This window comes from Atractosteus spatula, chromosome 4, assembly GCF_055471065.1.
Source record: "Atractosteus spatula isolate fAtrSpa1 chromosome 4, fAtrSpa1.hap1, whole genome shotgun sequence".
NCBI lineage: Eukaryota > Metazoa > Chordata > Actinopteri > Semionotiformes > Lepisosteidae > Atractosteus > Atractosteus spatula.
This window is the reverse complement of record NC_142709.1, coordinates 723,262-863,485: the sequence shown is the minus strand read 5'-3', so window position 1 is coordinate 863,485 and position 140,224 is coordinate 723,262. Positions and strand designations below refer to the sequence as shown.

General features: G+C 36.9%; 1 protein-coding gene and 1 long non-coding RNA gene across 3 annotated transcripts; one reads left to right on the top strand and one right to left on the bottom strand.

Moving 5' to 3' along the window:
* Positions 1-29,648: 29,648 nt before the first annotated feature.
* On the bottom strand, positions 29,649-111,642 carry klf12b (Kruppel like factor 12b). Of its 2 annotated transcripts, XM_088913962.1 has the most exons (7): positions 111,526-111,626; positions 85,910-85,999; positions 65,202-65,781; positions 54,597-54,732; positions 41,800-41,957; positions 37,078-37,287; positions 36,693-36,730 (listed from the first exon to the last, which is right to left on the bottom strand). In XM_088913962.1, the coding sequence occupies exons 2-6, from the start codon at positions 85,973-85,975 to the stop codon at positions 37,106-37,108; spliced, it is 1,122 nt and encodes a 373-aa protein (XP_088770088.1). In that variant the 5' UTR covers positions 85,976-85,999; positions 111,526-111,626; the 3' UTR covers positions 36,693-36,730; positions 37,078-37,105. The 2 variants fall into 2 exon arrangements, with proteins under 2 accessions (XP_088770089.1, XP_088770088.1); XM_088913963.1 differs by having other exon boundaries at positions 29,649-37,287; positions 111,526-111,642.
* LOC148835575 (uncharacterized) lies at positions 71,822-74,254 on the top strand. Its single transcript, XR_016091000.1, has 2 exons — positions 71,822-71,903; positions 73,565-74,254. It is a non-coding gene; the product is annotated as an uncharacterized LOC148835575 (long non-coding RNA).
* Positions 111,643-140,224: the final 28,582 nt, after the last annotated feature.

Genomic DNA, 140,224 nt, shown 5'->3' with positions numbered 1-140,224 from the left:
GATGAAAGTACAGTACATACATAAATCTGAAATATGAAACAAACATTTGACAAAATGTTTATCAAAATAAAATTAAAATGTTTTCTCAGTTAAAGTTTTGGGTTTTGAGAAAGGGTTCTGTTGAGAAAGAGAAAAGATTAAGTTTCTGTCCTGACAGTTTCTGTTGTTTTACACTGGGATTCATTATTATTATTTGCTTTTCTACATAGTTTGCTTCAGACATAATAGACTAAGACATTGGAAAGCAGGCATGTGTTCTGTTCTCAGCTGTTTTAGCTGTATAAAGACATCACACAGATCATAGCTTTGCACCATTGTGGGAAATGTATACAGAATAAGCAGCTAAAATAAGGAATTGGTGTAGTATTTAAGGAGACAATGTTGAAAAAAAACTGAATTTAAACCTCTTAAATCTGCTACAAAGCTAAATTAATACCTACATTGCAAGAAAGTGGGAGTCTGTAACAACCTCAGTTTGTGACTAAAGATGTGTGTGTACGTCTGTCTCTTGTAGTTGAGAAGGTAAACAGTGCTTGTCTGGGCTCTGAAATGGGTCAGATCTCCCCTTCAGCTCTGTGCAGCTGCCAGTTCTAAAAACACAACAGTGGGAAAGTACTGTTGATTTTCATGCTATTTTTATGTCATTGCCCTTATGAATGACAAAATACAGATTCTGGTCAAGGTATTCTGTTCCGAAACAGGTCACCATTTTTTCCTGTGCACTTTTTGGCATTTTCAAATATAGCCAGATCCCATCTGTGGCTTCTTCAGCGCTCACTGTGAATTAATTTCACTGTTAGCCGTAGGGTAACCTGAAGAAACAAACCCTCTGAATCTAAAATCAACACAGCTGCATTTTGACATGAAGCTTTTTTGTAACTTTTTTTAAATATGAGTGATGATAGGATAGTTTTTAGACATGGATTATATTTTATTTTTGTTTAAAACAGCATACCTTCTAAGCATTTTAATTCATTTCTAATATTACAATGTGAGCAGTGTTCATGAGTGTGTTTAATTTGTATATTGACTATTAGCTGTACTAGCTACTCTAGTGAAGAATGAGCACAATCCACATTATAAATAATGAGTTGTAGAGATGAAGTTTAGGTGAATTATTATTCAAGTAATTATTGTGTATTTATTTAGCCAATGATTCATCAATTGCACAAAGCCATTTCAAATACAAAAGACCAAAACATTGCTGGATAATAAAAGAATCAAGACTGAAAGTAAAAAAAACAGTAAAAATACCAAATACCATAGCTGATGATCAGTTTGCTAAATAATGAACATGATCTTACAAATAAAAACAGCTACTAGCATGCGAGTGGATGAGATTTAGTAACCACCTATTAAACACCAGAGGAATTAACAGAATATGCCTGCACACGATTACTGTAAAGGATATAACAGAAGCAAAGACATATATTAATATATGATATTAATATCATCCTGTGTTGTTGCCAGGCAGATCCACTGTGGGGCTGTTATTCACATGGCTGTTTTGGGGGTTTTATTTTGTTTCTTTCTCACTTTTCAGCTTAGAATTAATCTCTACTTCTCAGCTAGATAGATTTAGGTTTTGAAGTAACCTTTAATATTCAGCTATGCCAAACAATTATATAAAATATATAACATTTCACAAACCACATATTTCAAATCACATTCTTACACATCCGGAAAAAAAATCACAAATCTTTTTCAATAAATACATGAATTAAATATTCAGATTTAAAAACATACATTAGAAAATGTTAATGCTAGTCAGGCCTATCCATATAAACTTAATTTAACGTACCATGAAATGCATTCTTTGGTATTTAACACAACTTTACATTTGTTCACATTTCACACAATCAAATTTAACATTGTTTTGCTTATAGTTCGACACTTTCACATAATGTGAAATAATATAGTATTAAGCATGTTTAGAAACATAATTTATAATAAGATGGCTAATAAAAAGAAAATAAAAGTCAACATGCCACAAAATTAGAAGAGAATATGCATCTATTTCTTCTTTTGAAAATATCTTGTACTTCAAGACAAGATAGGAAGAAGGAGGGGGGAACTCTGCAGGTGCTCACTTGTTTCACCTGTCAAAAACCAGTAATCAAGGAGTGACCTGAGAAGGTGAATCTGTGGAATAATGTTCTGGGTGAGCCTTTAAATGGGACTTATTTGGGAATAAAACAAAATAGTGTTTAATTTTCCTACATTTGCCACATTTCCAGCTAGACTGCAGCTGCTGACGTTAATCTATAACGGAAGATTTTGGATGCTACACTTCTAACTTCCCTGCATTATGAAAAACAATATTACTCATTGTTGTACAATTAAGAGACATAAAAAGTAAAGACAATGATTTCCATACAGCTTTCTTCTCTATATGTGGTTCTTGGAAAACAGACAGAGCTTTTAGAGTAACCTCAGACCTGTGGTAATGGAATTCAGATGTTTAGGGAAAAAATTATTCTCTCTATAAATCCATTTTTTTTTACTGATTTTCCTCCTACATTTTTTACTTTTCTTTCACTCCCTGTCCTCCTACCTAGGGATTTATCTGCTTGAATGCTATTGTTTAATTATACAGAGATTGATTCTCTTGGGCATGGGTGGATATGTTCTCATAATCTATCCTGTTTGACTGGTTCAGGATTGTTCCCTGGTCAGGCTCTGAACAAAAGAGCAAGACATCTGTGATGCAACCTGAGGAAGGAAGTAACTTTAAATTGAAAACCATGATGCCTATGTATTTTGCATATAAATGAAGAAGAACAACATGTTAGGACTTTTACCTTCCTCTTCTTCTAACCCTAGAATGCAATCATATGAGAAAGCAAGTGGACCATAACAATTTTATTTATTGGTCCCTTTAGATTGATCTGTAGCCCTACAGATTTCTAGCTTTTGTCATTTTTTCTTTTGTTAAAGAATATATATAATCCTCTATCTTTTTCTCATTCTTTAACTCAGGTGCAATAGTTTTCAGACTCTGTTATCCAATGATCTTCTATCTTGTTTGAAGCACTCAAATGTAAAGTTTCTTTGATAGAGATTTCTTGTAGTTTTAAAAGTTAAGCCTTGTTTGGCTCATAAAACTCATTTCTGCAAGCTATTATTCACATGAACACTTTTCCTATTCTGAAAGAACATATGCAACCATTAAGAAAAATCAGGATAATGGTAGGCATCCTTTATGTATTTATCTGTTGCTTGTCAACACTAATTATCTCTGAAAGTAATTTTTAAAAGTGATTCATATATAAGTTTCTTCAATCAGAAATATGTTTTTCCCAAATAAATACTTCCTTTACTGGAATGCGTGGCCACAAGTTTTTATATTTAAACTTCTGTATATATACAGATTAATCTAGTAACTATTATTTTTGTTTTTGACAAACTATGGCTGACAACACTTCATGGAGTTTATATAGAAGTTTGGAAGGAAGTTTAGATACTAATCTCACACACTTTTGCTCCCCTACATATATGTCTCCTACCCAGGACTTCTCTCTGTGTATCTCTCTCTCTATGCATCCCCCCTGCCTCCCCACCTACACCCTCGCAGCAGCTCCCCAGCTCAGTCCTCACTATGGAGAGGGGGGTTTGGGCAGCCTGTCCTCAGCTAGGTGAGTGAAGCCAAATCCCCTCTACACCTTTCATCCCTCTGTCATATTCACCAGGATCTAGCCAAATTATTAATACAGTGAATAGCGCAGAAAGAGAATAAAGAAACTAATTTCTGAGCTGAACAGTGATGAAGGTCGCACTGACAATTCTACTTCTACAGCACGCTTTTGCAGGAACCCCTGTAGAAGCCTAAAGAAGGTATTTTATAGAACCCATGGGGTAGGTGAATGCTGACATAAATGTTGTTTACTGGCAGAAGAGAAGCAAAAACTCCCACCCCCTGAGACAAAAACCTTTATTTCTGCAAAGAAGAACCCATTGCACCACCTTGTAAATGCTGTACTCTGCTTTTCCAGAGTGCGCTATTAATTAAACACGGCTTTAGTTCGCATTAATTCAATATAGTCCTAGTTGGGTGTTTTTAGGCACAAAAGACTGTTAGCACTTCCGCAGACAGTCACTGGCTACGATGGAGGGAGTTTCTTCTCCGTCTCTTTTTAATACAGACCAGAAGGAGACGAAGAAAAATATCTCTATTGGTTATGGAGATATTAACCTCCTATCATAAGAGACACTTTTTGGAGTGCGGCTTGTGTGCAACTTGTAGCCAAAATGTGATCAAAATTCGACAGGATTCTGCAGGAATTTGAGTAGTATTTCAGAGATTGTTGAGTATTTACTGTTTGTGTGGATTTTTCATAGACATGTCTTTTTTTAACGTCAGATTTTAGTTGTCTTTTGCAATCCTATTTTAAGTGTGTATCTATTTGTGCCTTGACCATGATCAGATCAGTATTATATCTTTCTTCTCTTCTTGCCCTTTTTAGCTTTACTTTTGATTAGGTTGTTCTGAGTGACAGGAACCTATACTGAACAGTTGGGAATTGTATTGTAGGCATAGTATTCCTTTCCCTTTCAGTTTTTATTGTGCTTGTCTTGTTAACATCCACGAATTAATTTAAAAAAAAATGTTGTCTGTAAACTGCTTTAGTTTCTATACTGTCACTACTAATTCAAAAGGATACAGTTGTTCATTCTTTCCATTATATGTACTATATTTGTATCCTTAGCATCAATATGTATAATTTTCCCTTATTTGCCAGAGTTTTATGTACTGTGTGTTGCCAGTTCTTCTTCTTTCCATTTTTGAATTGTGTGAGCCTCTTTCTAGGTTTTGTAATGTATTCACTAAGTAAAGAGCAAAGTAAAGCCAAGTGAATCACTTATTCATAGCAATGTAGTCTTTAAAAAAATAGCTGCAGGAATAATAATTTTCGAATAAACTACTGCATATGTTTTAAATTTGCAATAACTGTTGTCACATCAGGGCATCTGGCATTAAACTTTAGACTCGCTGTTTTAAAACAATTTTCCAGTTTCACTTTACAGACCACCCAGACTTGAACAAAGCGGGAGATGTTGTGGGAGGGTTTGATATTTGAATAGGGATTATCTTTTGGCAACAAATAGCAGTGAATCCACAGAATACTTCTTTTAGGTGTTTTTTTTTGCATTTTCATATCACGGAACTGCGAATTGCACACCTGTTTTGAGAGTTTCACTTCTGTGAGGGAATACAGCGTTGACTGAGTAAAATGTGTTTTAATGACCCACAATTTGTAGATCAGTACTTTTTGATGAACTTCAGTTTATAATGTTGCAGCGCAATGGTGAGTATGGAGAACTGTAAAAACATTAAATTACATTATCAGTATTTTCCATTTAATTTCCTTTCATCTGCCGATGATATCATCTGAAAATACTATCTGCATGACATGCTATCAGAGTAGTGACATCCTTGTCATAATTGAACTGCATCTGTTGTGTTTAAATAAACACAGGAAGATTCATAAGTTATAGTATATGTGCAGTACATGAATACTCATTGTTAAGGTCACCATTAATGGAGACAACTGCAAATATTTATGAATCAAGAAGGAAAGCTAGGTATCTTTTGGTTTATCCAAAAATCAGTATCACCAATTCCAATACTAATTTAACTTAAAGTTTCTTTCTAATTGAGATTTCATCACAATTTTCAGGTGTCTCTGTAATTGCTCTAAAGTGTGAAAGTACTAAGAAAACTACAGTATCAAGCAGTGCACAGAAAATGAAAGTGTGTGACACTGACTCACAGTCTGACTTCCATGTCAACAGAGACTGGGACTAATGTTTTCCCAGCACACATTTCAGGCACACAGACACAGAAAGTCTACGCTTTCACTGGGTTGAGCTAATTCTGGTGAATGGTGAAGAGTGCTGAATGGTTTCACGGACATACAAAACAAAAACAGAGACCATTTCATCTGAGAACAGCAGAGCATGAGCTCCGGGTTTCTCTGCCAGGATAAGGTGACTGTGCACCTCAAGGCCAACTTAAATTAAATGCTGAAATATGTTTTGTTTATAATATTTATAATAATGTGCTGGAGATGTGTGCATGTGGGGGGAGGGGTGGTGTGTTGTGAATAAATAAATACACTTTATGTGCTGTGGGGTGGAAAATTTGATAAACACTGGTCTAGATGATATAAATTATGTCAACAATAAATACCTAGAAAGTGTTAAAAGAGGGGCTTTAAGCTCAGCATTTCCCCATTTTCTATTTATACTATAGCTTATATTTTTGTATTTTCTCTTTTATATATTAAACATTATCTAACAAGTGTTTGCCCAGTGTTGAATTTTATCTAAATATTTAAAAAACGTAACCTGCCTTCGGTTCCTGCCCCCGTCCTGTAAAAGCCAGACATTCCTGCCAATCTGGGCTCAGCTTTTGAAGATGGACGCCCGGAAGCCCGCCTACCAGCGAGTTCAGGAGGGGCTCGACGGCATAGGCTTCACAACAGCGTCCTGACCATCTGGGTCCAGGACTGGGAGCGCCTGGCCCCATAACCCACTTTTATTCCTCCGAACCCTTCGCCGGATCCTGCTCCGCCTTTTAACTCTTGTCTTGTCTGTCAGGATGGATCACCAGGTTATGGACTGGCGTGCTCTGGATATTCTCCAGGACTCCCTTGGACTAGTTTGCCTAGGACCACTCCCCCCCGAACACCAGCACACCTTGGACACCCACCCTGTTCTTCTTCCAGCCCCTATCCTAGTCTTTTTTCCCAGTGTTTTCTCTCTCCTCTCCGGCTTGTGCTGTCTGCATAGGGTCCTGAAAGACACTTCATGACACAAATGTGACTAGTTTACTATTCCTCAATCTCGATCATTGATATAAAATAGGAAGAGCAGTGGTTCTAGTATAGATCCCTGTGGTATCCCACTTATCACATCATCCCAATTTGAGCATTCACCTCTTATCTATGCTTTCAGTTAATAAATTATCAATCCAAACACGTAATTATTCTCAAATGCATACTGCTTGTACAGCAGGTTTGAGAACTAATCTTTCATAAGGAACTTTATTAACATATTTCATTCTCCTTGTGTGTCCAGATCTCCAGTCCATGTGTTCTATGCTGTGTTATGAATACCATTTCTCATTTTCCTACGTACAAGTGTTATGATACCACAGGTCTTTGGTGATGTGATAATCTTTAGTGTTTCTAGTACTCAAAACTCTTCTGCCATGTTCTTTTCCATCTCTTTATCAGTCAATTTTTTTTATTTGTGCTTGGTATTCATTGTCCTTCTATTCTTTAAATGAATCTTCTTGTTTTTACTTGTTGTATTTTAGGAAGTACTTTATTTTCCTTTTGATTTTTCCTAATCGATCTGTGGAACATTTAGGCATACTTTTTTGCCCTTTGATTTACTTACTCTTCCGATAAATATGTTCTGTGCTTTAAGCTGTTTCTATTTAATCTGTTGCCATCCATTATATAACTGTCCTGTTCCACTTTACTTAATCTCCGTTTCATTCCTTCAAAGTCTGAATTTATAAAATTGTACAGTTACAAAGTGAACTTCAAAGCACACCTCATTATGATCACGGTTCCCTAATGGTTCTCTCATGTCTGTTTGTCTCATTCTGTCTTAATTTTTAAAAGGTGAGCACTTTTCTGTCACAGGTGCTCAAAAAACTGAATAAGAAAGCAGTGGTTAACCATATCTACCATTTTAAGTTTCATCTGACATTCCTACAGATTCCTGTCAGCCTGTTTCACCCATACAAACTACTTCTTCTTGTACAAGGAGAACCACTAGTCATGGAAGGGACTAGCATTAGTACTGATTCTACAACGATAGGGAAAACAATGTTGGAATAATTTTGCACTATTTCTCAATTTTCTGATTCAAACAATTTAGACCAGTGGTTCTCAAACTTTTTGGACCAAGTACCACCCCTAATCCAACCAAAGCATCCAAGTACCACCTACAAGTCATCATCTCATAGGAACCCCAGAAATTCTCAATGACCAACATGAGCGCGCGTGCACACACACTCACACATACATATAATAAATATTATAATTATAAACTTTATTTCATATAGCGCCTTTAAAGGTGGCTTCTCAAAGTGTTTTACAGAAAAAAAAACAGTAACAACAACTAATAAAAAAGCACCATTTCAGTGAGAGGGGTGAGCCTGTTTAGTCGAGCAAAGCAGATGTGAATTAATTTTTCGAGCCTTGATACAATTCACAACAGAGTCTAACAGATTTTAAATCGTCAGGCATTTTCTTGATGGCAAAGGTTTCGCGGTGGATGTTGCGATGCGTCCATTAATTTCTGGAGCAACCTCTCTAATTCGTGCAACTACACCGTTATGTTGGCTTGTCATTGCTCTAGCACCGTCTGTACAAACTCCGACACATTTTATCCAGTCGAGGCCATTCTCTTCGATAAATTTATTCAGAAGCTGAAATATGTGCTCTCCTGTAGTTCCTGTTGGTAGCGGTTTACAGAACAGAAAGTCTTCATGGGACATACCCTCAAACTCGTATCTAACGTAAACGAGGAGATTGGCCAAATCGACTACAGGCTCATCTAATTGCAGTGAAAAACATCTGCTCATCTTAACGCGCTCTATCAGTGTACTTTTGATATAATCCTTCATTTCAATAATTCTATGAATGACTGTGTCTTTCAGGGGGAGGGGGGCAGCAGGTCGAGCTGTTTAGCAGCTTTTTCTCCACACATAATACGTGTCAGCTCTTTTGCCAACGGTAAATACGGTTCTTCAAAAATAGTGTAGCTTACCTGCTTTAGCAATCCGCAAGCTTGCATTTTTCCGCGTTTCCGTTTTTATTTCCGTATTTATTTAAAGTTTTTATTTCATGCGCATGGGAGCGAAACACAGAGACGCTCGGTGTATTTTTCTCAAATTAACTTAGAACAGTTCTTAAATATTTTTCTGTTATCTATCACGCTTTCCTGTGCTCACAAGATTACCAGCGTTCGTAGCACGTATTTCTATGCATTCCTGTGTTTACAACTTGGCATTGTTCCAAAATCACGCACATTCTCCTTCCTCCCTATTTGCTGGAGATACAGTAGCTTTTTTAAATACAATTGGTCACTTGCATCCGTAGCACGCATTCCTATAGAGTGGTATAGAATTACAGAGTATCTCTTGTGTCCACTGAAGTATTAGCGCGCACTGTATCGCAGTACGTAGGCTGCGTATTCGACACGTTTAAAATACAAAATACAAAATATGAAAACCCGTCCCGATTTTTGAGCGCACACGACACAGTTCCAGGGTCTTTTGGCGTACCACCTGGCGGCACTCCACGTACCACTGCCGGTACGCGTACCACAGTTTGAGAACCACTGATTTAGACCAATAAGATGCTAATAAGATGGGAAATATTGCACTGTTTCACTTCATGACAGAGAAATATATAATCTTTTCAATATCTAAGCAACATGTTTAAATATGGTTCACTGAAACCTTTAAGTGTGAAGAAATGAAATACAAACTAATGCCTTTTGTTTTGGAGACAATCAAACTAAATTATTTCCGTGAGCAATTTTATGCTGTGTTGCTGCGGCTGGCTTTGCTTTTAGACTTTGATATTGCAATGAATGACTCTGTTTTGGTGGAGGTGGTGTTAGAAACAACATACAGGTTCGATGACAGTTTTATTGCCCTTTTCATTACAGCAGGGTGCACTGTCACAAAGGAGGGTAAACATGGGGTAAGAAGGCAAAGGTTGTGGGTAGAGTCCAACGCCGGGGGTGCAGATCGCTACAATACCTTATGAGTCACAACCTGTCCCAGATGTGAGCTAGACAAATAGAATTGGGCCACAGTTCTATAACTCAGAATATATCATTTATGTTATCTTCTCTAACACTTGTGTAGTGTAACTAAAAATGTTGCTATGCTCCAATAATGTTATTTGTTAAAATAATGGATCAGTTTTAAAAGGTCCACACATACTGTATATTTTAAGCTACTGTATATTTTAGTGCTTCCAATAACAAAAATATAAAATCTTGACAAAGATCTTGAGGTGGATAGAATTTAAAAATGAAAAGGACAAGTGCTTAAGAATGGATACTTAAATTCTAACAAAATCCCTTCATTTTAGTATCAGTCAATGTTCTATATTCTGCAGCACAATCTAATCTTACCTCAGGTGCTTACTCCAAGTTCCATGAATAAAGTCTTGCTGTTTTGTTCATTTTCTACCTCTGTGGTAAAACATAAGCTGTAAGATTTTATCATCAGCTGTCAACGCTAACAAAACTGAGCACAGAAAAAACAAAGTATACAAAAGGATACTTGCAGGTTTGGAGGATATATTTACCCAATCACCCTGTATTATACTTAAAGCAATTAATCAGGCCTTTGGTAAACAATGATTGTTTTTCAACCCACTCAAGGAACAGATTTATGGCTGTTATTTAGATATTAGATGCCAAAGTAACTTAGCATCATGTGAAAGGCTAAGTTATATTTTTCAGTATTTGCAGATGAAGGCCCTTAAGGAAAAGTATAATTGTATTGCATTTACAATAGTTTAAATTGTCAATTACATGTTGGAAAAATGCTGGATATGCATAAATATATAGTCTATGTGTAAATTATACAATTTACATACTGTATATACATTTTGTACATACTGTATGGTGTATGTGCAAATACAAAAAGAATGTAAACTGCATTATTTCACATTCATACACATAAGGCAGCACAGACTGCACTGCAGATGACAATAATATGCAGATACTTCAGAAATTTTCAAATTTAAGATACAGAGAAGGGTTAAAATTTAAATACTGTACACCATCACTATTGCACTTCTTTACATCAGCAGGTTTAACAACACGCCCCAGGGTTTGGGAATAAAGCTGATCAGACACAAATTCTAAAATTTACAAACAGGTGCTTGTATAAATGTGAGAAACTCGAGGTGAGGTCCTGAGCTGGGACTTTAGTAGAAGTGGGAATCAGATTGAGATCTTTAGAATGCTGTATAGCCCATGGTTTGCAGAGACCCCCATAATCAAGAAGAGAGGGGATGAAGAATGAAGAAATACATTAAAACTAGAGAAACTAGAATCCAGGCCTAGGAGTTGAAATAATGTGTATTGGATACACCATAAGACAAAATGGCCCCTTGGGCCTGTGGCTTCTCAGAGGTAGTCCAGATGAACAACCTGAGAGCGAAGAACAAAGCACAGAGTGTAATACAAAAAACAGAAAATTGCAGATGAGCAAAAGAAAGACAGATACCAGACCATTGAAAGCAACAAAGTGTATAACTGAAGGGAATGAAAAGGCATTTTCTTGATTGTTCTTAACTTATTTAGAGCAGGCAATATTATGAAACTGGCTCATCCTACTGTTAGTTCCACAAGTGCTACTACAGAAAGCAACCATAGTAAGAAGTGTAAATTGTCAAGAAACCAGACATCAGGAAATAAAAGTTGTAGATAACAAGCTTATCAGACAAAACAATACAAAATTATTATAGAGTCCTTTGTACAGAATGTTCTGATAAATTTGCAACTTTATTGGTACCAGTGTCTAAGTTCTTTCCCTTTTAAAAATAAGTTATACTTGTTTTACAGTGTTTGAAGAATGTACTATGCTCCCTTTAATCAGAGTTAATTATTTTACCCTCTGGCACTGGCAGATGATATGCATTAGGTGTCTTTGTACAAATCCTTAATACCAGTACATGCAATGGCCCTTAGAAAAACAGACATGCTGAACCTGTATTTCAGGATCGTGCCTTAAACCTGTTGGAGTCACTATGAAGTCAGGAAGTTGTGTTTAGTAACATAAATTGTTACATAAATTAAAATGTTTAATGTGTGAGAGACAGTGTGAGAGTCTGCTTCAGCATCTGATTATCATTTACATTTCTAGGCACGGTTAATAAAGATTTCAGTTGGAACTGCAAAAGATGCCACAAAAGAATATGGGATTTTAAAAGAGCTGGCCACCACATAAAGTAGTTAATATAATATTACTTTTTGGTTGTCATCTTTTGAAACCATAAGTGGAGAATGCAAAACCCAAAATACATACAAACCTCACAATCGCACTTCCTCAGTATTACATGTTAACAGTAATACCCATGTACCCTGGGATTTACAATAGATCACAGGTGTGTTTTTGTCTAATAGTCCTTAGTATGAAAAGACAACAATGTTAAATCCCTGGCTTTTCTATCAATGCCGAGGTTTTCTGCCTCTAAAGAAAAAAAAAACAGACTACTCAATGTTAAATGGGCACAATTGATTTTTGTAATGGTGCATTTCAGATGTGTGCTGCTGAATAAATATATATCCTTTCTATAGACTGGTGTGTTGTTGTACTCAGATTTGATGTATAATGCCTCATTGTTTTATTGGTGAACAGCAAACTGTATAATAAAACAGAACTGGAAATACAAGATTATATTGTCGTTTTAAGCAAACACAAACAATATGCAGTCCTTTTGCTAAATCACATCTACTTTGTCACAAAGCCTTGATGATGAAGTATGTAAAAAGGCAACACGCCTAATCCATAGCTATTAGTGGTAAATCATCATGAAAAGTCCAAATCTACTCTGGCTCTATGCCTAAACCCATAATAAACACATGTTCTCACTGGTGAGAACACAACCTCATGACATTCAGTATTCCCAATGAATAAGACTAAACCATTTCAGAAACAACATTCTTTTCATAGCTAATAGACAGTGACAAAATCCTGTTAAAGATCTCATGCCTTATTTTCTAAAACAAAAGAAAACAACTTGTTTGTTATAGGCAAGTTATCGGGCTCTATAAAGGGGTGTTTTCATTTTGGTTTCAGTCACTGAATAAATAGAGAAACGTGAAAGGTCTTGTTTTGCTGAACATAATTACTCCATTATCTTCAAAGAAAAGAAAAGTCACATTTGCTTGATGTATTGGCTGCTATAGTGAATGAACTCAATTCACCTGAAATGTTTTTTTTTCCACTGCAGCATCTTAGATTGATAGTAAAATGCCTCCAGAAAGCAGCAAGGAGTAGCGATGTAACCAAACAGGTCACAAAAAGTCTACATTTGCTTTTGGGAAACCTTTTATGACAGAACCTGCTAGATGCAAGAAGAGGAAAAAAAAGTAAAGCTAAACCTGTCAGGTCAAAGGTCAAACACTTGTATTTTGTATACCTGGCGATGCATGCAGAAAAAACATTTAGAGGAGTCAACGAACAGGCCTATGACACAAAAGCAGGGTATCATATTGCTCTGCTTTTCTGGATTTCAATTACCATTGCAGTCAAAGTGGTTAAATGCATGATAGTTGTCTCAGGGGTAAACCCCTTCTACTCTGCTCTGCTTTAACAAGATTATAATTTTTGTAAAGGCATAATTCTATGCAAAAACATCTTATAATCCATGATTTTGTTGTATATACAGTTTTTTTAAACAAATGCATAGAATACAAACAACCACCTTAAAATGTATATCATGAGAAATAAGGAATTTTAAGTTGTTCATGAAGGAAGAAAATATTCTTCAGCGAATATCTGCAAGATGATTTCCCTAAAATACATTTTAATACACATTATTGGTGGATATTAATCTTTCCACAGAAATACAGACATTTTGTAAAGAATAAAATAATCGTTGTAAGATCATGCAATATGTATTTCATCTTATGCACATACATTCAAATGATTACACCTGCTTCAGACAGCAAAAGCCACCAACCAATGCTACTGTGTAGCTGCTTGGTAAACAGGTTACTAGAAGGTCACTAAGAGGCAGATTTCCTCTGCTGCTTATTAAAGTAAAAAATATACAGAGGTCATGCTCAAAGTAATGAAACTGTACACAGAAAAAAAGATTAAACAGCATTCATATTATCAACATTAAAGCAAAAAAACAGAATGCAAGCAATTCCCAGACAAAAATGATCAGTAATGCTGAATTAAACTTAATATCCACACATCATGCTATAAAGTGGTGCTGGCACTCGCTGTCCCAATGTAGTTTCTGAGGCAAGTAAAGGTTTTACATAAAATATCAGCAAGCAAATATATTCTGACAAAGACTAACATAAAATTACTAAAATTGCATTTAACTATTTTTTTGCACCTGTGAGTGACTCTAGCATAAATGAAAAGGAGTATTCAGATTTTATGATGGTGCATTTGAGAAATCATGCTTTATTACTGAAATTCTAGCTGATATCATCTAGGAATTATAAAAAAAATCAGTGTGGACAACGTGGGTGGGATCTCACTCCTTGCTTTTATGAAGAATTATACAGATGGTGATGATTACCCTCTGATGAAATGATCTACTCATCTTGACACAGCAGGCTTTACTATGTCCAGTACCCCTTGACTGATCATTGTGGGCTTCCATGTCTGTTTAGTACAGGGAATATGGCCTAATAGCTTGTCCAGGACTGGATGTGGTTTGTTTTCTCTAAGTGGGATGAGAGACAGAGAGCTCGATTTACACAGCTTCTAAAGAGGAGTGGAAAAAACTAATAACTTAGCAACTTCAGTGAGTCATTGCAAATGGAAGGAATTACAGACAAAAGTACACTGTGTGGTATCAACACCATTGCACCAAAAGTGGGAAGTGTTAAAGCTTGCTCAGAATAGCCCACCAAATAGTGGTTTCATATGACCAACATCCACAAATAATCCATATGAAATTCACCACTACCAGTAAAGGATTTTGAAAGGAGTCATAAATGTTTATTGCTAACATTACTGCTTCTTACAGAAGTCTTGTCTGTGAAACAAACTAAAAAATACCAGGTGAAAAATACAAGGTTTCTCAGGTGAAAAATAACAATACAGACACTACATGGAAGAATAATCCCATACAAATGGAACTCATTTAAGTTCAAGACCAGTCCAATTACTTGCACAAACAGACTTTACATGGAGTTTGCACTATCTTGAGAGTTTGGAAAAACAAAATAAAAATATTTTTAAAAATGCTGAAACCAAGCCAGGTAAGCTGCTGTGATTATGTAGTAAAATCAGCCCTCCCAAACACTATTAACCTTACTGTTTATTATTGTAGAACTTTTCTAATGGTGGAAAATATTGGCTTAAATAAAATCTAAAAAATCATTTAATCATTACATTTGGCTATTCAATATATTTATACAGGCATGATCAACTTCTAACTTATTTGACTTATTCTGTTTATCAGGTGTGTGCACAGTGGTCTTATGAGTGTTATCTCTGACAAACTTGGAAAGACTGTGCCATAGGGAAATTAACAAAGTCACCTCATATCACCAGCAAAAACATTCATTTACCCACGTCCATTTTAACGCACCCTTTGCTTTGCTTTTTGTTAGAACCTGATCCACTATCACTGAAAATGGAATAAAGGCGAGATGTCATCACACTACTCACAAAATTCCTGATGATCATTTCTACAACTATTGTACTTTCCTGGAGAATGAGATCCCTTTTCCAGGCAGTCAGTGTTCAAACCTCAGTTTAAAGTTGTTTAATTGATGGAAATTTGTGATAAAAGATTGTAAAAAAAATTTATAGTTAACAAGCTTTTTGATGCCAGATGAACTGTAACTGAAATGGTTTCTTCCCTCTACTTTTCATTGTGGAAACAATAACCTTCTCTTGTTCCTTTACAGCTAATGCATACTGATGCAGCTCCTCACTCAAACGTTTACATACATACTGTACGCTCAGAATCAAAAGAAATATATCAATACAACTGCAACAAATTTCCAAAGATGTTTTAAGAAAAATTACAAAATCCTTTATGTAGGAGGAACATTCATACTGTATTTTATTAAACATTGGTAAATTCATTATGCTGATTAACATTTGTCATTAATTGGAAGTCCACTGTGGAAGTCACAAGCTAATGGACTGTTTGAGCACAAGATGTACTTTACCAAGCTTTCTTTGGGGTCGTCAGGAAAGATCAGTTAATTTAAATGATTGCTAACTTCTGACATTTTTGTTCCTAACAGCTCAAGAAGGGATTTTCTCTGAAACAAATGTTTTTTTTGCATTGCAAGCTACGCAAATGACATAATATTCTTTCCAAGTCAATTATTTGTACTCTGCAGTTCATCCTCTACTACTAATTATATATAACAAGTATTAAACAACACAACGGCACAATGGAACAAAAGAACATTATGTACTATCCGAATCTATATATTCTGGAAATGGTCTTTTATTGATATAAAATGAAGGCGATTATTGTAAGTGACCCCAGTACAAAAGAAACAACAACAGGATATCCATCTATCATTACTCTAAAAGCTATGAAAAGTGTTCATGCATATATATTGTAAGACTGTGGTAAGAACAAAGCAAGACCTGACTTTTCCATGTGGAGGCCCATTTGAAAGAGTAGCAAGGTCCCTTTAGAAGAATGGTGGTGACACAAATACAACAAAATCAGATCTCATGCGATACCTTGTTACGCAATAATTATCTGTTTCATGAAATAAAACATTAAGAATAAACCCCGACTCTCAATCTTATTAATGAAATTTAGCGCTTTGTTGTGTTTCAAGTGCTATACAACCTTAACAGGGGTCATCCTCAAATCTCACTTCTCAATCAACAAAAATCCTGCAAAAATAGCATTAAAATGTAATATACAGGACGTTTTGACCTAATTCATAATGATTGTGAAATAATTAATTTCAATTTCCAATTACCAATAAGATGATAAATGTCCATCATTTATAAAAAAATCTAAGTGCACTGTGAAATTAAAAAAAAATATAATCGTCGATCACAGACGTGATTAATTTAAATCAGAAATATACTAGATAGAAGCTGTTTAGCAAAAAAAATTATTACAGGAATAAAAATTCATTAACCTCTTCAGGTCTGTCATTTTATGACCTGCTCCCTTGAAATCTGGCTTATGGAAGTAATTGCATAATAATGAAAGTTTCACGTATCTTTGATAAACTTTATAAAAAGAGCTTGAAGTGAGCCATACTGAGAAAACATCCCTATCATTATTAGCTGTGAATTTATAAAGTCTTGGAAGTCAAGAGTCAAAAATTAAATCTTAAAAACACATGACATTCATACACAAGGACTTTGCATTGCAAGGTGTTCCTACAGTAAGTAGACTTTCGCCAGTTTTTCTCTCTGTGCATTTATGGAAATGATAGAGTGCCAGTAGAGAAATGCCTTCAGGAGGAAATCAGAAATAGTGCTTTATACTCACAGAAGCAGCAATGTGGAAAACAAAAATAAAAAAATTACTTTCTTAAGTGTGCCACAAAATATAGTTAGATCTCAGTAAAACAAGCAGCCTGGCTCTTAAAATAACATATTTTGCTTAGGATTGGTCTTCATTCAAATCATAAACTGTATATAAAACAGGGAATGGAACTGCATCATTAATTTACATTTATTGTATCTTATAAAACCACCGCCTTCAAGAATTCATGTCTAAAATGAGCACTGCTGCAAAATTAATTGAAAATTGAATTGGTTTTCCTAAGTCTGGTAAAGTCTATAGATGAAGAGGAGGGGAGATCTGAATGACATTTTCCTCAGTGTCATTACTCGTTGAAGGAACACAAGGATAACATAAGAATGTAACCAACCAGCAAGAAGACCATTGCTACAGTGTAGACAAGATTAACAACTGACCATCTAACCATCAATAAGTTTGTATATTCTCAAAAACTGGGTGAATTCTCACTAGGAGCTAAATTTCACCCAGGGCTGTTTGGATTGTCTCAGCCTCCTCCATTTAGTTAACAGGTTCTTCATTTATCAGGTGACACTACTTAAACTCTGCTGTGCCACTGATGTGCTGCTCTGTCATTGAGTTACCTTCAGAAGAAGGTAATGTGCTCAGTGATACTAACCCATGTCACCGAAGGATACTCTGCCTGAATCCTGCCCTAAAGATTCCCAATTGTTCTTGAACCTGCCTTGCCTGTCTGCAGCCAGTGGCCTTCTCAAGCACCAGAGCAGTGCACGGTTCTTTGCCTGTTATCCCTTCACTGGGTCACTGCTCTGGGATTCTTCAGTCTATCAGCTTGCTGCATCATTCAGAAGTAATGTACTGCATACTCAGAAGGTATTATTTTTCTAAACTCAACCATTACATTCTTTGGAAATGAAAAATGTAATTGTTTTAAGGTACATTAGACACTGAAATCTTTCTGGTTCTGGTTATATATTTTGAATAAGGTACCATGGAGTACAGGGCATGCTAAATGTGAAATATTTCACAATTTTTTTCCCCTTTATCTAAATACTGTAAAAACACTGTAAGTGTATTTAAATTAGTCAGGGTCCCAATCTGACTGTGATCTACACGAAGCAGTAGGATCATGAGATGGTATTTAATATATTTACCATGTTTCATTCATATAAACTTGAAGATGTGTTGCCTGATTTCCATACCTAAATTAACTGCTAATGTGAATGCTATTTAATGTTTTTTTTATTTTTGCAGAACAAAAACTAACATTTAAGGGTGGAAGCAATAAGTGGCTATGTTTCACCACAAATTAGAGCTATATAAAGAAAATGTACTTCTCCATCTTCTCGATGATGTCTGGCATTACCAGATACTAATTAATATTTTAAAACAAAATAAACAGTGTTCCACCAATATGTTGATATTGACTCTTCCCACAATATTTTTTCTGTGAAACAGAGCTTTACAATAAAGTAAGTTTCTGGTAGTCACTATGCTCTTTCCAGGAACTAGAATTGGCTTTCCACTATAATTGTAAAATATTATCATAATGCTTGCTGTAAAGATTAAGTAATACAAAAATCACTGACCAGAATCATATTAACAGGAAACTACCCTTACAGCTTAGTGTTCAAAGATGGCATAATTAATATATATATAGTAAATATTTATAAAAATACAATATTTATGATTATATTTAGTGTATTTAAATATAAACATTTATTTTTACATAAATACCACATTCCCCCCCCCTCTCATTTTACAGACTAGCAGAGTCTAACATTAGACAGGATGCCAGTCCAGTACAAGCTCCTGGAGAAAGGAATCATTTGAAGTAGCCAATCACGTTTCTGGGGAGGTGGGAGGGTAGCAGTGCACCAACAGTAAATCCTGACCACCAGGAGGCGAACACATCAACCCTGCACCGGCAGACCCTGGAGCTTAGAGACATCAGTACAAACTGCCACATCATAATGCTCCCAAATTACATGACAGCAATGTAATAAAACCAGGCTGATATATCGGCAAATGTAATTTACACAAACACACATTTCAATATTTCATCAGAAATTTGAACCCTTTTGCAAGATTTTGAAATAACGAATACAGATGCAAACTATGATCCTAATAAGATCAGCAGTAGAGTTTTTACAAACCCATGAATACACATACCAGCTGGGACGCCAGTCTGCACTGACCTGCACAAAGCAGTGGGTTCACACGACTGATAGTCACTCACTAGTTATTTGTATGCCAGGATTTTGGAAACGTCTATCTATCCCTGGGAGCAAACATCCTCCCTTCTCCAGAGTCCAGTACAATTTCAATCCTGTCAGTTTCAATCCAAACACTGTTTTCTATGCACTTTCCTAGCGTGCTCATTCCGCACCAGGTCACATCTTCCCTGCCTTTTGGCACAGGTTATGTAATTCCTGCATACATACATAACACAGCTGTAAGATAAAGGAACTGCTGTTATTTATCATTAGTTAAGAACAGTTAATAAGTTCAACAGTGCTGATCAGAACACCTCTATTCTCAAAAACTATTGTGCATGACTAGTTTGTAGTACACTGTCAAAATGAATATATTAATTGTCAGAAAATTAAGTAAAACAGAAACTAAATGCTGCACTTGAGACCTCACACAACAATGGAACACTTGTTTCATTTAAACTTTGCTCAACTGCATGTATCATGAGAGAAAAAATTAAGGATCTTTGCCAAATATAATATTAACAACAGTTCACTCTAACCTGGGAATGTTTTGTCAACATACTTTTTTTTTTGGTTGTACAGCAAGAGGTCTTGTTGTTATACTGGATGTTTTGTTTGGATTAAGCCTCAGAGGTCATATTAATAACAGCTTTTTATTATTTCATATCAATTTACCAGTATTTTCTTTTCCATTTCCCATCCTTTACTCCCACATGCTATTAAAGACATGGAAAGAAAGCATTGCTACACTATTTTGTTACAAGCAAAGTTTATTTAAAGGCCTGATATGCACGGGGTAAGAAATTGGTAAGAAACTGGTATCTCTTTCTTGGATACTGGGACTTTGACCTCATAATTGGTGGGTTGCGGTTCAAGTCCACAGTGCAGACACAGCTGTTGTACCCTTGATCTAGGAATTTTACCCCAATTTCTTCCCCTTCCACTCAACCGTATTAAAAGGGACCCAGCATTTCTGGGAGACAATTCCTGATGGACCAGCGTCCCATATGTGAAGGCGGAGAGGGCGTTGCTTACTGTCTTGTCTGGATGATACCACGGAAACCAGGATAAGCTCAGGCCCAATGAGCTCAACGGGATGATCTGTGGAAGTGGCTTACATACTGGTATCTCTTTAAATCACTCATGTTTCGCAATACGGCATTGCATAGTAGTGACTGTGGTTCTTTTTAATAATGTGCATCAGACTTAAAAAATCTCTTCTGATAACATCTACTATGAATAGAAATGGTTTTCAGTTCCAGCAAATGCGAATTATTGAGGTTTAGTTGAATTTTTGAACAAACTCAGACTTTTGTATCTTCAATATAGAAATCTCACTGAAATTGCTGTATATCTGGCACTGTTGATTTTCATTATTGATTTCTGAGACTAGGCTAATTCAACACACAGTAGTCAACAGAAGTAGCCCGTGTTAAAAAAAATATTGGAACACATTTAAATTCCTCAGCGCATCTCCAAGATGAGATGAAGAGTTTGAGATAAATGGACCTTTTACTTACCATGATTGCATTATTTTTTCTTGAAACATTAAAATGTACAAGATTTTGAATTTGTACTAAAATTATTATATGCATCACTGTCTGCAACAATTTGTGCTTTATAAAAAAATATTTTATAATGTGAGTTCAAATAGTCACGCAAATTGTTAAGGGGGAGCTGGTAAGAAAAATGCTTCTGCGATTGATAGAGCGAACATAAAATGTATATGCATGTGCCACTCTTGTCCCATATCTTTCCATTATACTATTCTTGGTGTAAAAACAATAATCTACATACAAGGTTAATAAAAAATACATATAAAAAACTTGCCAGCTTGAGAAGAGTTACAGGTAAAAACAAATCAACAAATTCAATCAATGTATTTTTCCCATTTTTCTAAGCATCTGTAAACTTTCACTCATAATATACTGTGTAAAGGAGTCAACATACAGCAGTGCCATTGGTGTTGACAAAGCTACTACTAAATGTTAAACCTCAATATATTGTCAATACTTAACGTAAAATTCCTACAGTATATACAGTATTTTTTTATATGACATGACTTTACATTCTAGATTTACAGGCACATGTACATAGTACGGATGATTCAATAGGAGTGATTGAGCCATAAGATTACTCAATGTCACCTGAGTTTCACCTCTGCTTCGGGCTGTTTCTCAGAACTTGGCTTAATAATTAAGAAATGTGATTCAAGTACAGAATACAGAAAAGCACATTTTGATATAGGGTATGTCTTTACAGCTCTTAAACAGTTTACTCATTTGGTATATATTTAATTATTAAAATAGAACCATGCCATGTTTTTTTTTATAAATCTATAGATATTTGGGATTTATTCGCTTCTAATGATTTTTCCTAAAAGAATAACCTTTAATAATAATAATAATTGCTTACACTTATATAGCGCTTTTCTGGACACTCCACTCAAAGTGCTTTACAGGTAATGTGGATCCCCTCCACCACCACCAGTGTGCAGCCCCACCTGGATGATGTGCCAGTACTCTCACCACACACCAGCTCTCAGTGGGGAGGAGAGCAGAGTGATGAAGCCAATTCATAGATTTTGATTATTAGGAGGACATGATTGGTAAGGGCCAATGGGAAATTTATGACAACACCAAATTCACAGGTGGATTTCTACTCCATTAATTCATCTGCACAGCTGATTAAATAGTATACAGTACTTATTGGCTGCCAAATATTATACCATTGTTTGCCAATAACACTAGCTTCTGTTTAAGTGATAATGTTTCAGCAACAGAGCAATGCCAATCCATTAGCTTTAACCCTGACTTTCAAAGTGTGGACTTCACACTCCTTTACTATGAAGTCAGCTTTTATTTAAGGCAAAGATTGTGGACTGGTCAGTAATCAACAGATTGAAGATAAAGGGACGTAAAGTGTTCGCTTGTCCCCGTCTACAGTACAAAGAAATTAGTTTCTTTCAACAGACAGAAACTTCCTTTATGTAAGACCAATAACAAAAACTACATACAGTTGTTCTCAAACCACACACACTGCACTTTCACCAGGCACTGCTATTTGAACATCACTAATGCTTCCCACATACTTTATGTCTAGTATCAGAGGCTTCAACCCAGACAATTTAAAGGCTTAACTGATGGGTAACACCTCAGACAATTCTTCATAGGTGCTCTGTTTTTATGCAAGAGGAGCATGAACTAAGCACTTTTATTAAGCTAGGTTTTACAGGTCAGGGTTTTAAATGGATCCAACCCAAGAATCCTTTAATTTAAACTGTGGACACTTCTTGCCTTTGATAGGATGGTTTAAGGTACTTTAATACATGAAGCCACTCCAGCTGGAAAGAGTTTGAGTTCCAGGCTGTTTTCTAACTTTTTTTGCAACTGAAAATAAAAAAACACAAACTAAAGAAAAGAAAACCTTGGCTCTAAAGAGCTTCACATTCTACAGAGCCCTCTCTAACAGCCAGAACCACCTAAGATGTTTAAGATCCTTAACACCAAGCAGAACAATATTATAGAATTCAGGGACATTCACTAGTACACAGTACTGCCACACCTTTATATACACAGACCTCGTTAATTAACCCCATGTGAGAATTTAAACATTCTAATACAAGCAATCACCCAATTATGCAAACACATGTCAGCTACATAAATCATTTCAAGTCTCTGAGGCCTCTGAGGCTTATAGAGGCCTCTAGTGGTTGCCTTTTTGTAACTGCAGTCCTTTCTACCTTCAGCCTGCTGCAAAAGCCTGTTTAGATGCCTATTTGTATGCAAGAGAATTGTGAGTAAAAATCCTATAGGGAAAGTACAGTTTACATAAGGACATATGTGTTGTTATTGAGGAGTTCTTCAGTAAAGCTTCCCCCCCCCCCACCCCCAGGAATGATCATTCTTCTGAAGAATAATTCAGAATTGCATATGGCTGTAAAATATGGTGGTAAGATTTCATCTTCTTCTTCTCAGACATTGTAATTCATTTACTCATACTTCTCCTCCATCCTACTCCAGGATAACTTTTCCTGACCTTCTAAATGCTATCTTGTCCCACATTTACACACCAGCCCTCTTTCTGAGAAACAATTACACACCATTGCTGGGTATATTAGTTCCATAGCCACAATGTGAGTGAAAGGCAGAAAAACTTTGCTAAAGTTTCTCAAGGATAAGGAGATAAAATATTACAGCCATGTTTTACACTGAAATTTATGGCATTTATGCATAATGTGTACGAATTTTGTCACCACGTTTATGAAAAAAGCTTCTTGCATACAAATGCTCTCAAATCAGTCCATTAAAGAGCAACATATTACGTTCCAGAGAATGCCTTCCACATAGGATGAAGGACCTGGAAACCTTTTAGATCTGAACACAGGAGACTAAAAGAGGACAGGATTATCCCAGATCCTCAAGGGCATCAACAAAATCAACCCAGCAGACTTCTTCAGCAGGAAAGGTGAAATTTGAACCAGAGGACACAAGTAGAAACTATGTGGAAATGCAGTTAAAGCTGAGAACAAGAGGCACTTCTTTATCCAATGTGTTGTGGGGGTATGGAACAAGCAGCTCAGCTATGTTGTTGGAGGTGATACCCTGACATCTTTCCATAAAGAACTCTAGGATGAAAGACGTAGCTGGATGAGATCCTTAAATCAATTAGCAATTAACTACCAGATATTCCAGACAACTGAATCTCCTTCTCTTGTTTGTCAATGTTCTTATGTACTTTACATTTATGTTCATTACATGGATATCACATTTTTGCATTCATAATTTTTGCCAGTAAATTTTTAGTGGCTGGTTTCCATGGAAAAAAATAGCAAACTATGTAAATTGAAGCTTATGGATACATAAATGAACATGCTCGAGGAGATAATTACCATATGAGTGCAAAGGAGCTCAGGCTGTTTGAACTGCTCCCTGTTTGTTCACTGTTACAATCAATTGAGACACTGTGTAAGAGTGGAATTTGAGATTGGTCCTTCCCTGGCCAGGGGGTTTGTAGAGTGGAAAAGTTACTTGTAACACACATTTCTAGAGTCTAAAGAGTTATTTATCTCTAAAGGTATTCTGTTCTAATCAGCACTAGGTGAAGTAACATTTTCCAAAAAAGCTTAGTTTGTTTTTTTCTTAAAACCTAGTTAATGCATGTTTTTCTATTGATGTCACTTTTTAAAAACACTTAGAAATGCAGACAAGTTCCTTAAACACTATGCCTTTGATATTTCATCTCATTTTCTGTGTGTTTCTTCCATACAACGAAGAAAAAGAAAAGAGATTGAAGATTGTGCATTCCCCCTTTTGGGTTTGTCAGCTGAGGAAGGGTGAAAGGTACAGCTACTCTGGAAATCTTTTAGATTTGTGGGGTGGAGTATTCTTTATATGACTCTGGAAACTAATAATTCTAGTCCAGCACGTAGTTGTTATACAGTAAGTACAGATATTTTTGTTCTCTCACAGCAGCTCTTCTCTGACGTTGATGACACACCAAGCACACTTTGCTGCCGGAGATGTAAAACCTCACACTGTTATTTGAGGGTGTCTCCCTTATGTTTCATTTCCAATTAGTTTTTCTGTGGTCAGTGAAAACAAGGAGTCAGTCTTTATTAACTAATTTATAAAACCAGAACAGGTGAGTGAGTCTGAGTTCCTCTGTTGGAGCAGCCTTTGCTGGGACAGGTCTGCAGTTTGGCTCAATCCCCATCTCCTGATGTAAACCCATGTGAGGAGGAAACTTGTGATGTTCTCTATGTACCACACAGAGCGCTTCTCTCGTTGAGACCAATGTGGGATCAAAGAGAGGTAGATAACAATATTATTTCCTGGGACAACTTAAAAAAAGCATATATCAATACAGCAGTGTCAAGGTGTCAAGGCAATATTTCTAAGTGTTCTGTAAGGCAAGGAGGGGGGGCTGGTTCTCAAGAATATGACCTATGTTTATCAGTATTGCAGATGCCTAAGACCTGGATAGATGGAATTATAGTATCTATTCATGAGGCTTATCTTCTGTTCATTGTCTGGATATTTGTGATGGAATATTTGAGCCACTGCACCCTGATAGACTATTCCACATTAGGGACCACTTTACCTCCATTCATTTCTTCTTTGTACATAATTGACCGCTGTATCCTCTCCATCTTGCTCTCTCAGACAACTCAGAAAATTATTCTCACTACTACCTTTTCTGCCATCGTGTCTGGGGGAAAATATTCCTTTGCAGGAAAATTAAGGGCACAAGATTATATTTACTAATGCTTCACCCATCATCATGAATGATCTGCTGCTCCTTCTGTAGATCTTCTTATGTATGGGATTGAAGCCTGCTGCCTTGCTGTGTGCCCCAGAGCTGTTATGGATCAACATCATACCTACTGTAAGGCATTAATACTGTTCCTGGAAACTGGGTAGGTGGTAGGTTTCAAAACAATTCTTTTGAAGCATTCCAGTTATCTGCAAATCTAAGTTTTGGACTTAGTTTGCCACTGAAGTACTGCAGTACTGATTTAACATGTTATTATTCTGTGATTTTTATTGCATGTTAGTACATATAGCTACTTTTCTCAACCTGTTCTGCTCAGTCCTGGACAGCCGGTAACAAGTAATTCCAAAGGCACTAAACAGCATGTAGGAAGGACTAGATTCAAACAACACAGAGCAGTTAGTGCAGTAAGCAGCCCAACTTTGCACAGGAAAAGGCTCAACCAAGTGCCTATTAACTAAGGACTAAAGTTCACAGTATGCACAACTCAGAGCAAACATTCACAGCTCATTCTGTTGAATACCTCCTCCTGATCAAGACCATCCATTCAGAATGATTTTTCTGTTCTCAAGATTGAGACAAAATGCCGCTGCTTAACATCGGGGTGATGGCGATACAGTGCTAAGGCGGTATAAGCGTGAGGAGTGTGAAGCAGGAAAAGGTCTGGCTGGGAGAAGGAGGTTCCTGTCACATTCGCCCAGTTGTAGGGTTGCACCAGATCCCTGCTGCACCAGTGAGAGAGTCATCATGAACTATGAATGTCAGTTTCTATGTAATGTCATTTAATGGTCTGCTCTGGTTCACATGTGTTAAGGCACAGTAATACCTGTACCCTAGGCACATTACCCAGCTGGAGAGAACTTAACCTGCAGAGGAATGACAGCCTGTATTTGCATAGACATTGATGCCCTTGATTGGGGCACCATTTACTATAAAATCCTCTTCCAGGATTTACTTCTTGCACTGTCATTTTTAATAACAATGAAAGTGTTTTTAAGCGGGAGGCCAGTTCCATTGTCCCTGACCCCTGCTGAATCCTGATCAGAACAAGTCTCCCAGGTTCCAGCTCTTCTTCCGGTCTGTGTAGTCAGGGCGCAATGCAGTGCTACATTCCTGCTGCATTCCTGCCTTCTGACTATCAAGATGGGATAGCACATCAGACCTTACGTGCCTTTCCTTGATGATTCTGACATTGCCTGATACACAAGTCAGTAACATTACTGCAGTTACCTAAATTGGAGAGCTTGTGTTCACTCCATTGTCCACTCCACACCACTACAGTGCACAGACAAAAATGGAAAGTCCTCATGAAAAAGGACTTGTATTTTGAAGTAACTAAATCGCAATCAATTCTAAACTAATTCTAATTCTGTGTTTCATTTTAATTTCAATATGAGTTACCAATATGTTTCTGCTGTAAAAGACCTTAAAGATAAAGTCAACACTATTAACATGTGAGTTTCAAAAGCAATACGAGAGATCTAACAGCTTTTAAAAAAGTCAAATGGCTGGTGCCCAAATTGCAGGTGCGTCAGGCACACAAACGGCAAGATTATTTGGTGTGTCAGGTGAGTCAAAAATCACAATGGCCGAAGTCACTGACAGAGACAGAAGGACGCTGAACAGGTTACTTAAAAAAACAAACACAAGTCGACAGACTCAAATCTACATCTCTGTGCCCCAGTCTCATCAAAACTGTACATCATGAGCTTCACAAAGTTCATATTTATGTTAGTGTTGCGCAGCAATTACTAACCTGATGTAATGAGCATAAAACTTGGACTTCTGGGCAGTGGAAGAAAGTATGGTCTGATGAGTCATCTCTCACTCTTGTTCTTAAATTTGGATGGGTTTAAGCCAAACGAAAACCTTCAACCCACACTGCCTGATCCCAACTGGTGGTGAATCTGTTATGGTTTGGGAAGCCATCTCATCAGAATCATAGTTTCCTCAAGATGGTACAGTACCATATGCACAGATGATAATGCCTCCATACACACAGCTTAACAGACTCACAAGTGGTTTTGTGAACAACAGGATGATGTCAAACACCTTTGATAGCCTCACCAATCACCACTGAAGCTGTATGGGAAGTTCTGGAGTGTAGAGTGTAGAGTACATTTCCACCTCCTCTCACTCTAAGAACTGGTGGGCTTCTTCTTGAAAAACTGTTCTATATCCCATTAGAAACAGTTCAAAACTGAGTGTTCTGGCACACTATGTCTGCCATCGCATCATCCAAGTGGTGCTGCACACCACATTACCTGTAAAGCGCTTTGAGTTTAGTGTCCAGAAAAGCACTATATAAGTGTAAGTAATTATTATTAAAACTTGTGTAACACAATTAAAAGAAGGATTGAAGCTGATCTGAAGGCAAAGGGTGTTCCAGCTCCTCATTAGTTAATAGATATTCATACATTTATTTGTATTTCCCTGTAAATACCTTGTAGCATATCACCTTGCTGGATTTTTATCATCTTTCTTTCCTTAATCTACCCTTGTAACCGCTATCAACTCCAAAATCACACTACACTGTGCCAAACGCTTGTGTCTCCCCACATGGGCTGTTCAGGACGACTTGCCTGTTTCCAGATGGTGTGAGAGTTGCCCTCTGACTGAGATTCTATGTGAAGATTTTGTTTGTGAACACTTATAAAAGTATATATAAATAAAAGTCATAAAAGTCCTTACTTTTTAAAATAAATTTAAAGTTCTTTAAAATATATAAAATACTCATTAAAAAGAGCAAAAGGATGAACTTAAGGGTTTAGCCAATAACAGCAAGAGGAGTCTCTTTCTGAACTTACTGTACATGTATATGTGTTTATTCTTCACACCTGAAGAAGGCTCCATAGCTATGTATAGTCATCTCCTTCATTTCTAACCCTAATCCTTAACTGTGAGGGTTATGGTGTTATTTTTAACTCCTACTTTTCTAACGTCTAATTCTAAACCCGATTATTGGAGCATCATTCTGTCCCCAGTCATTCATCTAACTCTATCCCTCAACCTCGCCAGACTCTAACTCCTTACTGTCCTTAAATCAATACAAAAAAACCACTCAGTAAATTCTGGTCTTTAAATACAACTCAAGAGGTGTTTTTAAACCTGCAATCAAATAAGAGTTTAAGTTTTGTTTTATTATTGAGATTTTTTTCTTATTTCACCACTTTCTTCATGTGCAATGTAATATTCAAACAAAAAAACATTCCAATAAATAAAATGGTATTTGCTGTACCTGGATTTAAATAAACTTTTTTTGTAAAAGTTGTTGCCCTCTAGTGGCTTTTGTAGAGAAAACAAAACCATTTCTTGCGAATTGGTCTATTTGAGATTTGCTGTAGTCCCGTAGGTCAGGCCATGTTTCAAATTATTATTATTTATCATTCTATTATTATTATTATTCAGTCCATTGGATTTCTATAGCACTTTTCATGCTAAAGGAGTGTATAGCCATTTTCAGACAGGGTGAATATACAGTATACTGTACTGAAGGGCAGTGGCACCTGGGTTACACAGTACACAGCAGCAACGTGGCAGAAGCCCCACTGCACGACAGATAAGGCAGAGGTGTGAGAAATTTGTGTAACTGACTGTATTAAGAGTGGACTTATCAAAGCCAACCTGTACAGTAAGGCCCTAGTAGAACTTAGTCTAGACTTAATAGAACTAATACTTTATCAGAAAGTGCCCTGGGATTTTTACCATCTCTGGAGTGAGGATTTTGGCTAACCAAGTTACCTGAAGTATGACAAATCCATCTGTACAATGTCCCTGGCCACTATACTGGGGCAGTGGGAAGAATGCCACCTAAAGGTCGACCAACAGCACTTGCAGTCCAAATATACACGCAGTCAAAACATTTAGCAGACAAGTTTTGCCCTGGCAGTAAAGAGCAGCCATATCTCCATTGGCTTCTAGCAGGGCTCTACAGACAGGCTCATTTATTACATACAAAATGCAACTTTATTTACCTTCATGCCTCCATTCAGATAATTATACAAATGCATACATTTAAAGGCTTAAACTCTATTTCAATTCACAGCTCAATTCATATGAAAGTTGAGTACAGAAAAAAGCAATGCACTGACAGAATGTTTAGACACCATTGGAAGAAAAAAAAAACAAGAAAAAAACCAGAAACTAAACACTTATTCTTTTCAATCTCTTAGAAGAGATTAGGAATTATAATCCTCTGACAGAATTTCATTACCAGGGACTCCCTTTAAATCATTGTAGGGCAATATCACCATTGTACAATAAGATGAAAAGCTCTGAGTATATTTACAATACATACACTATACATAAATACAAGAACAACACTTACATAATATTGGTAAACTTGTAACATAGGCATTGTCTAAACCTACATAGTGTACAATGCAGAGAAAAATAATCATAATCGGTATTCAATGAACAATTTTGTTTTTGATAAATGAAAAATAAAAAATGGGATTAATTCACAGAAATTTTACAAAGGTTGGCATCCCAGTCTTTGCACTCTCTATAGAGAGAACTTCTGTGTGATTTGTAATACAACACTGATGTATATATAACTGCACAGTTTTTTCATATACAAATTTGATTCTGACTTGAAATTTAATTTGTGGTAAATTAATTAAACAAAATTACACACTGAGTTGCACAAACCAGAGAGGTAATAGAAAACACAAGTCATTCACGTGTTCCATACTTTTTGTAAGATTATGTTGTGTATACTTCCATTTAATTTATATGTAACTTCCATAGGAGACATATAAATTATACAATATGGGCAGGTAGTGTTTACCGATGGCTCTGTACATTTTGTTTTCAAAGGTTTTCTACGGCTCAGTGCATTAAAATAAAACCTGTGCAAACTGGGATTTCCTCAGTTGATCATTGCATATTGTCTTTACATCTGTGCTTTTTCTCTGATCTCACCTTGCTCTTAAGTGTCAATTTAGAAAATGGTTGAGGGTGCACTTTCACATTGCTTGTGTTTTGCAATCTTTACACTGCAGTAAGATGTTTGGGAGGCACTATTTATTATTGCATAACTTTGACCCTGCTTTACCTTACAAAATTATGCTGTGAAAAGAGGTGAATATTATGATAAATCAGCTTTTTCATAAAAAAAGAATTTGCTATACATTTCCTGAAATAGAAAAAAATATCAATGCATGCACACAACTCCTAATTTCTGATGTACGTGCACCTCCTGTTAACACTTTTGTATTCATATTAATACTTCTGGAGCAAAGACTATCTCTAATATGGTATAACATTTTTTCATAGCAGAAAAACTTGAATATACTGTATAAAAGAAAAATCAAAACAAATAAGTTTTCTTTTCCATTCCAAACAGAGAAAGATTGAAGTGAAGCTTTGTTTCATACTCTATACATAAACATTCATGTTTGGAAAACCTATGTCACTTTTTGTCTGTAGATTTTTCCTTTACTGATGTATTTTTTAAAATTGGCAGAAATGCAGACTGCAGCAGGATTTTCAGAAGAATAACAGGAGAAGATGAGCACTAAGGTTTGAACTTACTATTAACATAATTACATGGATACCATTTCAAGCCTAGAGAAAATTAATGCACCAAAATAATAGGTGCATTATTTGAAAACAGATATACCAAATTCAAATTATACATAAAGCATTTACATTCATCTCCTTCTAATATAGTATCATTTTATCTGATCTATTTTGATTATTCTTTCTATTATTCTTCTTAAATCAATTATTTCTGAAACAAAACCTTGATTGTAGCCTCTCAATAACTTTCTAACAAATCCAAAAAAGATTGTTGTAAAATATTTCATTTTTACTATTGACTTTATCAACTTGTTGTTTATGCATCATAAGTATGAAGACTGGAATACTAAGCCATACAGATTTCTGCAAACGATTAGATGTGATATTAAATTATGGAGAAAAGCACATTACTCAAGGTATTTCTTTTTAAAATTACAAACCTCCCCAATTCACTTTTAAAGTATTTACAGCCTATGTAAAACTATGCATTTTAAAATACTTTTTCACTGTCACATATATTACATTATTTTTAAACACCTGATGTACAGTAAAATATTAATATGTAAAGATGAAGTGCCCCTCACTAAACACATTTCAGAAAAATACATAAATTCTGATGTTATGAAAAAAATATGTTGCCTATCATTACCATGTTAAATTTAACAAATATTCTTTATTTAATTCATTGTTTTGAAATGATTTTGTATTTATTACACTTTATAACAAACTAGGCATTTAAGATATGTTCAAAGCCTACAGAAAATGAACAGGTAAGCAAACTAGGTAACTCTTAAAATTTTACAATTCCCATGTATACAAAAATGATACTTAACTATGCATGACATTTCAGAAGCATAACAAAAGGTCTCCCCTCCCCCAAAATACTCACACTGACGTCAGTTTACACACAATTTGTAGTATACAAAACGAGTTTTCCTTCTGAAATGTTAAGATTATATAATGTGTGCATTCATTCTTATTTTTTATTAATTAGTTTTTCTCCTGAAAGGGGACACTGCATCTTCAATTTCTGTTTTAATTAGGTACATTTATTTTGAAATTATTTTTTTAGTTAAACGATTTCATGAGTAAAGTATTAATCGTTAACCCCATTGGGACACATTTACATGTCTTCATACAGACAGTGTAAGGAGTTATTTCGCTAACCTCATTTTGACAAGTGTGCTGCATCAGCACAGGCCTATAATTATTCTCCTTTCAGAGGGACCATACCCAAGCGCTTGGGACTCTTTTCTAGGGGGTATTTTTATATAGGGCAGAGCCAACTATTAAAGACTCTGTGAATATTGCCTATTTGAATCACCATCTGTGGGTGAATAATGCTCTTCTTCTGTTTTGTTTGGGCAATGAAGCAAAGTAAAGTTAATTGATGGGATGCGCTGTTGCTAGGTTACAGGAAGATGGTCCTTTGTATTTCATGTGGGCAGGAAGGGAATGGTAGAAAATTGTCTAAAGATGACTTGAAGTGTAGTCAATCTTGCACATGTCCAGCACAGAAACAATCCTATCAGTAGAAACCATGGGAATATGAGATTAGTAAATCAAGGTGGTAGAAAAAAAGAGTGCAGAATTTCTCTTGGAAGGAGCATGCTGGTATGTCAAAGGTTTCTGCCAAATGGGTACCCAGAAACCTCACCTTACGAGTCAGCGTCTGGAGCTCTCAATAGGTTTTATCATGTGTGGTAAAATTACCTGCTAAGATTATGGTCGGCATGTTCTGTAATTCAAAGCAATATTGCTAATTTCACATAGAATAACACCTGGTCTGGAAGGAATGCTCTGTTTTCTAGCTTTTCCTCCTGCCAAATTCACAGGCTACTAGATACCAGTATTCTGTTTGTAACATATTTGTCAATTTGTTCTCAAATCTTAAAAGGTAAATCTTAAAAGGATTTATAATTGGTATCAACCCTGTAACAGTTACAAAGGTTGAGAACTGAGCTCATTCAGGTGTGCTGCCTGAAATGTAACCAACTGCACCTCTACAGAAGGAAAACCTGCTCACTGTGGGAAATTCTGGTACAGTGTCCTTCCCACGCATGTCTGTTTATCATCAAGTGATCAACAAGTGAGAGCTGTTTCGGCTGAAATAATGGTAAGGAAAGTTGGAGAGAGGCAGCGTTAAGTGTTTTATGCTGAAGTTGCTGGAAACAGTACTCATGAAGTAGGGTATTTCTGACTGAATACATTAAATAAAAGACTAAGCAAGCAGATCAACTAGGAGTGGACTGGATTTAGACTTCTGCAAATTGTAAACACAGTGTTCCTCCAAGGGTGGAAACGACTGGCCTAAAGTCACGAGTGCATGTATGGCGAAATGCTGACACATGCTAGGTCTTCCAGTCTACAGCTCACAATTGTTCTAATGGACAAATGTTCTGAAGCCTGCTTGGTTTTAAGACAACACTGCCTTTGTCCACTGTTAACCAGTGGTAAAGGAGAAATTTAAAGAGTTATAAAATACTGCTATGAAGGACATATTTACTAGGTGTAAATTTACCAAGATTAAGTGAGATTATACTGAGCTAAGAAAATGCTTAATAATTTCTATAAACCTCAGTCAAAAAAAAAACTATTTGAATGCCCTTTGTGTCTTTCAAGTGAATGGCGCATGTTCTTAGAACATGATGTAAGATGAAAGCTGTTTTGAAGGTTTTAGCTTAATTTTAAATATGCATCTCTTTTATGGGGAGTCTTTATAATAATGTGATGTTAGAATATGTGGATTTGCCAGTTTGTAGTAAATAAAGTTGTTGGCATCTGTGTCTGATGTTTAGCAAACAAAGGACATTCTCATGATCTGCTAGGTAAGTAAAAAGTGAAGCTAGGTTAGTAACAGACATTATATTGCACTTGGGATAACCTCCTAATCTTTGACCAAACCATAATTCAAGCTTGTTAGTGACTGCTTTTTTCTACACTGAGCAGGGTAGGTGAGGAAACAATCTTTCACATTATAAGGGCACTCACAACACTAATCTGTGCTCATACCATACATAATTCACATCATCTATGATAATATACGAAGTAGGTCAAGTGGTGAGTCAAGATGGATTACGTTTTGAGATTTTTTTTGCTCGGCATTATAATCAGAACACACAAAAAAACTCAAAAGACAAAGTAGATTCCTATAGCGTGCTTTTAGAACAGTGGGCCCTCAAACATCCAGGGACAAAGGTGAAAAAAAAACATAAGAAATATTTATTTTGGCAACTGAATGTTAAGTTATTAAAAAATAGAATCAAATGTTTTGTATCAAAACAATGGACATACATATCCAATTGTATTGATGGAAATTCCCTCAAGTTTAAAAAATACAGAGCATTTTCTTAAAGAGATCAAGGAACATCAGACACACGGTATATATTTCCACTGCCTGCTATAAGTAGAAAAAAAAGCAGTGATTGTAAGCAAGGTTCAAATTCTTACAAATGCTCTTCAGATAGAGCAGACACTTGCATTCCACCATAGTAAGCAATCCCAGTGCTACATGGAAACTTCAGCATTCCCTTTAAAGTGTATAATAAACACATATCATGGTGAAATAAATAAAATAAACCCAGAAACCCAAAGGGCTTTCATATTCGTAACAGAGTGTGCAATGCTGATTTTTTGTGGGTATGTATTTTTTGGATGCATTTAAAATTTACATGTGAAGAATGCTTCAGTAAAAGCTATTAGGTGTTCATGTTTTCTGTCACTCTAAACACCGGCACAGCTACAAATTTATCTGTTAAAAATATAGAAAGCTCTGTAGTATAGAAAATTATAAATGACATTGACAGAAATACAGTTCCAAGGTGCTGTGAATGTTCAGAGTACTTTAGTGAAATACACACTTGACATCACTAAAGATGGCAAACAGAGAACTGGTCAGAATCACTTTGTAGTTTAAGAAAGTATTGCTCTTTTTAATTTAATAAGAATGGAAAACACCAGTCCCTTTGCTGATTGAAAATATAGCTTTTCTGGGATTTTAGTCATTTCTACAATTATCACATATAATTGAAATATTAGATTCTTTAAAGTGTCTTTCAATGGTAAATAATTATAATTGTGTATTAATTGAAATATCAATAAAATATAATTTATTGCTTTTATTAATGTGGGATGTGTTGTATAAAATATCTTATCCGTATACTGTAGGCAGATTAAGAAAATTAAAAGTGAGCAATTTGTGTATATTTTATATATTTATTAACTGAAATTGCACCTTAGTGATTGCAAACCAGCATAAAATGTACCTGGTACATTTTTATCTCCATGAAAAATCACTAAATAAACAGGCTTGTAGTAATATATTATCACTGGGGATAGACTTAGTTGTCTGCCAATTTCTTTTAAACTCTAAAACCTATTTACATTGTTAGGGTTTGCCATATTTAAATGATCATGTGCTTTTTAAAAACTTATTTCATTGAAACGTAATCTGCATTACATACATTTTATTAACCCTACCATTAAAAAGGGCTACTGAGCACTCTATCACAATCATTGAAATGTCAATAAGAACCATTCAGTTTTCTTAATATTGCTAAAGTTCTGTACCAGTTCAAATAAATAATAATAGTGATACTTTATAGGTCTAGTATTTTTAGTAAGCTGTTGAGCAAGTAGGTCACACTCTTCCATTGTGCTGCAGGTGCTGAGAGGAAGAGAACGTTGTTTTGGGGAAGCTGTGAGTTAAAATGCTGGGCACAGATTCCTGAGTGACATTGTAGGAAACCATAGAGCCAGCGATTACCAACTCAAGTGCTGTCTCTCCGAGTGCTGATCATTTGGACATTTTTAATCATTATGGATTGAAGTCCAGATTAGGGTAAAACAAACAGCACATGATCCTAACACTTACTAGTGGAGGATAGTAGAAATAACGTGGTTGGTGTTAATATCTGAGGTCTTATAATTTACTGCCCAGTAGCCCTTTAAGGAAAGCATCCACTTACACGTGCAGGGACAATTTCAGGTAGCTTTGGCTTTTGAGCTCCATACGTTCCAACTTCCTCCTATTGAATTAGTTTTACAGCACTGTGAATGCACATTAAAAGCAAAACAAAGAATTAAAGAATATTTTTTTTCTTGAATGAATGATCAGGAGGTGGAAACACTGTGTTAACATTTAGCTTTCACTCTGACTTATCTGCCCTCACCCTCAGCAACACTAGATCTTGGAGACATGCATGTCTCATTTTTACTCATTGTTGCTCGTGGCCTTCATGTCCCTCTCATTATTTCCATTGAAAATGTTGCTGTCCAACTTCCTGTGACATGCAGAACAAGCCAGGGTGTTGGAGAACTGACCGTTTGCTCGAGAATCCTCCAATCCCAATAGAAAATACTGTTCATTGAGTACATTGCTTGACAACTCAGCTGAATCCATTTGTGTAGGAGCTCAGATGGACAGGGCCCATCTCTTAAAGTCACAACAGGGTGTTCGGTGGTGGGTTCGGTTGTTTCACATTATAGACGCGGAAAAGCAGCCTTTTGAATACAAACAAAAAGAAATACGGAAAAGTGAATAGTTTTGTTGATGTTAATGTTAATACTTTTTTTGTCCAATAAAGGAAAATACCTTGGACTAAAATCAGAAAGAGAGGGCGTTGAACAGTGCTTGAAAGAAACAGTTTTTTTTCTTTAACTCCAGACAGAAAAGGAAGATGGTTCCAGGGCTGTAGTCTTTCATTGATTATTTTCTGGTCCTCCTCAGTACCGGGACTAGATCTGTTTCCTTCTAGACAACCTCTTGTCCTTTTCAACACTCTGGGGCAGGAACTAGGGGGAAGGACTCAGCCCAGCTGAATTTGTGCTATAAGAGACCCAGCTCTTACATAGTTTGTGTGGAGGGGCTCCTTCTCCTCACACCAGCATGTGTCGACGGCGGTGTAGGGCCAGGTGGTCCGAACGCGAAAAACTGCGGTCGCAGTCCGCGCATTTGAAGGGCTTCACCCCTGTGTGCTTGCGGTAATGTCGTGTGAGCTCGTCAGACCGCGCGAACTTCCACGTACAGCCCTCCCAGGTACACTTGTACGGCTTCTCACCTAGATCACAGACACCACAGAAGCAATGCAAACACACAGGGAAAGAAACAGTGATTAAATCTTAAAATGTTTCTGCTAAGATGTGTTAAGATTCATTCAGAAATTTTTGTCAAGAATTAGGCTTTATAGACATTTAAATTGATGCACTAAATTTTAAGTCAAGATACGCATAAGAACACAATAATGTTTAATAATAGGAGAAGGCCATTAGACCCATCTTGCTCATTTTAGTTTTCAGGAGCTATTGTATTTGTTTCAAAAAGATAACTGCTTAGTCAGTTTCTGACTCCTTCAACCTACTGCGTCCATAAATGCCTCTTGTTCTCAGTTTTAAATGCACTTCCCCCAAGTTTCTATTTTTTTTTCCTCTGGTTTACATTTTACCTTTGATTCTGAAGTCCATACGATTTACACAACATTTTAAATGACATCTTCTTAATGCACTGTACAATTTTAACATAACATCTCTTGATTTGAATTCTATGTTTTTTAATATATTTCTTAAATTCGGTCTTTTTATTGCTTCTCATGTGATGCATCTGCATGAATACCCTGGTGTTTTTAATAGGCAAGCTCGGTTACGGTTTTGCTATTTGCATGTAACATTCTGCACCTGACGGCACCTGCCTTCTTCCAGAAGTTTGACCCAGTCTTCTGTTTAATTCTTTTTGAATCCATTCTGCATCTTCTGCAGTGATTGCTAATCCTTCATTTGTGGTATAACCTGGAAACTTGATTATTTTACTAACTATGCTTGAATCTGGATCATTGAAATAAATTAGCAAAAGTACTGGAATACATTAAGAAAATAAATGCCTGCGTCATTCTGCTAATTACATCACCTGAACTGGAGTCTTCACACTTCATCTGTACTCTTTATCCATAAACTAAATCTTAATCAAAGTTATTTTCCTTGAAAATATTTTTTACAAGAATGCCTCCCACTTGCAATTTGATAATTGCGCCCATCCAATGGCTTTAGAAAAATATTCTGTATGTGTAACAGTAATACAAATTACATATAGAGCTTAGTGAGAATGAAGAAGTTTAACAAAAATCAGTAAAAGACTTGTCATTTGTATTCATATTGCATTTGCCCTATTAACAAGATGTTTCCACCACCTAATAATTGCAGTTTTAAGGCCAAAGAATGGTACTTCTTGTACAAGCACTTGGAATGCTTTGTCAACTTGTATTTTGCAGGTGTGGGCTAATGGAATGAGGTGTGGTAGTGTCTCACAGCAGAAACATAAATGACACAACTGACATAAACCAGAACAACTTTTTTATGTTTAAGGGACTGTTCAAGACCTACATGTCTGATGCTTGGAAGAGCCCTGTAATGCATATCAGTAATTCTGTGACACATACATAAAGAATTTAAAGAACATTTCACATTTAGCATAATAGAAAACCAGAATTGCAACACTGATATTTATTTATAAAAATGTAGTCAAGATGTTTTCATTCAGTAATTCTCATCTAATTTTTTAAAGCTTTAATCAAAGTCTACAATAGTAAATAGGCAAGGGCAATAAGTTATAATTATTTTAGCAAAATTAATTAACAAATGAGGTTAAGAAGAGAGCAGACCTTTAATAAATAATTGTTAGGTAAAACTCTTTAGTACTTCCAGTGGCAATGAAGAATTGGACTGTAAAACAAAGATGCTAGAGCTGACTGCTAAAACCATCACAACATATCACTTTCAGGATAATTTGGCAGCACCACTGCCTTCAGCCTAGATGGCCCAAAAGCATTTGAGTCCCAAGAAACTGTTTTCATTTTTGTTACTTAAAAGATGTAGTCAAAGCACGTATTATTAAGAAGAGGCATCAGACTCTTTGTTATTAAAGTAATTTACTGCAGCATCCCAATGGCACAGGACTGAACTGTCTCCTGCATGAGTTTAGCTGGCCTACACCTCTGATTAATTCCATAGAATAGGAGGAGTGGTGGACTGCTGTTGCTAAGCAAGGTAAACCAATAACTCTTCCATAACGTCTGAGTCATATCTTGCCATTAAACATCATATGTTCAGAATGGGAGGAGGCTGGGGTTAATGCTTCTGACCTTTGATATGAAAGAGGGTGACATAGCAGATTTCACACCGAGTTTACTATGACTGAACTTCTGCCATTATGATTGTGCAAGTGTGCAAACCATAAAGTCAACACAATTATCACTGAGGTGTATTTAGTTCTGTTACGGATCCATTATATTCCCATATGTTCAATCTTTCAGGAAAACACATTCTTGCTCTTAAATACTGTAGTTGTTTAAAATTAAGATAACAGTTTGAATCATTAGTTAAAACACATGCATCTGTTTGCATGCTTGCATAAAATTAGATTTTTCTTAACGGGCGTAACTTCCTATCTTATCAGTTTCTCTACTTAATTTTAGAAGTAGTGCAAGAAACAGAAGTATTTTTGCTCCAGTTATTGGAAATACATTTGCTTTCCTCATCTTCATGTAAACATTACATGAAGCATCCTTAAGGGGTAACTTAGAAAACAGAGGTACAGTATGAATACAATCATTATTAGTATTGATCTGTTCCAATTTTCAGTTTTACCACTTTCTTGAACATTCACAAGGCTCAATGTGAAGAATCACAGAAAGTATGAATGATAATAAAGGAACACTACATTTTTAAAAAATAGCTTTTGCTAATGAAAAAATTTAAATGCCTTTTTCTATAATTTGTTTAGGAGGATTGTCACATTTTAAGGGTGTTTCCATGCCACAATAAGCAATTTCATAATGTGAGTCATTAAGTCAAAGTGTGTTCTATGGATTATGACTCATACCTATGCAACTATAATTGCTTGAAATATAACTAGAAAGTTACTATAGACAGGCAAATTTCTAGTACATTCTGTACCTATCTGTACTCTTTGTTTTCCATCCATTAACCAGTTCTTAATCTACATAAATGCATTTATTTTAACTCTTATCCAGCTGCAATTTGAGAATTAATCTTTTAAGAGGAAATTTCTCAAAAGTCCTCTAAAAACCATAAATAAACTGCTTACATCCATCATTTTCAAAGTCTAATTATTTAAGAACCTCCTTTTCTAAATTCATGTTAACTATCCCTTTGAATTCTATTGCCTCAAAAATGATGGTTAATTTTAATTGTTTCCGTATGCTCACATGCAAAAGAAGTATATTAGTAAATAAAAACTTTCTGATTTTGTCACCCTTTTGATGGATAGTCATTACACTTGTAATTAATAATAAATCAAAATTACTCCTGTCTTGAGTAAGTATTGGAAGGGCGTAAGAGATATTATTCATAAGTCAAGTATATTAGTAAATAAAAACTCTTTGATTTTATCACACTTTTGATGGACAGGCATTATCCATCTTGTGCTATTGACTTATGAATCACATCTCATGCTTCTTTAAACAAGACTTTTGGGCCTAGAGATCTGTATATCTTCTGCCTCTTGTATGCTAACATTATTTAATATAGTACTATTTCTATTTTTCTTACTCCTGGGGCATGTTGTTGATTCTTTCATGGTAAACACCTAGACAAATAGTTTTTTTAAAAACAAGTTTGTTAAAGAAGCCAATTTAAGCTTTTTGCCATTTAAAATGTTTATATGCTCATCTCTGACACACTTTGTTTAATCTTTTATTATCCTATTGGTGCAATACTGAAAATGTTTTAAATGTATTTTAGCCTCCACTGCAATATACATTTCAGTTTTTTGATATTCCTTTTTTATCTGTCCTTTCAGTTCATTATAAACCTTTTCTGTAACTGGATCCATTGGATTTTATTAAAAAAACTCTAAAGTGCTATTTCTCTGTATATTTCCTTATACCAGGTAAGTACCCCAGCAAGTATAGTAATGGCAGGCTACCCCCTGGACTGAACACTAGTTCATCGCAGGGCAGACACAGAGACACAACCGTGCACACATTCACTGCAGGACCAATTTTCCCAGAAGCCAGTTAACTCACCAGTATGGCTTTGGACCATGGGAGGAAACCCACATGAACGCTGGGAGAATATATAAACTCCACACAGACAGCACCCCAGGTCCAGAACTGAACCCAGGGCCCCAGAGCTGCAAGGCACCAAGCTGCCCAGAGTATATCATATTAAGTATATTAACTTCATGGAATAACATTCAGATTTGACAGGGCTAATCTGGTTGTCCCAGATGTTTTCATTACCCATGTATGAACAGTATGGCTACCGTACTGTGAAATGTTTTCCAAGTAAATCTCTTTTCCTCCTCCTTGGTCAAAGTGAATTTTGACATTCTGCGACCATGTACTGAACACAAGGGCCATGGATATTAATTGCAATGTCACACTGATCATCTAAACATCAATGCCTGCCCATTGAAGTCACTGCAATGTCAAGGGTAATGATGCAGTGGATCATTACGAGTGACGGCAGATACACGAGAGAGAGAAGATCACGTCCAGAACTTGATATAGAACTTTGCAAAATGCAATAATTCAGCAGGGTTTCCTGCTGCTTCTCACCTGTGTGTGTTCTCCGATGTGCTTTCAAATGGGAGCTTTTTGTGTACACCTTATTGCAGCCCTCAAAGTCACACCTGTGAATGCGACGCTTCTTGGAGTCTGGAGACTCCGACCTGCGTGGGCGTCTCGTGCCCTCAATACTGAACGGTGAAATGGAACTGAAACAGAGGAAGAAAGCATCATCAGCACCGGACACTGCACCCCCAAATCCATAGTATTAAGAGGAGCCCTTTGCTTCTGTAGCTGAGCACAGAAATTCAAACAGTAGTAGCTTAGAAACTTGGAAAACTGTCAAAACCTCATTAGTTATTTTAGCAATTAGTTCTTTATTTTAGTCATTTTAATTACTGAATTTTAGTAATTTAGTGATTAGTTATCCTATTAATATTTTTACCATGTCTTCACTTTGTTATGATTGTAGGTGATTTAAAGTAGGAAAAAAGTGAATGGAACCTTCATAATAAAAAAAAACTGTTAAGAAATAACAACAATGCATAAATTATGTAGTATTACATTTGAGATTTATATAAAAGTGAATGTGATATTTAATACATTATCTGTAAAGTGCTGATCTGAGTGGAGTGTCCTGAAAAGCGCTATATACGTGTAAGGAATTATTATTATTATTACATAAAATAAACTTCTGTAGGTCAGTAGGAGAACTATGCAACTAGAATTGTATCTCCTGTAAATGTAAACTGAATAATATAATTGCTACAATGTACTACACGGTAGCATGAAGATATATTCAAGCTCAAATCCACCAAATTTTGAGCCTAAGGCTTTTCTTGTCATAGACTGTTACAGTAGTTGGAGAGCCATCTGCTGGCAATTAGCAAACATTACAGCACACTCTCCACTTTTCTTTCTTTGCCTGTTGTTTAGTGGATGTCACAATGGCCCAGTGGTTAGTATTTCTGCCTTGCACATCTGCATTGAGTTTGCGTGTTCTCCCTGTGTATCCTCTGGGTGCTCCTGTTTCCTGTACACATGAATTAACTGTGTTGTGCACTCAGGTTTGTTTGTAGGCATGATGGCTAGCACAATGTCACAGTGTCTGTTTCAAACCTCCAAACCCATATCTCCCTTTATAGAGTGCAGCAAAGTTGTTGCAGAGCCTTAGGGCTGAACTTCAGCAGAGTTGTGGCTGAGCCAGCAGGATGTGTTTGACTGAGCCAGGTTTCAGATGGAATATACTGTATCTTTTGGCACAAATTTGCGAACTACATTCTGCATGGTTGTGTACCAGTTATTCCTCAGCATGATGGCACCAATACTGCTAAACACAACTCTTTTCCTGGACTTCCCATGTAGTCTGTCAGTGTGGTTTAAGAGGAGAGGGAGGGAAAGGTGTCTTAGAATGCTCCCCTTAACAAGGATTGCTATGCCTGACACTGCAGCGTCTAGCCACGACAGTACATTAAACTGAGCAGGTCTAGGATGACCGCTATACTCATGGTCTGTGTACAGGTGGGAAATCACAAAAATGGTTTTAAAATATATGTGACAAATTTTAATGATGGAAAACAGCCTACTATTTTAAATCAATTTGCTGCCATTTCACATTAGCATGATATGTCCCTGTATAAGAAGCACTTCTGCACAAAACTTTTATCACGGTATTATGTGAAATACTATAGTGAGTTTTAAACTTTAGGGGCAACCACAAGAGACAAACTTAATAACACGACAATTCATTCCCAACAATTCCCTGTAAAGGATCTGTGCCCTTTACCCTGGATTGCGAGGAGAAAAATAAGTTACAATTTCAATGACTTCTCATTTTATCATTTGTTTTCTACCCTACTGCATACGCATCCTCAACAGCTAACTATGTCACACTCAATGCACGTCTGCGCTATGTACTTTTTGCATGGTCTGCTATATTTTGTTCTCACCACTATGTATTTATTGTCCCACAACATACTTATTGTTCCTGTTGTTACTATTTATGTTTGTGATGTACTGTCTACATTGTGTGGTGTTGGCTGTTGTACTGTGTGTGTCCCGAGAGATCAGCGGGAATAAGAATTGCAATGTTCATGTACACATAGCAGTAAACTCCTCTACTCTCAACTCTATATTGTATTTTTGAAGACTAAGATCAATGTCTAAATTTACTTCAGCAGTCAACATTCTTTAGAGAAGTTACAGAGTTGTGGCGATGTGAAACACCAATCAAACATTGTTATTCAGTTTTGATTTTGACTGAACTTGACAGTGTTTCTGCAAAGGCAAGAAAGCCATTCCTCTTTTAGAACAAACCTTTCTTCCATTGTGGGATTTCCCACATTTCTACATTCAGATTATATTTTCTAGATCTCTAATTGGATTTATTACATAAATTACTGTATGATTTGTTAAGTATTGTTTTTATAACTACATTTTTAAAGATGTTATTTCATATCCAGCAGCTCAACTCTGAAATTAATATTCTGTAAAATAGGCTCAATTATAAATAAATTACAATAAACCAACAATTATAACAAATTTGGAGTTTCATGCAATTAAATGTGTAAAAAACAAAACAAGATAGACACACACACATGATTATGTTTTCTGTAAGTGCTCCAGGGTCACACAATAAAGAAAACAAAACAGAGATTAATAAAAATCTTTACAGATTCAAATATACACAATAACTACATTTCAGTTGGCCTATCCTTTTGCAGTTTCCCCGCCACACAAAGCACTGATTTTTTTAATTAAAAATTGTAATGTGGAATCAATCACTTATAAAACAAATAGACACTCTTGGTGATTCTTCTTTGTCTCAAAATTAATTGCAATGATTTAGGAACCAGAAATTCAGCCATGGGGTTTTTATCAAGGTCTTTTTGAAAAACAGACAGAGGTGCTTTGGTATGTTTGAACTACTGGCAATGTCAGCTTCATTTTCAGCAGCTGACACAACATTTGTAAGAATAAATACAGGTGCACAACAGTGCAAAAGTCTTAGGCATCTTAGATACAATCAGGAGATACAGTATAGGTTATGAGCATAAACATCTTACTCAAAGCCTCCACGCAGTGTTGTCTATTATTATAAATAATTACTACTACCAACTAATTAATACAGCTTAATTTAAATCAACTTGTAATTCATTATAAATGATCAATTAATTGAATCAATAATTCATATTAACAAGAAACTCTTTGAATTTTTGATCATAACAGCTTAAGTTAGACTCTACATGAGGAGCCAATATGAAGAGTTGTAGTAGCTAATCCATCATTGTCAGGTGGTCCTCATCATTACAATAATACGTTCCTCCCTACTGTATATACACATCATGTTAAAGGCTGCAAAAGAACAAGTAATAGGTTTATTCCATGCTGAAAAGAGAAGAAAGAAAACAGAACGTTTCGGCTGTGGAGCCTTCTTAAGGTGTTCATTTGCAGCCTACGTATGCTGAAGCAGCTACCCACCTGAACTCGTGTTAAAGGCTACTTTTTGTGGCATGACATTCAGATCTATTAGGATTATTTGTCATCTTAAAACAATATGGCTAAAATGTAGTAGAAGATTTTGTTTTTATTACATATATTAGATATTTTTTAAAAAATAACTGAATTGAGATTCTGCATAATTAACTGCTTAATCCAATAATGAGTCACATGGGAGCTGAAGCCTTTCCCGGTAAGCAAGGGGTACAAGGCAGGATACGCCCTGGATGGGACGCCAGTCCATTGCAGAAATATATAGAATTAAATAATCCTATAGGGAACTGTAGTAAGTTGTTCATGTTATTTATTTACTGTAGTAAGTGTACAGACTCTATTAGTCCCACAAAACTATGTAAACCTGAGTGATTGGCCGCGGTGTTCCACTGGCCTACATATTGTGCTCAATCTTTCTTAATATGGAAGGGAAATAAAGGTATTTTTCCTAATTTTATTCACTGTGAAACAAAGCTTTAAAGCATTGATTGCATTGATGTTTGGTTTAAAATAAATAAATACATGATCAATATTAATAATGTAGAAGACAATTTAGTAATTACTGTATTAGGAATGAGGATTTCATCTAATGTATAACTGAGAGAACTATGCAATACAGATTTGTATGGTTGTGTCTCTGACTGAAGTTTGTAAATGAAACTTCTGTTCCCAGGGGATATTTGTAAATGGTCAACTGAAATGCTGCCAGAACTGAACAGGCCTGCAGCTGAAGAAAATTGCATCAGTGGGAAGGAGTGAAAAATGCCACCTATTCCACAAACTTTTCCCCTGCCAGTTTAATCCACTTGTTAAATGTACATTCCAGGGTCAGTATTCAAAATAATGAGTCTGTGTGCTTCTATGCTGGGGGGGGGGGTTCACAACAAGCTTCTGCTTCCAACACAAATGAAAAAATAATATGCTAGAAGCAATTTTTTCATAATTTCATAATCTGCAGTAAGAGAGTTTTTACCAAGGACATTTCATACTTTCATACTTATATAGTTATATACCATACAATTTACATATACATGTAATTAAATTTAACATGCATTTATATTGATATTTAGATCTCTCTATGGCACATTTTACTGCCGAGTACACATGCTACAACTTCCATTGGCAGGAAATGTCTCCACTAGCTAGAGCTGAGATGATCGTTCCACATTTACATTATCAGTCAGAAATCTCACTTTCACAAATCCAGTATTTCTCCAAGACTAATTATCCATCCATAACAGGTATATTTTCTGTTGCATTTTACACTGTTCTTTTCTATACTGAAATTCTTATTTCCATATGTTCTTGTTTCCATATGTTTGGAAATGCACTAATAATCTTTTCTCTTGTTTTTCCCCTTAATGTTTCTTTCTTACTTTCTCCGTATTTGAGAGACAAGAAAATAAACTGACGATACTATCATGATTCATACCCCATTAACTGCAAAGACCATGGAAAATTCAATCTTTCAGGCTGATGGAAAGTCTTGAATATCAAGTAATGAGAAAATAAACACAAACAAAGAAATAATTTGTGATCTTGTAGTGTTGTAATGTGTGTGTTGTCATGGTGTAGTCATGTTGCAGTGTATATAGTGTGACTACCATCAGGATGCTGAAAATAAAATTATGAGACAATGTAGCATCATGCTTCTTTCACTCTGTAGACATCTCCTTGATCTAGTTCTGTTGTGCCATAACACAATCCTATTTGTTTCCATTCTGGCACCTGTATGATGCAGCATATGAACACATGGCATGTAATTGTTGATCCTGAACTGACAACAATTTTTTAAAAATAATGTGGTGAATTGTACTACTATACTGAGCATGCTGTTTTCTCAGCATTGGCCACTAGAGGGAACTACTTGACCTTATTTTCTCCAGAAGTACCAAAGTCTGTCAGACAACCAGAAAGAAGCATCCTTCAAGCTTTTCTGTGGGATAAACAGCAGGGAGAAGCAAAAAAGAGATTTTGTACCATAAAATTAGGCAGTCAAAATGTCATTATTGGCATTTTTCTTTATTTGCTAGAGACATACAATCTAATGATATCCTTTGAAACATCTCGCAGGATCATTCTTCTGGAGATTTTTTTGGTGTTGATTTTCGTTCTGAAAACCATGTAAAAAAGTCATATTTTTCCATATTAAGCTGTTAATGTATCTGTCTTCTGTAATTTGTTGTTGTTTCACTTCTCCAAACACGAGAAATCCCCTTACATTCCATTCATAGAGATTTTACTGTTATCTCCAAGACGCTGGCGTTATCAACATTTCCTGTGTTTTTTAAAAAAAAAACTCATTTCAAATCTCAGCATTGTCAAACGAAGAAAAAATAGCCTGTTTCATTCTAGAAACCATGCTACACTGCATCCTCTTAAAAAGCAGTCCTGAACTGAAGTCTCACTCGACCTTAATAAATTGTCAATGCCACATAGCACACATTTCATGACCAAAAAGCATTGTCTTCTGCATATCTTTTTCCTAAACAAATGCTACATATTACACTAACATAGATAATAGAGTAAGAAAATCTCACTCCTTCAATTTATAAATGGTTGTGCCACAGTAATCATACTTAATCATTTAGAGACGAAGAACTAAGCCAGAGGTGAGAGCCCAGGGTCTGCTCAGTTTAGAGCTCTGCCATCTTTAGTAACAGCTAGGACATTTATTCTCAGGCCATGCTTGAGAGGATTACTGAATACCAGAACATTCAGCAGCAGTCCAACTCACTTGAGGCACAAGGACGTTCACAGAAAGAGCCACGTCAGCCCCCTCAAAGTCTACACAAAGTGAGAATCGCTGCCCAAGAATTCTAAGTGAAAAGGAAGTTACAACTTGTTCTTTAAGGTTATGCTCGTTTGGCAACTGTTCTTTTTGATTAAAAAAAAAGGAAAAGGTGCAAAAAACACGAGTCGGCTCAAAGCTTAAATCTACCCAGCATATCGGTAAAATTACAGGCTAAGCCATATTTTCTCCATGGCTCCAGAAGGAATACCCAGTCCTTGCAAACACTTATTAACATGCTCAGAGCACAGCGACTGCAGCAGCTGAAATGGTCCCTGCCATGCGGAAGGGGAGGGGGCATGGAGATGGAGTCTGGCCAGACAGCCCCTCTGGTGAACTGTCTCATACACACGCAGCCCACTTCCTGCTGTTCTGCAGCTACAGGGATCACCTGTTGCTCTTGGCTGATTGCCACGCTGGGGCCTAGCGGAAATGACAGAATCTGTAAGAAATGAGGCTTCGCTTCCAGTCAGTCCTAGGAAAAGAGGAAACTTCACAACAGAGGGAATGCACAGTAACTGAGTGCCTTTGCAGTGGACACAAAAATACCAGATTTGGTGAGGTGACTAGCATGCAGTCTTTGGTGAATTTCTGCCCTGGTCACACTGTAGCCACAAGCTCATACATCTCCAATCATCCAATCATATGCTGCAGTACAGCTTGAGCTGCCTGCCTTCAGAATCTCAGCTGGGGAAGTACATCACCAAAACAATTGATATGTGGGAGAGAGCATTTGCCGATTACGTTAAATTAGGGGTTAACTGTAAATGTTAATATACTTCAAATTCAGTTGTTGCTTTAAAACTTTCAGTTATAGGATACCACTAACAGTGGTTTCAAATTATCAAATTATGCTTTGAACAGAAAATTACTAACAATATACTAATGAGTCCATAAAACCATCGGTTATTTGTTATACAGACCTTATGCATGTTAACGTATTCTGTTATAAATTAACTACCTGATACCAAATCAAATAACTTCTGTAATTTTGACACCATCTTTTAGGTATTGTCTTCTCTTGTTCGTGTTTAATAGTCCTTGTTGTGAACAGGTTTGTCTACATATTATGGAAGCCAGTCTCATGTTTTTTTAAAAGATTTGCCTCACACGTTCTCTGCACATAAGAAAATCTTTATAAATTTCTGTTAAAAGAAGGTGGTGTTTCTTCGTCCCCACAAATAAAGGATTACAGGAAAAGGCACTGATGTGGCCTCCTGCTGTACTTGTCTTATTGTAGTGTAATAGGCACCATATTCTTCCTCAAAAATCAACACTGTTGCCATACAGATTTGGAATAGCTGTTTTAATAAAGTTCTCTTATAAAAGTCGTGAATTTGTAGTGCAGTTCCAACAAACAAAAACATAGTACTACACAATTGTTAGAAAGGGTTTTTAGCTGTTAATTAATATTAACATGAATATTGAAGTATCCAAACTTTATCAATAAGCATAAGTAATAATTAATTAGTTAAATTTGAACTAATCTTATTTTATGGGACAGCGTTTAAAAAAGATTTTGAAGTCCTTTTATAAATAAAAATAAAAGTGCGGAATTAATTTAATAGAATATCGTTGAACATGCTGACACATTATCTATAAATATGGTTGAGCATGTTTTGCTAAAGCAGGCCCACACAAAAACTTTCCACAGCCACCGGCTTGAAACCCTCTTCACCCTGGAGGGCCCTGTGCTCTTTCCTGAGTTTGCAAAGAACGAATCCGATTTCAGGGAAAGTGCATCTGAGGGTGTTTCAGCTGGAATCCCCACAGATATGTGCCTTCTAAACTCATTTTGACGTAGCTTGCACAAGTTTGTCATAGCTCATCACCAGTCTGGCAGATTTGAGGTCACCTCAGCATGGGAAGCATGTTATTAACAATACTGCTGTCAGTGTTGTTTATATGGAATTTTTAATTGCTGGGATCCATGGTACCAGTGGAGGAATGGTCGAGGCTTGGCAAGGCACAGATGCTTCGGGGTTCCATTGCCACTGCCTGGCCGTACCGAAGGGGCTTAGAGCAGACTGAGGGTGGATGAGGGGGGATTGTTCAGGTGGAGAGTGGTTTCTTCCTTAATTGTGTTTTGTATTGTGTTGCATTTTTGAGAAAATAAAACTTTTGTTCACAAAACAATTTGTTCACAGTACTGGATTTAAAACTATCTCGACTGAGAAGAAGCTACAGCAGACTTCCCAAAAACGTTAAAATCTTTTAAACTTTATTATTTAATTTAACACCTTAAGTACATCTATCTGTACCATTTCATTGTTTTTTATTACCCAAAATAGGTTTGTCACATTCAGGTAAGTTCTCTTCATCTAAAAATATAATTCAACAAATATTTTAAGCTTTTAGCCATAGTATTCAGAGTTTTAAACAGTCTTGCAGGCAGTTTTCTTGCACACTCTATTACCACAAATAAAAACATAAATTGAAAGACCTGTTGTTTTCTAATAGTGACATGAGGTATGCCCATACTACCAGAAATACATAAAACACATACTGTACAGTGATGGCTCTGTGGCTAAGGATCTGCGCCTCTGGCTGGAAGGTTGCCAGTTTATATCCCACAGCCCCTGAGCAAGGCCCTTAACCCCAACTCATCCAGGGGCGCTTTATAAATGGCTGACCCTGCGCTCTGACCCCAAGCTTCTCTCCCCGTCTGTGTGTCTCATGGAGAGCAAGTTGGGGTATGCGAAAAAGACAAATTCCTAATACAAAAAACTGTATATGGCCAGTAAAGTAATCTTATATGTACAGTAACTAAAGTGTTTTGGGATTACTATTTATTTTTTGAAGGACTGAGAGAATGAACTAGAAGCCACAGTGCTGAAACAAATTTGTACTGAACATACAGTACATATACCACTAAACTCAAAGAACTTTGTTTATAAAAAAAAGCAAAAAAGAGGAAGAGGCCTAGTCAAAGTGACTGATAGACTGATGGATATGCACAGTCAAGCAGATATACAGATATTGTGTTTATAAATAAATGGATGAGCTTATAAATGGACAGACAACGGCAGTTACCTTTCACTCTTCAGGCATTCTTGCACAGCCAGGCCAATCTACTGTATGAACTTACTCCCTCTTCCTCCACCTGTTCACTTCAGTGGGCTGGAGCCCCAGGGGGCCACACAGACACCAGCAGGGATCTCTCTAACAATAGTCCTGCCAGTTCTCCCTGGAGCTCATGAATATGGTAATGTGCCGCAGAACTGCTGGCTTCAGACACGATGTTTCAGGAATAACTTTACTTATTAACAAGCTTACCTGGTAAACAACTAGAGTCTCAGAACTTTGAGAGTACCATGTCATATAATTTCACCAGGCTTCAGTTGTGTTATCTATGATGCAAAACTGAAAAGTGAATCAGTATGAATCTACTTCGAACCTTGAACAAAAAAGTCTTGTTCCAATCTACTGAAGCCATACACCTTTCATAAAGGTTGTTTTATGACTTTTGGAAACAATGTTCTATTGCATGTAATCTTTGTTATGTTTCATTCAAAAGGAAATGCATTGCAATTCATCATCAAATGTCTCCAAACCTAATAAACTACTGAAATATCTACTGTACTAAAAATATCTAATTTCTTTTTGTGTGACTTAGTAACAACAAAACAAAAAGCACTGTGATACACATAATATTTAATATCATAGGAGACATAGAGCTTTATAAGAGTAAATAAACCAATCAAACACATCTGCTTTTTGGCAGACATTTTTTTCAGTGAGTGAGAAAGAAAAAGTAAAAACAGCTTGTGAAACATATGACTGAGTCTTTATTATAAACCCCAACTACTGAATTAATAATAGATGTTCTCCTCAAGCCACTAAAATCAAAATACATCTAATCTATAAAATAACAGACTGCGATTTTGATATTTACTACAGAAGGTATTTCTTTACACCTTTCTCACTTTATAACAAATAGATGTACTGTACATGTTAAGAAAATACAATAATTACAGACCTTTAGCCCTTTCATGAGTTATACATGTCATAAGGCCAAGCTAATGAGTGAGACATACATTACTTTGTTAAAATCAGACTGTGATACACCTTAGATCTCAGGGGTCACTAAATTGCTAACTGGGAACTCCAAATCAATGAGTCTGCACTGAGATAAAAAAAAACACTATGGTTTCAAGGCATCTGTGAATGTTTTGAATCTATTATTTATTTTAAAACAAATGTGAGTATTTATAATATAGTTTATCACTGTTATTAGATTTATTACTTTGGTTACATAATTCTCTGTGTGACTCTTGTTTCTTTTTCAGGTAGTTATTTGTCATTCTAGCTATTAAAATCTGCTTTTTAATCCAGTCTCTGCAGCAGACACACTAGCCTGCTCACTTTAATTCACTTCCAAACTCACTCTGGCACTGACTCCCTGTCCAGGAATACCAGACCTGGCCTGGTCCTGCGACACAGCTGTTTATTTGGTGTAGCTTCTCATTCCCATGTCTTGTGCAAAAAGCACCCCTCAGAGTAGAGGAAGAAGAGGAACCCATCTTGTCCTCCTTAATGACCGGGACACCCTGCCAGGATGATGGATGAACAGGCCAGGGCAAACAACGAAGAACAGGGTGACACAGCTAATGAGAAGCACTGTGAACAGAAAATTTGTTTCACTACTATGCTCCCTTGCATCAGCTGTGAGAAGTCTATGAAAGCCACACTGGCTCTTCCATTCATTTATAAGTCTTTATTTCAACAAATCCTTTATCAGCTAACTAATCTTCAGCATCAGGATCAATTAAGTAATTAAAGAGCTGGATGGATCGAAATCCTGTGATGACATGCAATGGTAGACTCAAGGTTGCATAACCTTGAGGTATTTAATGTCTGAACATTGAAAGGCACAGTACAATAGCCTAGTTTGTACAACACAAAATGAGAATGCATAATACTCCAATTCTAAGTATAGGACAGATGTGAAGATTTAATTTATTTTCTAACAATCTATGCGTGGATGACCATTTACAGGTAAAGTACTGTTTGAAACTTAGGAACAACTAAAATAAAATTTAAATAAAATAACAGTAGAAGTGTCAGTGCGCATTACCTTTTAAAACCTGAGTTTACTTGATGAATTGTGATGGATACTATTCATATTTGTCTTCTGTTTTTTTTTTAAGCACAGTTGAAGGAATATTTAAAATAGGTTAAGTGACTGGGAAAGCAAGAGTTATCTTGGCTATTTTGCATGAGTCAACCACAGTCAATTTTCCTTGGTCTGTGGGAACACCCAGGCCCATAAAGGACCATAGTCTGTGGTAGAAGCTTGGCTTTAAACCAGTGACCTTCCAGTTGCATGTCTCCTATTAGGTACTGTCTTTTACCCACATTGTCACTCTGACAGGGTACCCACAGCATTCAGCACTTTGCTTTCACATACTGCACAATTGCCATGAAATGTAGAAGTATTAGTTCTTATACAGTATTATACAGTATTAGTTCAATTCACTTCTCCCCCAAAAAATAGTTTATTTTTTCAAATACGTCTACACTCTTATAGAAATACAAAGTGAAATCCAAGCATCCACAGACCTCTTTAAAAGCCCTCTGATACATGACAGTAACTGTTCTACACAAAATACAGCACCTGGTAAGGATGTCATAAGATGAATGATGAATAAGAGCAAAGCAGCTTGAAGGGAAAGGTCGTGGCTTTGATTAAGTCGATGGATCTGGTGAATAGTCATTTTTATCTGATTCTACTTGGTGACATCAGATAAGCAAAGACGTGTTAGAGAAGTAATTCATGCCAGTCTATCCAAATTCTGGTAAAGCTATTTACTGTAAAGCGAAAAGTTCACCAGAGCTCCAGAGGGCTCAGAGCTACAGTACAGGTTGTATTAAAGGGGCACTGCAGAGCTATTTTTCTGTTTTGGGGTTAGAAAGAATCCACATTGATGAGTGCATTTAAAAAGACAATGAAAGTAAAATGTACACAGTAATGTGTAAAACCTCCAATTTAGATAATAAAATATACAAAATTTCTAGGCATGTGCAACATCATATTCTGCAATCCAGAATGAGGCAACTATACTTCCGCTGAGGTGAAGTGGCCCTATGACATTGTAAACAAGCAGGCTTGTGAATACATCTCTTTTAATCCAATAGAAAAATCTTCTATAAATCTAATACTTATTAACATGCAGATCATGTAGTAACATTTCTGTGGTAAAATGTGTGCTCTTATTCGCTCATACATCTAATTACGTTAGTCGTTACAGTGACTAGTGAGCAGGAAGGGCCAGATTAAGACACAATTCACGCGAATTCTCGCTCTCGCCCATGGCGAGCAGTTGGCGACAACATATGAATAATATACTATATATGACAATATATGAAGATATCACTCCTTTTATCACTCATACTTTTAAATGATCAACTGTATTATACAATAAAAGATAAAGCACTTCCATAAAAACAAATATTCTGTGTACATCCCGTTTTAACATGTGCTAACCCCAAGATGGGTATAACAGGTGAAAAACGTGGAGCAGACAGTGTTGTTTATATACAGTATACATAAATCGATACTCACTCCTGCACTGCTCTTGCTATAGAAAGTGCTGTGGATCCAGTTTCATTAACACTGTCCAAGGTCACATTTGGCAGGTCATCATCTTCACTGTCACTTTTGATTTGTCTTGGAGACAAGCCGTTAGGGTCTGTTTGTGCTGTGATAAAAGAGCCAGAACGAGGAGAAATTAGTACAATAACGCTAGAGGTACACTTCAGAGAAGTAATGAGTCAGATAATCAGGACAAAGAGGTAACACGTGTGTAAATTATTCCTATACTAGCTTTTCACTCATTTCAGACAAAAATACTGCTTCAGCAATGAGTGGATTTGATTGAAGCACGATATGAATATGTCTACACTATCAGAGGAAGACACTATCAATTACAGACTGTTTTGAATCAAGCTACAGAGGGTAAAATGGAATGATTCAGAAGATGTGAAGATATACAGACAGGCAGAAAAAAATGCAATGAATGCTATTGGTTCCAATGCTCATCTGTGGTGTTTTAATACCCCTAATAATAATTTTATATTATTATATAGGATTAACTATCTGGTTGTTGTTGTTAAAAAATCCCTTGTATGTTTTTCCTGGAATCATGAAATATATAAATGTAGCACAAAAATCAAACTCATTGTTTGTGTTTCAATACACATATGAGTGGTTTAGGATTTAATTATTTCACTTATTGACACATGATATGTTAACATTGTTCACCACATAGATGGGTCTGATAATACCCTGTGAGCTCTGTCGAGTTTAATCAACATTACTCACAAGTAGCTGAGTTATGCACAAGGAGGTGTTTACTTAAATATTGCTAACTGACAGGTTGGACTGTGTGAAAGTCCACATCATTCCCTGAAACAAAGGCCGTCTCCACATACATCTTTAGAGCGCTCCACAAAGTATAAGGCTTTCACGTGTCCTGTCCTGATTTAGCTAAAGTAAATCCTGTGTAATTCTTTTTCAGTTTTCCAAAACTGATTCTCTGTAATTTCCAGACCCTGAGTCAACAGCAGACTCTCTGTGGACGCTGGCTTGCAGGAGGCCCCCAGGCCTCTCTGTCAGGGCCTGTCAGTTCCTCCTCATTATCAGCTGGGGGTGGTGTGTCCTTAGGGTCTGGCACAATACCGCCAGATTTCCTGGAGTCAGGCCCACTTCACTTCTATCAAGGACTACCCCCACCCAAAGCACAAAACAACAATGGATCACTGTAGACTGTACAGACCTTTTCTTTTACAAGTGGATATCGGGAATAATAACTAGATGAATTTACATCTCAGACACAGACTGGGTGTCCTATATTGTGGAAACATTCAATACCTTCTCTAACGAAGATCTATAATCTGCTGAAAAACACACCTACTGCGCTATTTAAAACGCATTAGTGCCTTTACACAAAGTCTGTCCATTACATCCATGTGAAGGAGATGCATCTGAGTACTACATGATAGTACTTTGAGAATAGTGTAAGGTATCAAAACTTGTTCTGTAAAAATAGAAGCAAACAAGGTCTGCAAGGTTATCTTTAAACTGTTGAAAATCTAACTCTTGAACAGTTATATTTAAAATCCCTATAGCACTTTTTGTACTCTAAAAGACACAACATCTCAGAAACTCAAAAATTCATAAGCAAGTTAAATCATTTTTTTCCTAAAATGGAAGAGAAATTTCTGATGTTGGAGAACATGACATGAATGGAAGAAAATATCAGTATTGCATTATAGAGCAGTTGCAACATTTTATTTAGTCACTTTGAAAATCGTGTGCCTTCTGCTTTCACAAATGGTATTCAGTACACTTTAAAGTGCAGGACTTTGGGAATTCCTGTTTCAAACTTCCAAAAATTCCTTTTGTTTATTAAGTGAATTCTGGAATTGACATTTTGTTAGTTATGTCTTTGATATTGTCTAACATTGCACATACAGTATCATTTTCAGGTGGGTAGCTGCATCAGCATGTGTAGGCTGCAAAGGAACAAGTAATAGGTTTATTCCATGCTGAAAAGAGAAGAAAGAAAACACAACGTTTCGGCCGTGGAGCCTTCTTCAGGTGTCAGATATCATTTTCAGGTTGGTCTTATTTTTCACTGTTAAAAGTCCTGTTAAACTGAAATCAACATTCCTGAAGATAAGGAAACTGTCCAGCTTGCCCACGACTTTTCTGTCATCATGGAAACATGCACCTTGTTGAATGAAAGTTTTGGCAAAAGATCAATCTGCCAGGTACTGTGTGTCTTTTCTTTGCACTTGGTGTTGTATCACAATACACCAGGCCTGCTCATTTTAATATGGCAGAGTACTCCACTTCCACAACTCAAATTAAATAGTTTTTTTAACCCAAAGTTTAAGCCAATTGGATCTAATGAGAACATTAAAACGATCGGTTCTTTGCTGGGCAATGAGTGCTCATTTGCAAAACGAAAGGCTTATAGTATTAAGCTCGCTTGACATCTACTTTTTCTAAAATTCAATCCGAATAACTCAAAGTTGGACATAAATATGGATTGGTCGGATCCACCAATGTTTTAATATATGAAATTACCAATTATTATGCATTATACACTGTATGTAACCACACTGGAATCAACATATTCTATATAACATATTTCTATATATTTCATATATAATCTTGCTCTCTGGTTGTACACACTCGAGAGAGAATGAGTCACACAGACCCATCTCAAGACCCATTAGTAATGTGACATCTTGCAAGCTGCACAGCAGCCCTTCTTATTCTGGGAACCAAACACCTGATGGTCATTATTCCAGCCAAGTTCTTTAAGCTAATTGAATCCTTAATTGAATGAACAAGCCTTTTGTTAGTTCCTCTATCTTTAATTACTAAAAACTATTCAAGCATTTTTTTTTAGAGGTAGAAAGTCTTGAGTTACTTCTAAAGCAAACCAGAAAAAGGCAACCTCCAAGATGAAATAAAAACAACTGAAGAGATCATATTAATCCTGTTATTTGGCCACTTAAGGGTTCAGTTATGAGAGTGAGAGCTCAGCTGGAGTGTGAGTCTCCAAGACCATAGCAAGGAACCCCAGTAGAGCTGGGGCTGAATGGAGAAGCAGCACATCAGTTTGAGGCAGCAAGCCTGTGGGCAATGGGCATGAGTCGCTATGCTGCTGAGAGCCAAGAGGAGCCTGACTTACTGATCCCATTCTACTCTTGAGGCAAAGAAGGACTCCCAACCAAATCACCTATTGACATGAAACCAAGACCCTGCGACACCTGAGCTCTGTAGTCCAGCATACAGTACATGTCATGTGAATGCCTTTACTGATTAAGACACTCAGAAAACGCCTTTAAACATTTGCACAAGGAAGACGTGTGTATGAGCATGTAGAAAACTTGCAGAAAAAGTGGAAGGCCTGTTTAATAATTTTTTTGCAACTTAATGCTTGTTTCTTCAGGCACTACAAAGATGTGAAAAACACTATTAAAAACTATGATAATTAATAAAATAAGCAATCATTATTTATTCTAAAATATCTAGCATTATGGTCCTCTGGTCTATGCAGAGTCTGATTAATAGATATCAAAGAAAATATAACTGGATCATCATTTATATCATCTTGTAACGCAACAGGGGCTCAGGCGGGCACCCTTGCCTTCTGCCTACACAGGTCGGCCCCGCACCGTGGTGGACACGAACCCAGGCCTTCGGTGTTACTCAACAGGGACCCAGCTTGTTGAGCTAAAGAGAGATCTCTCCACAGCCCAGTGGCTGTAGTTCTGCTATTACAGGGAAGGGCGGTGATGTCACCGCTCTGGTAAGCCGGCTCTTACACACCACTGACGGCCGTAAGCGTTACAATATTTATCCTTAAATCTTTATCAAATTTACTTGAAATGTCCTGTACATGCATTTACTAATAGGAATTTGAATGATAGTTTCAGACTTTGTAATTCTGCAGTCAATATTTTATTGTTCTACAACAGAGAAAAAACTGCCTTAGACTTAGATATGTACAGGATATCTTGGAGATCAAGGCTAATGATGGATTTGACATTTCATTTACTGTGTCACCCTGTACAAATCCAGTGAGATTAGTAAAAAACAATTGATAGTTTTCATTTGTAATGAAGAATTAGCACCTTACAAAGTTGACAGACAAGATAGGATCTCCTGGAATTTGCTCATTTACTTGTCAATTACTGTTGTGTTTTCATAAAGGTGCTATAAAAAATCCTAAAGCATTTCAGTATTGGAAAAAAAACACTGCTGTGTCCCCTCTACTCAGTTCATAAGCTTTGTTTATTTAACATCATTTTAGCAACCTAATTCATTAATACTCTGTGCTGTGTGTTTAGGGACATGTCAGCTCTGATTGGGCAGACTGAACAGGAAGTGTTTTGAAGTTACATGATGACCTGTCGTGCCACTGACATTCAACTGCAAACCAGTTCAAGTGTTCTGTGCAGTTTATGACAAGGTCTCTTATGAAAGATTAATCTGATGCATAACAAAAAAAAAATTCTGGCTATTCCCTACCAATGAGATCCCTAGATAATGCTTAAGCAGTAGCTGAAATACTGGACAAAGAAACAAATACAAGGTAAAATATCATTAATAAAATATTATTCCTGACAGGCAAATCCACAGCACAGAAAATATTAAATTAAGAAATCTAGATATGCTATAAATATTATGTTTTCCAATGGACTATACTGTGTGTAACCTGCATATAATTTAAGCACATACTGTAACAAATAATGATATAATTACAGGACACTAAAAACACTAGGAAAGAAATCTAAACTCACATTAACTTTCTAGAAAACTGTACATAATGGAAAATGAAAGAATTAAGTTTAAACAATAACAAAAAACTGCTCTAAAACATCTCCTGTTATGAATGCCATACACAAAGCTGTTCCAGTCACCAGTCTGAAATGACAATGCACGCGCAATAGATGTACAGTAACTCATTCCATACTACCGAGGAACAAAAGATTTCAACCCAACCGCGCAATCAGAAAAGAAAGCAAGATTGTGCTATTAAAACCCTATGATTTCATTTTCCTGTTGTTTTAAATCTACACTCGTTTCCATGGAAACCTGGCCAGAGTCAGAGATAAAGGGACAAAGGCAACCTGCCGGAATCAGAATGCCAGTCAGCAGCTTTTCATCACGGAACAGCAGAGGCATGTGTGACATCTGACAGCATCGTAGAAGTTCAACAAATGCCCAGGAGAGATATTTTAGGAATACACCTCTTCCCTGCTTTACATCAAAGTATATGCACTGAGTATCACTGACAGCACCATCAGGTTTCTAATAATTATGACTGCACACCTCAAGTAATATACAGTGGGTGTAGTTGTGCCAATCCATGCTGATATGGTAAACTGACTTCATATCACTGAATGAAAATGAACATTTACTTCACTGAAATCTAAGACACTAAAGACATTAAAATGTCTATATTTTAAATGTAATTGTAGAATTTACCCAGTATGTATAGTGCCGCAGTTCTTTAGAAAGCTTTAAACAGTGAGGGTTTCATGACAGAAGGAGAGATATACATGAGGTCTATTCAGTGATAAATATAGTTGATACTGTAACGCATACGGCCGACAGACACTGTGTAAGAGCCGGCTTACCAGAGCGGTGACGTCACCGCCCTTCCCTGTAATAGCAGGACCACAGCCGCTAAGTTGGGGAGAGATCTCTCTTTAGCTCACCAGGCTGGGTCACTGTTGAGTGATGCTGGGGGCCCGGGTTTGCGTCCCCGACGGTGTGGGGCCGACCGTAAGCGGCAACGGCAAGGGCGCCCGCCAGAACCCCGAAGCGTTACAATACTTACGGTTATTGCGAAAGTTTAATACTAGTTTAATATTCTAGTAACTAGAATAATTAATTATTTTTCTCCAAATTCAATTCTTTGTTAGCAAAACAAAGAAAATAAGGAAATGACCTAGCGAACTACTGTACATGATAAATTAGACGTGTGCAGTTCTGCATTACCGATAAATACCTCAGTAAATCAACCATGTTTTTTTCCAAACTGAAAATACAGCGCGTCTTCCATGTGCACTTAGCGATTTGAGCGTGTCTTGCTCAATGAATGTAAAATGCGTGGCCCGAGTATAACACACTTTGTGCGTGACGTCAGAATAAGGCGCACAGTGATGGTAGGTTGCAACACTGTCACATTGCTGCTACAGTGGTTGAAGAATTGGGAATACATTTGCAGCTTTGAGTGAAGAGGGGTGCTAACCTGGCTTCTTGAGCCCGCTATCACTATAACAGTAACACTGTCATTGGTAAACTACGTAACTTGAATTGCTTGTATATAGAGACTAAAGAAAATGAGAACAGACGGGGCTACACTGATCCTTCAGTGGGAGCTAAACGTGCTTACCTGCAAGGCGAACTGATTATTGCAACTGCTTTTGTTTTGCACTGCAAACAAGCTATTCTTGTATCTTCTTAAAAAACATTTTAAAATTGTGTAAAAGTTTATATTTATATCACAAAGTCTTCATGACTTCTTTGCATTAGCACGATAAAAAACAGGTTGTAATGTTGTGTTGTTCATGGAAGTTAATTTGACCTTGATTTTTGTTAAGAGGTTGAATTTAAAAGAATGTGAAGGCTGCAGAGAATGAACTGCGCATTCTCTTCTTACTATTTTTTGCTAATTTTACTATTTTTTGTTATATAAAACAATGAATTAAAGGTACATTTCAGCGCATCTTAGTGTGTAGATATGGCTAAGAAAATCATGAACATAAATATTTCTTTAAGTTGATATGCTGCAATTCATTATGCACCGTATGATACACCTGTGATATGACTGCAACTACTGGTCAGTCTTGAAGAGAAACTTTTTCTAGGGTCTCTGCAGACAAACGTATACATTTGTCAGATCTGAAGTCATACAAAAGACAGCATGATGCCGCATGGTGATGTCTCCACTTTAGTAGCAACCTAGTAGAAGTATCTATATGGAAAAATCTATTTAATATAATACCTATTTTCTATTTTTGACCATGGGAAAATGCAATTAAAATAGGGTATAAAAAGCCCAAGTCACTCTTTAAGAGGAGTTTCTTGGACGATAAAAACAATGCAGTGTGCATGTGTTTTCCTAACATCACGTAAAAGTTGATTCTGCTTTCCTCATTATGTTGTCACTTCAGCCTGGGTGGAGTGGATGTATCTCTGTACCTAATATGTTGCAGTACCACCCATCTTCAGTGTTGGTTACACCCAATTACATAAACCACTCTTTTTTTCTTTTTTTCAATTCTGTGGCAGACAACCAGCAGTTTAAAAGCAATTCTCCAAGGATCACTCTTGCAGTCTACAAGACTGGGAGAGACAGATATCCCAGATAAACAGCAACTGTCAAACAGACTGTTTCCTTGTGCAGTGGGTTTCAGGCTCAAAGAGATTTGAAAGCACACCCAGCAACGTTTACAGTGGTTTTGAGACAGAGCAGTAAAACCACACCCTCTGGGAAAGCAGTTCCAAAACGGCAGTTCACTAGACGGGTAGCTAAGTCTAAGAGAAAGAAATAGAGAGTAATAAAAAACAGACAGGATGTATGTTTCTAATTAAAATAACAGTGTGGCCCCAACTGGCCTACATTACCTGAACCTGAGGCAAGCCAGAGAAAAATCTCACACATGAGACATTCTTTTCATCTCACAGATCTCCTTTCATGCCACTGTGAACAATTCTCCACCTTAGGCTGTTTCTCCGCATACTGTATCTGGTAGAGCTGTGACACCACAGAAGCACTGTCAAGGAGGTTTAAGTACTTCATCCCACTTTTCCAAGTTTGACATAGAGAAGTATAAGCTTCCACACACAATGGAGCTGTCTTAACACTGAACAAATTCTTCTCCATGTCTCTTAGCAAGAGCAGTATATACTGTAACAGAGTATATAAGGAGTGCAGATGAGAAGTAATTTAATACAAAACCACATATGTGACTGTGTTGTGTAAGCCCATAGAATGGATGATGTTAGGAATAGTAGTGCGGTTCAGTCTGTTTTCCATACCAACCCTGGTACTGGAACCCACAAACCTGCTGGTGTTTCTTCAAACTGAGACCTCAGTTACACAACTAACCCCTTAATTGACCTAATAATACAATTAATGTGAGTTCTTTCATTGCTGTCGGAAACATGTTAGAAGTTAACTTTTATCTGTTGCGACTCCTAAGTTATTTAGATCTTCAACTTTTGAGTACCAAACAAAGCTTGCAAAGGTTACAATTCCAGCAGTTTGCTACTTCAATTAAGGGTTTAGTAAAGTAAAGAATTTACCTAAAACAAAATCTGTCAAGTGTGTCACAAAATAGAGTGAAAAAGGAATAATAGTAAATTGTTACTGGAACAAATAATAGAAATGCATTGTTTGCCAATATTTAAGCCACTAACTTGTTTTGTTTATAAACTGCCTTTACTTTTTGACCCGTCCTTTTGTGTATGTCTGAGTTCACATCCATCTGTGTTTAATTACATGAACATGAGTGACTACAGTATGTAACTCAGGCTTTATGAGTTGCCAAGACACAACTATACTATTCGGGGTCCATTCACAGTAATTCTGAATACACATTAATTTCTACCTTGCAATGTATTTATAGTGCAGTTTTATTCAAAGCTGTATTAATTTTGTTTGCCAGTTCTTTACTATTAGCTGATGTCCAAACATCAATTTCTTGTTATTGTTTTCTCTTGATATAATGCACAAATTTCTGGAAGAGGTTGTCAACGTTACATATACATTATCTTGTTTTGTAGGACATAAAGTCCTTAAAGCATGAATCCATAGCATAAGGATGACTACAATGCTTAAATCATTATGCTAGGGGCAAATGAATGTGCAAGAAAGAACAGTTGTTTTGCTGTTCAAATCATTCTGATGTTAAATTTTCTTTAATGTTGCCTATCAGTTTGACAGTCCCCAAAATCATAATTCACACTTATGCTCACTTTGTTAATGATAGACATGACCTGACAGTTTTTTTAATTACAGGTATAGTTAGAAACATGTTTTAAGGACAATTTCGTCTCTAGCGTACACCTGTGAAAATTTAAGATTTTTTGTCTTTAATTAACCACCCTACAGCTATAGTTTTGTAATATACAAACATGCAAATTTAATTATCAACTTACAACCATACATCTTATACCTTGAAAGCGGATTAAAGAAATGTAGAAGAATGTTAATGTCACGAAAGCGTTCTTTCCGGGCCCTATGCAGACGACATGATCCGGGGTTGAGTGAGGAAACACTGGGAAAAAGTAATGCAGGATACTGGAATGAAGACAGGGGGGCGTGTCCTTGGAGTGCTGGTGGTCGGGGGAGGTGTGGCCGAGGCAAACAATCCAGGGATGAGACAAATGGGAAATCCAAAAAACAGGGTAAAAGTCCAAAACCAGGCGATCCATCCAAGACAGACAATTTAAAAACAGGAATCGGGTCGGAACCGGCAGGGGGCACGGGAACGGGAACGGGTACAAGAAACAGAAACTAAAAGCATAACGGAGCCAGGCGCATCCAGGTCCCGGGCTCGCATGATGCGGAAACCAATGCAGAGCCCAGATTAGCGTCTGCTTCTGGCTTTAAAGGGGGAACTGAAAAGGGGCTGGAACAAGGAACAGGTGCAGGGAATGAGGCAAGCAAGGAAGGGCTGGAGCGCCCTTAAGAGGAGGGGTTTGCGATCGTGACAGTTAAGGCTTGTGAATGGCTACCAGACGTGCACTGTGGTATGGTTTTTGCAGCACAAGATATTTATTGGTCATGGATTGGCCAGATGAAGTTCATTTATTGAAAAAATAAAACTCCATACTGCAGTACTTCACTTTACTGAGAATGGAGTTGGAAAAAATGTTTCTCACCACCAGAGCTGTTAATGGTAAGATCATGACAACATGAAAATACCAATGAAATGTCAACACTCACAGTCTGCTACATCTGGAAAATAACCTAGTGAATATTTATTGTATTAGTATTAATTGCTTAGCATAGTTTCAATTCTGTTTTTACCATACCTTTCATGGGACTAATGAAGAAGAACAGCTACCTTGGGGGACTATAACAAACAGAATAATGAAAAAAACAGTTGATGAAAAGGATATACATTTATAAGATAAGAGATAAGATCACTTTATTAGCCATGTAGAATTTCTTTCATTAGGATTTTGTCTTTTTGCATACCCCAGCTTTCTCTCCATGAGACACACAGATGGGAAGAGAGAAGCTTGGGGTCAGAGTGCAGGGTCAGCCATTTACACAGCACCCCTGGAGCAGTTGGGGTTAAGGGCCTTGCTCAGGGGCCCAACGGAGTAGGATTCCTCTGCCAGCCACGGGATTTTGAACCGGCAACCTTCCAGTCACAGGCACAGATCCTTAGCCAAAGTGCCACCACTCTGCCCATGAAGTTTATTGAAGTTTACAGTAAAACTTAAGAGTGAAATTTCTGCAATTTCCCTCAAGGGATCAATAAAGTATCTATATATCTAGTAAAACAATTACCAGATACCAGGGTAAATTCCATCACTGTTGGGAAGATTTTATACTCTTTTAATCTCAGTGCTGGATGTGTACTCTTTAAAATGCATCGTGATACAGAGACGATGTCTCCTTACCTTTGACCTGATTTCTGCCTTCCTCCAGCAGAGGTAGCATGATAGTTGAGTTCATATTTCCTGGAGACCGCACCGCTGTGTACACCAGCGGTACCGACTGGACTACCACCGGGATGCGGTGCACGTGGCTCTGCAGCTTGCTGGTCTGCAGGTTGATGGGACTGGAAGGCGGCACGGGGTGGATGATGTGCAGGAACTGCTGGCCTCGCACTCCTGAGGGGGATGCCACGAGTGGGCCTGGTGTCAACACTGTGGGCATGCCGGTGGAGGAGGACGAAGACACTGAGGCAATGACCGTGGGTGAGGAGGTGTGTCGAGAGGAGGATGAGGATGACGACGAGGATGAGGAGGAAGAGGAGGAGGAGGGGGAAAAGGCAGACGCTGCTGAGGAAATGGGTGATGACTGAGATGACAGCACAGCCATGGGGGAGGTCCTGACTTTGTTCATTGACAAGTCCACTGGCTCAGTCTGTGTCTGAAACTGATCAGTTGATAACAAGTCCTCAGGAGGCTCAGGCTTCACTTTACTGAGCAAAAGAGGAACTGCTTCCATGTCTGGGTAGCTGTGTACTTTAGGACACTGTGGAAAACAGAAAATACATATATTTAATATTATATATCGGCTTATATACGGTACAGTAAATGTACTTTTGTTAACAAGCTATAATGTAATCTATTCAGAAGTGTGATTCATTTCCATTAAATGACTTATGATATAAAAGGAAATTTAGTGTTATTTGTGTTTAAGAAACAATAAACAGGTTTTATTTCAAATTTATGTTCAGTAATTAACATATTTATTACAATTATATGTGACTGCTTTTGGATAATTGTTAAATTCGCTCCTTGCAAACCAAGATATCAGTGAGACATTAAAAAAATAACTTCAAATTAAAAGGAACTGTCAGTATCTGAGGCCTTTGGAGTAATTCAGCCAAGTCAACAAAGAGTGACCCTTGAACGCTCACTGCAGAGAGTTTCAAAACTGACTTGGCAACAAAAGTCCGTTAAGATATTGTGAAATCAATTCCTTCATAAATATAACTAAATGAATATTATGAAAAAAACGTCTCAGATAAATCCTGTTAAACGTTTAATACCTCTTTTACAGTGAAAAAAGAATGGGGTGATTTGACATTTTACAGCTATGAAACCAAAGTAATAAGCAACTGAAACATTTCACATCCACCTATACATAAAATTAAAATTAAATTCAGTGTGGCACTGCAACCTTTTAGTTTTTTCACTTTTATTTAAATATATTCATCTCTGAAGGTCACAGGGTTATATGTGGAGCACTTAAAGTGTGAAATGACTGATTATTTTAAGCAACTTACAATGGTACTCAGAATGTGTATATGTGTGCATTTTAAATATGACTAATCAGTTGTGCTATGGCATTTTGAAAGGGTTAACTTTATACTGGTGTGGTAGCATCCTGTTAGAACTGGTCATTAAAAATGTTAATAAAAATGTTTCAATGTTCTTTAGTTCTGTGACAGAGTGCTTGTTATTTTTTTCTTTCTGAATGTGAAATACTCCAATACTTCCCTCTACCCTTCTGGTATGTTTGAGACAGTGTATGTGATACGAATGAAGTGTGAATGATACTTACTCTTTTTGTTGTTTCCCTAAAAGCACTGCAGTGTTTTCCCCATTTGGAGTCTTGTATTGTATTGTATTGTGTTGTATTATTTTGTGTTGATCAAGATGGCCACCAGTCACCTTTCCTGTTTGTAGTATCACACAAATGATCTTAAAGGGAAAGGTTACTGGTGAGCCATCTATAAATAACTGATGTAAGGCTAGGTGTTTTGTTTAAGCGAATATATCACGGTTGCATGACTCTGTTAAAATTTATAAGGTTTTTTTGGATTGTTGAATACTTTATTTTGAGCAAACTGCCCATCTCTGTTAACAAAAATGTGAGCGAGTCCCTTTAAGAGGATGGTCCTTAGAAGAGGAGGGGCTATAAAAGGGACTGGAGAGCTCAGTATGGAGGAGGGTGCCTTGGAGGAAAGGTGTGGTGAGTACTCCTGTGAGGGGGTTTTTTCCCCCCTGTTATCCCTATTTTGATGGCAATAAATCCAGTTTTGTCTGCATTTGAAGACTGCTTTGTGGGAGTTTCTTTTCTTTTGAGCCAAATCTGGTCACTTGGCCGGTGACAGTTCTAACAAAAAAAGTCATTCAGCAGAGCAAACCACAGCATGGCTTAAGAACATTATTGTTATGCAACTTCAAACAGCTGAGGAAACTTTGTTTTACTCATTTTTTAAGAGACAAAATGCTTTATGAATGTTTTTTCTCCAAAAATATTATTTAAAAACTGTATTCAAAAACTGGTCTTGTTAAAGTTGACTAATGCCACACAAAAACCATTTAGAAGTGGAAAAGTCATTGCTGTCAGTGCAGGAGTCTTTGCTGTAGTATGGAAACCTAAGGATGTACAGTAATAATTCAGAATGAGGATTAGCAGAAAGAAAAATATCATTCGCACCACATCATTTCATAAAAACATTAAAGATAACAAAAAGGTACAGTTATGAATGGAGTAATTATTAGTCTGATTTATAACATTTGTACAGGAATACAAATGTGTATCATATTTAAAAAATGTACAGAACTGTGCAGATTGGCTAAGACATTTACAATTTAGGGATAGTAAAGAAATATACACTCTAGGGAATTAAAATAAAATAAAAAAGCAATCTTTGAGTACCAATTCATGTATGTATTCATAAAAACTAGTTTAAGTAAAATTAATTCCAAGATGTTATCTTATGATGAGGCAGTCTGCATGTTCTCTCGCAAGTTTTGGATTTTCATCAAGTGGTCTAGTTACCTATACCCAGTCAAACTATCTTGGTTAATTGATGTCTCTAAATTGTCTTGTGATGGACTGCTGTTCTGTCCACAGTGACATCCTACCACAGCTATAGGTTTTGTGTCCATTAACAGGAATAGGTGTGTTTCCGATAATAGCTGGGTGCATGGACAAAAAAATCGTGCCATTAAGTAATTAGCACTATTCTTCCACTGGCCACCATACATCCAGTCAAAGGCTGCAACCTGTGATTTAACCACTGTAACAATGAAGGAGGGGGAGGAACCAAGGACAAAAACCTGTAAAAGTCGATATCTGTTTGAGGGGGAAGAGGTTAGCAAAACCCTGGAAAAAAAAGTAAAAAGTAAAAGCATGCCAGTTTGCATAGTGGTATCCAGACTGGACTGTCCCTATTTATCAGGATCTAGTCTGGGAAAAGAAAGACTGCTTGGAACAGTAGTATCTAGTCTGGACTGTCCCTGTTTAGTGGGATCTGGAAGACTGGAAGAAAAGGAGTGAGGCCAAAAAGAAAAGAAAAACTCAACCTTCCCCCCGTGAATTATCATAGCGGGACAGGAGAAAAGAAAACAAAAATAAAAAGGAGCAAAAATGCGGCCTCAATACTCTTGTCACAGTCCCCTCCGGGACTGTCGCTGGAAGGTTCTCCCCTTGTGGGGGTCTGCTTGTCCCTCCGGGGAGGTGCTCAGTGTGTCTTAAAGAGCCCCACAGCTGCAACTCACTCTAAATTAGCAAGGACAGCTGTAATTGCTAAGGCATCACATTGCCCTTAATCCAGAGCTCCGCCTCCACACTGAACATGCCCCCCATTATGCCACATATCCCCCCCTCATGAGACAGGTCATCAGCGGACTGAAGATCGGCAAATTTCAAAGGCCACCCCTCTGAAAACAACCACTAGGGGAGGGAGAGTGGGCCGAAAAAAAAAATTACCCTTTCGGGGAAAAACAAAAAAGAGTGAAAAAGAAAAGGAAAACAAAGCTCACCTTACAGAGGGGTCCAGGCCAAAAAACGCTTTTGACAGAAAGTTCAGACTAGATGGTAAAGGGGGGACCGCTTTTGACAGTGGGGTCTAGACTGGACCCGAAGAAAAACAAAAAAAGAAAAGGCTTGAACCCTGAAAGATCCACAGTGAGAGGGCTTCATAGCTAGGTGTGATTGCCATCAGCTGTAGAGCTAGTGCCGCATTCTCACATGGTACCAAATAAAAAAAATTGCTGGAATGCTGGTTTGCCAACTTCTTCAACTGCGGCCCACTTTGGATGACAAATGTAACAAAGTGGAAGTGGGAGGAGCCACAGCAAGCACTGTTAAAAGTTGACGGCCGATTTGAGGGGCTGGAGGCACAGGTGTGAGGTTAGCAAAAAACGAAAAAAAGGATAAAGAAAAACCACACCATGTTGCACGGTGGTGTCCAGATCCAGACTGGAATATCCCCATCTAACGGGGTCCAATCTGGGGGAAAAGGAAACCTCTTGGCACAGCAGCAGCCAGACTGGACTGTTCCTATTTATCAGGGTCCAGACTGGAAGAACTAGGCCAATAAACAAAAGAAAACTCAATCTGCCGCGGTGGTGCTCAGGGTGTCTTAAAAGGCCCCACAGCTGCAAATCACCCTAAATTTGGAAGGACAGCTGTAATTGCTAAGGCATCACATCGCCCTTAATCCAGGGCCCTGCCTCCACACTGAACACGCCCCACATATGTCACACCACAGGTTTGTAAAAAAAGACTGATTAATCTTTATCGATCCATAATATGCCAGTCATAGCTGAAATATAAATTATGGGCTTCATACAACAAGCACAGTGAAATAATTGAAATTACGAAACAATTTATTTTGTCAGTTACAAGTACCCCTCAACAGAGAAATCACCTTCCTGGTTTTGTCTTTCTTGGGATCAAACCCCTGTTAGCTCACTGTTCTGTTCCACATTAAGATATTACTGGGATAGAAAGGAACTTTGGAAGGGCACCAGTTGTCTCTCTCTCTTCTGCTTTGCATCCCCCTCACAGGAACTCAGTTTTCTTGGCTCCCCTAATGGCTTATGTAAGTTTTTTTTTGGAAAAAGCATACAGGTTCAATCATTTGACCTCCAGTATTATTATTTGTGTTATCCTTGCTTTTGAAATATGATTCAGTAGGAAATAACACAACTTACTAATACATCCCATTTCTTTACTGAAGCACTGTCTTTTTTTTCTTATTATACATATCCTATTAGCTGACACTGTTGTTGCGTTAAAATTTTAATATCACTTTTGCTTTGGTTTATTCCTTCATCAGGGATAAATCTCTACTTCTGTCATTTAAATATAACCTCATGCTCAAAAAGAGAAAACCAAACAGTGCATCATTCAGAATGTGACTAGGCAAATGTATGTGAAAGCACAGTAGCCAATAAAAACATAAAGCAAATGGATATGGGTGCATGTGGGTATGTGCTTATGTGGGTGTTTTTTTAAAGCAGACCACCTGCAATTCAGCTACTACATGCCTTCCAAGGCAGAGGAAAAGGCGGCTCATTGCTATTTCTAGCACTGTACAACACCCAAGACAACTACACTATCAGCCAACTTTTACAGCCTACAATAACTAACATCAATATTGGCACCACACCACCCTGTCAAAACCCCTGTTATATGTCTACCAAAAATAATATGTATCAATCTGAAAATTAAAAAATTAAAAAAACAACATTAAGGTACAACACTCTTAACATATATTTCTAGCTTCTGTGGTTTCAACTAACAAAACGAATGAATACTAGAGGTCAGGTTAGCTTATCTACCAAAGTCTGTCCTCTGATGTGCAAGACGTTCTGACATAATTAATAATATTTAGATCAAAAATACAGGAAACATTTATCCTACTTGGATTTTGACTTCCAGTTATTTCTTCAGAGTGCACAATGCATGTGCATGGATTTAAATTTGAATATTTACTTTGTGAGATTTTCTGCTTTTTTGTCTTGTTGGACCCTTTTTTTGCATGGACCTTTTATTTTTTATGGTCAGGCTGTAGAGTGAAGTGCTGTCCAACAAGTACTGAAGCATTTTTTCTATTTAAGAAGTTTGCTCTAAACTTCAGAATTAATTCTGCTGCTGCCATCACTAGTTACATCATCAATAAAGATGATTGAGCCAGTTTCAGAGGCAGACTTGTATGCCCAGGCCAGGCCATGACCCCCACCATGCTTCAAAATTTGCTAGAAAGTACAAAGATGAGCTAGGAGCCTTCTGGAACAATGTTTTATGGGCTGATGAGATCAAGATAAACCTTTACCAAAGTAATGGAAAGGTTATAGAAGTTAAAGGAAGTGTGGGGAAAAAAAGGAATTTCAGATACTGCAAAATACCACCTCATCTGTGAAGCATGAAGCATGGCCTGGCCTGGGCACAAAGTATGTTTTTGTTCTAATAAGATCTAATGTATAAATTTCATTAACCAAATGTAAACATATTGTGCTTATCATTCATTTTAATTTCATGAATACAAATACTAATTGCTTGACTATAAACCCAATATTTATGGAGAGCACTGAAAAATATAAGAAATTATGTTTTAAGCTGCTAATGGTTTTTAATGATTATTAATTTATCATTCTGACTTCTTTATTTCCCTCTACAATGAAGGTTTTGTTAAATAAATAATGTGGCAGGAGTCCTGGGTGGCAATGCATGAACTCATACTTTGTTACAGGTGTGGCCACCCGCAATGCTATGATACACATCACTTTTCTGCTGGTTAACTGTCTGCTGCGCTTTCTGATTCTCAGATCATCTGCTGGACAGGTGTTCCTTTCAGGGATCAAAGGATTGGAAATCTTTGTGTTCAAGTGTGGGGTCAGTCCTGTGAGGTGGGTGGTCCATTAATGGGTGTGGTCATCAGTGTGTGGCCCGGTGTTATCATGCAGCAAGATACTGCCCAGAGGCAGCAGTCCCAGCTGTTTTTGACGAGTGGCCTCCTACAACTAGTCCAGTGTATGACAGCAGTGTTCCGCAAGCACGCTCTTGCCCTGGCAGAGAAAATCAACAGGAAACACACCCTACTGGTTCCAAAACACAGTTGCCAGGACCCTCCTTACTGATAGAGCTCTTCTGGCCTTCTTTGCAGGAGGGGACAATATTAGTGTCAGCTCTGCTGTCACGTGATGCACCCACATGTTATCGTAGGTAACCACACACAGCAGGAAATGCAGCCCTTCATGTGTGGTAATGTCAGAGGCAGCTGAAGGAGCTCCATCTCACTGGATTTGTCAACATCTGTGAGCTGCTTCAGTACTCAGTGGGTACAAACTTTGCAATACCCCAACTGTCAAGTACCGTGATGTACACTTGTGTACTGGTACCCAGAGAAGTGTTAAGTATGTTTAAGAATGACAACAACTTTCACCTTTTTTATAATTCTGAATTCAAGGCAAATCCAAGTAAGCAAATATTCTCCTCCGAGGAGCAGGTGCTTGGATACTCATGTTGAGCATCCTTTTCTTATTATGGAAGGCATTATCTTTTTTCTACCTTGGAAAATACTGTGGAATACCAATACCATGGAAACACCTGGCTTCCAAGATATGACACATGAGCTATCCATGAATCTCTGCTGATTGTCCAATGTTCTGTGGTGCCATTCATCTACAGAACGTGAATCACACTGCATTGACTACATTCACACAACACTGCCTTCTTTTAAAGTAATACTTGGCATTACCACAGATGGCGCAGTGATATCTGTTCACAATGAATCAGATGATGGTTTTAGAATGCCCTGTGTTCTCAAAACATACAGGTGACTACTTGGTTTGACTGCGTTTTAAGTGCTCTTACCTTATTTGATAATAAGGTATTTTTTTTACTTTTACACAAGATTACTATGTAAATTGTTTGTAATCGATAGCCAATATTTTTCCTGTTAACTAATTTATTGTTTTCTACTGATTTCTGTTATTTGCTCATTACATATACAATAGTTTGCCCTCATGTTTCAGTTTTCATCAGAAGTACTTTCCACCTCACCACCCTATCAAAGATTTGTACCCAGAAAGCATTTTTGGATTGACTGAAAAGCAAATGCAGGAAGTATCACAGTATATGCTGTTGTTACTTGGGCATTCTTTATGGACACATACTAGCCATTTCATTATTCACACCTTCACAGCTGTGTTAGTATATATTCCATGATTCTATAAAAACAGAGCCTTTAACCTTGAAGAATTCTTCACCAACTGCACTGTGTGTCATTTTACTGGTCTATCCTGTACAGTTTGTTTTCAGATTTGGGTCACAGTAAGAACACAAGATTGCCATTAAATTATATTAAGTATGTCAGGGTAGATAGTATACCATTTCATGGCACCTTATTCCAGACTGTATATACAAAAGAATGTTAATAGTCTCATCATATTTCGATCTTCTGGGACACTTTGTGACCATGTTTAGCATTAAAGACTTTAAGCATATTTTTATTTTTTTATTCTTGTTTGAGTGAGGTTTTAAAAAGCATTTGTTTCTGCCCCTCCAGAGCCATTCTTTTGTGAGCTGAAAGACTGAATGAGAGGAACAGCCTTTAGCAGCCCAGAAAAAACAAAAGAAGACAACGAAATACATGTGAACCAGAACAGCTACCCCTGTTCCAAAAGATAAAGAGGAGTCACACACAGGAAGAGGAGCTGGGTGGGGACTGAGGGGCAGCTACACCCTCCTGAACTCTCTACAGTGTTTGAACTCGTCTTTGTTTATTGAAGAAAATATCAACTAACTGCAAATACCAACATCCCACACTGGTTAATGATAGTCAGAAAACAAACATGCTTTTTTCCTCTCTCTATATATATATCTGTTTGCACAGTTTTGGGGCACAAAGTACAGATTTGTGTGTCTTTATACAGTACAAAATATCCCAAAAAAATCTTTATTTTAATTGTTATCTTCATGATAAGATACATTTTCAAAATTTCATTATCAGTATGCTATTGATGTCAACAGTTAAAAAACACTTTCCAGTGCTTCAATTGCTTGAAATTATTCTCTAAAACACCTTGCAAGAGGTTGTTTGGCAGAATATGAAATGAATGGAATCAATTTTGTCTGCTCTACTATGATGTGTGTCTTTCTAGAATGTTTTATTAATTTTAGAGTTTGACATAAATAAGTCACACAAACTTAAACAGGAATGAATCTGGTTTTAAAATTAAACCCATTTAACATGTGATTATGATCTGTGATCATTTTTTCATCTTTTATATATTTGAATGAAGACAATCTTGTGTACTGCTTTATGAAGGGAAAGAAAATTACTGTTCAAAAGAAGGTTGATATGTACAACATATAAAGGCTAACATATTTAGTTTTACTGTGCTAAACATATTGATTTTTTTTTATTTCTCATGAAAAAATATCCAAATGTCAAGCATCTGTGAGAATAACAGCAAAATGTCCCTCACTTTATTGAATCTTCTTCAATAAGTGCAAAGTCAAGGCTCTTACAGATACTCTGAAGCTAACACTCAGCTTGAAAGACACTGGTTGTCATATCACACTTCTACATCCTACAGAAAAGCTGAAAAAGCAGAAAAGCAACATTGTGTTTTACTATTATTTATTATTAACTTATAATATTGCTCTCTTTTCCATTAGTATCTTGCCAGCTGAATACCCATTGTTCAAAGTTTCTTGCACCCCCACCACCAATTTTCACCCTTACTGCTGCCTCCCTGGTTAATTCCTCATAAGTGAGTGGGAGTTAGCAATCTAGACCTGTAAAGCTTAGCCAAGTGAGTAAAGTACATTATTTAATCTTTGTTTTTATCCCACCACGTAAATTAAAACTTGACTGAGCTACTGAACTACTAGTAGTAGTTGTAGTATTTCAACTATTGAAATAGCATGTCCTGCTATATGATGATATATTTCTTGACTCCTTCCAAAAATTCACAATAAGATCTATGATTTAATGGAGATTTTCTTGAGTCCCTACAATTGTTCATACAATCTGTCAATTTTAAACAGTGATTTTTCTTTCTTTTTATGTCTAGTTTTCCGTGGAGGTCTATTTTCAAAGATCCTCCTACAGAGTCCAAAGACTTACAAGAATATAATAAAGTCGTGCTCAGGAACAAGTAAAGGTTTATTCCATGCTGAAAAAAGAAGAAAAGAAACACCCAAAGTATCCTCCACAGCCGAAATGTTGTGATTCCTTTCTTCTCTTTCAGCATAGATTAAACCTTTACTTGTTCCTTTGTAGCCTACGCATGCTGATGCAGCTATCTACTAGAATAAAGTCATGTTAAGAACATTTACCAATATAAAGATACAAATATATTTGTTTTCAATGAGGAATTCCATTACGTGACTTCAGGGTTTATAATAGTCAGCCTAGTATACTGCCCTGTCACATCTGAGTGCATACCCACTTGAAGGTGGAAAGGTAAGGCTGCTTTGCATACAGGTATTTGAGATAGAGGCAGACAGAGATGAGCACATGAGTGGCTGTGCACAAAAAACACCTGAAAATAGTCCTGTCCTTCATTCTGTAGGTGGGATATGAGAACGTTTTTCATCATATGAACTGCAAAGAGACTGAAATAAAAATTAAACTAATGGTGTAAAAAACAGAAATATCAGTCATGTTCTTAGAGTTTATCAGCCTCACAGACTTTATTAAAGTCACAGATGCATTTACATACATAAAAAGAAGCAAGAAGAAAGGAGCAGACTTGCTCACAGATGATTGTACAAAAATAGATAAGCTGAACCAGACAGAACTGGGTCCAGTTGGTGTAGAAAACGCATAAAATTCTTGATAAGATATCAAATTATAGCCTTGCTGAAATAGAAGGGAACACAATATGAACTGTGAACAGAAGAGAAAGTGTCACACTTCCATCATCTTGTGGCTTTCAGATGATGATTATGGGTATACAGATGAACCTTTATTCTAAAAATCCAAACTAAAATTACAAAGCCACATAGCTCTATCATCGGTAAATCAAAAGCTGAATATGCTACCTTAATTAATATTTTTACCACATTCAATGTGTTGATAAATTCAAGATCTTGCTGCTACTATCAGAGAAGCTTAAGCAATTTTGATTTCAGGTTTGCATACTAATGCCACACAACTATACAGTGTCACCTTTCATAAGTCATATACAGTATGTAAGAGAAGGTGTCAGGAAAGGGAACAAAATGCTTTACCCCAAATTATACTTTTATTATCTGCCAAGGAATGTTGGTTAATTTTACAAAACTAAAAAAAAATAATGCACATGTATAAGCATGTATACACATGTATCACTTTGTTTATCTCTGTGTAAAATGACTTAAATAACATTGCTGAATTCCTTTTTATCTTTATTAACTTAAGATTATCTCCCGTTGTGTTACTTAATGTTCCAGCAACAGTTCTGTTAATCTCAGTGCAATCACAACACTCACTGTTGAACATGTTAGCCCTATAGTTTGAAAAAATGTCTGCAGCCCTCTTCTGTAACCTGAGGCAATTACGTCTTGACTATTGGGCAAAAAGCAACATCTTCACTTGCAATAACATTTAAAGCAATAAGGTTAGGTCTTTCACAGTACTAGTGTTACCACAGTGTAGTCCGTGCTCATATCATATAGCAAAGATAAGACTGAAGAGTGTGTGGGAAGAGAATCCTTCCTACACATTGGGCATGTTATTACAGATATCCACCCTTTGTAAGTCTTAAAGCTTGTGAAATCATCATCTTTTTACTTTCAAAATCTTCCTCATATTTAACTAATATGAAAATCATATCATAATTCTGTGCTTTTATGCTCTATAGAATAAGTCCCAAGTGCACTTTGCAGGTTATATAATTGTTATTTCAATCTAGGTCTTCAAAAGAAGACATGTTTTATCAGCACACCCTCTCGGTTATTCTTTCAGTATGTCATATTGATAAGTAAAAACTATTAATCATTATTAGCATTGTAAAATACTGATCAGGTCACACACTTTTTAAACATACAAGATACAAGTGCAATATCTAATTAAGGCAGAGACCTTACCTTACATTTGAATATTTTCTTAGGGTAGTGTGATTTGGAGGTAAAGACTTTCTCTTTTCATTTTACAGTACTTTCAACAAACATTGCAAGGACAATTTTTCCTGCGCTTTTCATAACACTGGTAGTGCTCATGTAGTCAAAGCGTAGTTAGAGGACAAAGGGCTCAGAAAAGATCTGTCTTACAAGAAAGGTTTCATTAACACTGCCAGTAATTAACAACCTTCTGATGAACTTTCCTCAAAAGAAAAGTACCATCCAGTACCTGTTAAATGATATGTTCCCCCTATCTACCTTAAAAGCAAGCTCTGCTTATGTCATTTGCTTATGTTACATCCCAGTTGGAATTCAAGAAAATTGACAGAAATTGTTCTTCCTCTGAAAGTGTTATATCGTCGGCTTGATTATTTCAACTATCAGCATTATCACAGGCTTTGCTAAATGGTGTTAGCCAAGCAAAATGGGAGTGTTAAGGATACAAAAGCAATCAAGTAATGATTTCTGTTAGGAAGGCACAATCATAGCACTTCAGAGAGTTAGTGCAATGGGTCCATGGGACTAATTTACCATGGGGCTAGGTACTCTGTCATTTTGCATAATATTTCTATAAGAAAACAGATTCAAATGTTTTAATAGACATAAGACATAGTCAGGAAAATTGAGGTGAATTATTCTTATTTTGTACAACATCTTATGCAACTAGTAGCTATAATGATGGATAGTTTCATTCCTACTTTGTTGTATTTTGCATGAGATATGATTTGCAATAGAAAAAGAGTTTATTATCTTCATATACAGTATTAGCTATGTAGGGAAGATTTGGTCATGCCAAAACACATTCCAGTAAAACTTTAGAGCACTACAACAATTGCCATGATTCAGCTTTTAAGAGGAATAACCTGCAGTGCTGCACAGGGATTGTGAGATCTGTGGTGAATCTACTGCTGAAGTATTTTTAACATCAGGAGAGAAAAGTGAGTCCTACAGTAGTTATAGAAACAGGAAACCACCAGCATGCAGCAAGCCAATCTCCCATAGAGCCTCATATTTATTATTTATAGGATAGCTAGTCTTTGTGGTAAGGATTCTGTGATGGAAATTATTAAGCTACTGCATATAATAAATTGCAGGCTCTCTCTTACTAGAAGAAACTTTTTCAAGGAAAGATATTTTACTCTTGTACTTTTTATTTAAAAGGATGATGTTTAGTTTTATTGAGATTTATGAGGTCCACAGGTTTTTAATTTAGTTCCAACATTTGTGCCCCCTGACCTTATCTGAACAAAATTGTAAAATATTTCCCATGTGCAAATACAAGAAGCTGAAGCTGCTAAATATTTTCGTCAACAAAGGCCACACTTTTAACAGATTCTGCAAAACAGAAACATAAAAAGCTACTTCAGAAAAAGAAAATAAGATGGGAATATATATAGGAAGCAGTTCAATCATTCAAATCAGCCTAGAGTTTTAGTACCATGGCATTTCAGCATATCATTCTACAATAGTGTCACATCTGCGAAGAAATATGCCCCCCTCCAGTATAATGTTCTGAAAAAATCAATTATTTACACAGATGTAATTTAAAGTTAGTTTTTAGTTACAAGATAAAAGAAACAATTCAATTGCTGATTGTGGAACCTTCTTCAAGTGTGAACTACACAACCAAAACATTTTGTCCTTCTCTTTCTTTTTCTTATTGCTTTTCAGAGTGGTATTGACCATAGTTTATTTCTTTATGACCATACAAGTCCCAATAAAATCAAAGTGCTACTGTACTGTACATACTGTAGCTATAATAAATCTATTATTCTAGCATGCATACATATCCAACAAATGCGCTGATTAAAATGTGTCTTTTCAACCCTGATAATTATGCAACATTATCCAATTAACAGTTTGAATATTATATTAGAAAAGGAGGTGATTTTCCTATAGAAAATCTTGGGCCTCATATCCATTCCTCTTCCACACCCCAGCATTAAATGGAAGACAGTAAGACAACATGTTTGCTAAGGGGTGCGTTCTTATGAAGCTTCTTGTGCAAAGGTGATCTCTGAAACATGGAAGACACAGAGGTCTGCATGTTTTAATTACACAACAACAATGCCACCGCTCAGCGAAACAGAGAGAGAGAATGCACTCTAGGAATATTGCTGGAAAAATCATTGCAGCCTGAAGTCACTAGGGATTTCGGGCTCCATCTTTCAACCATCTCGAGACCCCAACAGTATCACCAACCGACAAGAAGAACCTGAGATTGATACAGACCTGGACAACCACATGTAATGACAGAATCTCAAAGTTCACTAGATTTGATAGACCACCTGAAGGATCACATCAGCACAGCAGCAACTACAGCTTCTCAAACAACTGGGCATCAAGGAGGACCCATAAACCCTGTTGCAGTGATTAGACACTCATGTATGTAGGGTACCTGACTCAAAAGCACAATGTGACCTTTAAATCTGCTTGTCAGAACATTTTAATATTGAGAAAGTTTTTATAGCCCTAAATCATGCTATTTCCTGTGTTCCTACATATTTGTGTTTCAATACAAGTATGCATGCACATGATACATTACACAAATTACAATTACTTTAATTGTAATGTACACAACGCCTAAGGGGGGTTCATTTTTCTCACTGCTTTTTACTTCATAGTTGTTTCTTAAATGCACAAATGGAGACAAAATAGTGTGATTATTACTGTGAGTGCTTAAAGGAACTGCTGAAATTTCCTTCATTTCCATAATCCGCAGCACTAATCGCGTCTAAAGAAAAAAAAGGATTATTTCTGTATGTTCTTTCAGGGCTTCTACTAACCTCTTTCCTAAGCTGTGAACAGCAACAATTTGCTTCAGTAAGGAGGCACCAGCACAAAAGCTATATTTAAAGGCTAAGCTTCCTCCTTAAAAAGTGAGCATCTATCATATACAGTACATTTCTGGGGGTTTGTCACACAATTATTTGGTGGTTAATGATCTGTTAATGAATAATTTTCACCAAAGGAGCCTCCAGGTTGCCCTGAGAACTGTGTTGTCCTCCAATACTGTCCGTGCACTGCTGAAGGAAGAGTAAAGAAAACTGTTGCTTTGCTTTCAGAATGTCTTACATCATTAAGCTACAGTACGTAAGTGCCAATGAAAAAATGTACATCCCACTTGCAGTATTTCTTTTCATCCCTCCACAGGAATTTCTGAAAATGTTAAATGCTGTAACATGACAGAGGCCATACAGAAACTCTGTCCTGCTACAGAAATTAAACTCTATTTATACAGTATATAAGATCATATACAGGACTTCAGTGCAGAATTCAACGACATGACCCTTGTGACTGTTATGCCTGTCCTTGCAGGAGGGCTGTGACATAGGCTGGTTCTGCTGCAGCAGCTGTCCTCGCCTCTTCCACCTGTCACTCAGGCCTGTTGCTGTGGAAACGCAATCAGACAGGAAGCTTGCTTCACCTGTGGGTAATTACCTCCTCCCCTGTGTCCTAGTGAAACAGGCTATTTAAGGTCTTATTTAAAGCAGTGCTCTGGCCTCTGTTATAAAAGTTAACGCCTGAGCCTTTCAAACCCTCAGTCCTGTCTTCCTGTCTTCCTGTCTTCCCGTCTTCCCGTCTTCCCGTCTTCCTGTCTTCCCGTCTTCCCGTCTTGGGCTTTGTTTGAACCCTCAACCCTACCTTGTCTCTCCCTGTCTTGACCTTGTCTCTCAGACTTTCCCTTGGTGCCTTGAACTGTAATTTACAAACCTTAATGAGCTGTGTTATGAACCTTTCTGCTTACTCCCGACCTAGACTTGTGTATCTCCCTTTTGTGCTTTCATTTATTGCCACCAGTCTTTCAACCTTGCCTGCATCGAATATGGATCTGGACTGTGTTTGACTGACACTCATTTTTTCTTACACACCTCACTGTCCTCTTTTGCCTGTCTTGTCCCACACCCGGGTTCATTTACAATACCTCGGAAAGCTGTATCTCGCCATTTTAAACAGTGATACCTTAGAGTGATCAGGACGGATAAAACAGGCGGATGCTACAGTTAGAGTTGCACACCTCTGACTTACAAAAAAATGAGATACAGTACCAAAGGTATTACTCAATAAAAAAATGCATTAGTTTGCTGCTTTTACTACAGTAGTTCTTACCTGTATTTATGGAGATGTACTGGCTCCGATGGCTCCCTTTTCCTAAAAAAGCTTTGTTGCTTGTGAAAACTGACTTAAAACTATTTTAATGTTATAAAAACTTCTTTTTTTGTAGCTGGAGAGCAAATGTTTTGTCTCTTATTTGTCTGTTAATCTATACGTTGTAGTTAAACAATCCTGCAGAACATAATTCTCCTCTGTTATATTGTACTGAAGTACTGTACAGTACTCTACAAAGGTCAACAGCATATTTATTTGACTGTTGCTGCTGTATAAATCCAGTAAAATACCAAAAATTGGTATTTATGGTACGTACTAAAAGGTGAGCTAGTAAGACCTCATAGGTAGCAGAATTGCTCACAGTTCAGGAAGAGGAGAGAACAACATGTATAAATGTTTATTGAATGTTAAGGTTAATTATTTTGTTCTTATTTTGCATTTTATACAATATAAACATAAAATACAGACTAAGACAATAAAGAAATTTTGTTGATTTAATTCATAAACATTAGACAATATGGAGATGAACAGTGGTTGGAAGAACACTGTCACAAAAATTTGCCCAGCTCCCTGTGTGTTACCCTAGCAATGCTCTTCATCCGGTGCTTGGAGCACATGTTTTCTCAAGCACTCCCTCAACTTAAGTGGCTGCAAAGAGTATGTTTAAGTGAGAACTATCCATCCATTTTCTAACCACTTTATCCAGTACAGGGTTGCGGGGAGCTGGAGTCCCCAAGAAGCAACAGGTGCAGAGCAGAGTATACACTGGACAGGCTGCCAGTCCATCGCAGGGCGCACACAGATAAACACACTCACACCAGGGACAATTGTACAGAAGCCAATTAACTTGCCAGTGTGTCTTTGGACTATAGGAGGAAAAAAACACCCTGTGGAAACCCACACAAACACAGGGAGAACATACAAACTCCATGCAAATAGCACCCTAGGAACTGAACCCAGGGTCCCAGTGCCCATTGTGCCACCATACCTCTGAAAGTGAGAACTAATTTGTTCTAAATTAAAAAAACAGTATATATTCTTGAGATGTGTTGAACCAAACCCACACAAATTAAAATCTCGTAAAGGCAATATTACCTGAACATACTGCTTTCATGAGCTTGTGCATATTGACTCCTCTGACTCAAAAGTGAGTCAGAGGAGCCTCCCCTCATGTCTTTATTCTCTCTGTGAGGATACAGGGGTTGTCGCTATGAACAGCTGGCTATTTCAAAATGAGTGGGTATATAACCCCAAAAAAACCCAGTGCTTCTAAATGTGTAAGAAAAAAAATCTCATGTAACTATTGAAGCAATAGTTCTTTTTGCACCTGTAACAAGGCTCAGTGTGCAAGATCCCATTACAAAGCTCTGAAAACAAAAACACTCGCTGTAGAGACTCTGATCTTGTGACGTAGCCACTGGCAGAGTTCTCCAGAGTCTATCGAGAGCTGCTATGAGTGCAATGTCATCAGCTAGAGCTGCACTGTAAAGGCTGTTATGCATCCAAACTATGTTCTTTATGTGTAGTATGAAAAGGAATTATTTAACTCAATATATGTTTCCTTTCATTCAATTATTTAAATATATTTAATTAATTTTAGTAGTATAATGGGGTGCATTCCATAATAATGAGTGAGAATTGTTTTAGTAAAAAAAATTGTTTTGAATGAATAAATGATACCAATAATTTCACAAAAAATATTTTACCTAATTCCTGAGTGCTTTGATCTATAATTTAATATATTAGAAACAACATACCAGTAAATCTGAAAATTTAAGTTTCCTTAACTGTAGACATTATACATTGTCTTTTATATTATTATATTATATTGTATTATATTACCCAATGATATACAAAAATAATGCATTGAAAATTGCAACTTCACTTTTTAAGTTAACTGTAGTTAATAAACTAAACTAATCAAAACTAAAGCATCCTTCAGGAGTCGTAATTTTTAAGTGAAAATGTAATCCATGAATTCTATCTTTAGATGACAATAAACATTTTGACTCTGAAGCCCCAGTCTACTGCTGAAGCACCTTAAAGGGCTACTGCATGGTTTCTATATGCAGAAGCAGTTACCACTTACCACTCCAGTTCCTTACTAGTATTAATACTGGATGCTTTCTGTTGTTTATGTTGTTTTTTTCACTTTCTGCAGAACAATTTTAATAAAATGTAAAAATATGAAATAGCACAAAGAACATACTGATGCTCATGTAATAGTTAGCCTTTATAAATCCTATTTCAGACAGCCCCCCCAGATACACAGACAGTGTATTACTGTTTTATTTTAAGTGTACTTCTTTTCTTTTTATATGCAGTACGTGTGCACTATTTGTTAGAATATAGTGATAATAACTGTTCTCTGTATTGTTTCCATAGAATATCATACATTGTATAAATGTCTGACCTCTTGTAGACAGCCCTGTACAGCACATAGGCTTAAAAAGCTAAGCTATCCTGCAAAGTGGTCCTGTCTGTAGAGTCTGATGAGCAAAATAAAGATGGTAAAGACAGCTTTAAAAGGAGAACTGAAAAACTTTTACTCTTTTTCATAATGATGGATGTTCTATGGGAGTAATGTCAACAGAAATGGAAAATTTGCTGAACCTCACCAACCCCCGCTCTTTCGCTTTTGTGTGTTTCCTCTTCCTTCAGTTGGCTAGCTGCTAGCTCAGTGTTCACAGCATTCATTTATTTAGGTCTGCTTCTAAGTACAGTTAATTTTCCAAGCAGTTTCAAGTCAAATACTTAACAGGACAGACCATTTAGAGAAAGACTTTGGCTGGGAGCCATGCAAATGAGAGCCATGTTTAAGCTGTCTGAACTACATTTTATTTTTAAGAACATCTAGGTTAAAAGAATGAACATCAAAGCAGGGACTGTTTAGCACGCAGACATACAGTTAACAAATCATAAAGCACTAGTTTAAGGAAGCAGAATTATTCAAAAAGTGCTCAATTGTTATATATTTTAGCATTGAAAATCAGCTCTAGAGAAAAGATTTTCAAAAACTGAGTCTAAAAATGGGAACACCACTAATTATAAAATACTTGAATGAGTCCTGAGGTGTGCAATATTAAAACTGAAAACCACCAGCACTATGGGAGAATTATCAGAATTTCTACACCTGTCAGCATCAAATGCAGAAATGGTTTTGCATATACCACATGCTTAACTGTCTCATTGATAGGCATCAATGTTGTCTAGCATCATATTGCAAGATGATAGTACTAAAGCTATGCAAAGCACAGAATGTTTGCTTAAAGACTTGGAAAAATTGTAATAAAGAAAAAATAATATCTCAACCATTCATGTCTTGATTATAAAAACATTATATTTGTTTATGATCTGTGAGAACACCTAAGTGACACACTATTACTGTTTTATGCTTGCTATTTTTAAAATTCAACCAAACAATTTGCATCAGTATAATATCAATATTCGCAGGAAACAGTGAGCAACCTTAAAAATCTTGTGGTTTTGGAAATGAAAACTTTCACCTGAATGTATTCTTTTTTTAAATCATTAGATAAGACGTACAGAATTTGTGGTCCTGAAGCCGTGTTTTCAGGGGAACTATTTGAAACTATCAGTTTCGCTGTGCTCCCAGGTCCCTACTACATTCATAATATTAGGCGCTTTAAGAAGAAAGCTTGTGTTACTAAGCAACGTTCCCAGCATGTCAGTAACATTGAGTTTCGGCCACTGCCTCCAACTCACAGCTGGTAGGTTTATGACAACAACACCATAATTAGGGAAATAAAAATCTCCTTATTTCAAGTTTGAAATTGTTGTAATATCTTTTAGAATAAAACATGTCTATGATGTCAAAAGAATATTTTCAAGACTGTTAAAAGACTTTTATAGGTTAAGCTGGCATTTAATAAGCAGACTAAAAAAACCCAATAATATTTAATATACTGTTCCTCTATAGTTCTGATTATATTTGATTAAATAAGTAATATGTGATAAACTGTTGAGTAATACATTAAGCCGACAAGTAATAAACTGCTTTCTGTGCCCACAGATGCATCATTTGCCAGTTTATGTCTCATGCTACATTGCCATGCTGTTTTTTTACAATATATGAAATGTCACCGAGGTCACCAAAAAAGAAAATAAAGCAAGAGTATTTTTCTTAGAATGAAACATTTACAAACACGTTACATGTTAACCATAGGGGCTGAGGGTTTGGGATGGACTGCCTATGAGATATAACGGTTTCAAGGTCATAAGTTTGTTTTCAGTGTCGGACGGCAATGATCAAATCAATTTTGCTTGTTGAAGATGAGGAGCCTAAAAGCATGTTATCTGTTGGGTCTTTGCTTCAGATTTAAAACAAAGCTATGTCAAGAAAAGTGATGGCTTTGATAAGGCCAGGCAGTCAGTAACATCGAAAGGAAGTGAATGTGAGGTATACTAGTATAAAACGGAGAGTAATTTTGTTTCCCTTGTCTTTGTGATCTTTTTTGTTTTTGTGTTACTCTGCTTGGAATAACAGAATCATTCTGCAGCCTGTGAAGCTCTCAGAGCTGCTCAAAAACAGAACCGCATTCCGGGTCCAGCTGTGCCTCTCCACAGTGCTGCAGCTTTGTAATGACTGGTATGAGACCTCTCCGGGGTCTGGGAATAATTAAGGGTATCACAGAGAGGAAAAGAGAATAGTCTAGAAAACACTGCTTACCCCTTGTTCGGATTCCAGAGGCTCTGCTTTGACTCTGACTGCCGGCATCCCGTCAAGCATTAACATTGTGTTCTAAATGGCGTCTGTGCTCTGCAAAGAAAACAAGAGGAAGGTGTAATTTATGTATTTTAAAACAACCAACATTTAAAAGACAGAAAGTGTGAGCGAATCCCCGAAAAAACTATGATTATTATCATTAGTGCATTGTTCCAGGAAAATTGTGAAATCTTTCTTCTGACCTTCTTGGCAATTGCATTATTTTATCAGGTATGCAATTACTGTGATAATTGTTTGATGGATGTTGAAAACAATTTTACATTTATAATGGCAGCCTGGAGACCTATATATGCAGCAGAGCATTTGCTGGAAGAATCTGAGTGACGTACCACACATAGGGGTACAGCAATGGCGTCTGATCAGGCAGCTGAACCCACAGTCTTCTGGTCCACTATTCCCTGCTATTGTCTTAATGTTTTGTTAAGCACAGACTATTGAAAAATCATATTAGTAGGTTCACTTTTAATAAACTAAAACACAGTAAGCTGTATGTCTCAAATGATTAACTACTTTGTATACTGTACAGGTAGTCCTCCACTTACAACGTATGTGACTTACGACCACCCGACAGCCATCCCCTTTATCTTGTTACTGTACAGTACTGTATATAATTTTCATGTCCCAGCGTTTGGTCGTAACATCTAACATTGATGATATCATCAGCCTGCGTGACACCATACTGCCGCATGTTATTGTTTGGTTGGTTAGCAAGCAAATGGCTAGCAAGCAAAAAAGTGAGTGTTCGGGCCCAGTGTGCATTCAGCTGGCTACATTGTCAGCAACCATATCACTCTGCAATCACAACTGGCAACCCACTGAAGCTAAGCAGGTGTGAGCCTGGTCATTACCTGGATGGGAGACCTGGGAAAAACTAAGGTTGCTGCTGGAAGAGGTGTTAGTGGGGCCAGCAGGGGGTGCTCACCCTGCAGTCCATGGGGGTCCTAATGCCCCAGTATAGTGAAGGGGACACTAGACTGTAAACAGGTGCCGTCCTTTGGATGAGACATAAAACCGAGGTCCTGACTCTCTGTGGTCATTAAAAATCCCAGGGCGTGTCTCGAAAAGAGTAGGGGTGTAACCCCGGCATCCTGGCCAAATTTCCCATTGGCCCTTACCAATCAGGACCTCCGAATAATACCCATGTATGAATTGACTTCATTACTCTGCTCTCCTCCCCACTGAGAGCTGATGTGTGGTGAGCGTTCTGGCGCACTATGGCTGCCGTCGCATCATCCAGGTGGGACTGCACACTGGTGGTGGTGGAGGGGAGTCCCCATTACCTGTAAAGCGCTTTGAGTGGAGTGTCCAGAAAAGTGCTCTATAAGTGTAAGTAACTATTATTATTAATTAATTATTACATTAACGGTAAGTGCAAAGCAGCACTTTTTAATTCATTTTTCATTATTTACTACTTTTAGTGTATTTCATTTTATAATTCCTACATTGTATTATTTTACTATGAGTAAAGAGTAAAATTAGTGAAAAAATGTAACCTAGCTGTATTACACAATGTAGCATTCATGCCTTAATTCTTTATGCAGCTGTATGGTTAGTGTAGTATCGCGATATACACGATCGAGATTTTTGACTTATGACGAAATCGACAGGTAGTCCTCAACTTACGACGGGGTCTACCCGTATATGAAATTCTTTAATTTGATACTTGAAATTTAATGTAAGATGTGACATTCTCTTGCTTGTCAATTCACATGCTTAATGATAATCTTGTACTGCATGTAGTGTACTAGGAAAAGCATATTATCTAAAAAATTATACAGGTGATGATACAGTAACTGTTAACCACATCTAGCCTGGGAAACAATCTGGTGCAGAAGACACAACCTTTTGAAGTGTTCACCTACTGTATGTTGCAAGTTCTGGGCTCAGATGCCTGGGTTTGTTATCTACAGGATAGTGTTTTTTTTCTGTCTGTAAAACTGTCGACCAAGAAAATGGACCCGCATATGTACTGTGTATGAGAGCAGAGAGGAGTTTTCCCTCAAATGAGACAGCACAGGAGGCCTCCCGTCGAGGGGCTGACCTCACTCTGAGCCTTGCTCAGTCTCTGTGATCTGAAGAGAGCTGAGGCCAAGGTGGTATGGCTACAGGCGCTGGAATGATGTCAGCACCTATTTTTGTCAGATAGCAAAAGCTGGATCAGCACTAAAGATGGAGAAAAACGTGAAAGAAGCAGGGTTCCAAACCTTGTCACACAGTGTAGGAGTACAATACATATGTAAAAACACAAAAGAAGAAGAACTTTAATAAAAAAAGTAATTTTTAGCTTCTCTGTAAAAACAAGCACAAAAGGCTGTTCAAAATGCTTTCAGCAAAAGCGGAAGACAAAGGGTAGGAAATATGCACCAATAACTCCAGTTCAAAAATGGAATTATTTTCTGTAGTTACACATATCTGTAGTACAGTAGTGAATGTTCTACAGAAACATGTATCATACTCTGCGCATCCAAAACAAATTTTGCAGGACAATACTAAAAGCAATGAACTACAGCTCAAAAGGATAAAGCACTTAATTGTCATAAGGGGAATAAGAAAATGGCCAAATTTCTTGTACAATGAAGCTATGAAATTACAACAAAGGTCTTAAAAATGTCTCAGGGATTACATTTCAAGTTATATTTAGAAGATTTTGTAACAGTTAACAATTTTCAAACTATTCAAAGAGGAAACAATTTCTGTCTCCAGAACATTTAGTACAGGTATATAGCCACCAAAATCATACATAAAAACAGATTTAAAAAAATTACATTTAAGATACACTACTATCAACTTTAGAATATTATGATCTAAAAAAGAAAATTACAAATATCCCAAATAATTGTACCGCTCTGTGTTTAAGGCCTATTTGTAAATAAAGGTCTGATTAATTCACATTACCTCGAAACCTAACCCTTCCCAAGTCAAGTGTTGCATTACAGTATGAAAAATATTTAAATAGTCCATTTCTGCACGAAACGGGTATGTAAATCGTGCCTGTGGTGGAAGGAGATCTACCGGGGAATCCTTGGCAGTGCCTTTCGACACACCCCAACTCCCTGCTCTGCTCAGCAGTGCGAACATCACATACAGGTCTTTGTTTAGATCAGAATGGGGGTCTGCGCCAGTATGCGAGCTGCAAAGGAGTGAGGAAAAAGAAAAAAACATCACGGCAGTGAAGCCTTCTTCAAACACGTGAACAAGACTTCACAGCCGAAACGTTATTTTTTCTTTCTCTTTTCATCGTCCAGCAGGGACAATACTTGTTCCTTTGTTTAGAGCAGTTCAGCAGCATTTACATTAAGTTGTCTGTTTTGAGGTTGAGGAAAACAATATAATAATACATCTCAAAGCACTTTGTCTCCCGAAGTCATTTTGTAGTTAGATTTTTTGTGCATCTTGCTGTCTTGGGTTTTACTGTTAAGGGGGTTGGCTGCCTGCTGTAGGGTAGGACTGTAGGACCGACCAGCCTGGCATTTCAGAAGATGTAAGCTGTGTTCTAGTCAAATACCCAGAGAGAAGCAGCTTGTTTTCTTCCCAGTGCATACAGTGCATATACAGAGAGAATATTTTTACAGCAGGTCCAGACGTACTGTAACAATAAGTCCCCCAGGCTGCTTTGCTTATGGATAAAAAAGGGTCGATGGTTCATTTTTAAGACTGGGTGCTGCTTGAATATAAAAAAGAAGAGTCTGTCTTTAGTATGAAACAGAGAGACTCACAGGAGACATATTTAATGGACTGTTGGAATCCGATTAAAAGTTAATATAGTTTTTGAAGTGATGCATCAATTTAGAGCAGATAAAATACTTTAAGCAGTTCAACAATTGAGCACCTTTGTTATATATATAGTAATAAATAGCACCTAAATACAATTACTGTTTAATTTGAAGCCTTTTCTATTTTTTATATAATTTTGTGATATGTGATATGAATTGCTTAGTGATAACATTTAACAAATACCTACTGTATAATGTAAAACATTGTTGTAGGTTCTTAAAAACAAGACAGTGGTGCCTCTCTTTGGTTGGACCTGAGATGATGTGTTTGCATTACAACCTTCAGTTTCTTCAAAATAAATCAATAATTCAGTCCACTTTCAAACTGATTTTGATAGAGACAACAATCCAAATGCAATCCCAAATGTGCAGCTGACATAACAGAAACTACAAATACATTTTCAGCACACAGCTGTGTCTTTGCAGAATAGGGCCATATGAGCTAGTTACAACATGAGCATGTTCCCCTCAGCTCAAAATGTCCTGAAGTAACCCACAGGCTTATTATTCCAGAGCAACACAGCAAGGAATGTGGGTAAAGTAAACATGTTCTGAACATCTTGATGACATTCTACTCCTGGCACTGAGACGGTACCATTATTCGTTTTCAGAAGGTGTGGAAGCCACTTATCCTGAGACGTGACAAACCCCAGCAGGGGAGGCATCCTTTTGTCAGACAGTGATCACACTCAGTTAATGAACAATTGCACACGTGGATTTAGGCCACAATGCGTAAGGAGAAAGAAAACACCTCCATATTAATTAAAAGCAGATCCAGATGTTTTGTTAAAATGTAAAAGGCAAACTAATTAAATGGTAATTGAAAAGAAAAAATTCTGTGCCACAGAATCCCAAAACTGTTTTCCAATTTTCCCATTCTTTTTTAGATGTCAAATTTATTGTTTGTACTTAAATTAGATTAACTAGCACATCTTTTGCCACTGGTCTTTGGTTCCTGGTCAACCACAACAAGCTTTCACGATATGGCTGTCTGTAGAAAAAGCCAATTGGAAAAGAATATTTCTGGAGTATAGTGGCTTGCTTCTTTAAATAGCTTTAAAAAAGCCAAAGACCAAGCATCTGCAACAACAATGGTTTCTACTATAATTTCTTAGTCAGGATCTCATCCATACTCTACAATAGCATCTGTGATCAATGTGATCTCACTGTCCTATATCTTGGAGCATCCAACAAACTATTACTGAACAGAAACCCAAAGCATCAAGCACCATCTGTGAAGTGAAAATATGTGGAGGTGAAGTAAAGACTTGTATTTGGTAAGTTTAAAAAGTATAGTTTTTAATCAGTCTTGATTTGTTGAATTGTCACTCAACAGGGACCCAGCCAGCTGAGCTAAAGGGAAATCTCCCCTCAGCCCGGCGGCTGGGGAAGGGCGGTGACGTCACCTCACTGGCAAGCCGGCTCGCACCACCTGTAATGTTGGCCGTATGCATTACATTAATAACCCAATACAAAATACAAAAGCTGACTGCCCAACAGTGCTAATGAACTATTACCGCCTCCCGTGAAATTTCACAATTCTGCCACTTTATTAAAAGTCATAAAGAGGTTGCCCACAAATTGTATTCTTTTTTTACCTCTTTCTGTACAAGTAATCAATAACTTGAAAGATGACATCATCCAATCCATTAATTTAATATAGAAAAAATGTTGAATTAAAAACCAGATACGTTGAAATAAAAATAAAGGCCCTGCGAAATGACTTGGTTGAATATAATTGTGTCCTTCTCAGATCTTGGGTTTCCACAAAGCTAACACCACCAAAATTCAGGCTCATTAGAATTTGTGAAGGGTATTCTCTTCCTGGATCTTACTAGGGAAGAGTTTACTGTGCGCTCCAGGTAATGAAAAAAATATTTGTAACATTCTCCAGAATAAAAACTGGTGGTAAAAACTGAATAGGTCTCTGTCAGGAATAAAATTATCCTGCAGCTAGGATCACACCTTTCCCCTTCTCTTAACGACAGACTAATTTTCTTCTAAATTCTTTCTATTCACTGTAGGTTTAATTACAAACCTCTCTTCACCTATCCTGACTGCACACTACCTGATTGGCCACTCTGTCTGTCCCCTGCTCCCGCCTCCCGCTCCTCCTCTCCCCCAGCTTTTGTTCTCCTGCTACATTACCTTTGCTTACTGCCCTGTCTTTCTCACACCTGAAGAAGCTCAACGGTTTTCTTTCTTCTCTTTTCAGCAGGAATAAACCTATTACTTGTTCCTTTGCAGCCCACGCGTGCTGACGCAGCTCCCCACCTGAACTACTTCAATATTTTGTAATATGCTGACCAAAATGATACACAACATTCTATGTGATGTCTTACTGATGCCTTGTACAATTTTAACATACAGTACAGTAATATTCCTTGGTGTAGATTTTAATTTTTTTGTTAAACTTAATCAAATGCCTTCTGAGAAATAATACCATACTACATTCTCTCTTTGCATACATTAATAGTTTTCCTTGTTCAATGAACTCTAATAATTCTGCAACCTTCCCTAGTAATATTGACTGCCTCCTCAATTCTACTATCATACTGATGATCCTCATTCAGTTCAAATTATTGTCCCCTGGTTCTATTTTACTTGACTTAAATTATACCATTTTTACTTAAATCAAGCATACCTTGTTGAATCTGAGGATTGGGATAACATCCATCTGAAACTTTTAATTTTCCTCTCAATACAAGTCTATGGAAGCCCGTTTCCTCCAGGGAGTAAAAAAATATGCGCTATGGTATCTCAGAATTCCGACTTAGTAACTCAGAATTGCGACTTAGTATCTCAGAATTGCGACTTAGTAACTCAGAATTCTGATTTAGTTACTCAGAATTCTGACTTTATATCTCCTAATTGCGACTTTATATCTCACATTTGCGACATCGAAATAGCCCATATTTCATTGTCTGTCCTTTTGTTATTGCAACGGATTCGGGTTCTAGGGCTTGTTAAAAAAGAAGGTCTTCTTTAGCTCAGCTGGCAAGACCTGGGTTCGAGCCAATGCAGTGAGGCACGAACTAGGGTGGGAGCGGCGAGGGCACAAGCCCTAGAACCTGAATCCGTTACAATAACAAAAGGACAGACAATGAAATATAGGCTATTTCGAAGTTGCAAATGTGAGATATAAAGTCGCAATTACAAGATATAAAGTCGGAATTCTGAGATGCTAAGTCGCAATTCTGAGTTACTAAATCAGAATTCTGAGATACCATAGCGCGTTTTTGTTTTACTCCCTGGCGGAAACGGGCTTCCATACAAGTCAGTGTCATTACAGAAGTGATTCAAAATCATATTTTCTAACGATTTCTCTTAAAACTCTTTAATATAGCTTTTACATTAAAATTTCGTATAAATCCCATCTAGTATAGTTTTTTATCTACATTAAATATGCCGGTCAACTTAAAATCTGCAGATATTCTGTTTTGACTACATTGCTTTTGTTCATCTTTAAGTTGCAGAGTTTATCACTAAACACTTACATAACCCTTACATCATAATCATTAGCTGGAAAACAGAAAATTGGTTTGGCTGAAAGCTTCTATTTATTTATCCAAGTTTAAAATAACAAGACTGCATTTTTAATATTTACTTCTGAAATGCTTAGAAACACACCAACACAAAAATCACCCCAAATCTCAAATTGAGATAATGATATTACAATCAAAACATATTCTTATGAGTATGAATTTAAAACAGGCAAATAATGCTCCCTGTTTGCATTCTAATAAGTGCTTTGTGAGTACAAGTTAAGCCAAGACAAAAAGAAACACTTTAGACATTGTGTGTTGATCACTTTATATACTGTACTTGCCTAAGAGGCACAATTTTGGAGCGCTTCCTTAGTAATTGGTCAAAGATGAGATCACAAACACAGACAGAAAACAAACAAAAATATGCAGGGCACCAAAAGCATAGCTAAAAAATCTGAACATGCAAAACGTAGTGAACATATAAAGTGTTGTGTCGCTTATGAAAGTAACAAAACCGTTATTACTCCTCAGTAATTGTCATGGCTCCTGCTCTTCAGTACTTTCTTGTATTTGCATGAAATGGGAAACAGTTTAGAAACAACTGTGGCAACAGGAGGAATGGGTGTCACACCATACTGAAAAATAAAGTGATAATTACAGTCACCTTTTTTTATTCTAAGCTGAATTAATATCATGGACTCAGGGGTAAAAAAGACAGCATAGTGTGTCGGTGCCTTGCTGCTCTGTGCTGCATCATTTTCTCCCCCCATGAGATATCTTGAAGAAGAATGTGGGCGATTCAGCTTTGAGGAGAGATGGGAGCTGATCTGCGTTTCAATTCCAAGTCGCGCGTTTGTGAGGAGATGGTCAGCATTTGCCTCCAAGTTGCAGTTTTGAACTCCCAGATGGCTATCAGTGCTGACTGAAGCAATCGCTGCTACAGTGGGATAACGTCAAGGCAAGCTGAACAAATGAGTAGCAGATCAATATGAGGTGACAGGGCTCAGAAAAAAACCTGACCTTCAGTGACCCCACAACGACCCCAGCACACAAATGATTTAAAGGATCTTCAATGACTAGTCAGTGCTGTGACACACTGTGCATTGTACCTCTCTGCGTGTGCTGGTTTTGCATTTCTTCTGGCCTTAATTTAACTCTAGTTTATTACAAAAATAACTCTTTAATATATTTGAGATTGTTCTGTAATCACTTTGTGATGAATAAATCCCCTAATAGTTCAAATAAAGAAAAAAATATTTTTATATGTACAGTAGGTCAAACTTTCTATGAATGCACTGAATGCACTGATTTCATCACACCCAAGCAAAAGTTTCTAAGTATAACATAGCTTTGTTTATGTTTATGCAATGCTTTGGGGAGTGTAGATCTTGTAGTTTGACAGATCAGCAAATTTATTGCGTGTGATTTGTTCCCAACCAGGCTGGAAGAACATTTTTGAAATTGCTATTCTACTAGAAAAATGTACAGTATAACTTCTTTGGAAAGAACTTCAAACTGGAAGTATAATTTATCTACCTACAGGTAATAATGCCACCCATCTGCCTAATTTACCAATATGTGTATTTTCACTTCCATACAACTGCACCACAGTCACTAAAATATTTATATATATTAAAAACAGAAAACGTGAGACGTTTTGGAAGAAATGAGTGTAACTGTTACTACCAGTGCACTATCACAGCCCTCAGAATACTTCACTCAACACATATTTCACTTTCTTTGGTATGCCATGATAAGTTTTTGCTCAACCTACAAGAATACCTGTAGATCATAACACACAAGTAACCTCAGACTTCATTTGTAGAGCTCACATCCAGTGAAGTCATACCTTACCTCAAATATGTTATAACAAGACACACTTCACACAACAATATGCCAAATCTAGTTCGTTTCTCAGAATTACAATTATAGTAAGGTTTAAAATAGTAATTTCCCTTTCTGAAGAGAGGATCCTTTTGTATCTTCCTACTTTTTAAAATAAAATGTCATATATTAAATATTAAGCCATGATAAGCAATCATTCATCAAATTTTTCGCAGACTTATATTTTCTTGTCATCAAAAAGCTCTGCTGCCATGCTGACTGCTTGATTGCTCCTCTGCTTCACTGGCACAAGACCTGATCTGGCTGCTGTGAACTGTAGGAATAGCAGAGAGAAAAGGCTGGGACAAAGTAGGTTAGAGGCAATGACTTGGCCAGCAAAGAATATTGCACCATTTCAGCAGTTGAGAAAAACACCAAAACCTTTAAGAGCACAAGAAAAGTAACAAATGAGGAGTCCATTTGGCCCAAATAACTTATTTGATAGTTAGTAGTTCATTGGAAGTTATCCAGCCATTTCTTGAATGAAGCCAAAGAATTGTCTTCAAGCACATGACTAGGTAGATTTTTCCATACTCCAACAATCCTGTGGAGAAAGAAGTGCCTCCTATTCTGACTTTTAAATGCACTTCCATGTAATTTCCACCTTCCACTTCTTGTTTCACCATTCAATTCGAAAAAGTTGAGTGTGTTGAGTTTGTCAGTGCCTTTGAGGATTGTAAAATACCTGTAATAATCTGCATAGGTAACTCTTTGGAAACCTTTGAAGGTTTTGAAAAAATAAAATTCAGGCACCACTCGATGTGTTTTATCCGAATGATCAAGGAGTTAATATTTCAATTTTGTCAGAGCTTAGTCTCAAACTGAACTTCTCTAAGGCTGAGAGAAACAGCTTCCTTTTAGCCTTGGCCTATGCCACAGCTCTTTAGGGCCTGCTTATATTCAGTTCCCTTTTCCTGTGCCCCTAAACACCCAAATATGACAAGTCAGCCAAATGCTAACCTCAGTACACAGCACAGTGTAAAGACCCAGAGTTTTTGTTTGTTTTTTACACAGTGCATGGGAAGTTCCCTTCTTATAAATGGTGCAAAGTAAAAATGTAAGCTATAACTAAGGAACTGAGCTTTTTGCAGCACAGACCTAAGTCAGTGTACGAGGAGCTGGCATCAAATACTTTTGCAGCCTGTTTTAGCTAGACAGCATATTTTAGAACTTGCCATGGGGTGCATAAGAAAATCATGACATGAGATGAAAAATACTATCTGTATTTCTGATATTGTGTACTTATGACTTTACACTGGATAACCTTTAAAGTCTGTCACAAAAATGTTGAGATACACTAGGGTTTTTTATGGTGTTTTCCACCCTAATGATCTCCACCTTACAGAATTCAATGACTTAATTGTTCTGTGCACCCCCACTACCATAGCAGCCCTGTGATTAAATAGCCCTGCTGTGCAACCGAGATATTTAAATTTACATTCAACTAAAAAACTAAAAAAGAGTGCCACCACCCACATGCAGCACTAACACTGGCACTGCTTAACAAGACAACTCTTCAACAATCACTGTTCTACTGTCTTTTTTAAAGCAATCGTCTCTGAAAAATAAAAGGCCTTGTTGACATTAATATCTTAAATGCTCATCTTAACCAAATGAAACATGGGTTTTGAAAGAACTCGCAACATTTGTATTTTCACATGCCTAAGTCTGTTGAAGTAAGGCAGATGTTGTGTTGAGTTTTCCTTGCAATAAAAAGTGCTACTCTAGTTAGATGGATTTTGGACAGAGTTTTTGTTTAATCTTTTTTGGCGCACAGTGAATTACTTCAGACTTTCCATTTCATAAGGCACATTTTCCTTGGCATGCAGATCAGCCAAAGACTTTGGATCCTATCAGGACATTTTTGAATCATGCTCAAGAGAGATGAAATATTTCAGAACCAGAGAGGAATCACAGGGGGTATCTCTTGATGTCTGAACTGGAATTCAATTGACAAATTCAATCAGAATGTTCCTATTCCAAGTCTTGGTACCAACAGAAAATTGTGTGGTGGAGTAAATTTCACTTTGTCTATAACCAGGATTACTTTATAACTCCCACCTTGATTGCAAATTCCAAATCCAACAATTCATGTGGGTTTTCCATTAGGAAGAGACAAGAGCCATCATTTGAATTCATATATTTTGGTGAATGAGTCAACATTTTGATTTAATCTGGGTTTATCTCTAAATGCAGAAAAATGTTTTAGCATATCCTAACCAGTAACAGTAACCTCATTAAAACAATTTGTCTCTTTTTGAAAAGTATTTGAAGTAATTATCGATTTAGATGTAGAAAGCTAGGCTTTTTCATGGGCAATAAATCTAAGGATGCCTCAATTATATTTCTTCTCATAATCACTCTGTATTGGTGAATTTCTACATAATTTTAGAGTTTTTGGATTTATAGAAAAAAATATGGATAGAAATTACACATTTACAGAACATAATTAGTGAGCAATTAATCTGTGGCTATATTTAATGTACTTTTATTTAAAACATTACAATTCAATTTGTAATATTAACAAATTGCTATCAAAATATTTATAAATAAATACTGACATGTTCAATGTCAACTTGTTAAACACAAAACCAACTAAAAACAAGTAAATTACTACACTGGAAAAGATAGTGGGAAAGAGAAACAGAGAAGAGAACAACTCAATTTTACTGGATTCTCAGAAGAATATCAATGTTAAGTTTCCTTTTTTAGACCACAGAATCAGGTATCATTTTGTGCCCTCAGAAATGCCTTGTCTGACATCTACTTTGCTGCTATGAAATAGTATTTGTCATTCTTAACGTTTATCAAAACACAAAACAATATCCTGAAAGTCTTATGATAGAAAAAAAAGATAGAAATTAAAACAATAAGCTTAACAGTTTACAAGACCAAACTGATAACTCAAATTTTTAAAAAAAATGAGAAAAAAGATTCAAGCAACAAATAAAAACACACCTAAGATAAAACAGATTTTCCTGAATGCTGCCTTTCCAGTTTCTGCACTTTAATTACTTCTGACACTTCCAGGAACTACAGTAAATCAGTTTGCATGATTTTCTGAAACAGTGATCTCAAAATTTATAGTTGATAATAAATATGTGCCTCATAATAAGGAAAAATATATTTTACTAGAAGAACAGAAGGTGGCAAAGTATTCAATATTATGGATGACAATGAATTTATGCAACTTCCCTGTAACAGTGTATCGATCTACTTTGAGTGCATTACAAGAGAGTGATAGGGAAAAAAAAAATTTCCCTCAGTTCTAAATCAATTTTCAGAACTTTCAGCATAGAAACTTTATAAAAGGAACTTTTCATTTCTAAATATACAAAATACTGTATTCTAATTACTGTCTAATTTTTACTGTATATAATCCATGTAGATCCGTCTTTCTTGGAAATGCTGTACCTCCCAGATTTGTTGCTTTGTATGTTCTTTGCTTCAGTAATTCTTAATAATGCTCAGGTCTTCTATGCGCATCATTAACAGCTCAGCAACAACTTGAGAAGCTCCTGATTAGATTCAGAATGGTTTCGAATTTCCCATTGAGTCCACTGACGAGTAACTGTGGATTAATGGTTGAGGGGTTTTGTTCAGAGCATATCCTTCTAGAAAGGCTTTGCAGATGTTCATCCAGATTCAGATAGGTCCAAGATGAGGATGATGGGGTGATTGGCAGATTGTTCCAGATTCAGGTGCCAAAAGCTACACTTCGATGCAGAATAAGGTCTTTCTGAATATATCTCAAGTATAATTGGACAAATAATAAAATCCAAGTAACAAACCCAAAGAAAGTCTACACAATCTTGACTGACATGTTTCCAACTTCCTGACAAATCATCTATTAAAATGTTTTATGATTTTTATTTAAAATGTACAATGAACGGCTTTGCACACTGATTAACATGCGTACATATGCTATACATTTGGGTCCTTGGGCAGCAGACATCTCCACAGGAACTACCTGGACCAAAGTCTTCTACATCAGCTTCCAGATCAGTAGCCACAACTTGGCTATGGGAGCCTTCATCATTTTGGTTGCAAATTATTTTCATATACTGTAGTATAAATAAATCCCAATATCTGAATATATACCTTGTTGGTACTATTTGTGTAACATTTAATGAAATTAATGGCACCAATCAAGCTTCATCTGAAAACATTTATTCCATGCTGGAAAGAGAAGTAAAGAAACACAACTTTTCGGCTGTGGAGCCTTCTTCGAGTGAGAAGAAGAATGCTACACAGCTGAAACGTTATGTTTCTTTTCTTCTCTTTTCAGCATGAAATAAACCCCTATTTGTTCCTTTGCAGCCTACGCATGCTGACGCTGCTGTCTACTTGAACTACTTCATCTGAAAACATGTATGTGACAACGATCACAATGTAAAGTGTGAGTTACATAATAGATTACAGTTAATCCTGAAATAACTTTTCTTTTTAAAATGTACTTGATATAGTGCAGAAGTTAACTGGTGACCCCAGGGATCTGTACCGTGTGTTCAAAATATCAGGTTGCTGCTTGTGCAATGTTGCCCAATGTTTGAAGATTGACTCAAGTCTTTAGAGAATTAATTTAATCAAGCACAATTCCTAATGTAAATAGAAAGGAAAGCCCAAGTATTCATCTGTATTAAGGTCACAGTTTCAAGAACAGGAACCAAGAACAGTGGTGGGGCAACTCAATGTGATAAGGCCACCTGTTTATTTCTGCTTATCTGGAGAAAACTGACAGGACTTTGTTCTTTTCCAAATAAACAGTAGAATAATTAGGGGAATCATATTCATTGGTTCTTTATTTTCCCTATTAACTAAAAATAGTTGAAATGGCAGGGAGCTGCAATGGAAACTTAGGGGTCATGAACGCAAGAGCAGCTATACATACTGACGTCATGGTTTTCCCTGAGGCCTGAAGAGGACTTTGCTGAAGCTCAGCAGAATCACATTGCTCTTTTGGATTTTAGCCACATTCACCAGTATTTTAATTTCAGGAACTGAAATTCCCTGCTGCCTTAAATACGATGACAGATATAAGCATGAGGTTTCGTACTTTTGGACAGGAAGCATTTGCAGTTAGCCTACTTTAATGCTCATTGATAAGACTTTACTTGCTCTTCTTCTTTTGTCGCTGATAACTAGCACTGGTTTTCAATTATACATCTTGAGAGCTCAGTGACATTGCTTAAGCAGGAGAAACAACTAACAAATAATGCAGCCATGCATCAAGAAAACACCCCAAACCATTACGGTGCATTTTTGCAAATGTATTTTGCCGTGCTGGAAAAAAAAACATAGCTATTAAATTGGCCTCAATACTGGAAAGGAAACTAGCTGTTATCACACATCTAATGACATCTATGTAAATATCAAGATAGTACTTTAAAACCAAGGTGGCAAAAGGAAGTTCACTTATTTAAATTGCACGCCCTCCGGTTACAGCTATTTCTGATCAAGGGATACTGTGTCAGTAATCCTACGGGGATGAAATTTCCGGATATAGTTCAACTCAGTAATGTTCATACACATACTGTATACCAAATCACTGCTGAGGTGCATCTGGGTCATCCCAGGGTTTATACAGTTGGTGTTCTAATTAAAGAAGAAGAACCTACTTAATTAAAAAGCTGTTGAATTCACTTATTAATTGAATGACATTAAATATCCTCTGTGGGGTATCTTTATTAGTAAAGCTTTGTGAAGACAATACTAGGAATGTGTGTATTGTCCCAGAGACATATTTCAGCATATTTTTATTTTTTTAAATACAGTATATATAATTAAGTGTATTGCAGGTTAAGGTAAATCAAGACCTGAGACACTGTAGATTTTCTATGTCTTACATGAGAGTACATAAAAGATTTGTGTAATACTTCAAAATATATTCACTGTTTACAGTTTCACAACAATCACATCATTAAGGGTGATTATGAGAACCTCTGCATATTTCCTCTTTATGCAGTTTCTAGTAGGACTGTGGTCCATGTATTAACTTAACTAAAAGGTTACACACTATTTGGAGGCTTTTCATAAATTTCACTTTTCAACATTTTCCTTCTGGGTATTACGTTCTGAAATCCAAAATAAAAGTACAAAGAGTAAGAAGCATGATTTGTTCAAACTCAACCTCCTCTGCGTTTTTAAAAAAACATTTCTTTTGAGAGGCAGAACTCATTCAGATCGAAAGTACAAGTGGAATCTTCCTGGCTTGTCTGCGTCTGAGGTTTAAACACTTCTCATAAACAAGTCTAGCTTCCTGGGCCAGGGTCACATTGCTAAATCGGGCAGCATCAAGACAGGCCTCTTCAGCCTGACCTCTGACTGCACTCGCATTCGGCTGCTGTCTCTTAATGTTAAAATCACTGTACTCAGAACATAAAGCACTCAAACTGTGTTTTTGATGAAAAGCATTTCAATATTTATGCAGGTTTCCTCTGACAAAATTAAAAAGTAAAAAATATAATAGAAAATCAAACTGAAAAGAGACATCTCTAAAACAAACATCCATGAATAGTTAAAAAATATCCTGTTAGCACTATCAAAATTGTATAAATAACATTAAAAAGTACCTGACTCTCATTAGGGCAGTCTCCCCTAGAATGCTTGAGCAGTCTTGGTTTCAGAGCATGGAAAGTGACGTGACACAAAAACCTCAATTGCTCAGATGAGCCACGTAGAGGATAAAACTGAATAATGATGATTCTCAGTCAGAAACAGAGCATTGTCACTACAACAGTTCAATCACTCTGGGAATCTTAGCTTTGAATACAACCACTTTTTACTAAATTCCCCACCAGCAACAATAAATTGCACCTACAGTAGCTTGTATCACACTGTTTACATCTGGCACTTACTTTCTCTTCCCTTCTGCTGTGGTTTCAGTGACTAATGGCTCATTTCACCTACAGTGTACCTGATAGGACCACGTTTTATCAGATGTCTATACACACATTCTTCATTTTTCGAAGATTAAGTAGAGATATAAAGTAGAAAGCACAACAGCTTTAAATCAATAAAGTGATGAACATGTTGGAAGTGCAAAATTTTTTAAAGAAGGAGACATAAAGGGTAATAAAATTTATGTCCACATCCATCTATTATCAGAAAACCACTTATTCCCTGAGTATATCCTGGAAAGATAGGTTGTATGGAGGGACTGCAGCCCAGAGAGGATGCCAGTCCACACATTACAGCACACATACTGTACACACAAACACATAGGGATAATAGAAATGTAAATGTCCATTTTGAACATTAACCTAAAACAATACCTTTGACATAATTAACACAACAGTAAATACTGAAGAAAATAAGAAAAGTGAGGTAAAAGTAAATTACGTCAGGTATTCTGATATCTATGCTAAAACAGTTATTTACTTGTAATCTGTGTACAACATCCATCTTATTCTCATTAGTATTTGTCTAATACTTTGGTTTCATGAAGATGATGCACTAAACAGTTTCCAGTGTGCTTAAGAATATCAGTATAAATCAGGTTTCCTCATCATGTGCATATATTCTCAAATTCCAGCAATAATTTCTGTTGGCACAACTATTTTATGCACAGTGGAACTAACCACAACTGCAAAAAGCATTTAATGTTTTCAGAGTCATTAAGCTGTAAAACAACACCACTAAACCTACATTTGGCTTATGATATAGAAGCCCCGACAGTGTGGATTTTGACTCTAAATAAATAACTTTGGATATACAGTAGGGCACAAAACTAATTTAGAATAATATTTTCAGTCTTCTAGACCTGAAAATAGTAATTTGTTTAAGTAAAGTAGTAAGCTTTATTTGAAATTCACAGATCACAGGCTATAATCGTGTGTTGCCACTCTTACAAGCAATATAAACTGTACATCTGTGGTGTACGTTTTGCACCAGGTTGCAAATGCTATCTTTTGGGATTCTGTCCCATTCTTCCCTCAGAGCCTGGACAAGCATCTGCCAGTTCATTGGCCTCGGGGTCCTAGAAGCCGCATGTCATCCCAGTTCATCCCAAAAATGGGGCTCAGATCTGGCGAGTAGGGCATCCATGGCTTCATGGTCACGTTCACATCGCACAAGAGAGGAAGAGATCGTTACACAAGCAGAATGAGGATGTGTTGTCCTGCTGGAATGTTGTCACTTCAGGATAAACAAGCAAGAATAGCAGGAAGTGAGGCCCCCGTTCTTGACCAATGTAGCGCTGTGCAGTTAGGTTGCCATCATTTAGTAACAGGTAAACTGTCCTGCTTAGACCACCATATCTGGGCCTCCACAACCATTGAGCTCTTGTACACAACAATTAGCGCATCGTTGTCTAAACAAGAAAGTCTAGACAAAGCTTGATTCATCATCAAAATGGATTGGGCTCCACTCCAAGTGAGTCCACATAAGGTATTGATAAGTTAATAAATGGGCCGTATTGGTTTCTTTCTTTGTTTTTCATTTGTGATTTTCACCAGGCTTGAGATTGAACAGGTTAAATCACCTCATCACCTGTACCTACAGTAATCAGCTCTCTCAACAGTGAGGTGTTTTATAGCTGACATACTTAAGAGAATTACAGTCTTGAATAATCATTTGATCAAAATGATGCCAATAACAAATATCAATATCCATTCATCCATAGCATCTATAACATTCATGCATATAGTGATACATTTCTTTTGATGCTCTGTATATTATCTTTATTTGAAAATTTCCCTTTTCCTCCATTTAACTGGCCTGTAAGAATAGAATCAAGTCAGAGTGTGGAAATTAAAATTACAGTATGCCAATCTCTCCTGTCAGGCTTTGTGGAACTTGCAGCATGTCAAATGATGAATGATTGTGGAGGTGGGCGTGCTGAGAAGGATATTCACTTTCCTATTGAGCAGTACAGGATTTATTGATGCCTCTAAAAACAATTGTGCATTATTTTAGGGAAAACAGTCTAAATTATATTTTTTTCAGTGCTCTTTAGATATGACTTTAATTGTGAAACAAAATATTCCACTATTCAATTCTAAATATTTTCAAGCTGAAAATATAGGCATCCCCTGGACTCTTAAGGTCACAATTTGAAAATCTGAAAACAAAAACAGCAGATTTATTTTTTAAGTTTCAGATATTGTTTTATGAACTCACTAGATGATGAAACTGCATGTCCCCATAAAAAGCAGAATTATTATGGTATAAAAGAAATATAAATCCTATACCATTATACAGTACAAGATTTTTCTTTGTGGTGTAGGCTATTCCTTTTGTCTTTCTCTTGAAAAATTATTAAATTATTCTTGAAAATTATCATGTTCATATTCAAGATAGGAAAAGTTGACAAGGTAGAAAATAAGAAGAATTTTTGCCGCTACTGTTTCAGTGTCTTAGTTATAATGGAAAGTGAACTAAAAATACGTTTTATGGAATTTATTTTGATGATGAATCTTATCATGCAGAAACTTAAAAATAATTTGTAATCCTAAAGCTACTGTAGACCAGAGCTCAGTTTACACAGGGACATTTCTGTCATTTGAAACTGATTGAACTCCTCAATTACCTTGAGGTACTGAGAAACATTGCAAATATTTAACCAAAATTTACCATTAAATTCAATGTCATGACATACAACTTGTTATGAAAACAAGTAAACACAGTAAGTTTTTTTACCCTGGGTATGTCAAGTATATTTTTTGCATAAATGTTAAATAATTAATAACTACTACTATTAAGTACTGACTATTTTTCAAAGAATATTTGCATTTGTGTATGTATATATGAAGTCAGGGTATTCACAATTTAGAATTCCTTACGAGAAGGTCTGGAAAAAAAACAAGTACAATTTAGAAAAAAATGGTAATTTTATTAATACCATTGAATGTGAATTAGTAACAGTCCAGATGGGTATTCAAATTCATTGTGCAAGCCTAATTTTAATTCATACAGAAGAATGGGTCTTGGTGTAAATACTGCTAATCAGATGTATATAGAAATATATGAGACATATTCCAATTAAAATCTATTCTGCTGAATGTACAGTAGCTTTTGGTGTTTTTGAGAAAAGAGGTCTTTGTTTGCTGGGAAGAACTGCATCTTCATGAGATGTAGTTTCTCGAAAGGTTTTGAAAAATCATAAAGCTAATGTTATGTGTACCCAGTACAATAGCTACAGTTAATATCAAGTAATTAAAAGTCACCAACAACATAGCTGTTACGTGAAACATCCTTCTGTTTTTTGCACAGACACAAACTTGGCAATCTACAAAGTTAAAGAAGAGCTCTGTAATAATGCAGAAGCTGCAAAAGCCTGTAGGTGTTCTGACCTCAGGGTAGCAGAGAAACTCTGGTACCCTGGTATAAAGCTCCAAAAGGTCATTAGAATCGAGAATATTCAGCTAAAACAATCACAGCCAACTTTGTTTTGACAGGTTGGTGATGTATATAAATATGTATAGGTACAGACTCAGATAGAAACTCAAGTTGGAACTAACAATTTCCAGTTACTGTAAAATACCACATGCATTAAATGAACTGTATAATCAGATGTGGCTAACAGAAAAAACTCTAGACCTAAAATGGGTCCCAACCGATGTACAAGATATCCGGTATTGTAGACATCATAAATCAAAGAATATTATCCTGTGCAATTGAACTTTTTATTATGGTTACACAGTGATTATGCTGTTGAGTAATAAAATGTGTAAATACACAAAGTAATATAACAGATAGGTCTAGTACATAATGTATATCTAGCATATATATGCATTATACAGTAAATTATATTTCATATAACATTATTTCATATAGCAAAGCAATCAATATGAGCTAGGAGACCGATATGGCAGATAATGTTGACATTATTGTTACAAGTAATAATAGACATTAGAAAACTGTAAATGACAGAGCATTAGCATGTCATAGACAATTTTGTGGGTCAAATTCAACTTTGTGTATGTGGGCATCTTCTTCTCCAGTCTGATCACAGTGATAATATTGTTATAATGTTATTATATTTAATTTTACAATTTGTGATGAAATTATTTGTAATTGTCCTAGACTTCAGCTACCTTTGTCCCAAAAGATGGGGAATCTTACTGAGAGAGACTTGATTTCCCTCCTCCCAGCCAGAAAATTTTGACCCTTAATCTAGATTGTCTTGTTAGGATACACACTTTCAGAACACAAAAGGATGTTTCGTACTCAGCTGCTTAGATCCTCCCCTGTCAATTCAGAACAGGCTAAATTAGAGATCAGGGTCTGAGGTGACAGGATAGTGTATTATTGTCAGCATATTAACCCAGGGGACAGTCTCAGGGGGTTGTATCCCATGGCTCTAATTGTGAGATTGTGCCTTCCAAAGCAAGGACTGCCTTATCCCCCTTAGGCTTCTGCTTGTGCCTCGGACACAGAGATACAGAAAAGGCTTAGAGACTGGAATGACTCTCTCACATCCTCAATGTTCTGGGGCTACAGAGCACTTTAATTAGTTTGTGAAGCCATGTTAGAGCAGAGGTAGGAGAAAAAAAGATGTGACCTCCGGACTGAGTGAGCATATGTAGGCAGATAGTAAGACAACATAGAAGAGAAAAAAAAGCCTGAGACACTGATGTTGTAAGAGGTATTAGGGCTGTCTCAATAAATTTCCAGCCTGGAATCTTCCTGCACATACCAAGCATGGAAGTTCATTAAAAAAATAAGGTATGAGAGGTGCAAAAGTAATCTTATCATTAATCCAAACTAAATAGAAATATACTCCACACATACACACACAACATACATACATTCCTAATAAAGTTCTGTAACTGTGTTTACTTTCATACTTCACATACAGTACAGTTTAAATACTCTCAAAAACATCTATTTTTATATTAAGCTACTATGCAGATGAAACAAAATGCATATGATTGCTAATTGGGAAGAATATGGCCCATAACTTGAACACAGATTAACACAGCTCTTCTTCTGTTCAAAACAACCATTCTGTGGTATGTTACTGGCTTAAAAATTGATTCCACATGCTGTTTGCTGATTTTTTTAAGAGTTGACCTACACCTGGAGACAAAGTTCAAGATGATCCATACAGCACTGTGTTATAGGGCTTTCCATGATCACTGCCTGCCAAGTCAGGCTATTTGAATTGAAGAACATATTGACCAAACTCATTTGATGAATAAGTAAACCTTTCCATTTTAACACTGGACAATCTTCTACCTGAGTGCATATTTGTTTTGTAATAGTTTGTGCCTCACTTTAGGATTCAATACTGCCCTGGTTTGAGGCCAAGTTAGAGCTCTTTTTACTGATGCAGAACCAAGTAAGGCCTTTTATCTTTGCTACACATTTTTACCTCATCTTACAGTTAATTGGAAAAGCTCAGCATACATTCTACTTTAAAAGACTAAGACTCCAAATTATCTGGTTATGAAATATTTCCTAAAACATGCAAATTCTGCCAGAAGTCTCACTTCTAGTATTGGTAGAGTAGTATGTATTATGTATGAAATATTAAATACATTTCCTGTAATGATTTTCTCATTCTCTTTTTTTTGGCTCACCAAAACTGTGTGTCAATGTTTGCCATCATCCCCCTTGTTCAGTTATCCTCACTTCACACAGCTGTAGTAAACAAGGAAAGGTTGAGAAGTGGAGGTCAAGGGTTGACTCCTGACGGGAAGTTTAAATAAAATAAGGAACTTTCAGCAGTTCAAGCTATAAAGCTCAAATTCTTTGCTACTGAACCACCCTCTTCACATTAATCTATCATGTTAAAGAGTAAAGGACCCTAAACCCGCTCAACATTAAAAATGATTGTCCTATTGGTGCACTTTGGTCACTATGACCTCTGAGAGTCCAGTCATTTGGCAGACTCTATATTGTTCTTGAACACGTTATGTAGTTTTAATTTCTTTTATTTTGTGTCCAAAGTTTTTATTAAAAAATGTTTATATCACAACAACAATTCTGTTATTCCCTTTATTCACAGAATCTAGTGAATCAGGGATGAATTAAATGGTCATCTCATGACTTCGGTTACTGTCAAGCACTATTATTCAATGTGTAGATTAAGATTGACATATTACAGTCACATTTCTTGATTCAAAATTCTTTCCCTGCTCAATGTCTACAAACTACATTAACTACATTAATGATTTGACCGTATGTTTACAAAGCATCTATGAAATAATAAGGAATAATCTGTAAACAATATCTCATTCCACTTTTAAGAGTCTTCTCCCAGCTGTTGATCCTTTTGCTACTCCTTAAAATACATGCTCAAAAGTGTTTCCATTGAGCAGGGCTCAAGAGTCAAATGGTATATCTATACACTATACCCATCACTTTGTCAGGTGTAAACCTTCATAAGCATTAAAGCATACTTATTAAAAAGACAAATGCAGGTGATATCTCATCCTATTTAATACAGACAGCTCCCATACATAGGGGTGTACCTTCTTGACACTTCACAAATACAAACATTGCTCCTCACAGAGCTCTGCATAATTTACTACAAGAAACATTTTGATATTTTAGAGTAAATTCTACACTAAATTTGCATGCTCGCTCACATACTGCTGCTTAAACACAGTGAAAATTCTCCACATTAGTGAAGTGCACTTAAATAGTTGTTACTGGTATTATCATACTCTCCTCTTTGCCAAGATATAGGGTTTTTTAAGTATTTTTGAGTGAAGCAATGGACTATGCAATTTTGTTCCCTTCAGATGCGTATTTCAGAGTATGTATTATATGCATATACTGTCAGAATGGAGATCATTACCTGTCATAATACATTATCTTTCTGTTTGTTTTTTAATGGATAATTCCTGCACTCATGGATAGCTTCAGCTGATAGCTCTAGGAACAAAAAAACCTTCCTCTGTCCAGCAGCCGTGTAGTGCACAGATGGGCACAGTCCTGGGTTATCCCACAATGCTCTGTCAGTGGCTTCAATCTTGCCCTAGGGGCATACCCCACCATTGGGTGAGAGGGCAATTCACCAAGTGTGTTATTTCAGTCCAGAGATTCTCTTGTGTGCAGTTGATCGTACGGAAATGTGTGTTCCAAAAGACTATAAACTGGATTATAATCGATCTGGGTCCACCAGCTCACACATATTTCAATTATAAGTGTGCTAAAATCATTACTTCATTAAGTTTAAATTCGAGATGGAGATATTTTATAATATGGAGTTTTTAATCACAGTAGCTCTTCAGCATGTGAAAATCATTTTCCTCCCTGTCCTTCTAGGATGAAGAGCAAAAAGATATAAGACAAAGCTTGCTCTTGAAGAGTCTAAAGTTAACAAATTACAGTGATGTATAGCACATGGGAGCTCTGAATTTTATTACAATATAATAATAGCAAGGCGAGAATGTGTCTGCGCCATTACTGCTTATTAATAGAGAAACACGGTTCTGGAGGCCCTGTGCCTGATTGCGCTCACATCAGGTGTTTTGGTGAAGTGCAGGCTGCTGTCTGGGGCCCAGAAGCAATATCTCCCAATTAATAGCTGTTGGCAGTAAGAGGGTAAATTGCTGCAAAATCACCAGCAAGCCAATCAAGATGTGGAGGCTGTCATAATCTCTGTAAACATATGTTCTCCTTGGCTTTCCATTAACTTGATTTCTTTACCGCTACTAATGTGACTCTAACTGTACAGTACAGTATGTCTTCGTTTGAGCCTTCCTCCTGATGAGTATTGGCACCTCAATTTGATATTTAGCTCTCAGAGCTATATATTATTATACAAACACACATGTGTGTTTATAGCAGTATTTCAGTTCTGGTAATATGGAACACCTTGAATTGAGCTTTTCTTATATGGCAGTTACCTTTATCATGAACGATAATGTAATTGATGTCAATCACTCTTGTATTGTACATGTACACTGTGCCCAGTTGTGGCCTAAATAAATTAAGTGTTTACAGATACAGGTAGTTCTCAACAGAAAGCAAGATTCTGTATTACTTGTACTCCATTTAAGCAAAATGTGCTTTATAAAATGACTATGTCAGGTATAAAACACTTAATACCCTTTTACCTTGTTTTGTACAACAGCTTTATTGTCATTTAATTAATTTATATAATTAACTGATTATTATTTAATGCAGTTGTTTTCCGTAGTATGTATTGTCACCATGCATAAGAATTCCTGCTACGCAAATAATAATAATAAGAAGAAGAATGCAAGAAAACAAAAAAAATCGATCTCCATGTTTATAAATGGCAGTGCATTTCTAGAGCTGCAATACAGACTGACACAAAAGATTAAAAAATTGACTTGTTTTTTGCTCCTTTTTAAAAAACAAATAAAGTCAAAAGCAACTCATTAAGATGTTGTCTTCCTTATGACATCCTGCAACTGCTCATGAGGGCAGTTTGACCAGTATGCGGTCGTCCTGTTGCGACAGAGTTAACAGCATAAGGTTGAGTTAACTGTGCTCCTCACAGGAGCCCTGCATTAGCACAGTCTAATGTCACAGAGGTCAGAACTCGGTTTTCACATTATACCAAGCTCTGGGGGCCAGCGCCACACTCGCTTCCAAACTCTCCTCTCCGCTTGCGCGTATAAATGTCTCTGCTGTCAGCTTCTGCCCAGGTCTTCTTTAATTGAAAATAACAGCCATGGGCCAGCCCTCAGCTACTTCCATGAAGTGTGCACTGTTACAAGTGACAGCTACCCATCAATACCAATGACTATTACTCTGGAAGTGAGAGGACCATAGATGACATCTAAGATACCACCCCTACACCACCACCCCCTGGCCTTCTACCGCCCCCAGCCTTGAAATAGTTAACCCATTATTACCAGTGCTACTCAATTGCAGCGAAAAACACAGATTCTGTGACACGCCAGTGAAAGCACACACCGTTCACGAACTGAGCAGTTCAGGTAATCATCAAAGTTTTTTGAAGGCTATGAAGGTATACCACCACAATCTCCCCTTTCTCCCCCCCGCCCCCCTGCACTACACACCTCCTCAAAGTAACCTCAGCTGGAACAACAATACGGACTGCATTTTCATATTTGGGAAAGGTGAGTGTCATAGTTATACACTAGTGTTTTAGTGCAAAGCTCCAAAATTATTAAACACATTTCAGTACCAAGGCTGCTATTGCAATTAAATAAGAGTACTACTACTATAATAAAAATAATAACATTTGTTATAAAATATTCTGATGAGAACAATCCAAATTTTTACATTGCTTGTGTTGCAACCCAAACGTCTCATATGCCATCAGTCTAACAAAAAGGGATGTTGCATCTTCATTGACCACATGCACAATAATATATTTTACTGCAACACCATGCATGCATAGCAATTTAGGATTAATGACTTCTTATTTACAGAATGTCAACTGTGTTGACAGCACATTCTGTGCACAACCCAGATGAAAAAACACAGAAAGACAAAAGACAGGAAGACCAGGAAAGGTACAGACCTTGTCAGAAGCTGCAGAGCTGTAGAAACTGTTTTCCTTATAGAGTCCTCTCCCTCTCTCTGTGTGACTCCCTCCCTTTCAGTCTCTCAGCTGCTCAGTGCAGTTCTCAGGAAATGAATGGGGGCTCACAGAGAACTGTTGTACTTGCAAATGACTTACCAGAGTCACATGATCTGCTAAATGTAGGGTGGGCCAGTGGGTGGAGGCTTCATAAACAAGAGAAGACAATATACTCTAAGCTTTAACAGCATGCATCGAATTACACAGGGGCCCCTTGTGGGAGGTTTCCGACAAGCCTGGTTAGCTGTAGTTGCTTAGCTTTATGCTGTGCACGGTATTTCCCACAAAATAAAACACAGGAAAGAGGAGGGTAGGGGCATTTTCTTTGTTTAAAAAAATCATAACATGAATAACACATGGTTTTAGTGTCAGCGTAGAACCAGAATTAAACAACGTGGCGAAGGTGCTGCTAAACACAGAAGCTGAGAAGGAGCAACACCCACAACCCATATAGCTTGCACTGTGCAATGTCAAATGCCCACCTCTTCTGCTAAAGTACAGTCACAATGCTGTCTTGTACTCAGGAGGCTGGGCTGGGTTCACCTCGCTGAGGCAGAGCTGATGTGCTGGTATTAAAAAAAATGTGTGGTGATATCACAATACTGACAGTGTTACCTGAAATTCCAAATTAATATAAAGGCAAGCAGATCAATTTTCATCCCATAAATTCCATTTGCTTGTTTGTACTTTTTAGATCAAGTGTTCCTGCTCCTTAGCACTATATAGTTCCTGCTTTACATCTTGGGTTTTAATCACAATCATGCTCTAGTAAACTTTATTCTAAGAAAACATGCTTCAAAATTGTTTCCACCATCCAGAGAACTCCACTCAAGATTAATACTGCAATTTCTCCTTCAGGTGTTTTATTCTCTATTATCATCTACAGAACGTAGTACTTAGGGAGATTTATCATTGGGAATTATGAAAGATACAAATGTTAAATACAGTTTAATGCCTTGCAACAGTGAAGGTATGTGACCTTCATCTGTTATACAGTATATACAGTGTACATATGTGTACATACATACTGATGGAAAAAATAAACGTAACACCTCCTTCTCCACACTCTGGCCCTCCCGTCTGCATGAAACAGGCTGAAGAGTGACTCATCCGTGAAGAGGACCTGAAGCCACTGCTGACGAGTGTGTCGCAGCCTCTGTCTGGCCCAAGCCAGTCGGGTGTGATGTCTAAGAGGTGTGAGCAGAGGGCCTCTGGCAGGTCGCCTTGCTCTAAGGCCAGCAGCATAGAGCCTCACTGTCCCGTCACTGATGCGGGCATTGTGTCTGCTGGCAGTTTCAGCAACAGTATGGGTGGCAGATCTGAAACGATCTCTCAGATGGACCAGTTGGATGTGTTGGTCCTGCTCTGGTGTGGTCACTCGAGGGCGACCGGATCTTGGACGGTAATCTGTCCTGCTGGTCTGCTGAAACCTTCTCTGCAGTTGGGACACAGTGGAGCAGCTTATTCCATAGTGTCTGGCAATGCTGGCACATGACATGCCTGCCTGCAGCATGCCAATGCCCCTCTCCTTTGCTTCTGGTGACATTCGAGGCATTAGAGTGTAGCCTTTTTTTTGCAGTGACCTAAGCTTTGAATTAAGGCCTTTTTAAAGGTGACCTGATCAGGCACTGTTCCACCTGGACCTCATTGGGTAAAAGTGCACCTAACAAGCTGCATCCTTCAAATGAAGTAGGCAGTTTGGTCCACACTCCCACAATCCTCTGGGTAAAGAAGTGCCTCCTGATCTTGGTTTTAAATGCTCTTCCACCTAATTCCCACTTGTGTCCTCTGCCTTTTGTTTCTTTCTGAAGAGGTCTGCTGGTATGATTTTGAATGCCTTAAAAGATTTGGAATATTTGCATCAGGTCCCCTCACACTAAAAATACTAAAAAGATTCAGTTCCTTCAATTTGCCAGTGTATAATATTTCCTTAAACCCTGGAATAATCAGTTTGTTCTTCCCTGGACCAAAATTGTACATGACATTCTAAATGAGCATTCCTTGATTTAGATCCTAAGCTGTATATCCTAACATTTCTTTGCCTTCTAATATTGCTTCTCCACATTGTCTAGAACATTAAAATGATTTGTCAACATAAATAGGTAAGTCTTTGTCACAAGTAGACTCTACATCAAAACATCATGTGCCAGGTGTCTGCCCAGTCTTGAATTTGATCTTTAGTTAAAGATAAACTAATTTATCTAAAGTATCCCAGTCTTGGTTTATCTTTCTGTCTTTAATGCTTGTCCTTCCTAAAAGCCAATCAGCAGACTTCAAGGCCAACAATGCCCACATTGGAATTATGGTTACTTTCCTCTCAAAGACAAAACTGCAAACTCACAGGTGCTCGGTAAGTTACAGGAGTTGCTGCTATGTGACAGTCCAAGCTCACCATCCAGCCATCCATTTTCTTACCATTCTTATCCCATTTAGGGTTGTTGGGCATCCAGAGCCCAGCAAGCAGCGAGCACAAGGCAGGATACAGCCTGAATGGGACACTAGCGAGCACACACTGACAAACATGCACACACTCACTCAAGGGTCAGCTTTCCCGAGAGCAAATTTACCTACCACTATGACTTTGAAAACCAGAGCAGCCAGGACTAACCCATGTGAACACGGGGAGAATATAAAAACTCTATGCAGACAGCACGCCAGGACTGGAATTGAATCCAGGGCTTCAGCACTGCAAGGCGACGATGCTACTAGCCACAGTGCCATTGTGCCAACCCCAAGCCAATCAGTTAGGTGAGGTCCCCTTTTCAGACCATAAAGGCCCATGGGGGAATGGAGGGCAAGGGCGTGGTCAGCATCATGCTCCAGCTGGCCTATTTCCGCCAGAAGGATTAATCCCCAGTACTCATTTGGAAAGCAGGCTGAGTGGATCTGGGAGCCGTCTGGAAGGAATTAGAGCTACATCGCTTGCCCCTACATGGGATTGAACGCGGGACCTTCCGGTCAGGAGCTAGATGCCCTTGCCATCTGAACTACCACGGTTCCCAAGCCACTCGATGCTTAGTCAATTATTGCGCACCAGCAGTTAGAGGATGCAAGTCACAAAATCAAACCAGGGATCAAGTTTAGAGTAAACTGCTCAGTAGCACGTGAAAGCTTTTTTTCAACTCTGAAAATTTAAAAAGCACTGAAATGATATCTGTATTCATCATGTCCTGGCAAATTAACTTAATGAAAACACTGAAATTCCAAGGACAAATTGTGAAATAGTCTAATTACATTTTTTTTCTAAATGATATTAAACAGAATTATAACTTTCCTTTCTCGGATTTCAGATCCAGATTTATTGTGTTCAATATAGATCCTCAAAATATCAAAGCAGGAAGGTGAAGGATGTAAAAAAAAACAATGTTGTCGTTTTCATATTGAAACTTAAATAACCCCTTCTTTAAATGAATCAAGGCTGAAAAATGCATGATGTGAAAAACTAAAATCTCTGATCAATACAAACCGGAACATTTCCAGGAATGGTGTTTTTTATCACCTCTCAATGGGCAATTAGAGAGCCCATTACAATTAAAATAGAAATTCAGCACAACATCTTATGTCCACTAATTAATAACAACTTGACATAAATAGGTGTTTACATTACCCTTAAAATATCAAACTGAGGTTAGATTTCTGATATTTAGTAAAAAAATATTTCTATAGACAACAGAAATGTCAGTAGTGTAGTTTCTAAGTGTAGCTGTAGCCCTGTAATACAATTCTCAATGTAATCAAAATCATCTATTTAATTTGTGACCTAATGTGGATTAACAAGTACAAAGATGACGTTCACTGCAAAATAAACAGTATTACTCATAAATTAATTTTAAGAATTAAATTAAAATAATACATATTTTTTATATTGATATTAAAATTTTAAATATTTTATTTAATCCTATTTATGTATCCTCTTTTCACCCTGAAGTGCTTTACAGGTAGGAAGGGACTCATTTTGTTTACCACTAAAATACAGTGCCCACCTGTTATGTGCCAGTTGCCTTACTGTATGCTAGATCAGGGAAGTGAGAAAAGTGTTTTACCAATTGAATTAAGGTAGGTCATGTAATGCAAATCCAAAACAAAATTCATCCAAGATACCAAAGTATCTTGTAATTAATGACCAAAAGTTAGGACTTCTGTTTTTGACCTTTATCTCTAGTATTGGGGAATCATGTGTGACTAATCCCTTTGTAGGTCTGGCCCCATGTTGAACAACAGCTCCTTCTCCCCCTCTCTTGTTTCTAGAAGAGATGGCAAGACTTTCTTTTTCTGTCTCTAGCACGGTGAGCTCAAGTAGTTCCTGTTAAGCCCAGGCTGGGAGCAGCTCATGTCCCGCCGTTGCCAGGGGTGACCGGATCATTGCCATGGGGACTTAGCTGTGTACCAGCCCTGTGCAAACGAGGTCTGGCTGCCTCTCAGTCAGACTGACTGTCTTTCGATTGGCCAATCATCCAATTAAGCAACCTATTTATGGCTGTATTCTCTTCAAGATCGGTGCTCTGACATTGAGCTTTTACCGCTTTAAGGCTACAACTTACTCACTCCTTAAAAGACTGCTTAGTTGTGTTCTTCCACCTGGGAAAACTCCAGCTGGCACCTCACTTGTCCCTGCCCTGGCTATGGCCTCCTGGCTAACCACGTTAGTCAGCCTAATATCCTCTTTGTATTGGAGTATACATGTAAATAAGCATTTCATTGCAGTTGTGCATATGACAACTAAACTGAACTGAACTAATAAGTGGAGAGGTTAGTAGGTAGCAGTCGGCTAAATTCTGAGGTTTTGGCCAATCAGGACTCCTAAGCTTCTATGTTTCTGTGGAGGTCACCTTAGTTTCTTTTTCCTCTCCGTTCATAAGACAGCAGAGTCCAGGATCATGCTTATGTGAATGGAACTTACAGTATAGTATGTGACTAAAAACAGGTTCAGATCCTTTTTTTGTCCTTTAACTTGTGAATTCCTTCTTACAATCTAGAAAAATTACCTATTTCTGGTGCTAAGGTGTTGAGTCACCAGACCGAAGACAATTGTCCACAAAATACATGAAAAGATATTATAATAAAATAAATACAAAAAAACAAAGCGGTTCAATGGTACAGCTGCAATAACAACCATATTTTGTGTGCAGTGTAACATAGGAGTTTTACGTTCCTTATCAAAATTGATTCAAGATTTCACCAATTCTCTTATAAATGCGGTGGTGGCTGTTTCAGGTGGACAGCTGATTCACTGAGCAGCATTCCACACATTCCTCATGCTTCACAGTCAGTCTACTAACTAAAAAGCGACCACAACCTGTCTACAGTACATAACACGGTGACCCTTGTATAACAAAGCATTCCTTTGCTCTTTGTGAACTAACATAAAATTTTTGCTTTGTCTATAATGTTATCACTTCTTAAAAAGGCGATGACAATCTCAGTCTGGATAAACTAATTATTATTGTATTATCAGCATGTGTAGAAATCGAAATTAACATTTCTTATGTCATCATATAGATTTTTATATTGCTGTTAATGCCTGAACCTGGAGAAAACCTATACCACAATCATATATAGAAATAAACAAATATTTTTTAACTGTCAATTTAACACCTAAAATTTTCACTTTTATTTGAGGTTCAACTTATTTTTAACACATTGTCTTTCGGATTATTACTTACATATGGCACTGGAGTGACCATGTCTTTGATCACTTTAATCCTATATATCGAGAGTAATGTATTTATTGTGTTATGAAGAAAAGTAAGATGACATACCCAAATGTGAACATTTATAAAAATGTTTCATATTCTCCTGGACTAGTATTTTAAGAATATTTGCTGTAAGGGCCTGTTTCTGCTTTGAACCGAGAAAGGGTCATTAACAAACATTCAACATTATTTTCCCAGGTGCAATATATGTACCTTTAGGTAGGTAAATGCGTTGGCATGCATACTGTATACTGCATGGGAACAGGTAAAGGTGTATTCCAAAAGCAAAGAGACACAACGTTTCGGTGTGGAGCTTTCTTCAGGTGTGGAGGCTTCTTCAGGTGTTTCTTAAGTTTATTTAACAACAGAGGAAAAATTTAGACAAGTAACCAGCTTAAATTAGTTATATTTCAGTGGAAGATTAGGTTTTCCTAATGTGAAATGTCTCCTGTCTGTAAATTTAAGTCTATTAATCATCTAGAGCCTTGGCTGGACGTCAAGCACCTTCACTTGCAGAAGAATTTCCATAGAGTTACAGACAGGTCTCTTTTCAGCCAGTTTTGTTTACCATTACGTCAGTGCCCATACAATCCACCTGATGTAGACAAATCCTTCCTCAGAGAAATATGGGTTGCTTGTCACTGTTGTATTCTATGAGCACTTTCACAAAAGCAGAATGACATAAACAATTTATTTATGTAATCCAAATGTCTGTATTTCTAAATAACAACTGCATATTTTATATGATGGAATCTTTTCATGTCAAAAGTTAAATCTTAATGATGGGCCGTTTGCTTTAGATAAACACTACATTTTTTGCCATCAGTGGAGACAATTAAAGCTGCTGCATCAATTAAAATTCTTATAATATTTTATATCATTCAAACTACAAAGAAATAATGCTAAAATAATTAATTTTTAAGACCGTTAAATCTATTGCCGTTTATCAGTAATTTCTTTCCACTTTTAATTAATTAGTATAAAACGTTTACTCTATTTGGTTGTGTTTTAATAGAGGAGATTTACTACATTTACATTAGAGTGTGGCAAGTGAGGCTCCCTAAAGACTTAATATACAGCAGGTGTTCTTCCAGAACACATTTATACCTGTTGTCCAAATATCGTCTGTTGGAGTCTGGACTGTGTCCCCCAGCAGAGGCACATGAATGCTAGGACTTGGGGAGGCTTGAATCAACCAAAATATCTCTGGCATGTCATGAAACAGCTACACCAGTCACTTCCTTGTTGCCTGTTGTTGTGTTAGTATAGTAGAATGAAAAAATAATCTAGTAAATAAATCTAACTAAATTCTTAAGAAAAGCCTGCATGAATGAGCAATGTTTCATTCTGGATTATTGTTCTGTTACCTTGTGCATATACAGTATATATATATATGTTAGTTTAAATAAAATTTCCTGTTAAGGCATTCGTTAACATGTTTGAGAAGGGTCACGGGTAGTGTGTTAGGAATGGGAGCTCATCTTTTGAGTCCAATATAACATCTTGTAATGTATATCATAGGTTGTAATTATTTTAAAGTATAGACATAGGTTGTAATTATTTTAAGGGTAATTCCACAGGCTGTTGATGTAAAAGGAGAGGAAGTTTTTTTAAAAGAAATGTCTTTTGAAAATGATGTGACTGGCAGGCCATAGTATGATAGTCCAAAGCTACAGCTCCCCCTGCCTCCTTTCTATCTTTTTTTGTTTTCCTCTGCATCCTCCCATGTTATTATTGTATTTGTGTGTCAGAGTTGGCAGGAGAGAAGGATGTTCTTTACCTGCTGTTTCCTTAATTAAAAGATGATCCTGATTCTCTAATGGCTTGCCCACGGAACCACCAACCAATAGCAGGCAAACCTGAGTTCAAGGACTGAGAGGAGAGGTATGTTTTGAACACTCATGCTGCAGAGCTGGAGAGTCTGGAACATAAGGTTGCTGACCTGGATGACTGCTCCTACCCAACACTATCCATTGAAGGGGTTTGCCTGAGGGAAGTAAGCATAATGATCATGACTGAATTTTACACAATGAGACTGAGGTGTGGAAAGACCAAAAAACACACGGAGACCAAGAGGAGATCAATGGGCTCCATGCTGGTAGACAGCACCTGAATATTTTGGCAAAGGAAGAAATACAGTTCACTAGGTGTGAAGGTCTCTCCAAGGCACAATGGATGACATTCCTCAAGGATTAGAATGTTTTCTTCTATGTTGCTTTTCTGTGTCTTTTTTGTATTGTTGCTTGTTGGAACCAACTTTGGTTTGTGAGGGGATTGCCAGCTTGTTTCTTGTATAACAATAATTATTATTGAGAACTAAAATCTCAGTCATTTTGGCCTTTTCTTGTGTTTCTGTTTTTCCAGGAATGCAAACAGGCTAAATGTTCCTATGAAAAAATACTAGCTGTTTAGATTTGTTATGGGAAAAAAACGAGAAGAAAAATGGAAGTTTCTGTCTCGCTGGAGTCTCATTTGAAACAGTAAAATTGTTTTATCTTCTTAGAATTCAATATTCTGGAAGGAACAAAACATAGGGTGCTTTAATTGTATTGTAAAAAGATTGTTTGGATTTCTGTATTGGTGTAGGGAGATTATGAACTGGGAAGACTGGCATGTTTGAAAACAGGCATTTCTGTTAAAATTAGGCAGCATTTGGCAAGTATGTCAGATCAATCATCAGACAAGGTGTACAGTTTAGTGTTGTCCCTAACTCTTTCCAGTTGTGCATCCCCCAGATGTTAGCCCGATGGGGAAGCAGGTGCATTTCCTTAAGTCTTCTGGCATTCAACCAATAGGAATCAGTGCACATCCTGAACTCTCCATTCTTCTTTAACATCGACTCTGAAGTGGGGAGAAAAACTGCACATTTGCTGTATCGTATCATGTTCTTCCATTTTGTATAAAACTCTTTTCAGCTTCTGGCAAAGAGCAACTGGCATTTCTCTCTATGGGTGTCTGAAGGGACATTTGTCAAATCGGTAAATATGAAGTACAAAGTCTGAACCTCTCCCACAGTCTTAGTACAGTGTATGTCTGACAAACTCATCTGCTTACTGCTAAATCAGTTCCACCACAAAAGCCTTCTTATTCAGAGATGATAGTATTGAGACCCTATAACACAAGCTCCTGCCAACTGTTGTTTGTCTGGAGCACACTGGTACTGTATGTTTCACTAGTCCTGAAAGACTATGTGTCAAAGATGCTGCAAACGTTATAAATGACGTTTTAACCTAACATCTTCAGTTTTCAAAATCCTCCAGAGTCAAACAGGGACATACAGTCCATCTGGTTGCACTAGCTGAGCTTCTGACAAGAAAGTCTAAGTTCTATAAATCAGTCTTAAATCCAAAGTCTTTTGAACTTCTGACTTAAATATCATACTGATTGTATCAAGTGACAATTTAGCTGAACTGAATTATGTTCAACAACTATACTTTTTCAGGCGTAAGGACATTTATGTGGACATGTGTAACAAATGGATTGTTCATAAATACATACTGTATGCAATGTTTATAACAAATAATAAATAAAATGCCTATAAGCTTAATTGAAATGGTTGGGTCTTGTCTCAGTTAATTTAGACAATCTTCTGAGTTAAAATATGGAATGGATGGAAAAAAAGTAAATGCGAAAAGAAACCAAACTTTTCTGACAGCAGAAGAAAGCTAGCAAAATGAGCAAATTGGGTTACAGGATGTGACAAATACAAACATTAATACTAAAAAGACCAATAACATGACTAACAAAATTGAACTTGGAGTGGAATTTCAGATTGTGTTATATAGTTTGCAATGTAAAGAGGAGAGTTGGTGAAGTTAGAAAGACATGCAAATATCTCTTGGAGAGGACAAAAATTATATGAGTTTCCATAAGTAACCTACAACTGACAGAGAACTACTACAGTATCTAAGACTGATACAGTAATATAATTCAGATTAATAGACAAGTTTCAAAAGACCTTCCTTGTAAAAGAAATCAGAATAATGAAAAGAGCCAAAACGGCCGTAGACTTTCCCCTGTGGTTCTTATCCATTGCAGAAGTGGCAGTTTCAGTGGCAGTGGTAAGAGCTGTGCCCAATAGTTCATCACAATCAAATAGAACAATACTATCGGTACAAATCCACAATTAAACAAGATTGACATAACTGAAATTAATGTTTTAAGTGACAAACAAATTAAGGTCATGATATAAATGTTATTACACATTCCTACTCCTCCATGAGCAGTTTTTAAAAACACAGAAACAATTGTAATACTGTATATTCGTAATTTTGTATATTATAAGATAATATAAGATATTTCTAGGTCTGTCCCTCATCCAGTGCCTCATTTTACTCTTAAACTGCCGGTTTTAGGGTCTATAGATGTGTTGTTCAATTAGTTTTTTTTTTTCTAATCTGGAGGAATTAAGATACAGACTGTTATCCTTCATTGGAGTAGAGTTTTAGTCAGGTACGGTCCCAGCTCTACTTCTATTTTACATGAGACATTTCATTAAATCGGGTTAGTACCTCCGGTGCAACTTATTTTAAGATTTGCTGTCTGCTGCAGTAGGTTATATTCAAGCACATTTTGGCTTTGTGTAAAATATGTTGTTCTGCTGAATACAAAATAACTACAACAACCATAATAATACCAAAACAATATTGAGAAGCAACATGATCTATCCATCATCAAAAATCTACTTAATTCTAGGGGTCACAGCAATCTGGAGCTTATTTTGGAAGCTTATGGAGTAAGGTACTGTAGGACTACACCTTGGACAGGAAGGATATGAGTCCATTGTAGGGTGCACACATAAGCACACAGTGACAGTTTAGTGACATCAATTAACCTTTAAGAGGTGGGAAGAAACTGGAGCTATACCACTGTTTCACCCAGGTAATATGATGATAAAATAAAAAATGTTGACAAAATGCCTCACATGGGAATCAACTATGCTAGGATCTTGGCATTTCTTCACAGAATATTTCCTACTTCTGAGCAGTCACTGCAATGTATTGTATTGCCTGAGGATTTAAATGTAAATATCACAGCACACCTTTCGTAGAGTGCTTTATTGTTATTCAAATTGAACCATGCCTGGTATTGTGGCTCTACTGAACAAGTACTGACATGATAACTTGTCCCTGGCACACAATTTGGTAATATTATGGATATGGAGGAGGAATATTCTGCTTTCATGAGGTCTCATCTATCGTCTCAGAGATGAATCCATCCCATGACATTGCTTCTCTGTCTAACCTGTTGGTTCTACCATCACTGTGCTACCAACTACAGAGGAAGCAGATGAAGGCTGTTTCATTTCAGGCAACATCTTGACATATGGTGTGCCTACATCTAAACTAGCAAGTACGTGGAAGAACTAGTAGCTGCTCTCTGCAATCATCGGATCATAGGTACAAAATCACAGAATGCTTCGGTTTTCTAATGTTCCATAGTCATCTTTCTGATTCTAAACTATAAAAAAATCAGCTCAGATTCTAACATCTCCATTTTCATACTGGAGATCAACTAAATCAACTAAAAGTTGAACTAAAAGTTGATTTAGCATGTGACTCTACAGTAGGTGTACATTCAATAGCTTTTGATAGAAACAATTCAAAAGCTAGTTGTGCTATTGTGTGTAGAAGCAGAAGATCTGCCAAAAAACAGTTACCTATATTTCTAAATTAATTCAGGTGGGTAGCTGCGTCAGCATGCGTAGGCTGCAAAGGAACAAGTAATAGGTTTATTTCATGCTGAAAAAAAGAAGAAAGAGAACACAACGTTTCGGCCGTGGAGCCTTCTTCAAGTGTCAGGTGAAGAAGGCTCCACGGCCGAAACGTTGTGTTCTCTTTCTTCTTTTTTTCAGCATGGAATAAACCTATTACTTGTTCCTTTCTAAATTAATGACATTCAGATTTCTTTATACCCCAACAATGAGTAGTTTGTCACCACTTCTGACTTTGAGCCTTTCTACAGGTTCTTAAACTATGCATAAAGAATATTTGTAAGCTCCTCTGTTCAGAACCTTTGGCGGCCTACCTTTGTGATCAATTATCTTCAACATATGCCATTTACATACTACCAGATTATGACTAGAGACTCTAAACACCAGCCTTGAGCACTGATACAGTAGACTTTCTGAACCTTTGGGGTTGGATACATGTTTTTTAATCAAGCCTGACAAAAAGCATCAGTTGTTTGCTCAAATATTCCATTAAACATTACAAAATATCTATCCCTCAAATTTAACTAGAAGATCTGGTCTTTATTTTTCAATATACTGTAGATCTCACCTTTCTGGGCTAATCACACTTCTGATGAGATTGTCCAAAAACTCAAATTTGTGTTTCATGCAGCCACATTATTTGGATCTATTTAATTTGGGAGTCAATTAGTTGCTGTTTGTCAAATTCATGTTTTTTTTCTTTTTATGTTGCCATGGAACTACAATGCAGAATCCAGATTCATGAGGTCAACTTTGAGTGGTAGTCATGGAGACATTGTATCCTGATGACGTTCCAGTTTTTTGAAGATATCCAATTGTTGCCCTTGAATCTAAGTTGTCTTCCCAAACCACTTTTCCAAATACAGTATATTTGGTAAAACATCCACACCCTGTCCCAAATACAATAGCAACCATTATATTAGCCTCAAAGGTCTTCATTATTGACATCATAGTCAAAAAAGAAGCCTTATGGATTCTGATATGGCCCTCACTACAGTTGCTGAGGTTCATAATCTTTTACCTTGGTTCTTTAGACATGACTTTCACTTTCATCACAATGAAGTGGCACTGAATAACTTACTTCTGTATTCAGTCTCCTTCACTAAAATCTTTGGCAACATACATTTAAAGCTTCTACAAATATTATGAGAACAACTAAAAACATCAGTGGATTGATGAGTATCATTTTTATAATTGTGTTTTTTAAAATATGTGACATTATTTTTGCAGGGCTATTATGCATCTATTAAATGCTACTTTTATAATTGTTTATCATGTTTATAATTATTTTATGTTAAAATATTAATTTATATCTTACCAGCAATTTTAATAACAATTTTTAAGTAAGTAACTTTTACTTGCACTTCAAAAAGGTATGAATAAATTCTGAGGCTACTGAAAGTCAATATTATTGTAGATAATGTACTTCTGCCCAAAACTTCCAAATGCACCTCTACTAACAAACATTGAAGCCATGCAGAGGTATATTACATCTGTTTGCTTTTTAAGGGAACAATCTTACACCATCTTACAAAATAGCATTTCCTTAAACTAAAACTCAGTTCCATAAGATGCTGCAAGCTAAATGTAGTGATTTGTTCACAAGGAATAAAAATCTATAATGACATTTTAAGTCTGTCTGATATACAGTACAAGCTGTATTTTCAGCCAAAGTAACGGAATTTCAGCATTTCTTAAAGGGAGAGGAGACAGAAAATAAATCTGGTTCTCAGAATTCTGTGAGTGGAACAGTGCCAAAGAGTTTAGCTGCTTCCTGGCTCCTTAGTATAGCTGATAAAAGGCCACAGCCATGAAAAAACTCCTGCGGCAGCTCTGACACATTTCCTCCACTGTGCCCTGAGCACATGACCTGCAGAAATGAGAAAAAGCACAAGCTTGAGGCTCTGCTTTCCTCAAGTAGTTACCTGATATGGCAGAAATGTCTTCGGTGTGGAGGTGGGACCTGCGTAATTTGGTACATTTTGAGGTCTAGAGCTTGCTGCTTCCTGTATGTTGACCACGCAGAATGGAAAAAGCAGGCATGAAGAGGCAGCTTTATAGGTGAATTGTGATGTCTGTGACTGATAAGAGCCTCTCACACAGGTCGCTGAGCAACATTAATTACTTCTAATCAGCAGCTGGAGGCAGCAGTGCAAGCTTTTATGCATTTGCAGCAGAGGGAGCAGGGGTTCAAGAAAATTTTCAAGTTTGAAGATTTGAGAACAGAACATTTGGCAATTTATTACTAATATTAGATACATACTGCATTGTTCTTTTGACAGTTCAGGCAAAAATACCTTAAACACAAAGTACGTTTTAACCCCAATTAGACCATAACATGAGAGGGTACTTATTAGCTAGGCAAAATTTGTGTTTTTAAAACACTTTACCAATTTTAGCCAGAATCATGTCATGCATCTCAATTTCCATGATTTAAAACCCGCACTCTATCTTTCATTTCTTCTCTTTAGTTAAACTACTTTTAAGCTTTTAATAAGCAAGAGCTGAAGGCATGTACAAACCAGGGTTAATAACACGATTCTTCATCATACTGTATAGTCCTACGCACATGGTTAAAAAATATAGATATTTTAAAATTCTTCTTTGTGCTACAGTTAAAACAGAGATTTTAAGAAAAACTTTGATGAAGGATCGTGTAACAGGGCTCACTGGCACTGAGCCTGTTACACAAGGTGACATCACCTCTTTGGAACCTGGATAACATTGAATTCTCATGAAGCAGGAGACCCAGTGTAATTCACTGCTGTCTGCAGGAATGGTACTATGTGGCTCTGAAGACAGAGGTGCCAGTAAGAAGCTGTGATTGAATCTTGGTGGGGGCAGGGCTGCACTTGCCAGATTGGTGCTATGACTCCGATTAGAGAGACTGATGTCTATATGTTATTGGGGTTGATGTGAAGGGGAGATTTTAGAGAGGGAGAGTATAACAAGGCTCAGTGGCACTGAGCCTGTAACAGAAGATGATGTCATCCTCTTGGAACGTAGATAGTGTTGAATTGTCCCATGGCAGATTGCCTGGTGTTCTGGTGTAGTGGAATTCACTGCTGACCGGGGAATAGTGCTCCATGGCTCTGAAGCTAGAGGTGCCTGTAAGCAGCCTTGATCAAGTCTTACAGAGTTTCACTCTTCACCTGCATTTGTGTAGAGCAAAATTCATTTGTGTAGAGACTGCTCAAGTGAAGGTGTACAGTAGAGGCACACGTAAACTACAAAGGTAAAGTGAATTTTGCATTGAAGGAAAATTACTAACCTTGTCATAAATATCTGAGAATGTAATATGTACATTCCCATATGGGCACATGTCACCTGTGACTTTTATTTCATAGCTAGAAGCCACCTTTTTCTTGAACACCACTATGCATAATCAGCCTACCCAAATCGATGGTTATGAATTGAACGTTATACCTCCAGGGTTTACAAGGTGAACAAAGAAAATCTGAATTTCCCAGGAGTGTTCAGAGAAATGTAGCTACTTATGATATGACTCACATCTTGAGTTTCTATGTGGGCAAAGAATAACAGAAGAAATCTCTCTAGCTAGCCTGTGATGAGTCTGAATTAAGCATAAAGAATGTCTGATTCTGATATGTTTTTGCTGGCATTCACAGTGGTGTGTTGATGAATCGTATCTCCATGCTTAAAACAGAGCAATGGATATTTTCAACGTGCAATCTAGTTATTCCTCTTCACAGATAACATTTCATCATTGTTCTTTTGGTTGCTAATAGGATTCACCTATAAAAGTTTATTTTATAAAAAATCTACTAGTTAATTCAAATATACAATTTTTTTGTAGGGTCCCTTGAATAAGACGAACAAAACCAAAATAAATAATTTGTGTGTTATCTAGGAGGGGCTGAAGCTAGGCTAGTGCTTATTAAATGTTTGCACTGCCTAGGCCAGCTCTCCTAGTCTGTTGTGGGATGAGTTGAGGAAATGGGAGGCTGGGTCAGACAGGAGCCTGATTGCAGGTTGTTTAGGAGAGTGAAAGGCAAGACACCACTAATTAATAATGGCATTGCAAGAGGGAGAGAGAAACACTAGCCACACAAAAGCTGCAGTGGGGGAGAAATCCGCCTGCAAGACAACTCAGCAGCAGATAAGGATTAGCTGTAATCATTTCCTCACTGCACAAATGGCCTGTGGTGCTAAAATAAATACCTTTGCATTGGGTATTTGCAGAAGCACATTTGGTGTGTTTGTACTTATACAAAATCTTTGTCAGGAAAAAAATCATGAATGCAAAAGATAACAATTAAACTTGAAGAAATTAATTTTTAAAATGTGTACTACTGTGGGGTGGCTGATCACAACGGCCAGGCCCATTTGGGTTTATCCTGTAAGCAAAAGAATAAAAACAAAAAATTATCCAGGCTCAGCAAGCTGTCTTATTGTCTGCCAGGATGCTTTATTTACAATAGAGCCAGAATTCACATATTTACAGCTTATAACAAGAGATACATATGTTTCATAACACAAACTAAAAATAAATATTTACATGAGTTCTGAGTGAAATGAATTAATCCTGGATCTTCCCCTGGGTCCTGTCTCTGACCTTTGTCCTGTCTACCAAATCCTTTCACTCTCAAATTCTGTAATCATCCCTCTGTGATACTCCTACTTTCTGTTACTCAGAGGGCACTCCCCCCCCCTCCCCCATCAAAGATGAAATGAGCACATCACCCCCTCACACACACACACAATGAATGTCACCACCACATAAAACAGCTTTGCCAGTTACAGGCCAGGGATTTCCAGCCCTTGTATTGGAGTTCCCTAATGTAAAAGTTGTATTCATATTTATTAAGAATGTTTCTAGAAATCAGTTCTTCTACATTACTACAAGTGTAGTACCTTTTAAACGCAATTAGTGCACAGATGATGAAATTGAGAAGTGCCATTTCTTTCGTGTAGCCGTTCATTTAAAATCCCTAAGTACCAATTACAAACCAAAGTGGCTTGTAAGTGTAGGTTTTCCTAGTGTCAGGATTCAAACGGCCTGGGTACATAAGATTCCCCCTTGTTGGTCTGCTAGTCTATTATGGGGGAGATTCCCAGTGCTGGTACCCATTCATACTGTTGAATTCACCAGCTAAATCAAGTAAAACAGCCACACTGAAGCTCACCACCCCCTGAGCAACTGCTCTTCACTGTCCCTCTTTTGAAGTTATAGTCACTATTCACTCTTTTCATATCAAATTAATTAGCACTAAGTTTTTGAAAGCTGATGTAAAAACGCATTATTAGACAAAATATTAACAATAATAGTACGTTATTGGTTTAAATATGCGAGCTTACTGAACACAATGATGAAACCTCGGAATGGAACTGGGAGCATTATCTTTTCATTCTTCTGAGCTATAAAAGCAAGGTACTGAAATACTGAATACTGAAATTTAAGATATCAGGAAAATGACAAAGGTTACAAACAAGAGGATGCCACTTAGGCCATTCTTGCTCATTAATTAATGATCCAATTATTCCATCATGCTGTTAGATTGACTTAAACAATGATTTCAAATATTTTGAAAACCTGAATAGTCTACATATAATATAGTGGTTACAACCAATCTGAAAAGTTACTTTTTTCTTAACTGTTAGTGTATGATACTACCTTCTGAACAGGAATTACCTTTGTACTACCTCTACCATAATAATAGCTATCTTGGTAAGACCAAAAAAGGTCTACAGTATATTGTGCAACTTTATTTTATTTACATATAATATTATTTTTTAAACTCTATATTCTTCACTACTGTATTTATCCAATCACTTTGCTGGTCTTAATACTGCTTCCCTGTCTTATCTAAAACAGAAAAGCAATTAGTCAGACTACTTGACCTTTCTCTAGCATTGCTTCTTCAAGGGCAGTATGACGGATGTGATATTGAAAGTTACATTTCTGCTGAAACACCTTGTTAAATTTCACTGGCCATGTGTCTGCCCAGAACTGAATTTTCTGAGTCCATCAGGAATGACAGGTACAGTATTTCTGTTTCACCTATATTATGTACATATTTGTCAAGTTTACTGACTCTACCCCAGTCTATAACACTGAGGTAGATTAGGATGAGTAGCAATCACACAAACTGAATCCCTTGGTACTCCACTAATAACCCCACTCCATTCTGATTATGTCCCCTTATCTGTACCATCTGTTTGCTGCAATAAAGAACAATTCTTTATCCATGTAGACACACTACCTCAAATTCCTTTAGTTTTAAGTTGTGGCTTACGTACAAATATACTTCTTAAAGTTCCCCCCAAAAATTATATATACCTTAGTGATGTACCGATTCTAAATCCATGCTGACCATCTCCTAAAACACAGTTTATATTAAGATACTGTATTAATTTGACCCTTGCAGTTTAATTCCGGTAAATTGACACTATACTGTAAACAAGCGCCGTCTTTCGAATGAGACGTAAAATCGAGGTCCTGACTCTCTGGGGTCATTAAAAATCCCACGGTGGTTCTCGAAAAGAGTAGGGGTGTAACCCCGGCGTCCTGGCCAAATTTCCCATGCCTCCTAATGATCCCCCTCTATGAATTGGCTACATTACTTTGTTCTCCTCCCCCCCCCAACTCCGACGGCAGGCGGAGCGACGCGCCGGTTGGAGTATTTCTCGGTCGCATTTAATGGCAACGTCAGCTCAGATTTGGTTCAAACCACCAAATGGAGAAGGGCGTGCCGACAAGCGCACCCTGCTGATGCGGGATTAACGTTAGGAAAGAGAAAGAGTTTAATTCCGGTAAATTTACATCTGATTCAGTTTTGTCCCCTTATTTAAAAATGAGTATTACTGTACATTTCTAAATGTACTGTGGGGCACCATCTCATCCTCAAGACTCAATTGAATACTTACTGTAAGTTAAATTATACTAAATGAATTTTTATGTTATAAAGTCGTGATGGCAAATGTAGGCAAGACGTATTGTACATTTTTGTTTTGCATTGAAAAACACAGAAAAATCCCAAATTAAGTAGACTGTCAAAGGTTGTCTCCAGGGTATAATAGCACCTAGCTTAATATTAGCTCCTATAGAGTAGAGACATGGCATACAACTGGGAACACACAAGAGAAAAGTGTATAAGTGAAAATACAAAAGAAATATGATTTGCATAAGAGTGCCTGCTTATCAGAGATAACATTAAAGTCTATGAACTACTGCTAATTTACCAGACAAAAGAAATGTCTATTAATATAGACTGTACTAAATCCATGAGCTTAGTAAGTAAATGTGCTTCCACAAAATCAGTTACATGTTTTTCTGATGCTTATTAAGGTGTTTTAGCCTGATCGTGATACTTAATCCTATTAATGTACTGATTTGCAAAGCCCATTTTACTTACTCTCCCTCCCTAGGACTGGAAGGTTTGATGTAATTTATCAGGAATACTTATCAGGAAAAATCAGTATCTGTACTTTTTTTCGATGATTATAAATATTATTACCATGTAGACACAACAAATAATTAACTTGACTGCTTATTAAAATTGCTTGATTCACCTCACTGGAATCAATGACCCCCTGATAACAGTGCAATCAATACTCTCCAAATTAAAAATTGCACAGGTTTCAGTGCTGTTAATTTGTAGAATGTCTGAAGTTTTCCTTAAGCAACCAACGTTGAAATGAAAAATAAACTGAAGCTGTGAGTTATTTTATTGTCCACAACTCTGAACTATGAGTGCCTGATTTAATTATTTACAGTAATTCTTTAAAATCATTGACTAGTCAATAACTTTGATACCAAGGGCTTAGAGTAATAAATACAATTTATTCTGCAGAATTCAGTTTAAAGATTGACTCCAAAATGACAGTTATTGGCACAATTTGTCTTGTTCTATTTGAAAACAGAGTATTAGAGTCTTTGTCAGGACATCAGATTGAAACCTTTTTATGTATTTGACAGCTCAGCAATATACATGAATATGTATCATGCTTTAATAGATTTTAAAAGCATCCATAGTTATAGTGTAAAGGATCTCAGAGTTAGTCGGCAGGCTGTGAACCTTAAGGTCAATTTTGCAGCCTGTCAGAGTGATCTATTGCATTGTATTTTAACAACAAGTTACCTGCAAAGCTGATAGAATGATGGTCAGTAATATCAAATAAAAAATGATAAAAAATTTCTATTAAAACTTATGTTGGACTTTCACTTTGCGTAATTCCTTGCTATATTAACTCCCTAAATATACAGTATATGCTGTGATGGTGTGTTATAAGACTAATCTTTAGAATATATCTGATTCATTAGTGAGGATTCTTCTTTGGCCTCCTCTTAAAAGTAGTATCGCTGTGCTGTGCTGTGCTGTGCTGTGCTTACAACAGGATGGACAGCAAAAACAACATTCTTTCACGGTAAACATACAGTAAAGAGAGTTCTAAGGCTTTCAGATCATTTGCGCTGAGATTCCCTGGATGATAAAAAGCACAAAACATTTAAGATTTCTTCCTTTCATTGTGTCTATGAAATACCATTGAAGTGTGACTTCAGTTATGTGTTAAGTTTTTAAATATGTCAAAACCAGCTAATAAAGTACCTGCAAGTCAAGCCAGACTTTTCTAATAACAACCTGCAGTTTTGTTTGGATGAAGATATAGTGTTGTGAAGAATTACTTATTCTAGTCCAGGCAACACTGGATCTAGTTCAGGTAGCTCTGCTTTTTTCTTCCCACGACGCACCTGCTTGAGCACGGTCTGCTCATGGAGAGGCTGCCAGGCTGGGGTTACTGTTTCACCGGCTGTGCCAAGGTCAGCTGCTCATTGGGGGGTGGGAGGAGGGGGTTGGGGAGGGTGCAACATGACCACAACCCTGTAAGGGAGCCTCAGTGCCTTATAGCAACCACCTCTAAAACTCCTTTCCACAGCAACTCTCTGTGCACATATCAGACCAGGTCTGTAGAATAGCCCAAACAAGATCAGGGCTTCGTTCCTTTGCAGAAATGAAATTGTGGGTGTCGCTTAATTCCTTCCTCTTTTGTTTCAGAAGAATAATACTGAAGGCTAACAGGAGTCCAGTGTACTCTGGAGCTCTTCGCCAAGTATCATTTGCAGTTCACATATATCCATTACCTGTATCATCTTCCCTTGCCTTTCCAGTCTCTGTTACTGACAGCCAGGCTGGAGTTCCTGTAGCTGCATTCAGTTTCCTGATACTCCATTTACTAAACCTTTTAATTCTTCTGCAAAAAAAGCATACAGCTTCCTGATTAGTAGGAGATGGTGGACACTGAAAGCATGACATATCATTATATTTGTTAGGAAGGAAATAATCAGAGTTGCCAAAGGTTGTTTTTCTTTATTAAACTCTGGTGTCTTTATATAAACCCCTGAATAACTAAAAACATATTCTCCTAACTTTGGTTGTATGTAAATTGAATATAAAAATGTATGAATGAATAGATGTATGTTTACTATTCTTAAGGAATGTATTTTTAAACCGTTATTTATAATCTAAGGTCTCAGGGTTTAACTGGCAGAGCTCTTTGATGTAGGTAATGGTTGATTTTATATGTATGGAGTAAATTCAGATTACACATTAACATTTATTGTGTTTACATACTGTCCAGCTGTCTCATAAATCAATCAGCTGTTTTATGAGAAAACTTCTGTGTAAAGTCTGGGCTGGTAGATAACATTGAGTTCCAGTTTTGCTTTCTGTTTGTTTTTTTCTGCCTCAAGCCTGGTTTGGTAAAAGAGAAACCTGTCCTTGTTTCCTGGCAGCTCCACCCCCTCCCACCCAAGACTGGGTAGGGAAGATCCAGCGCTGTTCATTGTGCTCCAGACACACGGAGGAGGCTGCCAGCAGGTATCCATGGCAACGGCATTGCTTTCAGTAGCTACTTTTCTGCTTTAAAAAGGGCTGCCTCGAAGTAGAAGGCCTCCTGATCACAGGCCAGATTAAAAGGGTCACAGCAATTTGCTGGCACTAACTGAAATAATCGAGGCAACGGATGTGGGAGTTACAAAGCAACAAAGAGACAGGGGAAGTAAAATGGGTGTATAATGAAAAGTATACAGATTACCACAAGATATTTCATTATGGTTTTCAAAAATATTCTTTTATAAAGCTATGTCTATCAATGTTCTCTTTCCCCAAGCTTGTGAATTGTCTTACGCATAAAAATCACACATTCTATTTTAAGTAAACATGAACTAGCATAAACCCCTTTAAAATCTGAGAAATCATCAGTTTTTACTACTCACTACTACAACTAATATTATAATTGTTATTTATTCTATTAAGATCCACTGTTTGACTGTAAATTAATTCCATGTGTAGAAATGTAGATATTATCATTACTTGTTTGCTTAGCAGACACCCCACTCCATGATGACATACACAAGGAGACAAAAACATGATGAATTTGTTTTTAAACTTCAGAATAAAACAGATCCTTATATGTCAAAAATGCATATACGGTCAAAGAGATTGTAGAGCAGAAATATCTGAGCAGTGGTAGATGTTCAATAACAGGAATGTCATGATGTGAAAGGTAAACCTTTTGCCAACCAGACTGTTACTTTCTGTCCTGGCTCTGCCAGGCATGTGAAACTGGATAGGGTTTTTCCCAATATCATATCAAATTCATGCTGAGCACACTTCAATCTGACATGGGCTTGTACAGATTTCCCAGTCTTGGTAATATATAATGATGAGGTTCATTGGGTGAAAAGGCAATCCTTGTAGATTTTGAGTTGAGTGGGCAGTCTTCAGTTCAGCACAGTGTCATGATCGGGATCCTTCCTCTTCAGGGCACTCCAACCCTTTTGTATTTTAGTTAATTATGTGCACCTGCCCCCTGTTTTGTGTCTCATTATGTAAGCCTGGCGCTCTCGTTATTCCTCGCTCTGCATTGGGAGATTCAGGTGTCCTGAGCGCCTGGCCTCGTTATCATGTTTTAATCTTCCTGGTTCCCTGTTCCTGTTCCAGATCCCATTCTGGATTTTAACTTTGTGTGTCTTGGCTGGTTCTCCCGGTTCCTGGACCCTGGATTGCACCCCGGATTTTCCCCTTGGACTGTTGGGACTAGTTTGTCTGTGCCACGCCCCCCGAGCACCGGATCACCATCATCACGCTCCCCCCCCATCTGTCAACCCATCTTGATTCCTCATCGTGTTTGCCAATTTATGTCTAAGGTCTTATATTTATGTGGAAGAAGCATTACCTCTCCTTTCCTAAAATTATTTTTTGCCATCCTCTTTCTAGAGGGTTGACAGTGAACAGTCTTTCCAATCATCTTTATTTTTGGCTGTTCTCACAGTATTATTTATCTCAAGATTTCTCCATTCTGATATGGTCTTAATCAATCTCTTGAGTTGCCTACCCCCTTGATCGATCTTGGTATACATCCATGAAACATGGCCTTTGTAAACTTTGCTTTGTAAACTTTTCAGCATGGAATAAACCTATTACTTGTTCCTTTGCAGCCTATGCATGCTGACGCAGCTACCCACCTGAACTACTACCTTTGTAAACTTTCTTTTCCTGCTACATGACCAAAGGCACCTAGTTCAAGTAGCTGCATCAGCATGTGTATGCTGCAAATTAACAGGTAAAGGGTTATTCCATGTTCAGAAGATAAGATATACAACATTTCAGCTGTGGAGTCTTTTTTAGGTGACACCTCAAAAAGGCTCCACAGTTGATACATTACTTTTCAGCATGGAATAGACCTTTACCTGTTCTTCCAAAGGCAACTACTTCTCGTCTCTTTTTCCTTATACTTGAAAATTTTCAAAATTGGTGTCCAAGGTCTTTAATAGACATATATTGATCTCTTGCTCCGTCCAGGATATTTGTACTAGACATTTATAACACCATATTTAAAAAGTGCCGATTTGATGCTATTTTCTTTTCTTTAAAGTTTTACATCAATATGTGGCAATGAGCCAGAGCAGAGAAGCAAATTTATAGAAGCAGCCATAACTTTCCTAAATTTTTGTTGTTTCTACTCTTCCACATATGCTATGATATGCTCTCTTCCTATCTCTTTCACACATCCACCTTCCTGATTCTATATCAAGATCACATTATTAGCCATATACAATTTCTTGTATTAAGAATTTGTCTTTTCACATACCCCAACTTGCTCTCCATGAGGCACACAGATAGAGAGAGGAGCTTGGGGACAGAGCACAGGGTCAGTCATTTATACAGTACCCCTGGAGCAGTTGGCAGTAAGGGCCTTGCTCAGGGGCCTAATGGAGTAGGATTCCTCTGCTGGCCATGGGATACGAACCAGCAACCTTCCAGCCACAGGTGCAGAGCCTTAGCCACAGAGCCACCACACCATCCAAGCCAGGTCTACATAAGATTCTACTGCTCCAGAACTTCATGTTCAGAATCTGAATGTTTAGCATCTTGTCCCTTGTGTCCCATGTGGCTCAATGCTGTACTCCCCCAATTCTTTGTCTGACTGCTCTTATTCTGCTAAGAATTATTGTAAGAATAAAATGATTTATTAGATTCTCAACCTAATTCTTAATGCTTTAGACAAAAAACTACAATAATATAAAGCAAGAACAGACCTTTTGATTATTATATTTTCTTCAAGGGATTTTAGGATTTGTGGTTTCTTAAAAAGTGTGAACAATTGTCTCTGGGTGAAGATTGCTAATTAATTAGAATTGAGACAAATTTGCATATTTATGAAGAAAACAAAATCACATTTGCATATTTATTAGTGTTGCAGGTTGTACTTAGAATATTCAGGAGGTAACATACAGTAGGATGCAGTTTCTATAAAAAATATATGAATAATAATAAGTAAGAAAAAGACTAGTTTACACTCACTCTTTCCTCCAAACAACAAAATGTTAAACTTGACACAGATAGATTAACTTTTGCTTTTCCTTTAATTATGTTTAAGGTGGTTCTAACATCTCACAAAGCTTGATCATTTCAATATCAAACCTGAGATACAAATCTTTTAGGTAGTGAAAAGAGATACTGCATGCAATGTTCTGAGTATTCATTACAATTTGCATACAGGTATAGTTGGAATATATACCACAATCATTCAAGAAAGGCAAATTATTTGGAAAAAACAGTAAACAATTTCAAACAAGTAACAGGTTATGTGGAACATAATATTTATTTTTAAACTGAACTGAGCTGTTAAAGATATTTTTTTTAAAAAAATACTATTAAGTAAGACAAGATCCTAGGATAACCTTTATCATTATTATTATCACTGTGCTAAATCTTGAGAGATATGACACTAAAGAATGATTAATTATTCTTATTTCTGAAAGTTTTCCAACTCTGCTGTGCTGAAAAGAGACCATCAAGAACCTTAAAAATGCTTGCAAATTGCCAGCCTAAGCTATTGCCAACCTATATACTATATATTTTATGTATAAAAAATATCACTTCACTTCACATATACACGTCAGTTGAATTTAGTGATGAATGAAGAATACAGTAAATGTAATGCCCTTTTATATGCTTCATTGTCAGATTACAGTCACAAAAATGTCAAGACATGCAAAGAAAGAAAATAAAGAGAACTGTAACTGATGACATTTTCAACAAGTTGTGTTAAGATGCCACAATGTACTAGTAAGACCTCATTTGTCACATTGCATACTTTTTTTGACACATTAAAAACAGACATTTCTAGTTTTGGAAGTGGTACATAAAAACAACCAGATATATTCCTGGTCTGCAAGTAATTGCTTACACAGACAGGTAAAAATAACTGAAATTTGTAAGTCTTGAACACAGAATAATATGACAGTCACACAATGGCCTGAGCAAGGCCAAAGTAGGTCAGTTTTATCTCAAACTGGCTCCGCTGCAAAAGCACCCAAGCAAACAAGTGCAGTCTATTTACAGTGCTCCCAGTCCCCCACACCAGAAAACAAAACCCCCCCAAAAAAGAAACAAAAACTAATCATTCAAATAAAGGTAAATCCTCTATCATCTCTATGACACTACCTAACCACCAACAACCAACCAAACTCTTAGCCTGAGGAGCCAGCTTAAATAGCTTGTAAGCCCCTCCCCCTCTGGAACAAACCATTTCTCTAATTCAAAGTGGTTTTTCCCCTTTCCATAAATAACCCTTGAGAACTGGGGTTTCTATTATCCTACTTCTGGTTTCTTTTATCCTCTCCCTCCAATACTTAGAACCTTGGTTTAACCAATGATGCTTCATATTCCTGTTCATATCATATTTCTCCAAGCTACTATAGTTTTTTCCTAAAGACGGCTCACTTAGCACTCGGTCAATGCCATAGTTCTCTGTAAAATGAACAATTACAACTACAGTCCTGAATCTGCAGCTCTACTGTAGCCCTGTTGTCTTCAATACTCTGCATCTCACTTCAACCAAGCAGCCTCTCATCTGAATACCCTTGGCTGCCTATTTGCGTTCACATCAGATTTGAGACTCTTGTCTTTACCTACAGTATATGACACGCAATGACACGCAATTCTACAATATGTTTGGAATTTGAAAGATAGAGCAAATGAGCTAGAGTTTTATGTGCAAGGAGTTGTAATCTCTGCAAAATATCAGTTAAGCAGCTGTAATAATATGAAAAAAAACTTGGAGACAACAGCTTCAGATCTTCATGTCCTCAGGCCAAACTATGGTTGTTGTTGTTCTTCCCATGGGATTTAGAAGGTTGTGGTCGGCTGAGAATGCCTTGGCCAGTCATGTAACTCTGACCCCACTGGCTGGCCCTTGCAGAACGGGTGGAATTTGAGAAGTGTCTTCCAGCTGACAGTTTAGCCCCCCATGTTTCCAATTCAGAAACACACTGTGAAAAAAAGGAATGGGTTAGACAGCAAATTAAAAAGGCAAATTAAATAGCAACTGGTATTTCCTAATTCTGGTTTCTAGTAATATAATGTCTATCATAATGGCTGATTCTGTTTGAAATGAATTTGGATTTTAATCAAGATAGTCTTGTATGATATTAACTTTTCATCATATCTGATGTTGCTTTTTTAGACCCAACTTGCTCCCATTAATTGGCAGTGCTCCATATTAACTGTCATGAATACATTATGAAAGTATGTGCATCAATAAATGATGATAACAATGATATAGGCAGTAGGAGTGTGCAGATACTATTGAAATTAATATTAATTAGTCATTGTCCCACAATGCTACAGGGGATGAACACTTCTAATGATGCCTTTTGTATGTGTAAAGTCAACATTAGTAGTTAGGGTTAGCTGTTTCAGCCCTTGTTAGAGCCTATCTGTGAAACATAGCTGACTTTGATCAGTGAAATGCGTTACAATTTTCATATACAGTAATTTTATCAATTTTGAATTTCAGTGGAGTCCATCAGAAAACCATGAATTTGCCCTAGTAGAAGTAGACTTCCTAAAATCAAACTAGGATTATTCTGTTGCACATTTGCAAAAAATATTGCTACTGTATACTAGCAAAAATAATCTATTTTTCTTTGTTGAGCATTCTTTAGATACTTTGGACCAGCACCAGTATAAACTTTTCTTTTAAAACTGAATGTTTAAATGACATCAAATATTCAGTAAACAATCTATCTGATATTTTTGGGTTTTGCAATATGTGGTATTTGCAAAGTTTTTTGTGATTTTTTTGTCTAGGATTAAAAACTGAACATATCACAACATACTGTAACTGGTTTTCAGAGCAGAACTTAGGATCAATTTAATAACACTAAAGTAGACACTAAAGCACAGACAGACATGAGAGAAACTGCAGGCAGTGTGCAGACAGATATGAGAGAAACTGCAGGCTGTGCGCAGACAGACATGAGGGGAACTGCAGGCAGTGAGCAGACAGACATGAGAGAAACTGCAGGCAGTGAGCAGACAGACATGAGAGAAACTGCAGGCAGTGCGCAGACAGACATGAGGGGAACTGCAGGCAGTGCACAGACAGTTGCCAAGCTGCACTGAGCACTCAGATAGATGTAGTACAGTAACAGGCAGGGGTCAATGGCGGTGAATCAGAAACTAAATGCAGTCCAAGTCACTAAGGGGAATCCGTGAGAGTGGTGTTGGGCAGTGAAGCAAGGGTGAGATCCAGGAAACACGGTAGCAAAGAAGGACAGAGGGAATCCAAGCCAAGGTCATAAACACAAGCTCAGTGGGTCTGAAGCTGAGTAGAACACAGTTCATAGCACTGAGGGCAAACCCACAAGATGTGGTTGGGGGAAGCTCAGGTCGAAAATCCAGAGAGAAAAAAATGCAAGGACTGTCTAGAGAAGACTTTAATTCAGAGTTTAATTATCTCAAACCACCTGAAGTGGGTATGGTCATAAAATATCTCCAGGTGGTCCAGATCTCCTGTCAGATTGGCAACCAGTGCTGAGAGACAGGTGAGTGGACATGTGGATAGCTGTTGTGTCAATGCTAGCTCGGCCCACAGCACACCAGCAGCGGCTAGCATGTCACCTTCCTCCTGTTTCAAGACATACTTCTGCTCTCAGAACTATAATAAAATAGACTAGATAAAGCACCTGTTCTAATGACAATGCTAAAATGTTTCTAAATTAGTATTTCTTGTCATATATTTATTCTAGATAACTGAGTTTTTCAATTCTAAATGACTGTCTAAATGTATTAATCTGTGCCATCAAATTTTTGGAGAGATGTTTGATTTTTTCATAGAATTTTATTTGCTACATAACTTTCCATTATTCATTATTATTTCAGCTTATAGAGCAATCCTTCAATTTAATTTACTTGAATCGGGATTGTACTTTCATTGAATAAAGGAGGATCTTCATTTAATTTAAAGTTGATCACAGATAAGCATCACCTTTTTATATTATATGGCTATTAGTACAACATGCAGTATATCCACCTAGTTTATCTTTTTATTAATTTGTGACCAAAATATGGAAATATGTAATAAGCATAGCAATTATTCTGTTAACTAATGATATGTTGGCTTGATTAGGAAAATGTATTTTAGCTTTAAAAAGTGTTTCCAGGTAAGAGATTCATAAGGGTGTTTAGCATTGTTTTGCAGTATAAACTTTGGATACAGAAGGTAATTATAGTTGAACTAATTTGTTATACTCTTTACTCTCATTATAAAACCTTATGTGAGACACTAAGCATATGCATATTAGCTCTGGCCTAAATTAAAGCTCATTTAAATCGATGCTCATTATTGCTTGCACATTATTATGAAAATCTAAGTGGTTGTCCATATAAGAGCGTAATTATTAGAATGCATCATAAATAGT

Excerpts from the sequence above, each read along its gene's own strand:
- klf12b (XM_088913963.1), bottom strand. The coding sequence starts at position 85,975 with ATGTTAATGCTTGACGGGATGCCGGCAGTCAGAGTCAAAGCAGAGCCT. Across the intron at positions 41,958-54,596 it reads ATAGCAAGAGCAGTGCAGGA|TTCCATTTCACCGTTCAGTA; the intron begins GTGAGTATCGAT and ends CCTCTGTTTCAG. Across the intron at positions 37,288-41,799 it reads ACATCGGAGAACACACACAG|GTGAGAAGCCGTACAAGTGT; the intron begins GTGAGAAGCAGC and ends TCTGTGATCTAG.